The sequence below is a fragment of the Lynx rufus genome, unplaced genomic scaffold, assembly GCF_022079265.1.
Source record: "Lynx rufus isolate CCGP_SWC_20201006 ecotype Redwood Valley unplaced genomic scaffold, mLynRuf1.p SCAF_27, whole genome shotgun sequence".
In the NCBI taxonomy this organism is placed as follows: Eukaryota; Metazoa; Chordata; class Mammalia; order Carnivora; family Felidae; genus Lynx; species Lynx rufus.
The window spans coordinates 612,695-726,788 of record NW_025814842.1 but is presented as its reverse complement, the minus strand read 5'-3'; the positions used below and the strand labels follow the sequence as shown (position 1 = coordinate 726,788).

General features: G+C 62.1%; 4 protein-coding genes across 14 annotated transcripts; 2 read left to right on the top strand and 2 right to left on the bottom strand.

The window, feature by feature from the left end:
- Window positions 1-2,652: 2,652 nt before the first annotated feature.
- LOC124519344 (cytochrome P450 2W1) lies at window positions 2,653-7,757 on the bottom strand. Its single transcript, XM_047089529.1, is given in 10 exon segments — window positions 2,653-2,873; window positions 3,123-3,264; window positions 3,413-3,544; window positions 3,546-3,601; window positions 3,709-3,847; window positions 4,194-4,367; window positions 5,442-5,599; window positions 5,671-5,820; window positions 6,119-6,281; window positions 7,602-7,757. Coding segments are annotated over 10 exon segments (1,491 nt in total).
- A 7,698-nt stretch (window positions 7,758-15,455) lies between these two features.
- LOC124519260 (cytochrome c oxidase assembly protein COX19) lies at window positions 15,456-21,691 on the top strand. 6 transcript variants are annotated; one of them, XM_047089371.1, is made up of 3 exons: window positions 15,456-15,556; window positions 16,112-16,223; window positions 21,084-21,691. In XM_047089371.1, exons 1-3 carry the CDS (start codon window positions 15,475-15,477, stop codon window positions 21,166-21,168), a joined length of 279 nt encoding a protein of 92 aa, XP_046945327.1. In that variant the 5' UTR covers window positions 15,456-15,474; the 3' UTR covers window positions 21,169-21,691. The 6 variants fall into 6 exon arrangements, 3 of the variants coding, with proteins under 3 accessions (XP_046945327.1, XP_046945328.1, XP_046945326.1); XM_047089372.1 differs by having other exon boundaries at window positions 16,112-16,227; window positions 21,088-21,691; XM_047089370.1 differs by lacking the exon at window positions 21,084-21,691 and having other exon boundaries at window positions 16,112-16,790.
- Window positions 21,692-39,096: 17,405 nt separating this feature from the next.
- ADAP1 (ArfGAP with dual PH domains 1) lies at window positions 39,097-90,140 on the top strand. Of its 4 annotated transcripts, none has more exons than XM_047089376.1 (11): window positions 39,097-39,199; window positions 66,791-66,921; window positions 71,505-71,596; window positions 74,817-74,899; window positions 81,082-81,194; window positions 81,792-81,938; window positions 88,115-88,198; window positions 88,426-88,488; window positions 89,096-89,167; window positions 89,346-89,574; window positions 89,657-90,140. In XM_047089376.1, exons 1-11 carry the CDS (start codon window positions 39,118-39,120, stop codon window positions 89,683-89,685), a joined length of 1,125 nt encoding a protein of 374 aa, XP_046945332.1. In that variant the 5' UTR covers window positions 39,097-39,117; the 3' UTR covers window positions 89,686-90,140. The 4 variants fall into 4 exon arrangements, with proteins under 4 accessions (XP_046945332.1, XP_046945336.1, XP_046945334.1 ...); XM_047089380.1 differs by lacking the exon at window positions 39,097-39,199 and adding an exon at window positions 55,981-56,062; XM_047089378.1 differs by lacking the exon at window positions 39,097-39,199 and adding an exon at window positions 61,760-63,753.
- A 1,922-nt stretch (window positions 90,141-92,062) lies between these two features.
- Window positions 92,063-112,502, bottom strand: GET4 (guided entry of tail-anchored proteins factor 4). Of its 3 annotated transcripts, XM_047089381.1 has the most exons (10): window positions 110,393-110,434; window positions 109,058-109,260; window positions 107,589-107,667; window positions 107,175-107,256; window positions 106,631-106,780; window positions 99,909-100,047; window positions 98,729-98,869; window positions 98,496-98,571; window positions 98,291-98,363; window positions 92,063-92,895 (listed from the first exon to the last, which is right to left on the bottom strand). In XM_047089381.1, exons 1-10 carry the CDS (start codon window positions 110,417-110,419, stop codon window positions 92,810-92,812), a joined length of 1,056 nt encoding a protein of 351 aa, XP_046945337.1. In that variant the 5' UTR covers window positions 110,420-110,434; the 3' UTR covers window positions 92,063-92,809. The 3 variants fall into 3 exon arrangements, with proteins under 3 accessions (XP_046945337.1, XP_046945338.1, XP_046945339.1); XM_047089382.1 differs by lacking the exons at window positions 109,058-109,260; window positions 110,393-110,434 and adding an exon at window positions 112,267-112,502; XM_047089383.1 differs by lacking the exons at window positions 109,058-109,260; window positions 110,393-110,434 and adding an exon at window positions 111,794-112,079.
- Window positions 112,503-114,094: the final 1,592 nt, after the last annotated feature.

Below are 114,094 nucleotides of genomic sequence, written 5' to 3'. Positions count from 1 at the left end.
GGACAGAGTCTCAGTGTGGGGAGATGGGACGTTCTGGAGCCAGACGGTGGGGCGGCCGCACAGCAGCGTGAATGTGCTCGGTGCCCCTGAGCTGCTCACTTAGAAGCGGTCGAGATGGTGATTTCCGTTATGTGTGTTTTTACCACAAGAAAAATGCAAAGCAAACGGGAGCAACCAGCAGATGATGGGGCAGAGGTGGGGGGGGGGTGCGTCCCATCAACACCGCGGTGGAGCCCCCATCATGGAACGAGTGTCTACACCGGGTCAGGGCCAGACTGAGCAGCTCTCTGGAGCGGGTGGGCGGGTGAGTCCCCCTTGTTTGCAGAGGGGAGGGCAGCGGCACACCTGGGTCTCCAGATCACTCGTGCAGGGGCTGGGCCCAGTGGGGGTGCTCGGGGGCAGCGGTGACGGGTGCTTTCCTCGTGGGCCAGACGTCACAATTGGCATGTTGTGCACCTTCGGTGTATAATACGTTTATTCTGTGTCCACCCCATAAAGCGGGGGGGGGGGGACAGATATTCCCCAGACGGCCCCGGCTCTCCTGGGCCCCCGCCAGTTCTCCGCAGGGGTGAGGGGAGCCTGAGAATAGGGGGCCCGGAAGTCCCCTGCAGGGGTGAGGGGGGTGCCAGAGCCTTCCGCGCCCTGGACCGGGGTGGCCGAGGATCCCTCTCACGCCAGCCCTCCGCCCGGCCCACCTCAGATCTGCACCAGCCCACAGGCCTGAGGAGCCGAGCCGCGGGCGCCTGGGGTCACCGTGGGGATCTCCTGCCTAACGTCCCGCCAGAGCTCCCGGGGTCCCCCACAGGGACCCGTTCCCACCAGAGCCGCCAGCCCTGATGCAGCCACGGGGCGAGCACCGTGTTTGTGAAGCGTTTTCCTCCGGGATCTACACCTTCCAAGCCCAGCACAAAGGCTTCTCACATTTATTCTTCTCAAATCAAAGCAATTACCCCAAAGCAGCAACGACCCTATTGGATTCTGAGGAGAAAAGTTAAGTCACCTTGGACAGTGGTTCTTTTTGACGCCTGTCCCTGTGAGTTAGGAAATAGCGGTTCAGTGTGTGCGTCCGGCCTCCCGGCTGACGCGGGACCGCCCCGCAGGTGCCGCGGGCCCAGCTCCTACGGGGGGCGTGGCTCCTGGAAACGGGGTCCAGGCAGCCCTACGTTCACCACAAAGAAAGGAGACCCCCGTAACCGCTGCCTTCGCTTCTAATGCTCACCTTTTCCCTTTTCGGGCTGCCCAACCCCTCCCACCACGCCCGTCCCAAGCAGCACAGTCTCTTCAGCCAAGAGCTTCTTGAAAGGGTTTCCACAGCCATTCCGGAATGTTCTGCCTCGCTCTGAAGGATGCTGTCAGTTGATCGGCCGGGATGAACTCGGATGAGATCCACGCTCCTTGTCGCACGTGACCCCGCTAGACTGAAGCGGCCCCGACCCCTCCACCCAGGTGTCAGACGTTTGAGACAGAAGCAGTCCGGCGACAGAGAAAATCCTCGCCGCCCCCCCCAGCACCCAGGTCTTTCCAGAAATAAAAGATACCCAGTCCATACCCCTTCCCCCACAGGGGCCCACCATGTGAACGGCACATCCAGAAGCACGCGTGGCCACGGCCACGGCCCTGTCCCCTCTCCCTGAGGGAGAGGCTGCCTGACCTCTGCCAGCCCCCTGCACCCCCCACCCAGGGCTGGGGACGGGGGAGGGCGGCCAGGGTGGCTGGAGTCCAAACACCATCCCGCCAGGCTACCGGGCCACCGGTGGGTTGCCAGATACGTACGCGACCGCAGATCACTGAATTTTGGGTGCGTGGAAAGTGTGTCCCATGGACACAGGCTGGAGAGCCCCCCACTCGGCCCCCCTGACCTGGTGTCCCCGGTCAGCAACAGATCGCTGCCCTAGGAGTTACCATACATCTTGGGCGGGGAGCTGGGCTTCGGGTATAAGGCTGACTGGCTCGGGGGGGGGGGGGGGGGCCCGCGTCCTCCCTGCTCCCCTTCCCACCCAAGCCTCTGGTAGCAGCTGACCCTCGATTGGCCCATGTCCCAGGGCTCAGGGTCCTGGCTCCAAGGGCAGAGCGCCTCCTGGATACGGCCCCCCAGGAGCCCCAAGAACAAGGTGGGGTCTGCGGGAGACCCAGCACAGAGCAAGCTGGGAACGCGGGTCTGAGGCCGGCCTCTAGGTGGCTGTCACCCTGCCACCTGCCGCCTCCCCGCACCCCAAGAGGAAGTGGCCCCGAGGGGAACCTGATGGGGGCAGCGTGAAGGGTAGGTGGGTGGGGAGAGGAGGCATCGGGAGCCCGGGAGGCGTGGGGTGTGGGAAGGGGGCACTTCTCCACTGGGGAACGGGAGGCACCCTGAGGTTTGGGGGGGACCTGAGTGCAGAACGAGGCAGCGCTGCCGCCCAAGGGGTCTGGGGGCGGAGCGTGGGGAGGGAGCCCGGCTGCCCCGGGGAGACAGGAGGAGGAGTGGTAGAGATGCCTCGGGGCAAGGGAGCTTGGCAGGGGGCTGGGCCCCCGAAAGAGCACGATGGGGCCCAGGTGTGGGGTTCCGGGGGCCACGGCAAAGAGCCCGGCAAGGGGCACAGTGAGGGCTCTCCACCCGTTTGTCCGGCCTCCATCATCCACAACGCACCCCGAGCCGGGACCTGGGAGAGTGACTCAGACCCTCCCCGGGTCTGCTTGGGCAGAGCCCCCGTGTCTGGGCACCGCGCGGAGGGCCTGTGCTGGCGGCCGCATGGTGAGGGCCGGGGCGGGCGTGGTGTCCAGGGCGCCAGGGCTGAGGCCCGGTGGGGGCAGCAGGCGGTACCTGTGGAGGAGGCCGGCGAACAGCAGAAACAGCTCCGACCTGGCCAGGCTCTCCCCCACGCAGACGCGGCGGCCTGCGAGGGAAACCGAGGCACAGGGCTACCAGCCTGCCCTTTGCAGGGCTGTGCCAGGGGGGCTGGCCGGTCCCCTGGAGAGGTGGGGACCCGAGAGCAAGGTGCGGGCCAGCGCCGAGGGGAAGGGATGGGGTGCTGGAGGCCGTGGGCAGTGGGAGGCTCGGGGGCCTGAGCTTCCGAGGTCCCTGGGGAGCAGGCTCCTTGGGGGTGAGGGACCCCGTGCCGCCCCTGCCCGCGAGCCGGGGGTACCTGCAGAGAAAGGCAGGAAGGCTGCCCGCTTCACAAAGCGCCCGTCGGCGTCCGGGAAGTGACCCGGCTTGAACTGGCGAGGGGTCTCCCACTGCGTCTTGTCCAGGAGCACCGAGCTCAGCAGAGGGATCACGGGTGTGCCCTGTGGGTGGGGCGGCAGGTGGGCTGGGCCCGGCGCCCCCTCCCCCCGGGGGCGTGCCCCGCGAGACCCGGCTGGGCCCAGCCCCACGAGCGCAGAAAGGGGGAGGGGAGCCCTGCCCGTCGTGTCGGGGGCCAGGAGGGGGGCCCACCTTGGGGAGCAGGTAGCCGCCCAGCTGGGTGTCAGCCGCCATGCACCGCGGCACGTGGGGCAGGAGAGTAATGGAGCGCTGGACCTCGTGCAGCACGGCGCTGGTGTAGGGCAGTGACCGCTGGTCCTCCAGCCGGGGGGGGGGGGCGCCCGGGCCCCAGCACCCGGTCCAACTCCTCCTGCACCCGGCCTGCGGGCGAGAAGGTGGGCGCCCGCGTCCCCGCGAGCCCCGGCCACCCCGGGCCCTGGGGGCCCCCGCCCACCGACGCGTGCTGGAAAGGGAGGCTGGGGGCTCACCTTGCACACTCGGGTGCGTGCTCATCAGGAGGGCGGCCCACTGCAGCATGGCGGAGGTGGTCTCTGTGCCGGCCATGACCATGTCGAGAACACAGGCCACCATGTCGGCCTCGGCAAACAGGCCGTGGGGGTCTTTCCCCTGCAGAGTGGGTTGGAGAGGACTCGGCCGGTGGCTGGGCGCCACGGACCCACCCCCCCCCGCCCCCCCCCCCCCCCCCCCCGCCAGCTCCAGGCTCAAGAAAGGAGTGGAAGGAAGGAGCCAGGTTAGCAGGGCACCTGCTACGTTCTGGGCTCGGCACATCTTTGCTGCCACCCCTGAGGCAGGCACTGCAAATGCCCCGTTTCACAGATGGGGAGACCGAGGCCGAGAGCGGCCCCCAGCTAGGAGAAGGGGGAGGTGGCTCAGGGCCAGCCCCGCTCCTCCTGGGGTGGGGCCCCCAAATGCCCGCAGGCCTCTGAGGCGGGAGGGTGCGTCCCGCCCACACCTGGCCCTGCCGGATCAGGGCGTCCATGTAGCTCTGCACGGGGCCTGCCCCGGGCGCGGGGGGCCGCCGCGTCTCCAGGAGGGTCCTCAGGATGGCTCGCACCTCCTCTATCTTCCGAAGGACAGGCCGGTGCAGCTGAAGGAGAGCCCCGAGCCGGGGGTAGATGTTGAACAGCTGAAGGCAGAGAGCGAGACCGCCGGGGAAGCGGGGATCAGGATGCGGTCCCCACCGCGGGCCCCGCGCCCCCCAGCAGGTGTGTGCACCTGTGCGGGTTCCCAGGTGCTGCCCAGGGACTCCAGGCGGACCTGCGGGGTGGGGGACTGCCCGTGGCCACAAGAGGGCGCCGGCTCGCACTGCTGCTGGGACCGCAGCCTGGGCTCCCACAAAACCCTCTGTCCCGGGACCGGACGGCAGGTGACGCGCCTTGACGGGTGGCTTCCCGGACGCGGGGCGGCTGTAATCACGCCCCGCCCTCCGGCCACCAAAGCCGTAGGACAGAGAAGGGGGAGAGGGTCGCCTGTGCTGCCAGTCATCGGGACAGAGAATTTGCAAACTTCAGAGCTCCAGCCGAGCCACTGTGGGAGGGAGGCCACGGAGTGTCTGACCATCCAGCGCGTGTCCCGCACCATGTGGGGCCTCGGCAGCTGTCCACGGCTCTCCTGGCTGCGCCCGCATCACTGTGCACCCCCAGGACGTGAGCGATCCCTGGATCGAATTGCCCAGTGAGGAGCCGGCACACGGGGTGGGGAGGCCCGGAACATTCCACTCCCGCCCCCCCCCCCCCCGGTCTCCGTCCTCCCGGGGCTTCCGCGAGGAGGCCAGATCCTCCCGCCCAGCGGACGGCAGGGGCTCCTAGGAAGGAAGCGGGAGGACTGGAGACTGTGCTCAGCCCCTGCCTCGCGCCCGTGGCCGCGGGTCCATGAGAGATTGGGAGGAAGAGACCCGGCGCTGTGGCATCCCTCTAAATCTGTGCCCCACACCTAGATGCGTGCGCTTAGCGCCTAGCGCTGAAATTGCCGCGACGGTGAACGTTTCACGTTTTGGAAAAGAGTGCAATGCCCACGCCCCTGGGAGTCGGAAAACCAGAGGGCCAGTTCGCGTGACTTCTGTGGCGCTGTGGAGGACCGATACTGGGTGGATCGTCCCTGGCCGGAAGGGCTGGGGGACGGGGATATCGAGCCCCACGTCCAGGGAAGAAATGCTCAGCTCCCTGACCCCCAGCCGAGGCCGGGAGCAGCCGCCTCTCACCTGCAGGCTGGGGGTCCCCAAGAGGACCATGACGTCATCGATAAGCCTCAGCAGGGACACGAACACGGGATCCTGGTAGTCGAAGCGCCGGCCGAAGAGGAGTGTGAAGGTGATGTTGGAGGGGGCCCAGCCGAGCAGGGCCAGGGGGAAGGGCCGGCCTGGAGTGGGAGGGACACGGGCCTCAGGGGGTGAGGGACCCCCCACCGGGGGGTGCCCGGCCCCCACTCACCTCCGTAGCTGTCCAGCTGCCCCATGAGGCACCTCAGCTCCTGCAGGATCTTGTCGACCATGGGTCCCCTCCCCACGCCCAGGTCATGGAGGGTGCGCACAGTGAACTGGCGGGCGGCCCTCCAGCGTGCCCCCGATGAGAAGAAGATTCCTGCGGGCCGGGCAAGTCGCCGCTGAGTGATGCAGGCAGGGAGCAGATGGGGCAGACCCGACGTCGGGGGCCTCACCCCCGTGCCCGAGCCCCTTCTGCCAAGAGCTGGCCTTGGCGAGCCTCGTCCCCTCTCGGTGCATGCTGGTCTCCTGCCCCGTGGACACCGTGTCCCTCCCCGGGAGCCACGCTGGGCACACTGTCTCCCACAGCTCAGAGACGCAGACCCCCGCCCCGGGGTCCGGGGACTCCCGTGCTCCGCCGGCCTCCGCCCCCTCTGCACCCCACACGGCACACCTACCCCCACCGCCCTGGATGAGCTGGAAGACGGCGACGGGGGGTCGGTCGGCCAGCTTTGACCCGGTGCCCACCAGGGCCTCCCTCACGGCCTCGTAGCCGGCCAGCACCACCGTCTTCTGGAGCCCCAAGTGCACAGTGAACACCGGCCCGTACCGTTCCGAAAGCTGGTGGGGACGGGCAGGAATCAGCCAGCGCCCCCCCCCCCCCCGCCCAAGGCTGCACCTGTGCGGGGCGGGCTCAGGGGGACTCAGAGCCAGGGGTGGCCTAGGCGGGGTCTGTGGGAACTGGGCCGGTGGAGAGCAGGTGGAATAAAGGTCCAGGAGCCAAAAAGCAGGAGGTGTGCTGGCCCACGGCCCCACCCCATCCATTCCGGGAAGGCAGGGGAGGGGGCTGCCATTGGTAGGAGGGGCTGTCTGCGGGGCGGCCTCCCGAGCTTGACCCCCAGAGGCCCCGCCCCTGCCCAGGCACCCCTAGCACTGAAACCCAGATGGATGGGAGCAGTGCCCGGGTGGCCTCGACCGCTCAGTTTCCCCCACGCTGACCCCCGGGGCACAGAACGACAATACGTGGCTAAGGCTGGCCTCCAAGGCCGCCGGCTGGGGCCACTGCCCTTCTGTGCCTTTACAGATGGGGAAACTGAGGCCCAGAGGCAACAAGTGAGTTGCGGCCAGTCACACACACTGAGGGACAGAGAGGCCCGCCCTTCCTGTCCACACCCGCTCTGCTCCCCGCATGCCGGAGTGTGGCCTACGGGCCCAGCGCTGGGCACAGCCTGCGACTCGGGGGCCCAGGGTGCTTCCTGGAGAGGTGCCCCCGAGGGGCCAGGCCCGCAGCCCCCTCTTCTCCTCCCACATCCAGGGCCTGGGGGGCCGCCAGGCAGCCACTAGGAGGTTTCTGGAAGTAGCTGCATTTCTGGGGAAGCAGGGAGGGTGGTCGTGGGAGCCGTAAGCGGCCCAGGAGTGGCTGGATAGCCCTGGTCGGGCGGGCGCCGGGCCATCCGTCTCCTGGCTGCAGGGCAGGGCAGCCGGCCGGCGACCTGGGGCGAGGACCGTCCAGCCTCCGGCCCAGGGTGGGAACAGCCACACCCGCGGGCACCCCACCTGAGGGCACACTCGTGCGCTAGTCCAGGTCCCTCCGTCACCAGACCTCTGCTTCCTGGTGCTGCTCCCAGGGGCACCCGCCTCCTCCCCACCCCCACTCTGGCTGCCCCCAAACCTGGCTCTCCTGTAGGCACTCATCAAATGCTGCCTCCTCCGAGGAGCCCTCCTGGCCTGACACTCCTGGCCCCCTGCTCCCTGCATGGCCCATCTGCTTCCCCGCGGGGGCGGGGGGGGGTGTCCTTCTCTCTTCCCCAAGGCAGGGTGGGCACTTGGGCCTATCCAGGCTGGGACACGGACCTCCTACCCCACCGGGGGCCTGGAAGACGGGCTCAGCTTCCCCTGAGGTGGGGCTGGGCTGCCCAGGCGGCCGGAGCCCTGACCTACCTCCATCAGTGACCGGTCCTGCTGTGACACGCGCAGCAAGTGCAGGTTTCCGATGAGCGGCAGTGGGCGTGGCCCAGGGGGCCAGCGAGGGGCTGGGGAGGGGGTGCGGGTGTGGGCTCGGAGCAGCCCCCAGAGCCCCGCGAGCAGCAGGGCCATGAGGACGGCGGGCGGCGAGGCCCCAGCTCCCCACCTTGTGCCTTATAGGCTGTCGGGCAGGGGGAGGGCGTGCCGGGACCTCGCCCCTCCACCCAGAGAATGTGGACCGAGCGGTTCACGGGGGACAGCCAGGCAGCTTAAAGTGACAGGCGTGCGCGGAATGTGGGGTCGCGTCTGTGGCAGGGAGCCAGGACACCAGGGGCCGTCTGGGGGGCCGCCGTCCAGACCTTGTACTTAAGGCGTCTCCGTCCCTTGCCTGCTGGAGAGAACACGCCGTGGTGGCCACTGTGTCCCTCCCACCGGCCTCTGCTTCCTGCCTCGGTCTCCCCTTCGGAACTGGGGCTTGTGGGGCTTTGGGAGCTGGGCCCGAGCTCTGAGGGGAGCTCTGAGCCTCCCTCGACAGGACCCATGGGGTAGGAGGTCTGTGGAGACCCCGCGGACGGCTCTCGAAGGTCCGCACAGCAAACGCCTCAAACCCCAGGGCCTTCAGAGGCTGCCAGAGGGCCCCCTGCCGTGTCTCAGATGGCAGGCTTTCCCTGGTGACAACCTGCTCCTGTCACCTGGGGCAGGAGGCACTGGTCTATGCAGGACGGGGCAGGGGCAGAGTGGGTGACGGCCGGCCAGGCTTAGGAGCCCCCATGTGTCTGTGCTGCATGAACTCTGGGCTCCTTAACCCCGGCGCCCCTGCTAGGAGGGAAGGAGGCCCCGCCGTGGAACGAGCCGTGAGGGGTGGGAGGGCCGTTGGCATCAGAAGTGGCTGGGCCTGCTCCACACCTCCTGCCCCAACATGAGGAGTTGGAACCCCAGCCCCACGCCGGGCCCCTCTCGCTGCGGGGCCTGTCTCCCGGGGGTACCGTCCACGCCCCTCCACACACCCGGAGCCGAAGCAGCCCGTAGGCCCGTACCTGCTTCCAGCCTCAATTTGCACACGTCCCGTGACGGGGTGCTTGCTGGCTTTCGGGCGGGCTGCCCTGTCGCACAGCTGTGGGGCTTCCGTGAGGGAGGATGGTTCTCCAGCGGCTGCGTCTCTGGGTCATCTGGGCTGAGTGCCCGGTACCAAGGCCGCTGCTAGGTGCTTCGGCTGGGGCTCCTCTCTGCCCGGGACCGTCCACTGAATTAATTCCACAAGCGTTTCCGGAGTATGTGTGTGTGCTATAGGCTCGGCCGGCAGCTGGGGCCGCAGAAATCGGTGGTCAGGGATCCAAACAGGGCCCCCAAGTCCAGTGGAAGAGACCCACGTGGCAGTGGCCGTGCCACTGCAAACTTCTGAGGTATTGGGACCAGAGTCAAGTCGCCAAGCGGCGGGGCACTCCAGCAGAGGGAACAGCATGTGCAAAGCCCAGAGGCCCCGTGCCAGCAAGGAGCTGGGTGGGGGCGTGAGGCTGGAGATCCGTGGCTGGAAACGCAGGAGGTGGGAACTTGGGGTCCCTGGGGGTGGGGGCTCCATCCTCCGTGGCCTACTCTTTCAGGTTGCTGAGGCCTGGGCTCCTGTGAGCCACCTGGGTGCCACCTCCCCGGGCCCTGTGGAGCAGGCCGGGCCCCTGCAGGGAAGGCTGGGGGCACTGCCTACAGGGGGTCTATACTCGGCCGTTTCTGGCGGGTTTTTTGTTTTGTTTTGTTTTAATGTTTATTTTTGAGACAGAGAGACACAAAGCGTGAGCAGGGGAGGGGCAGAGAGAGAGGGAAACACCGAATCCGAAGCAGGCTCCAGGCTCCGAGCTGTCAGCACAGAGCCCCACACGGGGCTCGAACTCATGAGCTGGGAGATCATGACCTGAGCCGAAGTCTGTCGCCCAACTGACTGAGCCGCCCACGCACCCTCGGTTTTTGGCGTTTTACCTGCAAGACCTCTGAGCTCCTCCCGACCGCCGAGGAGGTCACCCCCGCTTCTCAGAAGGGGAAGAGGGGCTGGAGCTCCACCACTCTGATTGGCCGGCTGCTGGGGGGGGGAGGTCCACCACTCTGATTGGCCGGCTGCTGGGGGGGATGGGGATCCACCACTCTGATTGGCCGGCTGCTGGGGGGGGGGGCGGTGGGGTGTGGTGGTGAGGGGCTCAGACTTGGGAATGAGCCCCAGCCCTGTGGGCATCCTGACCGCGTGGTGTTTTCTGGGGTTTAGCGTGGACCCAGCCAGGGGCATGTGACCACGGGATGTGGCAGGCAGGCCCCTGTGCGTGGGGTGAGCTCAGGGGAGGCCAGCTGGGCACCCGGAGCTTCTTCGAGCCCGGCCTGCGAGGCTGGAGCCCCTGGTCGACAGAGTCAAATCCGGTTCACAAGGGTGGAACTGGGTGCTTGGCCTTGAATTTTTCCAGGCAACGTGAGTGTCAAGGGCTCCCTTACATCCAGGCCCCGGAAAGAGGAAGCTGGGGGTGCCCGGCAGAATGTCCCAGCATATCTGCGTCTCTGCCCGCTCCCCCCCCCCACCCCGCCACGGCAGGGTCCTGCTCAGGTCCCCAGGGGCCCCACGCTCGAACCAATGTGAGTCCTGGGGCTGCGCAAAGCCACCCACAGCCGGGTGTTGAAAACATCAGAAACACGCTGTGGCGGGCTGGCCCAGAAGTCCCACGGTGGTGTGGGCGGCCGTCCCTCGTCGCCAGCCCCCGCCCAGGGTGGTCTCACCTGGAGACCTGCCCCTGCAGAGACTGGAGGTTGCACGTCCGTGGGCCCTTCCCTCCCCCATCAAGGCACCCCAGCTCCAGAAGGCTTTCTGCTAAGGTGTTTCTTTGGATACTTTTCCATTGAAACAGACAATGCACGTGCCCCAGCCGGGGAGTCGGACCCGCCGGGGCGCCCACAGAGCCCCTCTCTCATGCATCCTTCCAGAAACACTCCAGCACGCACCGTCATCGTGTGCCTTTTTCGGTTGTGTTGATGCTTTCATTTATTAATGTAGCAAACAGCTCCTGTGCGGAGCTGAGACCCGTAGACAGCCAGGAAGCCCTCGCCTTGGCCAACTTCCAGAAGGCGGACGTCCTGTCTCCTCCTGCCCTGTCTCCCTCCCTCTGTTCAGTTGCTCCTTATTTGTAAAGTGACAGCGTGGCGGGATCAGACAGCAGCCTCCTCCTCTGGGACCACTGCCTCGTCTCCTCTCTGTTGCACTGTCTCTGGGTCAAAAACATCCTGGGTGCGCGTTTCTTTGTGCTGTAAAATCAGTTCCTAGAACCAGGATCCCCGAGCCAAGGGGCTGCTGATTCTGGCAGATGCTCCCACCGTCCCTCCCGCTGACCCACACCCATGTGGGTGGCGTCGGGAGGGACCCTCGCCTCCCGGCCTGCGTTCCCATCTCCTCTGCCTCCTCTGCGGCTGCCCCTTGTACTGCCCCCACTCGATGCCCAGGCTGGGTGGGGGCTTCTGGGTTCCACGCGGCCCCCTCTCGTCCCCGCCCATGCCTCCTGTCAAGGGGAGCTGGGGCCTCACCGCCCGCCGTCCTCATGGCCCTGCTGCTCGCGGGGCTCTGGGGGCTGCTCCGAGCCCACACCCGCACCCCCTCCCCAGCCCCTCGCTGGGCCACGCCCACTGCCGCTCATCGGAAACCTGCACTTGCTGCGCGTGTCACAGCAGGACCGGTCACTGATGGAGGTAGGTCAGGGCTCCGGCCGCCTGGGCAGCCCAGCCCCACCTCAGGGGAAGCTGAGCCCGTCTTCCAGGCCCCCGGTGGGGTAGGAGGTCCGTGTCCCAGCCTGGGTAGGCCCAAGTGCCCACCCTGCCTTGAGGAAGAGAGAAGGACACCCCCCCCCCCCGCCCCCGCGGGGAAGCAGATGGGCCATGCAGGGAGCAGGGGGCCAGGAGTGTCAGGCCAGGAGGGCTCCTCGGAGGAGGCAGCATTTGATGAGTGCCTACAGGAGAGACAGGTTTGGGGGCAGCCAGAGTGGGGGTGGGGAGGAGGCGGGTGCCCCTGGGAGCAGCACCAGGAAGCAGAGGTCTGGTGACGGAGGGACCTGGTCTAGCGCACGAGTGTGTCCTCAGGTGGGGCGCCTGCGGGTGTGGCTGTTCCTACCTTGGGAACACTGATTTTCTCTGCACGAAGAACAACTTTCAAGCTCGAGATTCCTGAGCTTCAGGGCCCTGCCCACACCTCCTGGGCTCCAGAAAGGACCCTCCAACCACCTACAGGGACCTTCCTCCATGTCTCGTGGCATCTGGACCTCACTGTTCTGTGCCAGTTGGGAAAACCACCGCAAACTATCCGGAGCAGTGTCCTGGGCAGAATGGCCCCCCCGGAATTCATGTCTCCCTCGAATGTCAGAATGGGACCTTATCTGTAAATAGGGTCTTTGCAGATCAAGTTTAGAGGAGGTCATCCTGGATTAGGGTGGGGGTGTCCTCATAACAGACAGAAAAGGAGAAGACAGACACAGAGGGAAGAAGGCCAGGTGACCCTGGGGACACCATGGAGCGTGTGGCCACAGGCCGGGAACCAGGGCCACCGGGAGCTGGAAGAGGCGGGAGGACCCCCCACCCCCGCCGCCGGCCCTCTCAGGGAACGCCCACCTCAAGTTCAGCCTCTAGAAGTGGGAGAGAACCATTTTCTGGTGGTTAAGCCCCCAGTTTTTGGTGCTTTGTTACAGTGGCCCTGAGACTCCTGTAAGGAATGTTCAGAACAATTCCCAATAGGCAGGAGTCAGGCAAGTGGGTGACACTGGGTCCTTGCACTGTGTTCTCGAAGTCGCCGTCTAGCCAGTCCGCCTGAGCATCGTTCAACTACGTGTGACTTACCATTTATTACTGACCCAGCCCAGGTGCCCTCAAGCTAGACGTGCATATGGAGCAAACAGAAAAGCTGCAAGTGATTGGCGTTCCTGTAAAAATGCAAATCGTTCCTGTCTGGCAGAAAAGATCATCCCGAAGGTTATGGTTTATTGCCCTGTGAGGGATTAACCTGTTCTAGGCCCAGCTTAGCAATCTGACTCTGGTATCTTTTTTCTTTCTCTGACCGCACGCGGCTGTATCGGGGCCGGGGCGCCCTTCTTGGAACCAGCTTTGCCATCGGGCCACACTCCTGCACCCATGCATTAAATGAGACTCCGACACAGGGGCCGTTCATGTTTCTACTGGAACTACGGTTTCAGCCTTTAGAAAAGAACACTTGGGCAGCAGAATTTATTAAAGTGGAAAGACCAGAGAAAGTTTCAGGCAAGGTTCCATCCAGGGGCTGTTCGTACAATGTGACTCTGCCCTACTCCCCGTCGGGAGCGGGCTCCCGGCCCTGGCATCTGGCTGGGGGCGTTTGGCCCTGATAGAGGCAGTGCTCCCAGCCCCAGGAGTGCACCGTCTTGAAGTGGGTCCCAGCCTGAGGTTGAGCAACCCCAGCCGATGCCACGTGGGCCTTCTCCAAGGCCAGCCCACACTCCAAGTTCTCGTGCAAAGCAGATTGCCGTTTTACACCTCTGAGTTCGGGCCGTTCGTTACACGGAGCTAGATAGCTCGTGTGCAGGCTGCGTGACCTTGGACGAGGAATTTAACGTCTCTGGGAGTCTCTATGTGTGAGACGAGGGTAAGAATACTGCCTGGCTGGGCTCGTCCTTTAAAGACTAGTAACGGGACGTCCCCTGCGCACCAGACGCTGTTGTGACAATCCCATGTGAAGCAGCCTGGCACAGAAGGCCCTCCCCCACTTTTTGTATCTGTGCACCAGAGATGAAAATCCCTTCGTTCTCTCCCGGCCAAACGTCTCATATAGAGCAATAATCATTTGCCAGGTACGGACATGTCAATTAAAAGCTGGCTGTCGCCTCTAGGTCACGGGGCCTGCAATGCTTCATTGGTCCCTCAGGGCCGTCGGACAGAGAGGCTGCAAGGAAACATTGGGGGGCGGGGCTGTCCTTTTTCCTGCTAAGTAGTGTGATCTAGTCAAGTGGAAAAGTGCTATTTGCTGGGTAATAAAAGCGTCTTTTGTCCACGGCCCTGGAAACATATTAATGAATAACCCAGTGCGTGGCCCCTGGTGCTAGCCACGTAAAACAGTCTTTTATGTGACAAGATCAAGGTGCAATTTTCCTTTTGTAGTTTTTAGTGGGTACAGAACACCAGGCTGATCAAGGCCCCAGCAACCGGAATGAGCTTTCCCTGCGGCCCCACCGGACCCTACAAACACTAGGGCCCAGCTCCACGCGCCGCACGACACACAGCCCAATGTCACGTGAGGCACGGAGATCCACTGCAGAGAGGCAGGAGCGAGTGGGGAGCTGGATGCCTCAGGGCAGGACTCGAGGAGGGGGCAGGCCCTGAGGTGGGGGCTGTGAGGGCTTGTTGGCCGGGCACTTCTCGGCAAGGCCCCTCAGTTGCTGGAACCGGCTCCTTCTCCTGGCATTAGGAGGAGGTGTGGTGCAGGATCGTGTCAGGAACCGGTGGGGGAGGGGGGCGCGGGGGGGGGGTGCAGCTGGTGAGCTGTGTGACTGAGGACCCAATTTGCTTATCTCCAAGGCCTGGTATGTGGTTGGCCCTCGGGGGGCACGGATGAAGTTTGGAGCTCATGACAGAGTCCTGGAGCACAGGGGCGCTGGTTGGGGGTGGGGCAGTGACCCACTTCCTCCGTTCAGATGAAATCGGGATGCCCAGTTGGGGAAGAGGGGTGGCTGTGCAGGGTACAGCGCTGGGAGGAGGCTCAGCCTCGAGAGCTGGGGTCTCCACTGAGCCCTTTCACCGTTGTTATTGTTGCCATAACGACAATAATAAGCGGTTTCCAGAGCTGACTTTTATTCTGTTACAGGTTGAACTGCACCACCCCTCCCCCACCACTTCATATGTTGGAGTCCTAGCCCCCAGTACCTTAGGAGGTGACCTCTTTGGTAAACAGTGTCATCGCAGATGTAATTAGTTATGATGAAGTCATTAGGGTGGGCCCTAGCCTAGTCTGACCGGTGTCCTCACGAGAGGACCTCTGGACACAGACACACAGGGGGATGCCGTGGGAGGGTGAAGGCAGAAGCAAGGCCCAGCGGCCCAGCAGCCCCCAAGACTGCCTGCCGGCCATCTGCAGCTGGGGGCGGGGGAGGGCAGCCTGGAGCCGGCTCTCCCAGAACCTCCAGGAGGAGCCAGCCCCGCCGCACCTCCTCCGTGTGGGACATCCGGCCTCCAGAACCCGGAGCGACCACCTTTCTGTAGCTGAAGCGGCCCAGGGTGTGGGACTTTGTTGTGGTGGCCCTCACTCCTTCCTTGTCACCAGCTGAGCCCCCCCCCCCCCCCCAGACACCTGGGGATGCACAGCCACCCGCACAGCCTGCCGAGTGCACTCGCCCTTGGGCTTCTTGTCGTCTCAAGCTGTGTGTCTGGGTAAAGTCCAGCCTCTCTGGACTTCCGTTTCCTCATAAGGACATGACGCCGGCCTCTGCCCCTCGGTCGCTGTGAGGGTCAGACTGGCAAGGACCCGGCAGAGCAGCCTGGATCAGGGCCTTTCGGAGCCCCCTGGGGCGGGGACGGGGACTGTGGTGAGGGACGGGGCCTGATGGGGGGAGGGCATGCCCGGGCGGGGCCTGTGTGGCGAGGGGGACCGGTCCCGTCGGTGGAGAGGAGCCCGGTCAATAACGGGCGTGGCACCTTCGAGGCGAAGACGGGGCCCTGCAGCGTGCGGGCGGGGCCTGGGCGGCGGGGGCGGGGCTTGCCGCCCGCGGCCGTTCGCCGCTCGACGTGCTCGGCGCTCTCGCGGGGCGCGCTCGGCGCTCGACCCGCCGCCCTGCGTACGGCGCGCGTCCTTCTCCGGGGCTCCGGCGCCGCCATCATGTCGACGGCCATGAATTTTGGGTCCAAGAGCTTCCAGCCTCGGCCCCCGGACAAGGGCAGCTTCCCGCTGGATCACTTCGGTGAGCGGCGGGCGGCCGCCGGGCTCCTGCGCCGAGTCTCGGGTCGTGGGTCTCCTCCGGTGGCGCCGTGCGGCCCCGTGGGCGCTGGCGTCCGCACGCGGTTGCAGGTGGGGAAACTGAGGCCCGCCGCGGCCCACCTCCACCACCCCGGAGGCGAGCCTGCGGGAAGAGGGGCGACAGGTTGCGGAGGACGTCCCGAGGGAGAGCGTTGCCGGCGTCCGGGGGACCCGCGCCCAGCCTCGCACAAAGCCCGCAGGCTGTCAACCTGGGCCTCGCGCGGACCTGGAAAGTCCGCGTTTGGGGTGAGCCTCTGTGCGAGCCAAGGCTCCGGAAGTGGGTCCGCAGATTTTTCTCGTAACCGACGCCTTCCCCTGCAGTGTCCCAAACACGCAGCGGAGGGGCGGTCGCCGCACCATGGGGCACGCGGTAGGCTCGTCCTTTCCAGCGTGAGTGTGAAGGAGGCTCGTTCTGGAAGGACGGCTGCGGGTGCGCGTGCTGTCCCACCGCGTCGCGTTTTCACTTGAAAACTGGGTGCTCTTTTCCTTTTCGTTCTAGGCGAATGCAAAAGCTTTAAGGAGAAGTTCATGAAGTGTCTCCGCGACAATAGATTCGAAAATGCTTTGTGCAGAAGTGAGTCGAAAGACTACTTAGAATGCAGAATGGAGAGGCAAGTACCTGCCGGCAACGAACGACTTCTGGAACCTCCCAGCACTCCCATGGAAACATTTTTTTTCCCCCAAGAGGTCATTGCAGCGGGCCTCCTTCATCCCCCAGGTTCCAAGCCTTTGTCTTTGAGAACGTAGAGTGGCTCGCCTCTGGAACGGAGTCCTGCCAGATTCAGTGGCACTGAAGGTTTCACAGTCATGGGGACCCTGCGGAGAGGGAGCGCGTCTTACGGGGTTGCATTCCTGAGTGTTTTCTCTGCACATTTGGGAGCTGCTGACCCGTCATTAAGGTTTCAGAATCGTACATCGTAAAAATGCTGACGGAGTCAAAAGATGTGCAGGTCGTGGGCACAGGGTTTCTTCCTCTCACGTTCTCAGACCATAAAAATACCATTTGGTCCCACGTAGCTCAGCAGTGCCTGAAATATGACAGGGGAGACAATGGGCCATTCAGAAACGGTGAAACATGGAGGTTTGTTCTGTCCTGACCAGAACTGACCAGCACTCGCTTTTTTTTTTTTTTTAACGTTTATTTGTTTTTTTTGAGACAGGGAGAGACAGAGCGTGAACAGGGGAGGGGCAGAGAGAGGGAGACACAGAATCTGAAACAGGCTCCAGGCTCTGAGCTGTCAGCACAGAGCCCGACGCGGGGCTCGAACTCACGGACCGCGAGATCACGACCTGAGCCGAAGTCGGCCGCCCAACCGACTGAGCCACCCAGGCGCCCCAACGCTCGCTTTTAAGTGAAACAAGTGTTTCTGAGTGTGATCCGTTGAGATTTTACTGAAGAGCTATTCTTACTCCTAACGGGGAAAAGCATAGAGCGTATAATTATATGGTGGGGGTGGGAACTTTTATTCCTGCCCTTCGAGCCCTTCGTCAGCTCGGTGAGGAGTCCGGTCTTCACACGGCCTTGTCTGAAGATGGAGTGGCATAAACCCATCCAGTCAGAGCCCCCTTGTCGTTTCTCCATAACAGAGTCCGACATTTCCCTCAGGGCACAACCGCTTGTGTCTTTCAGGCCCACAGGTGCGTTGAGGGCTTTCGGTGGACGTGTGGGACATTGGCCCTTTTGGGAGCGTGGCCCTCATGTGAGGCCCTCGTTCTGTCTTCTGAGTTGTTCAGGGCCACCGAGTCCAGCTCTCGCCATCTTTAAATAGCCCATTGCTGGGATCCACGTGTTTAAATTACTGTCTTTTATATATATATATATATATATATATATATATATAGATATAGATATAAATTTTTTTTTGAACATTCGGTTTTGAGAGACAGAGCTTGAGCAGGGAGGGGCAGAGAGGGAGACAGAATCTGAAGCAGCTCCAGGCTCCAAGCTGTCAGCACAGAGCTCGACGCGGGGCTCGAGCTCCCTAATGGCGAAATTGTGACCTGAGCCCAGGTCAGATGCTTAACTGAAGGGGCACCCCTAAATTACTATCTTTTAAGTCGATATACCTTTCAGAAATGAACTGAGTTTCTTTTTGGTGCTGCCACGCCCTGGAGACACTTTGAAGTTGGTTTCTGACCGCGTGTGAGGGTGTGAGCAGGTCACCTGCCCCCGTGAAGCTCAGGTGAGCCATCCCCGTGCCGGCCACAGTGGCCAGCACACGCAGGCAGCCGCTCCTGCTGGGAGCTGCTCCAGAGAGTTGGGCCGTCTGGGTCCCCAGAGAGGCTCCTGGCTCGTCTGGCAAAGGACAGCAGAAGGGCTCTGACTTTTCTCCCCATGTGACCTTGGAAGTGAGCTATCTGCTCTCCACGTGGCCACGCCTCGCTCAGCACGGCCTCTGGAGACCAGCCTGCCCTGAGGCCTGCTGAGGTCAGTGGGGACGGGGTGGGGACGGGGTGGCGGCGGGGGGGTGCAGCTCGCCTCTCCGTGAGTTCCGTTATTTCAAGTGGCTTCTCTGGTTGGTCCGGTGACGTTAAGGCCAATGTAGGGGGTACATGTGTGTTCAGACTCGGTCGGTGATTTTGGCTGTAGACTTTTGGATGGTTTTCAGTTCCAAGTCCATGACCATCCAGGTTCAGTATCGAGACTGCACATTTATTTCCCTTCCCACTCTTTGTAAACCTTTTTATTCCTTTCATGCTGAAATCCCAGACGTTATTTACCCCTACGAACGTCCATAGGCATATTTCTTTTAATGTTTGTTTAGTTTTAAGTGGGAGAGAGGCAGAGAGGGAGGGGACAGAGGATCCGAAGTGGGCACTGTGCTCAGAGCCCAATGAGGACCTCGAACTCCTGAACCGTGAGATCGTGACCTGAGCCACAGTCGGACGCTCAACCAACTGAGCCACCGGGCGCCCCCACCATATGCATCTTTGTAGAAAACTGGACCACAGTGAGATTTTAGAGTTGCCTCTTGAGGACTTGGGCCGTCTCAGCTCGACGTGGAAGCGTGTGTGCGGTTTGGGTGTGGATCACACTCTCGTGGGAAGAGCTGTTAAATCGGGGATGACTTTGTTGGCCACGAAAACAGCAAATACACTGTGATCTGCGATCTCAAGCCTCTGTGATCTTTTGACTTTGAGTTCCTGCCCCGTGCGGTGGGCATCCGGGGGCTGTGCCACACATCCTGGCGTGCGATCGGGGCCTCCTGGCCGGGCTGGAGGAGGCCCGGCGCACGCTCCTTGGAAAGCCTCAGGTCCTGAAAACCCGCACTGTCCCCTTATGCTGAAGGGGAGGCGTCCACGTCATCCTTTTGGCTTCAGAACTCGGTAATCGTTGGATTGTTGTTGTTGTGTCCTGGCCCCAGAGCTGGATTTTGTGAAGACTCACACGTCTGTAGAAAGGGCCTCTTGAACTGCGTCTCATTTAGCTTGCAGTGTTTTCCCCCTCGCTCCCTGTTTGCTGCTGAACACCCAGGTCCCTCCTGTCGTGTCTCGAGGAGCACTGCTGCTCCCCGTGCTCCTGGTGCCCCCAGCACACTCACGTTCTGCAGCGAGATGTCTGACGCAGGTCCCGCGGGCCGCGCTCCTCGTGGATGCTCCGGTGCAGAACTGCTTCTGCCTTTCCAGCTTCTAGAGGCGCCCACGCCCCTCGGCTCGTGGCCCTGCTCCCTCTGGAAGCCGGCGATGCCGTGTCTCTGGCCCGTCCTCCTCCTCCGTCCTTCTGACCAAAGCCAGCGCAGGCTCTCTGATTTTAAGGGTTCCCGCGTTGCAGCTGAGTCCGCCTGGGGAGTCCGAGGCGGTCTCCCCTCAGCCCCACCTGGTCGGCTCCTGTGTTCCGCCTCAGCCCATCCCCCTTTGCCGCGTAAGGACACAGATGACACAGTCAGTCTGGTCTGCAAGCGGACTTTGTACCTTTCAGTGGATTCCAGCTTTTTGTGACAGAAATTGCCGTGCGCGCCAGTGGAGGGAACGCGGCGCCGCGGCACCTGCCCAGTCCCCCGTCCCCGCGGCTGGAGCCCTCGAGGGCACGTACCCTAAACACTTAGTTTTGTTCTCGGTGGGGACGGCCTGGACAGCCCTTGTGAAGCTCGGGTAGAGGTCATCTGCCAGGTTTTGTATTTCTGCAGGAGGGTAGCCGGCTCGCCTGGAGCCCCACAGAACCCGCAGAAAGTGGGTTGTCTGACCGGTGACCAGGTGACTCACAGTGCCCCTCGGTTCCCAGCGTGCTGGCTGAACCCTGGCTGCCTGTGCTGGCCTGCCGGGCTTGCGGGGGGTGCGTGAGCTCAGCGGTGTGTGGGGGGGTCACAGCACCAAGTGATGGTGGCTTGGCGCGGCGGGCGTCCCCTTTCCCGGCCGGACCTGTTGGTTCCTGCAGGGACACTGAGCTCCCACCAGCAAGCAGGATGGACAGGTGGCCTCCAAGAGTTGGACCTGTCCCTGCCCCCCGCCCCCCCCCCCCCCCAAAAAACAAAGCAGAATGAAAGCCAGGCCCTCCCGCCCTGGAGTGTGGGCAGTGAGAGGCTGGATGGGGGCGGCTCCAGCCCAGCAGGTGCTCCGGGACATCTCGGTCTTCGAGGTCCTGACTTACACGGACACGGTGAGGGGCTGGCGCACGGCTGGGCACAGAGGGAGCGGGAGCACAGAGGACATGGCCGCCGGCCAGCTGTGGGGCCACGGCTCGGGCCGTGTGGGGCACGGGGCCTGGGGCAGCAGTGAGAGGAGACAGAGCTGGTGGGCCACGTGTCCCAGTGTTTCTGAGTCACAGGTGAAGCTCACAAGTGCCGTGACCCTTGGACGACACGGTGTGAACGGGGCAGGTCCACTTACCACCCAGATCTCTTGATCCGTGTAGGACAGTGTTGTAAACGTATTGCTTCCTGACGTTATCTTAACGAGCTTTTTTTGTCCGGCTGACCTGTTGGTAAGAATACGGCCGGAAGACACACGACACGCAAAATGCACGCTGTCGCTGAGGCTTCTGGTCGGCGGGGGCTGGAGTCCTTAAGTTCTGGGGAGTCAGGAGTTAGGAACGGATTTTCGACTGTGCAGGTGAATGGTGCCCCTAACCTGTGGCTTGTTCAGGGGTCACTTTACCAAGTGAAGTCTGTCCTGTCCCCGCCCGCCCTGTCTGGTGCATCTTCCCAGCGACCCGGAGGCCGGTTTGAGGTTGGAGCCCTCGAACGGGGACACACGTCTGCCCCAGACTGGCACCCGGCAGGGGGCTCGTGGCGGTCTGCCCGCTTCCTTCGGGGTCCCGGTTCCACCCGGCACCCCAGGGGCTTCGCACACTGTCCGCCAGCGGCCGTCCGCCCGGAGTCCAAAGGCGCGGGTGTCAGCTGGGAGGAGGAGGGCGCAGAGAGGCTCTCGGGGTCCCGGGGGCCTGGGTCCAGCGGTGCCACCGGCCGCAGGCAGTTGAGATGGGAGCGAATGCGCAGGACTCGCACGGACGGTGATGTTCGTTTTTGTTGCAGGCAGCTGATGGCACAGGAGCCCCTGGAAAAACTGGGATTCGGAGATTTGACGGATGGAAAACCAGGGGCAGAAACTACCTCCTGATGGGAAGAAGTCCATCCACCGGCTGCTGGCTTGTCCAGGGTGGAGCGTGTTGGGTGACCTTGTCAACTGACGGTTTAGGGTTAGGCGCTGTGACTTCAGAAGAAGTTTCTGGAACGCCCTCCTTGGCAGAAACCTCTCCTCTTGATGTCTCCCAGGTTATTTTGGGAAGCGATTGTCCCCTTTAGGTCTCATTTTCCCCAGGAGCCTTAGATTTTATCTTTACATTGAGAGAGTTCCTAGGGAGGCCTGTGGCGGGTGGGAGGAAGGAGAGCAGAGTCACGCCCGCTGCACGAGGGGACACGCGGGCATCCGCGACGCGGTGACTCCCTCTGTGAGACCGTCCGTAGCTTCTCAGTACTGACATGCTGAATGCTAGCGGTTTCAGCCCATCACATAGACGCTGCCCGAAAACCATTTCCTGGCAAAATGGTTTCCTTCTGTGCCCATTTATTTCCCGTGTTTTTTTTTTTTTTTAGCAAAATATAAAATATAAACTTGGAAATGAGATTGTTAACTTTTGACATATTTGACTTACTCGTTTTTTTTCTGGTAGTGCCTGAAACACCAGTATCTTTTTTTTTGTTTTAATTTTTTAACGTTTTATTTATTATTGAGAGACAGAGCATGAGCATGGGAGGGGCAGAGAGAGGAGCAGACACGGAATCCGAAGCAGACTCCAGGGTCTGAGCTGTCAGCACAGAGCCCGACGCGGGGCTCGAACCCACAACCCGTGAGATCATGACCCGAGCCGAAGTCGGACGCCCCACCGACTGAGCCCCCCAGGCGCCTCGAATCACCAGCACCTTTGAACCAGAGGCTCATTTTTGGACCTGTGTGCGTGTACATAAAGCCAGTTTAATTTCAGTAACTCATTTATTGTAACTCTGGAAGTCCGGACTCTTGTAGTTTGACTTGCACACGTGGTCTTCTGGTGTGTCCTCTGAGAACACCCACGTGCACGCGCCATCGGCAGTGGCTTCCAGGGCCTCTGAGCACACGTCAGGGCAGGGTCTTGTGGTGTTCTGTCTCACCGACCAGGCCCACAGCGGCAACGTCCAAGAAGGTACCGGTTTGCCCGCGGTCAGACCCCACGCGTACCCAGATGCCGAGCCGGGACCCTGGGCCGGTTCTGATGTGGCCGGGGTTCAGATCCACGAACCGGGTGCTGAGTGTGTGGGGTCTGGGCCCAGCACTGCCTTCGCTGGCTCCCGGCCAGCCAGCTGGCTTTTGTCCTCACGTGGCTAACGGTAGACGGCAGTCGGAGGATCCTGGGCACGTCCCCACGTGGACAGCGACCCTGGTGGGGACAGCCAGCTGTGACCCGGGTCTGGGCTCCCAGAAGTCACCTCCACCCCCTCCTTGGCCGTGGCTGGCAAGAGGCGTCTTCGCGTCCAGTCCTCTGCCTCGAGGCCCCTGTTTTCCGTCCTTCGGTGGCATGGTGCCTCTCGCTCAGACCCTGAAGCAGGTCCCTCCCACGTGAGTGTTCGTCCTCGGGGCTCACTCTGGACCTCCTCCTGCGTCGCTGGTTGGGCACCACCGGCTCCCTTCTGCAGTTTCCGCGGAATACTGGGTCTGCCCTCCGCTGGAGTCGTACGGGTCCTTTGTGTCCGTGTCTAGTTTATGAAGTGTCTTGGCTTTTACCGCCAAGCCGAAAATCAAGTCACGAGAGTCCAGTTATATCCGCGCAAGGGTATTTGCCGTACAGATCACTGAGGCCATGCAAATGCCCACACTTGGCGAGCCTTCAGTGACCTGAGGCCGGTCCACACGGCTCACTGGTGCAGCCGCGGCCGGGCGCAGGCGGGGCGGGGGTTGGGGAGGTCTGCGCTGACGCTGAGTGACTCCATGAGAAAGGCAGCCTCCAGAAGCATCTATGGTATCGTTAACAAGAGAGACGCAGGAAGCTGGAAGCGTCTGTGGGTTTGTGCAAACACGAAATCGAGGAAGGAGAAACCGGACGCTGAGAACGGTCAGCGGCGTGTGGTGTGGCTCAGAGTCCCAGCCGTCTGCCCGTCTCACGTGCGCAGAAATGAAGCCGCGGTGGTGGCCCAGCCAGGTGGTGGGGGGAGGGGGTTCCGAGCGGCGCACGGCTGGGGCAGAGCGTGGCCGCAGTGGACAGCAGAGGTCAGCCCGGCGCTGGGGACGAGGAGACAGGCTGTGTCCTCTGGGCAGTGGTTCACCCTCCCCAGCTCTGAAAGGGAGCTCACGCCGGGGAGCGGGAGAGCGCGGACTGGGTCCCGCTTGTGTCACGGGTGTAGGTGGCCGCACAGAGAGAGACTCGGCTGCGTGCGTGCGTCCACACACGTGTGCCGGCCAGCTCTGAGCACCCGGGTCCTGGAGCCGCGACACCGGAAGCAGGAACCAGGCTCCTGGGGGGACAGCTGACGCTGGGGCCAGTGCCCGCAAGTCCACGCCGAGCCTGGACCATTTTGTGTCCGAAAGTAAGGGATTCCTGGAAGAATGAGGGGGCACAGCCACGCCACGGAGCCACACATGGGCCAGTTGGAACAACACAGTATTGTAGTGGGTTGTGGTCCTCAGAACAAATGACTGTCCAGGAGTCCACACTCATAAATAATTAACGGAGGGCGCCTGGGGGGCTCAGTCGCACAAAGCGACTCTCGGTTTCGGTCCAGGTCACGACCTCTCGGTCGTGGGATTGAGCCCCACGTCGGGCTCTGTGCTGACGGCCTGGACCCTGTTGGGATTCTCTCCCTCTCGTTCTCTGTTCCTCCCTGGCTCACTCACTCCCTGTCAAAAATAAACATTAAAACAATTTTCATAATTAATGGAATAAATGTGTCGGGGAGGGAGGGACAGCGCCCGTAGTGGCACTGGGGACAGCAGTCCCTCCACAGCGGCAAGGGGTGCGGATGGGCTGCCCGGGGGCCTCCCCTCAGGGCGCCCAGCACTTACAAAGGGAGCCATAGGGTCAGTGTGGTCACTTTAGGTGCGTGGTCACCACTTGGTGACCTGCCCACGGCTGCTGCCCCCATCTGATGCCCCGAGAAGACCACATCCTTCTGGGGTTTTCTTACCAGAAATGGTGACCTCTGTCCACTGAGCCAACGCCAAACTGAACACGTTCTGCAGAGTGAGGACCAGGTGCTTTGGGAGCACCAGGGTCCTGAAAGATAAAAACCGAGGAGGGGTCCAAGGAGACTGACTGCCACGCGGGCCCTGGGTCAGGGCGGATGGTGGCAGGCAGCCCGGGAGGCCTGGCGACCCACAGGACGCTTGGATTCTTGTTCTATGATTACGTAAGATGTTGTTTGGGGAAGCTGGACGTATGAACTCTTGTCCTGTTTTTGCAAATTTTTGGAAGTTCTAGGGGTGCCCTCGTGGCTCAGTCCGTTAAGCGTCCGGCTTCAGCTCAGGTCACGATCTCACGGTTTGTGAGTTCGGGCCCTGTGTCCGGCTCTGTGCTGACAGCTCAGAGCCTGGAACCTGCTTCAGATTACATTATTTCAAAATGAAGAAAGTGTGTGGCATCAGATTCTGCGTAGTCTAACTGTACGTGATTGAGAAAATTCTCGCTCTGAAACGCATTCAGTGGATTTCGCAGCAGGTGACGTGACTCAGTGGTGTCGGCCCCGGGGAGAGGAAGTGTGGGGAGAGACAACCCAGCTCTCTTCGAAGGAGTAGCAGCCGGCATCGCCTTGGGCTTCCCAGATCAGAGGCGCCAGCCACGTGGCACACGTCCGTGCCGGACATGTGTCCGCTCGAGCAAAGCCACCAGCCATATTCAAAGGTGCCCACGGGTGACCTCCAGGATGTTTTCCAAGTGTCCTCATGCAGGAGACGGCTTTCCCCGACCACCGTGGTGAGGCCTCGGCCCACAGCTGCCTTCCCCGAAGATGAGCCCTTCCCTGGTCTGCCTCCCTCCGGCCCCTTGGGTGGGCGCGCTGGATGTGCCCGTGGCCTCAGCCGCACGGTCGTGTCCGGAAGCGCTCGGGACGCAGCCCTGGGGTTCCCTCCGCCCCGCTGGCCCTGTCCCTCCCACCGTCACGAGCAAGACAGACTCCCCTCCACGAAGCGTCCTGTGCTCACGTAAGTCACCGCAGACCCAGTGGCTTAAACAATACAGGTTTATGCTTATGCTCTGACCGTCCGCAGGTCAGAAGTGTAGATGAGCCCATAGGGCCGCGTTTCTTCCGGGGCTCTGGTGAGAGTCCGTCTCCTTGTCTTTCCAGCATCTAGAGGCACTGGCGTTCTTGGCCCGGGCCCGTCCTCGAGGGCGGCGCCTTCTCTCTGCCCTGACCTTCCCCCCTCTCCCGTCTTCTCCCTGACGCTGACCCTCCTGCCTCCTTGCAGGGACCCTCCTGATGACAATGCTGACCCAAATAATCCAGGGTCGCCTGCCTGCTCAACCTCCTTACCCTAATCACACCCAGAAAGTCAGATTCACGGGGTCGAGCCAGGGATGGGGCATCGGACCGCGGGGGCCTCGGGGCCGAGCAGCTGGCTGGTGGGCAGCTCGCGCCGGCCCGTGCCCAGAGGACGTGCTTTTGGGCAGCTGTGGGGTCTGTCTCCCCTGCAGTGACCCCATCACGGGTGGAACTTGCTCAGGGCTGCTGGAATCCCGTATTTTTCTGAGATCTTTGTTACTGGTTGTTACTGGATTTGCAGCCACTCTCGCTGGTGACGACAGAGAATGAGTATGGCTTAATAAACAGGATCAGAAGGTCAGAACCGGCCTTTGCACGTATGACATGACCCCTGTTCCCGTAAAGCATCTCTCTAGACGTTTCCAGATTCGATGTAGACGCGAGAGAGGTCTGGGATCCCATACGGTGAGTGTTCACAGTGCACGTCCATGTGGCGGGCACGTCTGGACGGACCTTTGTGGCTTTCCTCCAAGTATTTTTCTTTATGGCTGTATTTTATAACAAGCGTGTATCGTTTTTATAGAAACAATCGTTAGTTTAAAACTGCTTGTGTTTGGCCGTAATTTTATATAACCTATAAATTACGTGCTTGTGGTTGTAATTTTATATCGTGCATGAATACTGCCCGGTTTATTTTTCCTGGTAAAACTGTGCTGGTTTTGGGTTGAGATGCAGTTCCGCGAAGCACACAGGGCTGGCCTGATGTCCCCAGTGGTCACTTGATGGAGTCTTGGAGGGGAGGCGTGGCGGTCTGCTCCGGTCCCCCCGTAGGAAGGCGGGAACACCGTCACAGAGCCAGCCCTCCGACGCCTCCCCAAACGAGAGCCCCTTCCTGTCTGTGCTGCCTGCCTCCTGCTGGTCTCTACCGGGAACCAGAGTTCGGTGCCCGTCATCCCACCCACCTGGCATTTGGATTCAGTCTTTGAGTGAGATTATTTACGGTGAAAAGGCAGAGATTTTATGACTGCAAGAGGCAGTGAAGAACTTTCTATTAATCCACAGAAGTGACTCATAGTTCTATGAGGAAAATTGTGAATCTCTAGTCTTTTGGAAGAATGGAACCAAATTCACATCCGCCACACACAGAGCTTTGTGGGGGAAGGGGCACCTCCTGGGAAGAAGGGTCCAGGCCTGGCGTCAGGCATTGGTCATCAGCTTGGGCTGTCACGGCCCTCCTGCTGGTGGCCCGGTGGCCTGGAAGGACGTCATCCACCAGCTTTCATTAGGGGACACACCATGTGGCTGCACCTGCCACGCTCTCCGGGGCGTCCCAAGGCGTTAGGGAGCCCGGAACCACTGTTGTGTGGGGTTTGTCCGGCGCTCAGGAAGGCAGAAGCCTGGGAGCTTCTGTGCAGGTGTGGTGGCACTGCCTTTTTTTTTTTTAATGTTTATTTATTTGTTTTGAGAGAGAAAGAGACAGCAAGCAGGGGTGGGGGGCAGAGACAGAAGGAGACAGAGAATCCCAAGCAGGCCCCTCGCTGTCAGTGCAGAGCCCGATGTGGGGCTTGAACTTACAAACCATGAGATCTCGACCGGAGCTGGAATCAGGAGTCGGACGCCCAACCGACCGAGCCCCCCACGCGCCCCTGTGGTTCTGCTTGAAAACACCCGTCCGCTGGCCCATGTGGAGGGCAGGTCCAGGGGTGCTCAAGGTCGGGGTGGACAGGTCCTTCCTGCTGCTAGACCAACGGGACCCAGAGCCGTGAAGGCAGGCGAGGTGGGTCCGGCCTGCGTGCGTGCCGCCTGCCACCCGAAAGCCACGCCGACTTCTTAACCAGGGCAGCAGGCCTCAGGACTCTCGTCCCCTCCCCAGTGAGCACCCTCCCGCCTCTCGTCCAGTTGGCTCTTTCTTCTTCCTGGAACAGGCCTGTCTCCCTGGGCTGCCTGACCACCTTGTCCGGCGTCCTGTAGTCAGGACTGGCGCGTCTCCCTGTGCGCTGTGCCCACGGCCTCTCCCGGGCCTGCAGAGGACGGGGCGGTTCTGGTTCCGTGCAGGCTCCCGGGCAGCTCCTGTGACCGCAGAGTCAGCTCCCGGAGCCGCCCCATCAGGTGGGGGCCGTAGGCCGGAGGGAGCCCTGCAGGCCCCACTGGGCAGGCACAGAGCTGAGAGGTCGGGTGAGATGCTTGGTGTCCAGCCGGCCGGCAGGCCCTGCACAGGACCCAGCGGCAGCTCCAGCAGGAGAGCGGCCGCCCTGAGACGGACGCGGGCCCAGCCGGAGTGGCTTCTGCGCTCCGAGAGGAGGGACTGACGTCCGGTCTGCAGCCTCTCGGCTCTGATCTCTCATCGATGGTCACCGGGGCGGGCTGTGGCCGGGGGAGCCGTCCCCTGGCGGAGGGAGCGTGCCCAGCCACTTCTCGGGAGCCCCTCTGTCATGGCTCAGGCACTTACACTCTCGCGTCATGTGGACCATTCCCTGGGCCCGAGGGCGCCCTGTCCCCCGCCCCCGGCCTGGGCCCCTTCCCTCCTCTGGGTGGACATCCCTGATTCTTCCAGGCCAGGCCTGCGTCCCCGCTGCAGTCTCAGGGGGGCCTGCGTCCCCTCGGCAGACGGCGGGGTGGGCGGCGCCCAGTGGCGACGCGGGAGCAGGTGACCTCATGGGTGCTGCCCAAGGACGCTCCAGCAGCGCTGAGGTTGGCTGCCAATGCCCAGGAAAACAGAATGTCACTGTAAAGCAAGTCCTCTTGCCCGTTTGGTTCCTTTTTTAAAAGTTTTTATTGGGATAGAACCGGCATCCCACAAGTTCACTTTTGGAAGAGTACAGTTCACAAAGTTGTGCGAACATCTCTCACTGGAGTGCTTTCTTTGAGTAAGTTCCATGCCCAGCATGGGGCTTGAGCTCACGACCCTGCGACTGAGAGGCACACAGTCTCCTGCCTGAGCCAGCCGGGCGCCCCAGTGCCTGCTTGGTCTCCTGTCATCACCCTTCTCCCTGAAGTCGGAAGGCAGCCACCAGTCTCTGGGAAGCTATGGTTTACTGCTGAATCCTGTGGGGAGGGCTGCAGGGGCGAGGGCGGGAGAGCGCCTCGTTCCCGAGCCTGCCCCAGTTCCAGGCTGTCTCAGGGCTCGGACCAGCCTGTCTTGCCCTCAGTCCAGTGGAACCCCAGAGTGGCGTGGCCACTTCAGATCCTAGGACACTCTGCACCCTCTCCGCCTTGGGAGTGGGGTGCGTCTCTGTCCCCGCCCCTCCCTCTGGGACCTTTAGAGGCAGTTGAGCTCTGAGGAAGCCCAGGTGCATCGCCAGGGGGAGCCCACGCGGAGCGGTCAGGGGACAGGAGGAGGGGCGCGTGCCCATGGCCCCCGGGGCCGGCACTGCACCTGAATTCCCGGGACCCCGGAGCCTGGTCGTGCTGTCTCGGCCACGGCATGTCCCGGACGGGTCACCGGAGGAGGGGAAGGAGGTGGGACAGGAAGTTACTTAGAAGGGGCACAGGGATCGTGAGGCGGGAGATGTATCGGCAGAGATGATCCCACCACCCTGACCGCTGTGCTCCGCCATGACACGGGCGGGGGGAGTTCTGGGGAAAGAGCTCCCGGGCCAGCGTTCTGCTTGCCACCTTCCAGTTTGGGATTTCATCGACTACCACCCTGCCCAGCAGAGGACAGCCCTGCGCTTCCTGGGGGACACCCGGCTTGTGGGTCCTGGGGGAGGGGGGGAGGCGAAGTCAAGGCTGGAAGCTTGGGGCTGCAGGTGCGGGGTCCAGGAGGCTCGGGCGGGCGGGCGGTGTTGGGAGGACAGGGGGTCCGGGACGGGTGTGGGGGCTGGGCCGGCTGCCACTTGGGGCTTTCAGGGTTGGTCCGTGGGGCTGGGCGACTGTGCCCCCGAATTACAAAAGCCCAGTAATGGGGCAGGGGTGGGGGCCGACCACTCGGAGGAAACCAGCTCTCCCTTCCTCCCGTTGGCCTGCGGGGCCAGCGGCACCACAGGACAGAATGTGGTGGCGTGGCGGCCCCTGCCGGACAGTGGCGACACCGCAGCGCCTGAAGAGGGCCACCTAGGGGGGACCGCGTGCACAGTTTTCCCCACGCTCCAGGAACTGCAGATAGGACCAGGGCTGTGCATGCCTGAGGCCCCGGGTCTTCCTGACCTGACGGCCAGGCTGGGGGCTCAGGGGCTCAGAGAAGGGGAGCCTCAGCTGCCCGCCACCGCCCCCGTGCCAGCTCCCCCGTACACGTCGGGGCAGCGCAGAGCAGGTGCACGCCCAGTGCCTGGCACCACAGGGGAGTCCGTGATGGGTGGCAAGGGGCTCGCCGCACCCACAAACTGTGATCTGGGGGTAGTAGGAGCCCCCCTCAGAGGACACCCCCCTGGGGACAAGAGGGTCCCCGTGAATGAGGGGGCTGGGAGGAGGGCTCAGGCCAGGCCTAGGGGCCTTCCAGCCCCTGGGACCCAGCGCTAGGCTGCAGGTGTCTGCCCGGGGCCGTGGTCTCCTGAGGCACGCAGCCCTGTGGCCCCTGCTCCTCCAGGCCTCTATTCTCCTCTCCCCTCCTCCCTCTCCCCTCCTTCCTCCTCTCCCCCTCCCCCTTCCCTCCTCCTCCCTCCACCCTCCTCTCCCCCTCCTCCTCCTCCCTCCCCCTTCCTCCTCTCCCCCTCCCCCTTCCCTCCTCCTCCCTCCACCCTCCTCTCCCCCTCCTCCTCCTCCCTCCCCCTTCCTCCTCTCCCCCTCCCCCTCCTCCCTCCCCCTCCTCCCCCCTCCCCTCCTCTTCCCCCTCCCCCCCTCCTTGTCTCTCTCTCCTCTTTCTCCCACCACTATGCCAGTTAGCTCTTGCCAGACTGCAGGCCATCCCAGATTTACCTTCAAGCAACAGCATTTTATGGTTCCGATTTTTATGTCTCTAGGGTCGGCCGCCGCACCTGAGGCTCCTCACTTGCACGGACATGGCCGGCGCCTGAGCCGGGAGGCCTCTGTGGCAGCTGGGGCGTCGCTGTCTCCGGGCCCTCTCCATGTGGTCTCTGCACTGTGGGGGCTGGGGGCCAGGCTTCGTACCTGGAAGCTCAGGTTCCCGGGGAGAGACAGAGAGACGGAGGCAGAGACAGAGAGGGCACCAGGTGGAAGCTACATCCTTTTCGGACTCAGCCGGAGAAGTCTATCCGGTGTCTTGCAACGATCCTGCACTGGATGGGGGAATCACAGCCCCCCACTGAGACTCGAGGTGGGGACGTAGATCCCACATCTCAGTGGGAGGTAGGAGGGATGTCAGTCATGTTATAGAAGATCCCATAGGAGGGAAGACAGAGATGGATGATGGACGGATGATGGATGGACGGACGGACGGATGGATGGATGGAGGGAGAGATGATAGATGTTGGATGAATGAATAGATGGGTGGGTGGATGGATGGGAGGGTGGGCAGAGGGACCTTCTCTGGGAAATACAAGACCTATCTCAAATGCCCTGTCCCATGGCACCTGTCTGACACCTGTCCTGATGTACTCGTTCGTAGACTCAGTTCACGGCAGATGGGCTCAGAGGCAGGCAGCTGTGTTCGCAGTGTGCGGGGCCTGATAGACTGTGAAGTGCTTCCACACCTTCTCCTCGTGCTTTGTGAGGCTGAAAGGCTCCTTGGCCACGGTGGTCTGCGGTGTGTGGGGGTCCCTTTGCCCTAGTCTGTCCTCAGGCCTGTGGTCTGATCTTGGAGGGAAGCCTGTGAGCCGTGTGACCCAACGCCTCCCGCCTCAGTCTCCCCGTCCTCTAAGGGATGTGATGTCGGCCTTGTGTGGGGCCGCTGAGCAGTGGAAGGCGGGACCCCTTCGTCCAGGAGGCTCAGCACAGGGGCCACGACGTCAGACGCGAGAAGCACAGAGCCTCTGAGTTCTTACTGCAACACAGGGAGACCGGCGTGAGTACTCCCGGGAAGGGGACTCACAGGAGTAGAATGCAGCGCGCGTCCTTTCGTGGCTGGTGGATTTCACCAAGCGTCGTGTTTTCCGGGTTCGTCCAGGTGGTGCGTGGGTCACTACCCCGCAGAGTAATATTCCACGGTGCGGCAGGCCACGTGGTGTTTACTCATTCCTCATCTGATGGACACTGGGTTGCTTCCGCCTTCGGCTGTTGCGAATAGTATTGAATTTCTACGTGCATAATGCGGACATGCACGTACAAGCTTTTATGTGAATGTGGTTTCGTTTCTCTTGGATCTGTACTTGGGCTTGCTGGGCACTTGGGAATTCACTGACCGTCGGAGGACCTCCCAGACTTGTTCACACAGTGGCTGCGAATTCTACGTGCCCAGCAGCCGTGGACGAGGGTTTGGGTCCCACACCGTCGCCACACTTGTCACTTTCTGTTTCTGAGTTGCAGCCGTTGTTGTGCATGTGCACCTGTGTGTACGTGTGCCTCCCTGTGTGCGTGTGTGCGTGTGTTCCTGTGTGTGCATTCCTGTGCATGTGTGTACATGTGCACATGCGTGCATCTGTGCCTGTGTATTCCTGTGTGTACATGCGTGCATCTCTGTGTGCCTGTGTGTGCAATGTGCACGTGCGTGCGTGTCTGTGTGTGCGTGTGAGGGGGGGAGAAGTGGGATCTGCTAGTGACTCGACCTGCATTTCCCTGACGGCTGAGGGTGTCGAACACCTTTTCGTGTGCGTCCTGGCCAGCTGTAGGTCTTAGAGGAGCGTCTATTCCGATCATCTTCTTGTTGCTAAACTGGGTCACTTGCCTTTTTTATTATTGACTTGCAGAGGTTCCTTATAAGTGATTTTTTGGAATTTTTTTTGCACTGACTTGCGTGTGAACTTAAGATCCACTGCTCAACGTCCTCGCCGGAAGGGGACAGGGTCAGGGGAAGAGAGCAAGCCCCAGTGGCCTATTTCGGACCTCACCCTTCTCCCCAAACCACGGGAATGGCTGAAAGTGGCAGACAGCCCCAGAGGACCTGACCCTTGCGGCCCGCCCGGCCCCAGAGACGCCTCACGCACGGGGGGGGGGGGGGGGACCATGCCTTTGCCGGCCCTCGGGACGGGTGGGAGCGCCTCCCACACCCACCCTCCTCCCACTGCCAGATGCTGTCGTGTTCTTGCTCTTTGGGAAACCAAGCAAAACTGTCTTTCAGTGTCCCCAACCCATTCGGCAACCCTCAGCACCCCACCCCCACATCATCTTTGGGGACACCCCCGGAGACCCGAACCTTCCGAGGCAGTTTCTGGGCTAGCGCCACTCCCAGACGGCGATGTGGAAAGCATCCGGTGGCTGTGGCCGGCTCCCCCAGCCTGTGGGGCTGTGACTTCTGGGCTAGGGCAGGACGGCGCCCTCTTTGCACATCTGTCGGCCCCTCGTTTCGTCCTCTCTCCCGTGAGGCCCTGGGTGACTCGGATCCTCTTTCCTTTTGCTTTTTCTGTGTTTCTCTTGGTGAGCAAACAAATGACCGTGTCTACGGGGGCGGGGCCGTGGGCTGATGGCCTACCCGAGGGCTGGCTGGAAAACGGGAACTCTGTGGGGACAGGGCTGTGTCCCCAGCCACACCAGGAGGCTGTTTCTCATGGCCGGGCGCGTGGCTTCCCTGGACCTCGTGCCAGTCCTCCTCGGCTTCCCCATCCCGTGTCCTCCCGGGGGCTTTGCCCACAGCTGACACTCCGGCTCACAGTGGAGGCCAGGGGCCCCCTGGGGACTGGCAGGCCCAGGGAGGAGGGAGGGCCAAGGCACCCGGATGCGGCCACCCTGCCCAGAGAGGGCTGGAGGAGGGCTCGAGGCTGGGGTCTGGGTCTGGGAGGCAGTGTCTGTCCCGCCCACTCCAGGGTCAGGCCTGATGCAGTGTAGGCCTCGTGCCGGTGTTGGGGGGGGGCGGGCTCTGGCAGGGGCTGGACCCCCTCTGCTGGGTGCCTTGGGCTGCCTGTGTCCTCCCCGATGAGGTGGCCGGCTCCTCCAACCTGCTCAGGGTTCTGCACGGAGCAGGTGCGCAGTGAACACCGTCGAGGCGCGTGGCCACCGCCCGGTCCCGGGGGAGGAGGGGCCCGGCTCCCTGGAAAGACAGGGCCGTGTAGACCAAAGAACTGCGAGCGTTCGCCCGGCTCCTCCTGCGTGCTGGCCCAGGGGTGGAGGGGATCGGCCTCCACGCTGCCCACCTCCTTTGGGCTGGGTGTGCCCCCTCCCCTGTCCCAGGCGGGACTGCCAACCCCACCTGCTTTACAGAATTTCCTCAAGAATCTGGAGACGGCTGGTGTCCGGGCAGAAAAAGAGGGAGCCAAGGCAGGCGGTTGGTGGTCAGCTCCCCTCGGGGCTCCTGGCATCCAGGGAAAAGGGGACACCTCTGTGGGGACACCCGGGGAGACACCCCTGTGGAGACACCTCTGTGGGGATGGGGACACCTGAGGCACCCAGGCCCTCATGCTGCCTCCTTGTCTCTGAACTTGTCCTCTCCACCTACCATCTGTCCTGCGGCTACCCGCCCCCCCCCCCACCCGCGCTGTCCCGCCTCACTCACCCCTTCCCTGAGAGCTCCCTCCAGCCCCGCACAGCCCTCCCGGGCACCCTGCTCACTGTAGCCTTCCCCTGTCCCCGTCTCCGGCCCTCTGCCTCTGTGCCCACGGCCCCCGGGGGGACCCCTCCCTGTCCTCCCTGATACTTGGTGGCCTCTCCTCCCCCCTCCATCCAACACGGGTGACGGCCAGTCTCTTGGCCTCCCTGGAGGCAGGGACTGGCCTGCAGGGGCTCCCACCCCAGATGGGGCACACAGTAGGTGCTCAGTAAGTGTGTGGAATGGGTCCACCAGGATGGAGCGGGGAGGGCGTTCTCCACATCAGCCTCTGGAGGGCAGGACAAAGAGGGGACACCAGGTGGGGGTCCCACAGGAAGGTATGGCCCCGGGCAGGGCTGCGGGCCAGGGGTGTAGGCAGGAACCTGGAGACGTGAGAACGGGCAGCTGGGGCCTCGAGGGCTTCCTTTGGCTTCAGGGGGAGGAAAATGCACCCCCAGACTTGGGCCCGGGGCTCTAAGGCGGTCAGACCCCCACCCCGTTTGCTTTATGTCTCCCCAAGTTAGATTGGTCCAGGCATCCTGGACCGTCCCCGATGCAGGTGGGCGGGAGGCTGGGGAGGGAAGAGAGCCCGTGGGTCCCCTTGGGTGCAGGCCACAGGGGGAGGTGTGGGTGCCCGCCAGCCGGCTGATGGCTTCCTGACTTGTACGAAGGCGGCTAAGAACAGCGATGTGTAACTGTGTTAATTCACTCGTGAGGCTTTGAACTACAGACATTTGCCCCCCCAGCTCTGGGGGTGGCCCCCATGGAGGCCAGGCTCCTCCCGGAGGCTCTGGGGGAGGCAGCTGCTCCAGGACACTCCCCTCGCCACCCCCCGACCCCCGATCTCTTGGTCCTTCATCACATGGCACTCTCCCTGGGTGCGTGTCTGTGTCCAAATCCCCCTTTTATAAGGACTCGGTCATTGGATCAGGGCCCGCCCCTCATGTGCAAAGTCCCCCTCCCAGATAAGGCCACTTTCACAGCTCAGGGGTACAGGGGTACAGGGGCTGGGACTCTAGCCTGGCTTTGGAGAGACAATTCAACCCACAGCATAAATCAGCAAATGCAGGACACTGTGAAGGCAATCCTGCAGCCCGGGGTGGGGGGTGCTGCCCTCTAGGACCCTTCGTTGCCGGGCGACTGTCCCCACCAGGCACCAGAGCCGCCCTCCTGCCCCAGCGCAACCTCGCTGCCTGCCAGCAGGCGCCTGAGCGGGACGCCCTGCTCTTGAGGCCCCCTGGGCCACTCTCGCCTCTACCAACCTTGGTTTCTCCATCCCGCCTGGACCCCTGCCTTCAGTTTTGGCGCGCCGTCTCCGTGGCTGGGCCGGAGGGTCTCTGTCCTCTGCCCGCCACCGCTGTGCATCCTGGGACCCCCGAGCAGCCCAGGGCCTGCTCTCCAGCGAGGTTCTCCGTGACCAGGCCCGAGTTTCAGGCCCAGAGCAGTCCAGTGTCTTCCCAGCCCGGCTCACACGTCCGAGCCGCACGCCGGCCAAGCCGGGATTCCCTCAGCTTCCAGCCGCCTCAGCGTCCGCCTGATCAGGACTAGAGACGTCAGGGGTGTGGACAGACACCACACAGCACTCCCTGCCCCAGAGCCGCTCGCAGCTTGGAGGGGGACTCCACGGACCAGCAAGGTTTCTTGGCAGTCCCATCGGTTCGTGCTTTGGAGGTCTTAGGATGGCAAGAGCTTGGTGGTAAAGAGACAGGAAAGTGTTGAGAGGGTTCCCTTTGTATTCTGCTCAAGGGGGTGTTGGAACGCAGGGTGCTCTGGGCCGGATCATCTCAAGACTCTGGGCTGGGAGCTGGGTGTTCTGAGGTCCATGAGCAAAATCCTGACACTGGGCAGGGGTCCTCTTTCCTCGTGTGGGGATTTCTGCCCAGGGCCGTCTGGGAGGGCTTCAAGGAGGAGGCAAGGAGCTGTGTGTATCTGCAGGGAAGGGAGCCTGGCAAGGCTCCTGTCACCCGCCTTTGGAAAGTGGGTTCTCTGTCAGTAGAGGCCAAGTGCGAGGCTGAGGGCAGGTCCATCCCTTCAGAGGGGCCCAGCACCGGCCCCGATCCCTGGAAGCCTGTGTCCATTCCACTCCTTCCTTGGGAGGGTCAAGCCCCTGCCAGTGCCGACGTGCCTCCCTGTCCCCTAGCCCAAGGGGCCCGGTCTCACCTTGGCTCTGCCAGCCGGTGAGACGCCGCTTCCCCTGCCGGCCAGCTGTGCGTGGCCTCCCCCGGTGCTGTGGGGATGGGCAGCAGGCAGGCCCCGCCCCCCGGAGCTCCCCGTCTGCTCGGGGTGGCTGAGCCGTCATGGTCATGGGCGGGCAGGCCCTGGCTGTCCAGGCCCCTGCCTGGGCTCAGAGGACGCTTGAGTAACTGGGACTCAGGGGCCTTCAGCAGAGCCTTGCAGACCAAGGACAGCGGGAGGGGCAGGCGAGCCGCCCACGCCGACCCCTCGCCTCCCACGAGACCCGGGCCGGTTCTGACCCGGCACCGGCCGTGCTGTCACAACCCTCGGCAGCCCGACCGCAGCCAGCAGCAGCCCTTGGGGGGGCCCACCGCTTGCCGGGCAGCCCGGGCAGGGGCTGCACATCTTGCTTTCGCCTCCTTTGGGGTCATCCCTCCCCCGGGGACTGTGTCATCACCCCTTCAGTCGGAAGGGGGAAGGGGCGACAGAGAAGGCGGAGGACCCCCCTCCCCACCCGACAGGGTGAGGCCAGCTGCTCAGGCCGTTCCCTCCCACGGAAAGCGCTTGCCCGTCCCTTTCCTGGTCTTCCTCTGAGCCCCTCTGTGCCCCCCCACCCCCCGTCCTTCCATGCTGTTCTCTGTCCCCAGGTGGAACCACGTCCGGGTCCACGGCAGTCGGCGTCTCTGGGCACCTGACCAGCGTGTGTGTCTTTCTCTTTCCCAGTTATCCGTTTACCCCGGTCCTGACTTGTATAAGCCATGTGTGGCTTGGAGCCAGTGACTGAATTGCCCTGTGCCTCAGTTTCCCCATAAAATAGGAGTTACGTAAGAAAGTATTTATTTAAAAAAAAATTTTTTTATTATGTTTCTTTATTTTTGAGAGGCAGAGAGAGACAGAGCATGAGTAGGGGAGGTGCAGAGAGAGAGGGAGACACAGAATCTGAAGCAGGCTCCAGGCTCTGAGCGGTCAGCACAGATCCCGACGCGGGGCTCAAACCCACGAACTGTGAGATTGTGACCTGAGCTGAAGTCGGACATTCAACCCACTGAGCCACCCAGGCGCCCCAATAAGAAAGTATTTCTTTTTTTTTTTTTTTTCCAACGTTTATTTATTTTTGGGACAGAGAGAGACAGAGCATGAACGGGGGAGGGGCAGAGAGAGAGGGAGACACAGAATCGGAAACAGGCTCCAGGCTCCGAGCAATCAGCCCAGAGCCCGACGCGGGGCTCGAACTCCCGGACCGCGAGATCGTGACCTGGCTGAAGTCGGACGCTTAACCGACTGCGCCACCCAGGCGCCCCAAGAAAGTATTTCTAGGGGTTCAACCTCATGCCTGGTGCCTGGTGCCTGGGCAAAAGCTGTCACTTGCTAACGTCTTCCTTCGGCAACATTCTTGCTTGTGCTGGGGGGTAGGATCTGACCCTGGCACCAGACCCAGAGATGAAAATGCCATCTGTCCTCATTCACAAGGCCCCACTCCGATGGGGGAGACAGACGTGTGACCAGTTGAACCTCACAGCACCACGGGATGCCCGGCTGGCTCGGTCGGTGGAGCCTGTAACTCTTCATCTTGGGGTTGTGAGTTCAGGCCCCACGCTGGGTGTGGAGACTGCTGAAAAAAAATGATAAACAGCACACAGCCCCACAGGAGCTAGAAATGCAGACCAAAGTGGGTTGCCGCGCTCTGTGGAAAAGGTAGCTGAGGCTCCGGGAGCTCCGGGACCCTCTGTTGGCCGGGGCGCGAGGAGCCAGGCCCCAGGGAGCAAGCCAGTGCGGCCTTGACAGCGTGCAAGTTCACAGATTGGCCACGGATTCGAACGCCTTTCCCCTTGTCCCCGAGGGGACTGCCCTTGGAGAGTCGCAAAGGTGTCGGTGGTGGACTCCGTGGTGTGGCCTGTGACTCTGAAAGTCTGCAAGCAGCCCAGCGGCCCCTCAGCCCACAGCTGGGTGGACGTGTGATGGTCCCGCCGAGCCCTGAGCAGGATGCAGCCATTGAACAAGAAGGAAGTGAATCTGTATGTGTGGACTTGGGAGATAGGAAGGTTTATTAAGCGAAAATAAATCAACCGACCAAAAACCAAACCAAAACAAATGACAAAAAAAAAAAAAAAAAAAAAAAAAAAGCGGCAGATCAGAAGGACTAGGGACTCCCCTGGTGTTCTCACAGGCCAGGGACCATTCTGGAAGGACGCTAAGGGATTGTTAACAGTGTTTGGTTCAGAATTTCCTGGGGTGGGGGTGGAGAGAAGCTACAATTTTTCGGTCTGATAGTTTCAATTTGCAGTAACAGCAGGTACCATTGCATTCATAACAAGAAAATGGAAAGAATTTGAAAAACTGCCGAGGCAAGGAGACAAGGGGACACCTTTGTGACCTGTCCCCTCTACCTCCCCTCACCTGCACTCCTGGGTCCCTGGCCTCCTGCCAGAGGGGCTTTATCCCGGGCACGGTGACCGGCAAGGTGACAGGTGTCCTGTCCCTTCTGCGGCCTGAGCGCCCGCTGACGCCGGTGCCCGCTGGCCACCTCCTCCCGGGTGGGACGCGGTGCTCGCATGGGCGTGGGCGGCGGGCAGACCTCCGGGCTGGTCCCCACGCGCGCGGGCTGGGGGCCCGGGGCGGGCGCGGAAGGAGGCCGCCCGCCCGCCCGCGCCGCTGGGGGCCGCCCGCGGGCCGCGCCGGCCAGAGCAGAGCGCGCCGTGCGCCCCGGGCCCCGCGCCGGCACACGCTCGGCGGCCGCGGCGGCGACACGAGCGGCGGCGGCGGCGGCGGCGGCGGAGCCGGGCCGGGCGGCAGGAATGCGGAACCGGCGCGCGGGCTGAGGCCGCCCAGGATGGCGCAGGGCCGCGGGCGGCGGGCGGCCTGCGTGGGGCGCTAGCGCGGCGGGCGCACGCTCCGGGCCCGGCCCCGGCATCGCGGGCGGGCGGCATCGCGGCCATGGCCAAGGAGCGGCGAAGGGCGGTCCTGGAGCTGCTGCAGCGGCCGGGGAACGCGCGCTGCGCCGACTGCGGCGCCCCGGGTAGGTGCGGGCCGGGCGGGTGCGCCCCGGGGTGGCTGCGGGGCCCGGGCGGGTGCGGGGCCGGGGTGGGTGCGGGGCCGGAGCCCGGGCGGGTGCGGGGCCGGGGCCGGGGCCGGGGAGGGTGCGGGGCCGGGATGGGTGCGGCCCGGGGTGGGGGCCGGCCTGGATGCCGGCCCCGGGCGTGGGGGGGGGGGGCAGGAGGGCTGCTTGCGGCGCCTGCGTGGCTGGGGGGCGCGGGCCCGGAGTGCACCTGCACGGAGCCGGACGTCGCCTCCCAGCGGCCCCGGGCCTGAGGCTGTGTCGTCTCCCTCCCCCCCCCCCGCCCCCCACCCCGGGCTGCGTGTCTCGCTGTCACCCGCGGACCTCCGCCGCCCCGGACCTCCCTCCGCCGCCGCGTTGCGAAACCTCGGCTCCGCAGAGAAAGAGGAAATCGCGCGGGCGAGCGGCTGCAGGGAGGGAAAGGGCCAGGCGGCCCCGCGGGCTTCTGTGCGTGGGTGTGTGTGTGTGGGGGGGGGGTCCACCTGGCTCCCCGCCACCTAGAGGTGACGTCATGGCCCCCACCTCGAGCCACCCTTTCGCCGGGGGATCAGGGGGCAGGGGGAGCAAGGACCGGCTGGGTCCCCGTGAAGCCGTGGGGTGCGAAAGGGCTCCCCCCTCTCCCCCCGCTGGTGCCGGCTGCGCTGGGCAGGAGGCCAGTCCAGGTGGCGCTCGGGGGAGGGGGCAGGTGCGGCCTGTAATGAGCTCGCAGTCCATCCACCTGCGCGGATCCTCCCCGCCGCGGCATCTCCTGGACTTTGCTCCGGGGTGGCCCCTGCTCTGGGGTGATTTCCAAGGTGCCAGAGTCCTGAGTAGCTTCCCCTCCCTTCCTGGGGCTAATTGTCCTGGGATTGACAGGGAACAGACAGGCTGTGCCCTCAGGCCATCAGCACCTGCTTCTGAGCCCGAGGCAGCAGCCCCTGGGCCTCGCTGAAGGTGGGGGTGGGGCAGGAACGGCCCCTAGAGGCTCACCTGCTCCCCGCCTCCCTGGAGGGTGACCCCCCCCTCAGGCGCTGTCCCCCAGGCACCCCAGGGGGACACTGGACGCTCTGCTGGGGGCTTCTAGCCTGAGCTCCTCAGAACAAAGCTAGCACCCCATGGAGAGGCTAAAGGCCTGCATGCGTCCTGAGACACCAGTCTGAGACGTGCGTCCTGGGCACTCCCAAAGGGACCCCGGCTCCCCTCTGTCGCCCACCCGCTAGGCCGGGAGGCGTCTCTGACAGCCCCAGGTCCTGGGAATCTGCTGGTCAGCGGCAGTGTTGGAGCCTGAGTGCCCCAGAGGGGAGGCAGCGACAGGCTTTTCCGGAAGCCAAGCAGCCTGAGGTGGCCGTTCTCCCGGCCCCCTGAGCTCGGGAGCCGCAGGGCCCACCCTGGTGGCGCGGTGGGGGCAGCACTGGCATCGCTACTGTGCCCTGCCCCCGCCAGCTGGGCTGGTTCACCCCACGCTCTCCCTCCCTCTTCCAGACCCGTTCACTTGTTCAGGAAAGCTGGCCTCGCCGGGGAGAGGGCAGCTGAGAAAGGGCAGCCAGGATGTTCTCAGACGTGGGCTGGGGGCCGGGCTGGGGGGGGTCGGGCCCCGTCCTTCCTGGTCACACTGCTTGGAAGCAGTTTCTTTGGACCCAGAGCCCCTCCCCCCACCCCCCGGCTACCTCCGGGGCCCCCAGCCTGTAGGTGGGAGAGGGGGCTTCCTTGGCCTGTTGGGCCCTGCGGGGGGGCCCCTCCCCTCCAGTGGGCACTGCCTTGCCCCGCCCACCCGCTCAGCCGGCATCCGCCGCCCCGAGGCAGGCACGCAGGGCTCTGGAGCGGTGGGTTCTTGCGAGCCCAGCTCTCCTTGGCACTGGGCCAGCCTCTCGTCTTCCAGAATCGACCCACAAATCGGTCTGCGACACCGGCATCTTGCCTGATCTGTCGGGCAGCCTTGTGGAGCCCGTTTCACAGCTGGGGAAACTGAGGCCTTGGAAAGTTGAGCCGCCTCGGGGGACGTGGTGCTTCAAAGGCAGAGCAGGTCTCCTGATGCTGTAGCCCTGCCCCCCCCCCCCGGCCTCCCCCCTGCTCCAGGGGTGTGTGGAGGGGTGAGGCCTGCTACCCTGCCTCCTCCCTCGTGATCCCCATAGAATGCTCGCCTACAGTCCCTGCTGCTTGGATGAAGCCACCTAGTCTGTCCAGGTTCTGAGCCACCGTGGGGTGCTGCCGCGGCCCAGATGGGCGACTGGGGGCCACTCTGTGGTGACACGGACCGGCTCGTGGTTGTCCTGACCACAGCCAGGGCAAGGGTCCCCGAGGCCTGGGCCCTGGACAGCAGGACATCAGGGCGGGCCTGGGTCGCCTCCAACACCCGGGCCGGTGGGGGTGGGGCGACTTGCGGTAGATTTGGGCAGACCTGGCCGGCTGGTCGTGTGAGGGCTCCTGGGAGGGGGCAGTCCCTGCAGCCCCCACAGGACCTGCTCCCAGACCCTCCCTCCCTGTTACCTGCCCCAGCAGCGGCCGCCCCCCCCCCCCACCCCCGCCTTTGAACACGGGACCCGGCTGACAGCCTCCAGAGAAGCGTTTCTCGTGACAGGCCTGGGGGAGTAAGTGTGTTTGCATCCGTTTCTCGGCAAGGCCCGGGTGGGGGCCCCATCTGGAGGGGTGGGGCGGCCCGCACATCCTCCAAGCTGCCTGCCTAGTCGGGACAAGTCCTGACCTCGGGTCCGGTGCCCTGGAGGGACTTGGGGTTCTCAGCTGTTCACCTGGCTCTGGGCGTGGGCCATCACTCTGCGGTACTCTGATGGGCAGAGACACCTGGGACACCAGGTAAAACCAATTCTGGAGTGCCCGGGCCTTCTGGCTTGAGTGGGCGGCTCAGCGAGCGGGGGTCTCTGTGCCCGGCCAGACAGCGGATGTTCTGGGCTGCCCCACGCACGTTTTCCAGAGCCGGGACCCGGAGGGTCTGGGCGTGACTGACCTGGGGGGTCCTTGCGGCTCAGCCGGGACCCGGCGTGCGCCCGCACGGCCTCTCAGGTGACCTCAGCACGAGCCCCTCCCGCAGCCCTGCAAGGCCTCGAGGGAGAGGCGACTCTTCCAAAATCGGAATCGCCGTGAGCCAGGACAGAAGCAGCTCGGCGGGGAGGAATTTCCGGAACGTGGCCTAGTTTGGGAGAGGGTCCCCCGGGTGGGCGCGTGGTTGGCCGAGGGCTGCTGAGGAGTGGGCCGGGCAGCCCCACCTGAGTCTTGGGTTAACCAAAATGCTGTTATTGTGGTAAAACGTGGATACCATAAGAGCTGCCATTTTAACCATTGTAAGTGCGCAGTTCAGCGACAGGAGGTCCTTCTCGTTGTCATGCGGCTGTCCCCACTGTCCGTCTCCTGGGCTCTGTTCATCCTGTCACTCTGAAACACGGACCCCCGCCCGCTCCCCCAGCGCCGGCCCCACCGTCTACCCTTGTCCGGGAGTCTGACCACCCCGGGACCGTGTGTGAGCGGGTCCCGGTGCGTGTCCCCCCGTGTCGTGAGTCTGATGACCCCGGGACCGTGTGGGAGCGGGGTCACGCAGTGTTTGTCTTGTGCCGGCTTATTCCACTCAGCCTCAGGTCCTCTGTTATCCACCTTAGGGGACCACGTTCTGCTCTTGTGTGGATGGGCCACGCTTTGTCCCGTCATCCACCCGTGGACACCTAGGTGACTTCCACCTCTTGGCTGCCATGAACGTGGGTGGGTGGGTGGGTGGGTCTCTGAGTCCTGCTTTCAAGTCTTGGGGGTGGAGACGGAGGAGGGGATCGCTGGGTCACGTGAGGACCCTGTGTGACTGGCGAGGGGAACCTGCAGCTGTTTTCCATACCTGGTTCTGTGCTGAGGCCACAGGCCAGCGGTCCGGTGCGTGTGTGTGTGGCGGGGTGGGGGGGGGTGCTTATGGCAAGGAGTGGTTGCTCAGGACGCAGCCACCGCCCTCACCTGTTCCCCGGACTGCGCCCGCTCCCCACGTGGGAGGCACAGCCACGGTGCCTGTCCTGCCGGGGGAGATGCACGTGGCTGAGATGGCCCCCGAGCCGACCCAGGGCTTCTGGGTTGACCAGAAGGGGCCCGGGCTGGCTTCTCCCTCCACACGGGTGTGTGAGCTGTGCCCGCGTTCCAGCTGCGTGTGGGGCAGGGGATGGGGTGAGGGCGACCTTGTCCCTGGTACCCCCCTCGTTTGCTGCCAGCTTTGGGCTGTGTTTGCTAAGCCCTGGTCTGCACCAGGTGCCCCCCTGCAGGCATGTCCCCTGTTCACTTACTCCCCATGCCTGTGAGCTGGCTGCGCGGTCCCAGCTCGCCCAGGCCCCCCAGTACCCCCCAGGCCCCTGTGCCCGGCCAGGCCCAGGGGTGCAGGGGGAGGGTGTGGGCTTTCTCGTCTGCTGCTCTCCATGAGGCCCAGGACAGTGGCTGGGACAGGATCTTCTCCCCCTTCTTTCTTTTAAAAAAAAGAACATTTTTTTTTAAACGTTTATTCATCTTTGAGAGACTAAAGGAAACAGAGTGCAAGCAGGGGAGGGGCAGAGAGAGAGGGAGACACAGAATCCGAAGCAGCTCCAGGCTCCGAGCCGTCAGCACAGAGCCGGACACGGGGCTCGAACCCACGAACCGTGAGATCGTGACCTGAGCCGAAGTCAGACGTTTAACTGACTGAGCCCCCCAGGCACCCCTTTCTTTTTGTGGTTTTAAAATAGGGGCACCTGGGTGGTTCAGTCCGTTAAACGTCTGACTCTTGATTTCAGCTCAGGTCATGATCCCAGGGTCGTGGGTTCGAGCCCCGCGTCGGGCTCTGTGCTGGCAGCTTGGAGCCTGGAGCCTGTTTCAGATTCTGTGTCTCCCTCTCTCTCTTCCCACCCACCCCCCCCCCAACCCTGCTCACGTTCCGTCTCTGAAAAATGAATAAACGTTAAAAAACATTAAAAAAAATCCTTTAAAGCTGAGATGTGACTCACACACAGCATTCGATTAGGGTCAGGTGTACAACCTAATGATTCGATATCGTGCGTGTTGCCATAGGACCCCCACAGTAGTTAACGTCCATCGCCACACAGTTACAACTTCTGCTCGTGTGGAGAGCTTTCAAGATCTACTCTCTTAGCAACTTGCACCTATGCAATCCGGTGTCATTAACCGCAGTCCCCACGCTGTCCCTTACACCCCCGGGTCTTACTGTCTTACCTCTGGAAGCTTGTGTCTCTGGACCCCCTTCACCCGTTTCACCTGCCCCACCGGGAGCCACCGATCTGGCCTCTGTGTCTATGACTGTAGGGGATTTTTCTTGGATTTCACGTGTAGTATTTGTCTTTTTCTGTGTGGCTTATTTCCCAAGCCACGCCCTCCAGGTCCATCCATGTTGTCGCAAATGGCAGGGTTTTCTTTTTTTTTTTTTTTTTATGGCGGAATAATAATGCGAATGTGAACGCATTTTCTGTGTCTTCTCGTCCACCAGGGGAAACTTTCCTGCCTCCACATCTTGTCCCTTGTAAATTATGCTGCAGTGAACGCGGGGGTGCAGATACCGTTCTGAGTTAGTGCTTTTCTTTCCTTTGGGTAAATACCCAGAAGTGGAGTTGCTGGATGTTACAGTACGTCTATTTTTAAGTTTTGAGGAACCTCCATAGCGTCTCCCACAGTGTCTGCACCAGTCTGCATTCCCACCAGCGGTGCGAGGGTTCCCTTTTCTGCACGTCCTCACTGACACTTGTTCCTTCTTGTCTTTTGGACGGTGGGCATTCTGACAGGTGCAAGGTGGCATCTCACTGTGGTCCTGACTTGCATTTCCCTGATGAGGAATGATTTGAAAATTTTTTTAATGTTTATTTATTTTTGAGAGAGAGACAGAGTGCAAGTGGGGGAGGAGCACAGAGAGAGGGAGACACAGAATCCGAAGCCGCTGTAGGCTCCGAGCTGTCAGCACAGAGGCCGACATGGGGCTCGAACCCACGAACCGTGAGACTGTGACCTGAGCCGAAGTCGGACGCTTAACCGACGAGGCGCCCCAATGCTGAGTGATGGCGAGCACCTTTTCCTGTGCCTGTTGGCCATCTGGGTGCCTTCGCTGGAGAAATGTCCAGGTTCTAATTGGATTGTTTGGGGTTTTTGTTGCTTTGTTTTGCTGTTGAGTTGTATGAGTTCTTTATATATTTTGGACATTAGCCCCCATCCGAGATCTGATTTGAAAATATTCTCTCCATTCCACGGGTTGTCTTTTCATTTTGTGGATGGTTTCCTGTGCCGGGCAGAAGTTTTGCAGGTGGATGGTGTCCCACCGCTTTCTCAGAATTGCTTGGCTATTTGGGGTCTTGTGTGATTCCATACAAATTTTGGGACTGTATGCTCTATTTCTGTGAAAAATGCCATTGGAATTTTGATAGGGATTGCACTGAATAGTAGATTGTTTTGGGTACTGTGGACATTCTGACAATATTAATTCTGCCTGTCACGGGCACAAACTCTCTTTCCATTTATTTGTGTTGTCTTCAGCTTATTTCTTTAAGATTAAAAAAATTTTTTTTCATGTTTATTTATTTTTGAGAAAGAGACAGAGCATGAACGGGGGAGGGGCAGAGAGAGAGGGAGACACAGAATCGGAAGCAGGCTCCAGGCTCCCAACTGTCAGGACAGAGCCCGACGCGGGACTCGAACCCACGAACCGCGAGATCGTGACCTGAGCCGAAGTGGGACGCTCAACCGACTGAGCCCCCAGGCACCCCTTTCTCTCGGGTTTTACGGTGTTCGGTGTACGGGCCTTTCGCCTCCTTGATGAAGTTTGTTCTTCGGGGTTTTATTTGATGCACTTGTCAGGGGCATTGTTTTCTTAATTTCTCTCTCCGATGCTCTGTTATTAGTGTGTAGAAGCTGATTTCTGTACATTGATTTTGTGTCCTGCAGTTTCACTGAGTTCATTTACCAGCTCCAGCAGGTGTGTGTGTGTGTGTGTGTGTGTGTGTGTGTGTGTGTGTGTCGGCTGAGCTGCTGTCTGCATCTCCGTCTCGCCTGGTTGCTCTGGCCGAGACACCCAGGACTCTGTGGGACAAAAGTGGAGACGCTGGGCTTCCTCGTCTGATTCCCGATTTTCCAGGAGAAGCTCTCAGCTTCCCCCTGTTGGGTGCGATAGGAGCTGTGAGTTGTCACATGCGGCCTTTAGCCGTGTCTAAAGGACGTCCCCTCCGTCCCCACTTTGTTGAGGGTGGTTATCGAAACAGACGGTGAATTTCGTCAAACGCTTTTGCTGCATCCATTGAAATCATCATACGATTTTAATCTTGCATTTCATGCATGCAGTGTGTCACATTAATTGATTTGCGGATGTCAAATTGATTTTTTTTTTTAAGGCGATACAAGTTTATTGAACACGCCAGCAGTGGACGGGACAGCAAAGGGGAGACGGACTGCTCGAATCGATTTCTTTTTCTCTTTAAATTTTTTTTTAATGCTTTTTATTTATTTTTGAGACAGAGAGAGACAGAGCATGAACGGGGGAGGGGCAGAGAGAGAGGGAGACACAGAACCGGAAACAGGCTCCAGGCTCCGAGCCATCAGCCCAGAGCCCGACGCGGGGCTTGAACTCACGGACAGTGAGATCGTGACCTGGCTGAAGTCGGACGCTTAACCGACTGAGCCACCCAGATGCCCCTCGAATCGATTTCTTGATCCAAACCCGCATCCCTGGAGTAAATCCCACTCTTTTGGGGCATGTGACCCTTTCAGTGCGTTGTTGAGTTCGGTCTGCAGATACATCACCGAGGGCTTTTGTGTCTGTGTTCATCAGGGATATCGGCTTACGATTTTCTTTTCTTGGGCCGTCCTCGTCTGGTTTTGGCCTCAGGGTGGTGCTGGCCTCATCAGGTGAGTTTGGAAGTGTTCTCCCCTCTTCTCCGTTTTGGTATGGATCGGTATTACTTCTTTAAGTGCCGGTAGAATCCACCAGCCAGACCACCTTTCGCCGGAAGGTCTTTGATTACAGATTCAGTCTCCTTGCTGGTCACTGGTCTGTTCGGATTTTCTACGTTTTCACGACTCCGTCTTGGTAGGGTGTGTGTTCCCAGGGATGTTTTAGTTTCCTGCTGGCGTGCAGTCGTTCCTACTAGTCTCTTGTGATCCCCAGTGTGTCTGGGGCACGACTCCTCTTCGTTTCCGATCTCATCTGAGTCCTCTCGCTGCCCCTCTGTGTTTCTTGTTGAGTCTGGCTAAAGGTTTGTGCTTGTATTTCCCCCAAAGCGGCTGTACGTTTCATTGATCTTTCCATTGCCTTTCTCATCTCTGTTTCATTCATTTCCACTCTGCTCTTTGTTATTTCTTTCCGTGTGCTAACTTCGGGCTTCTTTGTTTCTTCTTTTTCTGGTTCCTTGAGGTGTGGAGTTAGGTGGCTTATGAAAGATCTCTCTTGTTCCTTTTTTTAAAAAAATTGTCAATGTTAGTTTATTTTTGAGAGAGAGACAGTGTGAGCAGGGTTGGGGCAGACAGAGAGGGAGACACAGAATCGGAAGCAGGCTCCAGGCTCTGAGCCGTCAGCACAGAGCCCCACGCGGGGCTTGAACCCCCAAACCGTGAGATCATGACCTGAGCTGAAGTCGGACGTTTAACCGGCTGAGCCACTCAGGTGCCCTGTTTTTATGTCTGTTTTGATTATGGTGGCTTTGCATTAGTTTCTGAAATCATGAGGTGTGAAACCTCCAAATTGGTTGTCCTTTTTCAAGATTGTTTTGGCTCTTCAGGGTCCCTTGAAATTCCATATGAATTTTAGGATGGGTTTTCCTTTCTGCAAAATATGTCATTCAGAATTTGATCGGGATTGGGTGGAGTCTGTACATTTGCTTTGGGTCATATGGAATTTTGACAGTTTCCTTTTTTTTTTTTTAAATGTTTTTATTTATCTTTGAGACAGAGAGAGACAGAGCATGAACAGGGGAGGGGCAGAGAGAGAGGGAGACACAGAATCTGAAACAGGCTCCATCCAGTCTGAGCTGTCAGCACAGAGCCCGATGCGGGGCTCGAACTCACAGACTGTGAGATCTTGACTGGAGCTGAAGTCGCACGTGTAACCGACTGAGCCACCCAGGTGCCCCTGGAATTTTGACAGTTTCAACTTCTCTCGTCCATGACATGGAATGTGTTTCCATGTATTTACATCTCTCATTTCTTCACACAATGTTTTATAGTTATCATCCTGCAAGTTTCTTATCTGCTTGGTTATTTCTTAGGTATTATATTGTTTTTGATGGTGTTGTAAGTTACTTTCAGATCGCTTATTGGGTGTAAAAATGCAGCCCGCTGGGGCGCCTGGCTGGCTCACTTGGGTGACCTCAGACTTTGGCTCAGGTCGTGATCTCCCGTTTCGTGAATTTGAGCCCTGCCTCGGGCTCACTGCTGTCAGAGTGGAGCCCGCTTCGGATCCTGTGTCCCCCCGCCCCATCTCTGCCCCTCCTCAGCTGGTTCTCTCTGTTTCTCTCTCAAAAATGAATAAACACGTAAAGAAAAATTTAAAAAAAATTAGGGGCGCCTGTCTGCACTGCCTCTGCCCTACTTGTGCTCTCTCTCAAATAAAGTAAATTTTTTTTTATTAAAAAAATAATAAATAAAAATAAACATGCAACGGATCTCCGTGTGCTGACTTTGTATCCCGCTCCTTTGCTGAATTCACTTGCTCCGACGGCTGTTTCGTGCAGCCCTTGGGGTTTTCTGTGTGGCAGGACCACGTCCTGCGCAAACACGGTGTCGCTGCTCCCTTTGCGCCGTGGGTGCCTTTTCCTTCTCTCTCTCCCTGCTTGCTCTGGCTGGAATTTCCATTCGGTGTGGAATGGAGGCGGCGAGGGCCTCCTCGCGTGTCTGCTCCTCGAGGAGGAGCTCTCAGGGTCTCGCCCCTGCGCATGACGTCCCCCGTGGGCTCTCCAGAGACGGCGGGGACCGTGTGGAGGTGGCTCCTCCCGTTCCCGGTTGGTTGAGTGCCGTGATGACCGCGTGGGGCCGGCCAGGGGCCGATCCCGCGTCCGTGGAGGTGGACGATCGCGTGGGTCTTCCCCCCTCTGCCCAGGGGCCGCGCCCCCCCCCGCCAGCCTGTCGTGGGGAGCCCTCCTCGCGGTGCAGGTGCGAGGCCCCTCGGGGCGCGTCGTCCGTGCGTGCGCTGTCGCGGTCTGTTTGCCGGCGCTCTGCTCGGGCGTTTGCATCAGCGCTCACGAGGGGTGGCGGTCCCCGATCTCCTCCCGGCGCCTTGGGTTTTGGTATGGGGGCTACGCCGGCCGCCTGGAAGGAGTTGGGACGCGCTCCCTCTTCCTCAGTGTTTCTGGAGAAGTCTGAGAAGGACCGGCGTGGGGTGTCCTTGAAGCGTTCGGCGGGACTCGCCAGTGAGGCTGTCGGGACCAGGACTTTGCTCTGTTCGGGGGGGGGGGGGTGGTTCCCGAGGGGGGCTCCTGACTCGTTTACCGGCCCGTGCACACCGTGCATTTCTTCACAGGTTCGTCTTGGCGGCCTTTCCGCGTCCAGGGATTTATCCACTTCATCTTGGTTCCCCCGTCGTCGGCGACCTTGCTCACAGCGCTGTCTCCGGACCCTTTGATTTCTGGTGGCAGCGTCCCCGCTTTTGAGTCCGATTTTAGTGGCCCGAGCGTGTTTCTTAGTCCGTCCGGCTCAAGGCTCGCCAACTGCCGTTCCTGTCGAAGAGCCGGCTCTTGTCGGTTTCGTTGACTTTCTCTCCTGCGTTTCTACTCCCTCCGTCGTCAAGCTCGCTCCAGTCTCCCCTCCCTCGTGCCGGCCTTGGGTCTGGTTGGTTCTTCTTTGTCGGCTTCCTTCCGTTGTCCGTTAGGTCGCGGACCGGACCCCTTCCTCGTGCTTTAACGGCGGCGTTTGCGGCGCCAGACCCGCCTTTGGCACGCTTGGCTGCATCCCGTGTTTTGTGGTGTTTCGTCTTCCCCCACCTCCAAGTGTCCGCTCACCTCCCTTGCGGCTTCTTCTTTGGTCCACTGGTCGTTTCGTAAAAGTGCGTTGCTTCCACGAAGTCGTGAACGTTCCACTTTTCCTTGTGTTGACTTCTAACTGCATCCGCCCTGTCGCGGCCAGAGAGGACACCTCGTAGGAGACCGATAGGCGGCCTCACGTGGGGTCGGTCCCGTGCCGCGTCCCGTGGGCACCAGGCCAGAACGCGTCCCGGTCGGCCGGCGCGTGTGGTTGGATCTGGTCGTTTGCGTGAAGTCCTCGTTTCCCGTGTCGGACTTGGCCGTCCGTTAGCGCGAGCGCGGTATCGAGCCCCCCGTGTGCTATTCGAGGCTGTTTCTCCCTTCACCTCCGCCGGGTTTTGCTTCGTAGGTCGTGACGGTGCGGCACGAGGCGTGAGTGTGTGTCACGTCTTCTGGCCGCACCGAGGACTTAGTAACGTGCAACGTCCTTCTTTGTCCCTTGGGACCTTGCTCTGACTTCGAGTCTGTCTGGTGTCCGCGAGACGCTCCAGCCTCCTGGCGGCTGTGTGCACGAATCTCCTTTCCCGCCTTTGACCGCCGCCCTGTTGTGTCTCGACCTCGGCCGAGCCTCCCGCAGACGGCACGTGGCTGGACCACGGGTGTCATCCAGCCCGCCGTTCCCGGTCTGTGGATCCCAGAGCTTCCCGCGTTCACCTTTCCCGTGGACGTGGATGAGGACGGCCTGCCGTCTGGCTCGCGCTCGTCCCGTTGTGTGTGGCCTACGGCTTTGCTGCCCCTCACTTCCCGCGTCCCTGTCCTCTCTCGTGTTGAGCTTCTGTAGTCGAGTGTTGGAAGTCCCTCCCGGTTCCCTTTGGTGTATGTTCTGTGGCTCTTTGTGGTTGCCATGGGGATTCCATCTAACATCCGAAATCTATAACCTCCTGGATCCAATTTATAGTAGCTGAACTTCAGGAACACGCAGAAACTGCTCCTTCACTCGGCCTGGACCACACCCCGTGGCTGCAGATGCCACGGTCTTACCTCTTGGTACACCGTGTGCCCTGAGGCATAAATAGTCATTCTTCTTTTTGTATTTATTTTATTTAAAAAAAATTTTTTTTACATATTCTTTGTTTAAATTTCTTTTTAATGTTTATTAATATTTGAGAGAGAGAGACAGACAGAGCACAAGCAGGGGACGGGCAGAGAGAGAGGGAGACACCGAATCCGAAGCAGGCTCCAGGGTCCGAGCTGTCAGCACAGAGCCCGACGCGGGGCTCGAACCCACGAACCGTGAGATCATGACCGGAGCTCAATGAAGTCTGACACTTAACCGACTGAGCCACCCAGGCGCCTGCTAAAAATTTTTAAGGTCATCTCTACGCCCAATGTGGAACACAGACTCGTGACCCCAAGATCAAAAGTCACGTGCTGTAGGGGCGTCTGGGTGGCTCGGTCACTTAAGCGACTTGGCCCAGATCTTGCCTTTGGCCCAGATCATGATCTCGTGGTTCGTGAGTTCTGCTCCCACACTGGGCTCTGTGCTGACAGCATGGAGCCTGCTTGGGATTCTCTCCCTTCTTCTCTCTCTCTGCCGCTCCCCCCACCCCCATGCTGTCTCTTTTAAGTTATTTATTTTGAGAGAAAAATTTTAAATGCAGTAGTTTCTTATGTAGAAAATAAGATTTAGGGTAAATACCAAAGTTAGAGGAACACTGACTCTTACTTTGATAATTGTTTTTTTCGTTAAATGAATTAGTCTCAAATTGTGTAGAAAACCGTTGTTTGCCTTCCAGTGTCAAGAACCCACTCTTCTAACAGCACTAGCTTCTATAATCGCCACATATTTCCTTCTCCGGAGATCTTCGTCTCCGTCCGGCCTCGTCCTTTCGTTTCACCTGCAGGCAGGTCTGGTCACAAACTCCCTCGGCCTCCGTTTAGCTGGGAAGGTCTGGATTTCTCCCTCACTTTTGAAGGACAGTTTTGCCAGAAACAGGATTCCTGGCTGACGGCCTTTCCCTCTGAGCCCTTTGCACATATCGGCTGACGGTCTTCCGGCCTCTGACGTTTCCGAGGAGGAAGCCTGCTCCTCATCTATTTGGGGACGTGTCGGAAGTGACCCGTGGCCACTGTCCCGCTCCACGGCCCTCGAGTCTGGGTTTGGACGTCGCGCTGTTGGGCCGCGGCGTTCAGGAGCCTCGTGGATGCGTAAGCTCCCAGCTCCCTGCACCTGGGGGACTTTCCCGCCGTCGTTTCCCCAGCTCGCGTCCCTGCCCCCGCCCGCGAGCCCCCACGCCCGTCGCTTGGCCCCTGAGGCTCTGCTCGCTGCGTCTCGACCTTTCCGTGTGGCCCTCGCCCCGCAGCCTCCGTGGGTCCCGCTGCTTGGCTCTGCCTCCGCGTCCCTCTCTGGTTCCTTTGTGCCGTTTCTGTCTTTATTCCTATCCCCCGATTGTTTGTACATCGTTTTCTTGGCTTTCTCCACACTTTTCCGTTAGCTCCTCGAGCCCATTTACAACTGGTTTTTGCGTCTGTGTAATTTATCTGCTACGGAATCTCTGTCGGGGGCACATCTTGTTCATCTTTTCCTTCCAATGGGCCTTGCGTGTCTGTGTCTCTGCCCCGTGACTTTTCCGATAAGGTGGGAGCTTGGAGATCAGGCTCTCCCCTCGTCCCAGGGTTTCGTCACTGTTTTTGTTTATTTATCTATTATCTCTGTGTCATCTCTCTGTTTATTTACTGTTGGAAGATGTCCGCCAAGGATCGGCCTGAGGGTAAACTTAATACCTTCCTGGGTCTTAGTTTTTCTCTGGCGATTTGTGGTCACTTTAAAATCGTTCCTGTCTCTGCAGGGGTTTTGAATATCCCGGTCTTTAATGTCTGCCGTCCAAGGGGGCAGAGGGGGTGCTGGGCCTTTATGCCCTCGGAGGTCACTTGAGCGGGGGGAGCGGCCGCCCACCTCCTGGTTGGAGGCAGCCGTCCGTGGAAAGAGCTCGGGGACGATATGTGGAGGACGGGGTCCCTGATGCCCACCTGTGTGCTGGGCCGCCGCCTGCCCGGGGCCAGGGATCCACAGGCGTCGCTGCTCCTGTGCTAAGAGCTGACATTGACCACTGACCGCAGTTTTCCATCCAGGCCTCCCCTGGTCTAGAACATTCAGCTCTTCGGGCACAGGCTTTGGTGGAGGGATGGGCTCTACACGATGTGGACGTGAGGGGCACAGGCCGCGGGGCTGTGAGGAGAGGGGCAGCGAATGGACCGGCGGCCCCTGGCGTCGGGGCAGGCCGCGGGGGAGCGCAGGTGCTGAGGTGGCCAGCGTGGGGTTACTGGCAGTGACCAAGGTCAGGGTGTGGTCCTGGGGTACGGCGAGGGTGTCGTGAGGGTGCCACCAGGACGGCACGTGGGGAACGGTGGGTAAGAAAAAGGGGCGCCGGTGCCGGAGTTTCCGGAATTATCCACAGAGGAGGGGAGACGGCTCCCCCGGAAGGCGGGTGGCCCCGGCCGAAAGGGGAAGCAGGGGGGCCGGTGTGTCCAGAGCCAAGGGTGGGGGACGGGCTCACCGGTGACACGGTGCACGCGGGGCCTTGTTGCGGCTCTCGGGGAGAGTCCCCGGCCGACAGAGGTGGGGTGGACGCCGGGAGACCGTGGGGGGACTTTGGAGTCGTTCGGACAAGAGGTGACGCCGCGGGAAGCGGTCAGATTCTGCGCATGTTCTGAAGTTCGGGGAACAGCGTGTGCTGCGACCTGCGGTGCCAGACAGGGAGAGGCGAGGCCACTCCAGTTTTTGGCCGAGGCTGAAGGGAGTGGGGTGGAGACCAGGAGCTGGCGTTGGGGTTGAGAGGTCGCCACAGACCGGGGGGCGGGGGGGGGGGGCACGAGCTCGGGGCTGAGGAGCGTTCTGGAGAAGCGGCCGGAGGTAGAACCCAGGTAGAAAATAGCCGACGGTGTGCACCTTTTTCCGTTTCGTGTTTTTCTTCGCCGAGGGGAAAGTCACACAAACGGAATCGACCAGTGAAAGCCAACAGTTCTGTGGCGTCTGTCGTATTTCCAGGGCCGTGCGGCCTGCATTCAGCTCCACGGTTGGGTGTTTACAGCCGGGGGACCAGACGGGACGCCACGGAGAGCCGGGCAGCTGGCGGTGGGCGGGAAGACCACCGGGGGTGCGCAGGCCGGCCGCGCGCTGCCCCGTCCCTGAAGGGCTCGGGTCGGCACCTTGGAGGCCAGCGGTGTCCGCGACGGGGCTTCGGTGAACGCGGGGGTGGAGGCCGGAAGGTACCGTGGGGCCAGGAGGGGGATGGGAACGTGCCAGGAGGAGGCCCCTGGGCCAGGTGGGCCGGAGGGGAGGGTCGGGAGGGGAGGCCGGGTCGTCTGCAGGGGGGGAGCAAGGGCAACGTGGGAGCCTCCCTACTCCAGGTGCCACAGGCCGCTAAGCGCCACTGTGTGGACGGCCCCTCCTTGGTGGTGGCAAAAGTGCCCCCCCCGGAGCTTGGCTTCTGGGGGGGGGGCACGGGATAAACAAAGAGCAGGGCGGCTGTGGGGGAGGGGCCGCCTGTGCCCTCCCCCCTCCCCGGGCCCACTGTGTGTCTGGACCTCAGCCCCCCTCACTCCTGGGCCTCGGCGTGGGAGGGGCGACGTTCTCTGGGGCCCCGGCCACCGGCTGTGCCAGACCACGGTTCCAGACGATACCGGCTCAGTCCGGCTCAGCCCCAGGATGTGTCTCACCTGCCCAGGTGCCTCCCTTCTGCTCCAGGAAATGGTGAGGGGCTGAGTCACCTCCAAGCCCTGGGAGAAGGCAGAGCAGAGGTAGGTGGAGGGCAGTGACATCCCGGAAGGCACGGGAGGGGCGGAGCGGGGGAGGGGGTCGCTGGGGGAGTCGGGAAGAAGCTGGCAGCCTGGGGTTGATGGGCAATGTGACCCCAGAGGGCGAGGCCCTGGCCTGATGTGCCGGCAGCCCTGATGTCGTGGGTTTGGGGACAGGGGTAGAACTGCAGGCTCAGGCCCATCGCCCCTCTGCGCCCCTCTGCCCCCCCTGCCTCCCCTCTGCCCACCTCTGCCCTCTGGCCCCCCTCTGCCCCCCCTGCCTCCCCTCTGCCCACCTCTGCCCTCTGGCCCCCCCTCTGTCCCCACCTGCCTCCCCTTTGCCCTCTTTGCTCCCCCCATGTCCCCCTCTGCCCCCTCTGCTGCCTTCTATCCCCCCTCTGCCCCCCCTGCCCCCATACCCCCTCTACCCCCCGCCCCTGCTCTGCCCCCCCTGCCTCCCCTCTGCCCACCTCTGCCCTCTGGCCCCCCTCTGTCCCCCTTGCCCCTTATGCCCCCCTCTGCCGCCTTCTGTTCCTCCCTGCCTCCCCTTAGCCCTCCTCTGCCCCCGTGTCCCCCTCTAGCCCCCTGTGTCCCCCTCTGCCCCCCCCCCCGTGTCCCCCTCTGTCCCCACAGGTGCTGGAGGCTCACTCCAGACCCCTGGGCAAGGAAGTCCTGATCCCTGGTGCCCGAAGAGAGGAGCAGGGCAGGCTCTGGGCAGCTGTGTGTCTGGTTCTGGGAAGCGGGTGCAGCCAAAGCAGAGCCTGGGAATAGGGTGTGGGGCCCTCCTGCCTGGGGTCAGGGGGTTCTGCTGCTGGGATACCCCTGCCCCCCCCCCCGGAGGGGCTCTGAGCTTAGGAGCGTGACATGTGGACATCCTACCCCTGGTGCCTGGCTCTCATATTGGCGGGGGGGGGGTGCATGTGCACCGGTGGGCAGACCTGACTGGGGGGGGCGTGTGCTCAGATGGGCAGATCTGACTGTGCTCCAACGGCCTGAGAAGGAAGCCCACAGACCCAGCCCTGGCGCTTGGAGAACTAAAGCATCAGCCCCATCCTTCTTCCCTTGGGGACCTCCCGCCAGCCTTCGTCCAGCTGCCCCTGTCCTCCGTGCGCGCGCACACAGGCCCCACTCTGGAGGCCCCACTCTGGAGGTGAGGGTGACCTCCTGAGAGTCTGCCCAGGGGCTTTCTCAGGGAGGAGGGAGGGGCCGGGAGCCCAGGGAGTCTCTGGCTCCAGAAGAAGCAGGAGCACTTGGCGAGGAGTTAGTCCACTAACCTGACTCCTGTGGGGGTGCTGGTCCTGGTAAGACGTGGGCACCAGCAGAGGGCCAGTCTGTCGGGCACTGGCCCTCTGCCCTCTGTTGTGGTGGTTTTAGGGGCACGCGGCGGTGGGAGGGGGAGGGTCCCTCTGCTGGAGCCCAGGAGTCTTACAGGGCTGCTCAGAATCACTTCCGGAACTCTCCTTCCAGAGTCAGGATCCTTCTTTAAAATAAGGGCTTTTGTTTGTTTTTAACTTTTTGAGTTCAGGGTCTTTTCTGTTTTAATTTTCTTTACTGTTTATTTATTTCGAGAGAGACACAGAGCATGAGCAGGGCGGGGCAGAGAGAGAGGGAGGCACAGAATCGGAAGCAGGCTTCAGGCTCTGAGCTGTCCGCACAGAGCCCAACGTGGGGCTCAAACCCGCGAACCATGAGATCGTGACCTGGGCCGAAGTCGGACGCTTAACCGACTGGGCCACCGAGGCGCCCCTAAAGTAAGGCCTCTTGCCTTCCCAGGCGCCAGGCCCAGGGGTGACGTTTCAGGTGTGTGTTGCTTGGACAGGGCCCTCTGGGGTCACTGAGTCCGAGGACAGCAGGACCATGTCCCCGGCTGGCCCCAGGGGGAGGCAGGTGCCCCACGCCTCATCTTTGGGATTACAGGCTCTCAACCCTGGTGGTGCGCTCGCTGGGGCTGCTGTGAGCCTACTGTGCGCAGGCCCCTCACAGAGGCGGGCTGGCCGGCCTCCGAGTGGCACTCAGCCACCGTCCTGCGTGACCACGGAGGGGACATTCGGGCAGGATCTTTGCTAGGCAGACGGCACCCCCACACGGTGCTGTGGAATCATTAGCCTGAGGCTTGGAGGGGGACCGCACTCTGCACCTTGGGTCAAAGTGCCCCTCTTGCTGGATCAAGCCCCGCTCCAGACCCTGCCGGCCTTCTCCCCAGCGGTCCAGCCCAGTCCCGCCTCCTGCCGGCGCTTCTCCTGGCGGCCTTGGCCTTGGTTCAACGCGGAGCTCATCTGTGGGGTGCGGTGAGGGCTCCCCAGGCGGGGAGCCTCTGTCCCGTCTGTCACGGGTTTGCGAGGCGAAGGCGTACGCGGAGGCTGGACTCCTCTTCCACACCCCCCCCGCCCCAGGAGGGGAGGCCGGAGGGGTGGTGGGCAGTCCGTCACCTCCAGGGATGGCGGACGGGCGGGCCTCGCTGGGTGGGATCCCAGCTGTGCCCAGCCTGTGCCTGCCACTGGTCGTCTTGCTTCTCCGGGCCTGAGGTTTAGGACCCGGGGAGGCCGCGAGCCCGTGCGCCCATCGTGACGTGAGGGTGTTCAGAGAGGCCCGGGGTCCCCGCACCTCCCCCTCCTGCCCCTGGAAGGGTCGGACCCGAATGTGAAGTCAGTCCTCTAGTGGGTTTCCACGGGTGCTGGGAGCCCTGCCCAGAGGCGGGGCCACTGTGCCCACCCCGCTGTGTCCAGGGAGGCCACCCCCGCCCCCAGGACCTCTTTCCCTCTCCCCTGCCTGGTCCCACAGCCCGTGCCGCTTCCCACGCCCCTGGCACCTGCCGGTGCTGAACAGGGTCCGGGCGGGCTCTGGGAGACAGGTGCCAGCCGCGTCCAGCTCTGCCGCTGTGTGACCTCAGGCGAGTGTGTGACCCTCTCTGGGCTTTATATGCCTTGTTCCGTAGAAGTGGACTACTAGTAGGGTGGGCAGAGCTACGGGACCAGGTGGGACAACGTACGTGATCTTTGGCCCCAAGCGAGTGTGATGGGCGTTAGTGCCCCTACCCCAGGTGGACGAGATGGCCAGCACGTTCCTGCTTCCCGCTCCAAGGTCAGGCCGCTGGATGGCCTGCCCCGCAGAGCAGGGCGCACCGGGGTGAGAGGCCCTGATTTCGCTGCTTCTCCGGTGTCTGGGGTAGGGCTGGGGTCTAGACACGCCTCCGCTTTCCTAAATTCACCTTTACCGAGGCGTGAGTTACACACAAGAAAGCGCACCCCCTCTGAGAGTGCCGGGATGCTGGAGGAAAGGCTGGAGGGCGGGCCGCCCTGGCCCCAGAGCTCCCGCGCCCGTCCGCTTCCCGGACGGCCAGCCAGGCACTACCCGTGCCAGGTACCGCCCGCACGTCGCCTCTGCTGGGTCGATTCCCTCTGCCTCTCTCTCTGATGGAGTTCTTTTCTTCTGAGTTCGAACAGTTCTTTATGTACTTTGGACGCGAGTCCTTCGTCAGATACACGATCTGCAAAACGTCCCCGGGGCGGCCGGCCTCAACCGGTGTCTTTCAAAGAGCAGATCTTTCTTGGGGCGCCTGGGTGGCTCGGTTGGTTAAGCGTCCGACTTCAGCTCAGGTCATGATCTCACGGTCCGTGGGTTTGAGCCCCGCGTCGGGCTCTGTGCTGATGGCTCAGAGCCTGGAGCCTGTTTCAGATTCTGTGTCTCCCTCTCTCTGCCCCTCCCCTGTTCATGCTCTCTCTCTGCCTCAAAAATAAATAAACGTTAAAAAAAAAAATTAAAAAAAAAAAACCAAAGAGCAGATCTTTCTTGGGGCGCCTGGGTGGCTCGGTTGGTTAAGCGTCCGACTTCAGCTCAGGTCATGATCTCGCGGTCCGTGGGTTCGAGCCCCGCGTCGGGCTCTGTGCTGATGGCTCAGAGCCTGGAGCCTGTTTCAGATTCTGTGTCTCCCTCTCTCTGACCCTCCCCTGTTCATGCTCTGTCTTTCTCTCTCTCAAAAATAAATAAACGTTAAAAAAAAAAAATCAAAGAGCAGATCTTTCCAAAAATTCTGATGAAGCTTAACTTACTTGTTTAATTTTTCAGTTTTCTGTGGCTAACAAGGCTTTGCCTAACCCAAGGCCCCAAAGGCCTCTCTCCTTTTCTTTGGCAAGTTCCTTGGCTCTGGGTCTTACCGTTGGCACCGCGGTGCGTCGCGAGTGACTTTTCGTACGTGGCAGGGGGTGTGGATGGCGGTTTAACATTTTTGCAGATGTTTTCCAAATGTTCCGACGCTATGTGCTGAAAAGTTCGTCTTTCTCCCCTGAATTGCCTTCACGCCTTTGTCAACAATGCGTGTGGACTGTTTCTGGGTCTCTATTCTGTTCCACTGAAACCAAGTAGCGTTTGTCCCTTTTCCAGGTTGTTTTGGCTAGTCTACGTCCCCTGTAGTTGCACGTGAATTTTAGAATCGGGTTGTGAATATATATTTTAAAATCCTGCTGGAACTCTGATTGGGATCATTGAGTCTCTAGGTTAGTTTAGAGAGAATTTTCATCTTCACGATATTGAGTCTTTCAACCCAGGAAAACTGTATCTCTGCGTTCGTATTTAGGCGGTCTGTGATTTATCCCAGCAACACTTTGTGGCGTCCAATGTGCTGTTTTGCATATCTTTTGTCATTTTACCTGTAGGTATTTGATTTTTTCAATGCTTCTGTAACAGTGTTTTTAACTTTTCATTGTAGTAAAACACATAAACATAAAACTTACTGTTGTACCCTCTTTTTTAAAAATTATTTTAAACGTTTATTCATTTTTGAGAGACAGAGCACGAGCAGGGAGGAGGGGGGCAGAGAGAGAGGGAGACATAGAATCCAAGGGCTCCAGGCTCCAAGCTGTCAGCACAGACCCCAACGCGGGGCTCGAACTCACAAACCGTGAGATCGCGACCCGAGCCGAAGTCAGGCGCTCAACTGACTGAGCCACCCAGATGCCCCTACCCTCTTTAAGTATAGTTCATTTGCATTTAAAATATTCACATTGGGGGCGCCTGGGTGGCGCAGTCGGTTAAGCGTCCGACTTCAGCCAGGTCACGATCTCGCGGTCCGTGAGTTCGAGCCCCGCGTCGGGCTCTGGGCTGATGGCTCAGAGCCTGGAGCCTGTTTCCGATTCTGTGTCTCCCTCTCTCTCTGCCCCTCCCCCGTTCATGCTCTGTCTCTCTCTGTCCCAAAAATAAATAAAAAAAAAAACGTTGAAAAAAAAATTAAAAAAAAAAAATATTCACATTGTCGGGGCGCCCAGGTGGCTCAGTCGGTTGAGCGTCCGACTTCGGCTCGGGTCACGATCTCACGGGTCGTGAGTTCGAGCCCCGCGTTGGGCTCTGTGCTGACGGCTCGGACTCGAGCCAGCTTCAGACCCTCTGTCTCCCTCTCCCTGCCCCTCCCACTCACATCTCTCTCTTTCTCTCAAAAATAAACATTTAAAATAAAGTAAAAAATTAAAAACACATTCACATTGTACAACAATCTCTAGAATGTAAATGGTATTTTTATTTTTTTTCAGTTTATTTAATCTCTGCACCCAACATGGGGCTCCACCTCATGACCTGAGGTCAAGTCACATGCTCTTTCAACTGAGTCAGCCAGGTGCCCCGTAGGTGGTGTTTTTAAGCGTTCAGTTTCCAACTGCTTATTGCTGATATATACGAATATAATTGATTTTTGTATGTTTTATATCTTGCAGCTTTATTTATATATTTTTTAACATTTATTTATTTTAGAGAGAGAGAGACAGTGTGAGCAGGGGAGGGACAGAGAGAGAGAGAGAGACGCAGAATCTGAAGCAGCTCTAGACTCTGAGCTCTCAGCACAGAGCCTGATGTGGGGCCTGAACCCACAAACCGTGAGATCATGACCTGAGCTGAAGTCGGACGCGTAACCGACGGAGCCCCCCAGGAGCCCCAGCCTTGCAACTTTACTAGTTATAGTAGTGTTTTTGTGGAATCCGTCAGATTTTCTACATTGATAATCACGTTGTGTGTGAATGAAAGAGGTTTTGTTTCTTTCTTTCCAACCTGGAAGCCTTTTCTTTTGTCACTGCCTTATCGCACTGACTAGAATCTCCAGTTCAGGTTTTAATTAGAAGCGATTAGAACAGACCTTCCCGTCGTGGTCCTGATTTTAGGGGGAAACATTCAGTCTTCTTCCGTTAGGTATGATGTCAGCTGCAGGTGTTTCATAGAAGCTTGTGTACCGAGGTAGGAAAGGTCCCCTCCGTTCCTAGTTTTCTGAGAATTTTGATCGGGATGTTACATTTTGTCACGTGGTTTTTCCGGACCTACGAGACAGTCCTGTGAATTTTTAACCTGTGAACATGGCGAATTACGTTGACCGATTTCCAGACGCGAAGGCGGCTCTTCATTCCTGGCATAAATCCCTGGAGGCGTGGTCTGTGTCCTGTCTCTGTTACTGGGTGTGACCATCTTCCTGTGGACGTGTCTGCCTTTCGCCTTGGTGAGCAGCTGGGAGTAGGAATGCTGCTTTACGGGAGACAGAAGTTCACGTCTGTGAGCAGCAGCCAAACCGTTTTCCAAAGTGAGTTGAAGCCACTTACCGTCCTGCGGGTGGCGTCTGAGGGTACCAGCCTCCCTGCACCCTCGTCACGCGGGGGTCCAGTCTTCTACATTGTAGCTTTTCTGGTGGGTGCGTAACGGCGTTTCGTCACCAACGCTTTTCTCAAAAGGTACGACAAACCTCCTGTTCCTCGAGCGATAGCCTCTGACACACGTGATGTACCTGATTTTGTCTTTTGGTTTTAATCTCTGTACCCAACGTAGGGCTCGAGTTCATGACCCTGAGGCCAAGAGTCAGATGCTGTGCTGACCGAGCCAGCCAGGCGCCCCGGTTTCTGTCTTTGTTCCTCTGCGAAAGGCTTAGTGTCTCCATTTCTCAGAGTCAGACTTCCTTGAGCCCCCCTTGGACGGAGCCCTCCTGTGTGCGGGCGTGCACACGGGGCGCGTCCCCCGACACGTGCCAGACGGGCAGGCTTGCAGGCTGCCTTAAGTTGTGTACCAGTGGGTCCTCACGTCAGTCGTGAGATGTCGGGCCCATCTGTAGCCGCTCCTTAAACCCAGAAGCCTTGTTGTCACAGATGATTGTTAGCAGTGACGGGAAGCACCCCTCCGATCACAGGTCCTCCCTGGGCTCCCGTCTGTGTCTCACCCCTTTTCCCTCTAATGCGGGGCTTGGCCAACGTTTTCTTTTTCTTTTCTTTTGGTGTCTTAACCTCTACATCCAACATGGGGCTCGAACTCACGACCCCGAGACCGAGAGTCGGTATTCTTCTGCTGAGCCGGGCAGCAAATGTTTTCTTAAAGGGCCAGATAGGAAGTTTTTCGGGCTCTGCCGGCCACACCTTCTCTGTCACGACCACTCAACTCTGCTGGGTTATTGCAGAAGGACCCATAGACTAAATGATCGACGTGGCCGCGTGGCAATAAAACTTTATTTACAAAACACTGGGCCCGAGGGCCACGGCTTGCTAATCCCCGCCAAAGTGTTCTGCGAACAGATGTTCCAGGCCGGGCCACTGCGTAGAAGGATGGCCGGGCAGGGGCATCTGGTGGTCTTTGTTCAGCCAGTCTCAGAATGTACACACAAGTGGATGAAGGCCGTGAGGAGGGAGGCCCGGGCTAGAGGTCCACTCTCAGAGCAGACGTCCCCGGGTGGTGAAAAGTGGGGGGTCTCTCCTGCACCCCGGTGATTCTCCCAGTTGGGCCCGTTTTGCAGGTGTCCGTTACTGTCCCATCTTACAGATGAGGAGGGTGAGGCCCGGAAGGGGTGCTGCTCACCCGAGACCCTGTACCTGCTGGGTACTCTGTGTGCAGCCGTTGACGGAGCAGCTCCGTGAAGGTCTCTGGGGAAGGCAGAGCCGAGTGGAGAGCTGGGACTCTCCCCTTCCTGGGACCTGCGCTGGTCCTCGCCACTCGTTCTCCGGGACAGCATTTCACTGCAAGCCGTGGGCCCCGCTGCAGCTCCCTTCTTCCCCGCGAAGCCCCTGTGCTCTGCACGCTCCCCGCCTGCCCGCGCATCCTCGGCGGACGTGGGCCGGTGAGGTGGGGGACGAGGCCTTGACTCTCTCTTGGAAGTGGGACTGCGCGTAGGGCTGTTGGGTGGCTCATTCATCATGAACTCTTGGGGCCCTGGTTTTGGCCAGGTTCTGTGCTGGGTCCTGGGGGCCCCAATGAATGGGGAGACAGTTCGTCAGGAAGGCCAGCGGCCGTAACAGACACCCCGCATCTCAGAGACCAGACTTGTCATTTGTCATTTGCCTGTAACACAGAGCTTTGCAGGGGCGCCCGGTCCCAGCTCTCCCGGGCCTCTCTGCTGCAGACAGTGCGTCCGGGGCCCAGGCTCCTCCCGCTATGGCCTCCACCCCTCCGCCCTTCTCAGAGCACCCCCCCCCCCGCCACCAGCCAAGGATGGAGACATGAGCACCATGGGTGGGTGGTGGCTGTCGGCCAGGCCCAGAGGGACACGGGTCCATCCGATCACGTTCCCCGGGCCAGAACCCCAGCCACGCCGAACTTCCAGGAGACTGGGAAGTGAGCTCCGACCCCGGGGAGCTGGAGAAACAGATGCTGCCGAGCCCCAATGGTTTCTGCCGCAGACCCTCGTCCCGGGGGCCGAGGAAATTACCATCCGAACCGGGACATATCTGAGGGTGAACGGAGGAGCCGTTAGTAATCCCTGGGACAGGCAGCGTGGCCTGGACGCATGTGCCGCTGCACGACAAGTGCCCTTAACCGAGCACTCTCCGCCCGGCTGTTCCACCTGAATGCTCTGCGTGCCCATTTTGCAGGCCAGAAACAGACCCAGAGCAGGTCAGTGACTTGCCTTGGGACGCCCAGCTGAGAAGGGTGGGAAGGGAGGGGACCCGGGCCATCTGGCTCCGGGGGGGGTCTGCTCAGCTCTGCGGCGCGTGTGACGGGGCCACGGGGTCCTCCCTGGTGAGCGGCCAGTGGGGCCGCTCAGGCGGGCGGGGGCCCACGTCTCTCCTGAGTACGAATGCGAATGCGGGAGGGAGCCGTGGCTGCCGGGTCTGGCTGTGGGAGAAAGCCCGCCGCCCTGCCCCGGTGTGATTTTCCGCTGCTGGGCGGGCCCCTCCGGCCGGGCAGCAACGCCAGGGGACCCAGCCCGGCTGGCGGCCGAGTCCGCGGCCCGCGTGGATCTTCCCTGCTCACGTTCTCTCCTGCCGGACGAGTTCCTCATTTCCTGGTGGGGCAGCATTTTCAAAAAGAGGGAGCGGCTCCTGGGGCCCAGGGAGGGTGGGTGCCTCCAGGAGGGCCGCCAAGGGTGGGCTGTGCCCACGGCACAGGGGCGCGTGGGGCGGGGGCCTGGCGGGGGGCAGACCGGGGGCGGGACTTCCATGTGCCCCTCGCAGCAGCCGGGCGGTTTCTCGAGAATGACACCAGAATGCAGGGAGAGGGTCTTCCGAGAATAGCGGGCAGAGGTAGAGGTGGGTTCGTGCGGAGCCGGGGACCCTGCGCTCCTTCTCTGCGTGTTGTCCGCGTCCCCACGTTCCTGTGAAGGCTTGGGTCGCGTGTGGCGGTCTTCTGTCCGCGTGCTGCCAAGAGCCCTTGGGCCGGAGGTGGGTCTGTGGCTCTCCGACCCCCGCCCGGGGTTTCCTTCTGCCCCCCGGGCCCCGGGGAGGCGCAGAGCCGGGGCACGTGGCCTTCCCCCCACCCGAGCTCCCCGCGACCCACTCTCGGGGCCCCCGACGTGCCCGGCCTGCCTGCTCCCCGGTCCCGGCACGTTGGAGGCCTGGCCTCTGGCCGCAGCCAAGCCTCGTCCCCAGGTCAGTGCTCGGGGCGGCAGGGGTGGTGGCCCGTGCCCTGGCGTCCCCCAAGCCGTCACCCTGGAGCAGCGGAAGGGAGCTCGTGGCTGTGCTGTGGGGGCAGCGTAGGCATCTGGGTACCGAATGTGGGTGCGGCCGGGCTGCTGGGAGGGGGCTCGTGGCACCCGTCCACGCGCAGCGGCCCCGACAGCACACGAGAAACAGGGAAGGCACTAAGTGTCGGGACCGGCAGATGCCGGGAAGAACCCAGAGGGCGTTATGATGGGGACGCGCGGGGGTCCCTCGAGCTGGTGTTCGGGGGGCCTGCGAGGGTGACATTTGCCCTGAGGTGTGGGAGGGATGGGGCGGGCCGGGCTGGGGAGGAGCCCGGAGAGGTGGGGAAAAGTCCCCTGTGGGTTCCAAGCAGAAAGCTGGTGATGTTCTGGTTTCCGGGGTGGCGGCCTGTGGGCGGAGCCGGCAGAAGGGCCCCGGGGGTGGTGGGGTGGGGGGAATGGATGGAGGGGACGTGTGGGAGGACGGGTGTGCCTGTCTGCTCCGCGCCTCTGCTCACAGCTCTTCTGGGGGGGCGGGGGTGGCGAGGCTCCCAGAGCCGAGGCTCTGAGGCCTCGGGCTCCCTGGGCTGCGCCCTTCGCGGGAGCCTCTGGGTCGGCGACCCCGGGATAGACGGGAGGTGGGGGGGCCGGGGCTCCCGGTGGTCTCAGAGCGCCGGCCAGGAGCCTGTGTCTGTGCCTGGGGTCACCTCCCCGTCCCGCACCGCCCCAGACCCACCGGGACCCCCATCCTGCACCAGCCACCCCCACCCCATAAGCACCTGTGGGGACCAGGAGGGAGGGCTCGGAGGCCCCGCCCCTCAGACAGTCGGCCTGGGGGCCGCAGGGCCCTCGGGATGACGTGGCTGTTCTCCTGAAACTTCTCTATTCTGGGCGCCGCTTAGAAGCAGCCTGCCTCCCCGGCCCGCACTTCCTCTGCTAGACCTCGGCTCAGCACCCCGTGGGCGCCGTGGGGACGGGGGTGCCGCGAGCTAGGCTGTTGGGTTTGGAAAGTAGCGAGGCCCGTGGCCGCCAGATCTGGTGCTTCTTGTCCCCGTGCTCAACTGCCCAGCCTCCCGGCCGCCTGTGTCCCTCTCGGGTCTCGCCGTAGGGCAGCCCTCGTCTCCCCAGACGGGCGGGAGGGGGCGGGGCCGGCTGCCCCGGGGGCAGCGAGAGTCCGGGCGGGAGCGGGGGACCCCAGGGCCCCAGGTGCCCTTTCACAGCCCCCGCACCTGGCCACTCGCACACGCGTGCACACCCACATCTGCCCACTCACATGTGTGTGCACCCATGAGCTCTCACACACTCACACATGCACGCCCCCTGCAAACACACCCCTGGCACAGAGCCGTGGGCCTGTGGCTGGGCCTGTGGTGTCTGTGGAGGGGCTCTGGCCCTCCTGGCCTCTTGACTGGAACCGGCTGATCCAGAAGCTTCACTTAAAAGTGGAAGGTGTCTCAGAGGCTGCCGCCGGTCTCTGAGGCTCGGTCCTTCCAGCCCCCGGCCCCGCGCGCCGTTACCAGGCTGGGGTGTGCGCAACAGGAAGGACAATCCTGGAGGCGCCGTCGGTGCCCCGAGTGAACAGGCGTCACGTTCTGCCACGCTGGCCTGCCGTGGCTCAACGCGGAACCCGGCAAACCTGCGGAAAAGTGGACCCGCGCCCCTGACCGGGTCAAGGGCCATCCGCATACGCGCGTGGCTGTTGCACCGAGCGAGACGTCGGGTGCGTCCGAGCGCGTGGGCGCGTGGCCAAGCCAGCGTCCCCGTCGCGCCCGGCGCACTTGGTGCCGATCGAGTGTCGCTGTCGAGCACGTCTCCGTGGCCGCGGCGCGTCCGCTCGGGCGTCTGTGGAGCTGGGACTTCGGGGGTGGGGCCGCTCACCTGTGGCTGGTGGCAGGGACCCCGCGCGGGGCACAGAGCCGGTGCGCCCCGGGGATCTCCTCGCCGGTCTCCCGTCGCACAGGTGGAGACACTGAGGCCACAGAGAGGCCCGGCCGAGCTCCAGCCCCTGAGGGTCTCGCCTTTGCCTTCCAGATCCCGACTGGGCCTCCTACACCCTGGGGGTGTTCATCTGCCTGAGCTGCTCGGGAATCCACCGGAACATCCCCCAGGTCAGCAAGGTGAAGTCAGTCCGCCTGGATGCCTGGGAGGAGGCCCAAGTGGAGGTACGGCCCCGAGGGGATGGGGCTGCGGGGGTCGGAGGAGCCCCTGTGGTCCGGCCGCACCCCCCACGGGGCCCTCGGCCCGGCCCCCTGGGTCACAGACACCTCGAAGTGGCCACCCCCGGTGTTCCCAGCTCCTGGCTGTGGCCGGCACTGTGAGGGGGGAGCGGTGGGGGGCGGGGGGATTGAGGAGTGGGGGGTGAGGGGGAGGGGAAGAGGGGAGAGGGCAGAGGGCAGGGCGGTGGTGCGGGGAGCCCAGGGCGCTGGGGGCAGGGAGGGGTGGGCGGGGCAGGGGGACGGGCTTATGGGGTGAGCAAGGCCTTCGTGTCCTGTGCTGTCCGCCCCCCGGTTCGCCCTTTCGAAGCACACAGCTCAGCCGTTTCCGGTGGGTCCACGGTCAGGCCACTGTCGCCGAAGTCACTTTTAGGACATCTCACGCCCGACAAGGGAACCCGTGCTCCTCGCCGTCCGGTCCAGGCCGAGCGGTGTCCGTAGGCTCTGCGTCTCCACACACGTGGCTGTCGCGGGCACTTTCGTGAAAGGGCGCAGGCAGCAGGTGGCCTTGGCCTCAGCCGCTTTCACTGAGTGCCACGTGGCCGGCTCCGCCCGCCTGGTAGCGCCTGTCAGGGCTTCGGCCTTTCTGTGGGGGACGACGTCCGCTGCGTTGACCGGCCTCGTCCTGTCTGCCCGTCCACCTGCCCACGGGCACCCGGGGCGCCGTGGTTTGGTACCGAGCCCCATGCCCACAAGGAGTGTTGTGACCGAGCGGGACCCGTGGCGGGTCCTAGAACCTTAATTCCTGCACGTGGGAGGTCACGTGACTGTGATTCCGGGAGACTTCGCGTCACCCGCACACCCTGGCCCCGGGATCCTCCTCTGCTGTGTCCCTGCGGGATCCTTGTTTTCCTTTTTTTTTTTTTTTTTTTTTTAACGTTTATTTATTTTTGAGACAGAGAGCACGAACGGGGGAGGGTCAGAGAGCGGGAGACACAGAATCCGAAACAGGCTCCAGGCTCTGAGCCGTCAGCACAGAGCCCGACGCGGGGCTCGAACCCACGGACCGCAGGATCACAACCTGAGCCGAAGTCGGCCGCTTAACCGACGCAGCCGCCCAGGCGCCCCTATGGCATTTTGTATCATGAGTGACGCTGAGCGTCCGTGGCGCGGGTTAGCGTCCTCTGCGTCTCATCCGTGGCCTCCCGTTGGCGCCCTGGCTGACACCCTGTTAGCTGTTTCGTTTTCTCGTGTTCTTCCACGTTTGGGGGTCTGACCCTTCGAGACCGTCTGGCCCTCTGGTTCGCGCTGCCTTTCGACTCTGCTCGTGCTGTGTGCAGTGGAAACTTTTTTACTTTGGTGGAGTCACAATTATCAGCGTTTTGTGGTTTTCGGGTCTCTGGGTACCTAGAGGGGCCCGCTCTGCCCCAGGCTTCTTTTGACTCACAAGGGCGTTACTGAGACGCAGCTCTCACGCCAGGCCACTCGCCCTTGTGAGGTGTGAACGGACGCGATTTCACCGCGTTTCCGGCTGCGTAACCGGCCCCACTGACTGATTTTGGAACATTTTCCCAAAATAAACCCTGTGCCCCTCAGCAGCCCCTCCCCCTTCCCTCCACGACCCCCACCCCCGCCCCTACTGGAAGTAACATCTGCTTTTCTGTCCCGATACGTCTTCTGGGCGGGTCATGTCAGTGGGCCGCCACCCCCCCCCCGCCCCCGTGGCCTCTGTGACTTCCTTCCCCCGGGGAGCACCATGTGTTCAGGGTTCAGCCACGTGGCCCTGGGCATCGGCGCCACAAGCCCCTTTATCGTGGACTGCTTCCCGCTGTGTGGACAGGCCACATTCGACTCACCCGTCCATCGGTGACTCTTGGGCTGCGTGACTCCCTCGGCTCCCACAGGAAGTGCTGCTGCGAACAGTCAGGGGCAGGGGTCGCCTTCCTCCGGGAATGGCCTGGCCTCGCTGTGCCTTACGGGGCTCTCTGTTTGACACCTGGGGGCCTCCCGGGGGGTCCAGGACAGGTGCACGTGGCCCCTGGCAGTGCACGGTGGTCCCCGGGCCCCCAATGCATCGTACCGCCTGCCTCTGATTCTAGACGCCCTCGTGGGCACCAGGCGGTCAGCATCTCCGCGTACGCCGGCCGGCTTGTCTGCGTACGTGCTCCACAGAGACGTCCACGCAAATCCTTTACCAATTTTTTGGGTGTCTGGCTGGCTCAGTTCGCTAAGCGTCCGACTTCGGCTCAGGTCATGATCTCACGGTCCGCGGGTTCGAGCCCCGCGTCGGGCTCTGTGCAGCTCAGGGCCTGGAGCCTGCTTCGGATTCTGTGTCTCCCTCTCTCTCTGACTCTACCCCTCTCACACTGTCTCTCTTTCTCCCTCAAAAATGAATAAACATTAAAAAAAAAAGAAATTTATATTCTTAAAGAGCTATATACATATATATTTCTTATTACTGAGGTGAAAACCACATAACAGAAAACCCACCATTTTATTTTATTTTTTTACGTTTATTTATTTACTTTGAGAGAGAGAAAGAGAGCACGAGCACGAACGGGGGAGGGGCAGGGAGAGAGAGAGAATCCCCAGCAGACTCCACGCTGTCAGCACAGAGCCCGACGCGAGGCTCGAACTCATGAGCCGTGAGATCATGACCTGAGTCAAAATGAAGAGTCTGACACGTGACTGAGCCGCCCCAGCGCCCCCAAACCCGCCATTTTAAAGGGAGCTGTGTGATGGCGTCTGCCGCGGTCACGTTGTCTGTTTCCAAGTATTCCCGTCACGTCCAAGGACCCAGTGCCACCGGCCCCGCGGCCACGCGCTGTGCCCTTCTCGCCCGGCCGCTGTCATTTGGCACGACGCTTGCACTCTCTCGATGGCGTCCTTTGGAGCACAGGTTTTAATTCTGAAGTTCCACTGTTGTCTCTGGTTGTTTGTGCTTCTGGTGAGACATCTAGGAAACCACGTCTTAACGGGAGACATGAATGGGAGATTTCCTCCTGTGTTTTCCTACATGATTTTTAAAATTAGACCACGGTTCTTATCTACTCTTTTTACTGTTTACTTTTGGAAATCACAGCTTCAGTTCAGCTGGAACTTATGTCGCTGAAAGGCTGCGTCCAGCCATACTTTTTGTCCAATGGTTTCCGCGTTTCCTGCCCCCACTGATGATCCGCCAGCGGACGCCCCTCGCTGATGCGAGATGGGCGTTAACCCTATTAAACCCACTTAATATCGGTGTTAGATGCTAGCGGATCGATTTCCGGAACTTTCATTGGTTTCATTGATTAGGCTTTCTAGTCAGTTACAGGTTTTAATATCTGGTAGGAAGAGTCTTCATTTACAGAATTTTCTAGAATATTTTTTCTTGTTAATTGTATTTTTTAAAAAAATTTTTTAAGGTTTATGTTTTGAGAGAGAGAGAGAGAGACAGTGGGGGAGGGGCAGAGAGAGAGGGAGACACGGAATCCGAAGCGGGCTCCAGGCTCCGAGCGGTCGGCACAGAGCCCGACGTGGGGCTTGAATCCACGAACCGTGAGATCATGAGCTGAGCTGAGTTGGACGCTTAACCGACTGAGCCACCCAGGCGCCCCTACCCTGCTTGTTAACTTTAAAATGAACTCTAGAACCATTGCTAGCTTTAAAAACTGCTATTCCCGTTTTGGTTTTGTTTTTGACAACTTCCAAAAGCGCATAGATTAACGTAAGGAGGCGGCATGTTCCCACCCCTTCCAGGCTCGGGTCTCTGTGCAGAGTTTTGTGCTCATCCCTCAGGAGCGTGTAAGTTTTGTCTTGTGGAGACTTTGAGCATCTCTTGTGAGGCTGCTTCTTGGCTGAGGCTTCAGATACATAGAATTCTGATTTCAGAATTCTAATTTGGTTCCAGCCTTTTGCTCAAGTGTCTTACTGTTGGTGGTATTTTCCAGTTGACCCACTTGGGTCGTCCGTGGTCACGACCCGGTGGTCCCCAAAGCTCCATGCTGTTAGAAGAAAGGCTTTCCCTGGAGGCTTCGGGAAGGAGGCAGGATTGGAACACAAGGGATTTCCTTTGCTCCCCTCGTCCTCAAGGCCACTGTGAGGTCAGGCCCCTCTGGTCCCTTCCCTGCTCCCCACACCGGCCCTGGGATGTCGTCCAACACCAGCACACCAAGCACCCTCCTCAGGGCCTTTGCACCTACTGCCCACCCACACTGCCCGTGTAAGTGCCCTGCTCCCCACTCCTGACTCCTGCTGTCCGTCCGCCTCGGGGACACGCACTTTGCTGCCCCGGGCCAGTCTCCATCTCTGGGGCCCTCGCTGTGCGTCCAGTTCTCGAGGGCCGCCTGCCCGTGTGGGTCAGATGAGTGGACGGCGGGCCTCGCGTGAGGCAGGGACGGGGCACCTGGGGCGGAGGGCACAGCGCTGCCGTCCCGGGGGATGTATGCAGGGCCCGGCCTCTCTGCCACCCTCCCCAGCACCCCTTCTACCCGGAAGTGCAGGTCCTGTCCCTGCGGCCACTGCGAACCACCTTCGCTGGGACAGGAGCGGCTGGGGGGTCAGCCGGCCCGGCCCCGGCCTCCGGGAGCACTGACCCTGTCCTCTCTCCGCAGTTCATGGCCTCCCATGGAAATGACGCTGCGAGAGACGCGTATGAGTCCAAAGTGCCTCCCTTCTACTACCGGCCCACGTCCTCTGACTGTCAGTAAGTCGCTGAGCGGTTTTGTCTGGGGCTGGAAGACCGGAGGGGGGCGGGTGCGGGCCCGGGCCGGTGGCTGGGCGGCGGGGTCCTTGCTGGGGGCCCTCGAGCGCTCCCCGGAGGTCCGAGGAGGGTGCTGAGAAGCTGCACCTGTGCGGCCGCCTGTCTCAGGGCGTCCCCCTCTCCCGCCGTCCCCCCACCCAAGCCAGTCATCCCCTCCCCCGGCATCGCTACACCTCCCTGCATTCCCTCCCTCCCTGGGCATCGCCGCCCGGGACGCCTCGGCCCTCTGCTCCCAGCACAGGCCTGGCCCTGGGGTGTCGCCCAGACCCGCCCCCCGCCGACCGCCTCTCCTCTTCCACGGTGGCAGCCACAGCTCAGAACGAATGGCCCTCTTTTGACAAGGGTGTTCCTGGGGGCCCGGAGGGGTTGGGTGAGTTTCTCAGGGTAACACAGATGCCAGCAGACGAGCTGGAACCAGCACTTGGGACGTGGTCTCTATGCTGGGGAGCCCTGTTCCCACGGGGGCAGGTGGGAGACCTCGTGGCCACTTGCCTGGGGGTGAGCTGCCCTTTCTTGGAAAGGAAGGTGGGGACCTGGCCCACCCACCTCCCGGGCCGGTGATATGCTGTTGGCTGCGGGTCTCTGGGGACAGGGCGCCTTGCCAGGGACCCGCCCCCATGCAGACACCGTGTCACATCCTGAGACCCCACTGCTTCTGGGCTCCCGGGGAAATCTGGACCCTGAGGCCACGCCAGGCCATTCACGTCCCAGTATGAATCAGCGAGGCCGGACAGCTATTTGTGAGATGTGATTTTATCGCCCCGGCCACAGGCTGCCCTGTGGTCTGGTTATTTGCATGTGTCCCCGTGTGTCCCTTCTGTCTGAGCGTATGACAAGGGACAGACTGGAACACAGGCCACGCCCTTGCCAGGACATGCTCACAGAGACCATCCCTGCCCCTTGCCGGGGCAGTGTGGTCAGGACCCATCAGGTGGCTGGGCGTCCCAGGGTGGTGAGCGTGCTGACCCGGGGCAGGCCTTGCCTTCCAGAAGCTTCCGCCAGGTGGAGGTTTGTGGGAGCCGAGCCTGCCACGGCCCCCACACTCCGTGGGTGTTCAGGTCTGCCCAGGCCAAGCCCCAGAGGCCCAGGAGGGTGCAGACATCTGCAGGGGTGAGGTCCCAGCCCCTCGTGGGGAGAGCTGACCAGGGAGGTGTGGCAGCCGACCCACCAAGCTCCCTGTGGACAGCCGTGCAGCGGTAGGAGGTGGGTGGAATCCCTTTGTAAACCGTGGGGATTCAGATGTGCACACTGCGGAGCCGGGGAGGCTCCCACGCGTCGTGAGGATGGCCTGGGGGGGGCTGTGTCCCCCTGCCCGGGGCACGGGGCCCATGAGGAGCCGTGCTCAGAAGGCCTGGGGACCAGGCCGTGTTAGTGTCAGGCGGTGACTCAGAGGGGGGCGGGACCCAGTTCCCTTCCCGTGTCTGCCCCGCTGGCCTGGCATTCGGTCCTCACACGGCGGGAAGAAAGCCACCAGGGCCCTCCCGGTTTTCCCTCTGCTGTCAGCCAGCCCCTGGCTTCCTGTGACGTGGGCTCAGCAGGCAGCCTCGGCGGAACCTGGAGGAGCCCCCCCGAGCCCTCAGCGGGCGGGGTGGCCGGCAGGGGCCCCGTGCTGGCTTCCGGGGGCCAGGGTGACGAAACACCGGGTGCTCAGCTTTTGCAACAGAAATTCACTGTTCCCACATCCTGGAGGTCGGGGTCGAGGTGCGTGTGGGGTCCCCTGAGCCCCCTCCTCGGCTTGTACGTGGCCGTCCTGTGTCTCTGCAGACTCCCCCCACCCCGAGGGCGCCCCGACTCCAGGGCGACCTCATCACAACCCGTTAATCCGTCCAAACGGGGGCCAGTCTGCGGTGTCGGTTAGGACCCAACGTCTTTTCATGGGTGGGGGACACAGTTCATCCCTTAACGGCCTCTGAAACCAGGCGGATGAAACGACAGGAGGTCTGGGTCTGCTGGGGGGAGGGCGGAGGGCACGGGGCAGGCGGGGGGGCGGCGAAGCCTGGCCGCCCTCAGCTCCCGAGAACGCAGAGCAGGTCTGGGGTTTCATCAGCGGCCCGAGACGGGGTGTGGGCACTGCCTCCCTCGTCGCCGGGCCTCACGTGTAGCGGGAACCCCGTCGCTGCCGGCTTTCCCTGGTGCGGGAGGCCGGGCCAGATGGCCTCCGGAGGGCGGGGCCCCCTGCCGCGACACCCTGGCCGTGGGGTCCCCGGGGGCCGAGCGGTCCGGGATGCGCCTGCCAAGCAGCGTGGGGACCCCCTCCCGTGCCCGCTCCCAGGGCTTAGTCCCGTTGTTGCCGCCGGGAGCCTCTGTGCCGGGCCCGGGGAGGCCCCCGCACGCGGCAGGAAGGGCCTCCGAGCCCGAGGGCCGTGCCGGGGTCCCAGACGCGTCGTCGGATGGCCCCTTCCGAGGGGGATCGGGCCCCAGGGGCCGCAGGGCGAGGAGGGCGAGGAAGCCGCTGCCTCGCCCGGCGGAGGGGCCGCGAGGGCCGTGGGCGCCGGGCCGTCTGGCAGGACCCACCACGGGCACGAGCGGGCGCTCCGGGCAGACGGCCCTCTGCCGCCTCTGGGCAGCCCTCCCGGGGGGCGGTGGGCGGGGGTGCGCCTCGAGGGCCGGTGGACGGAAAGGAATGACGCCCCAGTGGGGCTGACCCAGACAGCCTCGTACCCGCCCGCTTCCGTGCGGAAGCGGACTGTGGTTGGGGGCTGGGGGGGGCGCTGGTGGGCACGGGGTCCTCTTGGGGGTGACGGCGGCATAACCTTGGGAAGGCGCCGTGAGCGGCCAGAGTCAGCGCTTTCGGTGGTCGCGTTACGGCCACGTGAATCAGAGCCAAGTTTTTAGGTTTTTTTTTTTTTTTTTTTTTGAAATCTCTGCCCTCAGCGCGGGGCCTTGAACTCCCAACCCCGAGATCAAGAGTCGCACGCTCCTCCGGCCGAGCCGGCCAGGCGCCCCCGAGGGCCATTTCTTCTTTTCTTAGGAGGAGGTGTTAGTGGCAGACCTGTCTGATCAGCAAGTGATTTTAAAAATCAGAGCGGGCGGCCCTTCGGCCCTGCCGTCTGCAAGCGGTGGACACGCGCGCGCTCAGTGGCCGCGTGTCCGTGGGGTGCCAGGAGCCCCCACGCGCCGCGGGCCCGCTCGGCCCGGGGCTTACTCTGCCCTCCCTCCCCAGGCTCCTGCGGGAGCAGTGGATCCGGGCCAAGTACGAACGGCTGGAGTTCACCCACCCGGAGAAGCAGGAGCCGTACTCCGCAGGTAAGAGCGCGCGTGTCCCTCTGTGTGTGTCTCTCTCTGTCCTTATCTCTCTGTCCCTGCCTGTCTCTGTGTCTCTCCTCCCTGTCCGAGGCGCTGGCAGGCCTAACTGGTCTGGCCCGTGTCCGGTCCTCCTGACACTGAGCTGGGCGGCCCGGTGCTCAGACCCCACGGTCACCCACGGCACAGCTCCGACGGGGCTGGCGCCTCGGGGCCGCGGCGGGCACCCGAAGGGTGACCAGGTGCTGGTGGGAGGGGAGTGACGGACTCGGCCTGGGCGGGGCCGGGGCCGGAAGATGGGGCAGGGGTGATGGGAGCGGCCCTGCTGGGTTCCGGAAGTGAGGGGTGCGGGCACCAGACCGGTCCACGGCCGGAGTGCGTGGGTCCATCCCAGGCGCTGAGGTCCACGAGGGCCAGGTCCCCCCTGTGCCTCCCACCGCGGCCGCGGGGCCAGCCGGGAGTCCTCTCTGCCCGTTAGAACCCGTTCCCCCAAGCTGCTGCCACCACCGTTCCCCTCGGGAAGCGTCCCCAGCATCTCGTGCGTGTGTGAGACCGGCCAGGAGCAGGGGGTCCTCAGGAGGGACACGCCAGCGGCCCCGAGCCCGTGGCCCCACAAGGCCACAGCCGTGCAGACGGTCACCTCTCCACCGGACCCCGCGGGGCTGGCGGAGGGCGCTGGCGTCCCGATTCCAGGGCCCACGCGGGCCGTGTGCAGCCTCACCGGACGCCCCCTCGGGGCAAGGCCACGCTCCAAGTCACGTGGGAGGTGCTGGTGCACGGGCCTCAGAGGTCGGCCTCGGGGACCGACCCCCCACAAGCCTGGGGACCCAGAGGAGCCGGAACCACGGCCCCACACGGCCTCTGGATCTCACCCGCTCACCACAGAGGCCTCCCCAGTGCCCCACACGTGCCCTCCTGGGTCTCCCAGGCGGGGGCCTCCAGGGGCACCAGGCCCCGCAGCTTCCGGTGCCCGGCTGGCCGGGTGCCCCAGACCCCCAGCCCGCGCAGCGCTCTGCTGAGACGGAGGGAGCGGCCCCCCCACCCCAGGCCGGCGTCCAGGGGGTAGGGCAGGGGCACCTGGGGGGCCGGCAACCACTGAGGAGTCCCGGCCCTGTGGTTCCTCGTCGGGCGCCCCTCCCCCAGTCCCGTGAGGAGCACCAGGGGGTTCCCGGGAGCACTTCCTGCCACAAGAGCACTTTCTCGGGCCCGGGGGCTGACACACCCACTGGCCACCCGAATGCAATTTAGCCGGGCCCCTCGGAGGGGGAGGGAGGGAGACGCGGGGCTCGGGGAGGCCTCCAGCCCCGGGAGCCCGGTGAGGCCCGGGCACAGCAGAGGCAAAGCCGTGGCCGCCCTGCAGCTCGGAGGGGCCGTGGCGGGAGCCTGCGCCCCCAGTAGGCGGTGGGGCCGGCCGGTGACCACCACACGTGGCCCCGGGAGGAAGGGCTCGGCACAGTTGTGTGAGGGGACGTGGGCGCCAAAGGTGCCACAGGGGAAGCGACGCCCGTGAGCCCACGGAGGGACGGGCCCCGGGCGGACTCCCGGCGGAGCAGGTGTGGACGGGCCCACGGCGGGGCTGAAACCCACGGGGGCTGGAGGAGGGGCGGGGCTGGCACGTCCCCCAGCGTCTTCCCGTGGACTCGGATTAGGACAGAGGGAAAGGGTGTCACTGGCAGAGAAGCCGCTGGACCCGCCTAACCCGCGGCAACCAGGCTGGACGGGGCCCCGGTGCACGGGCAGCGTGGCTTTCGTGGCCTTCTGGCCAAAGACGTAAAGCCTCTGCTCCGCCTCAGGGAGACCCCAGACAGAACTGCGTGAGGGGCCCTGACCCGAAGAGCTGACCAGCACTCTTCGAAGATGTCAAGGTCACGGCCTGCAGGGAAGACCGAGAAGCTGGTGGCGCCTTCGGGCATCGTAGGGCTGTGGGGACTCAGCGGGGCCGCCGAGAACGGGGTAGTTCATAGTGCCCTGTGGTCACCAGGTGTGGAGTGGGCCCTGGGCTCCCGCCGGGTCACGCGCAGGCCAGGCACCGCCTGGTGCCTGGGAGCGAGGGGCGAGGGGCGGCCACACGGCCCGGGCTCCGGATGGACCCTGGACAGACAGGCACCAGGCTGGCGCTCCCCGCCCTTGGGCAAGGTCGCGGGTGTGTAGAGATAGGGTGTCTCCACCTGCCCCGCCCCAGCTCGCAGGGGTGACCCTGGTGACGGCTGCCTCCCCACCCTGTGCCCCGCCTCGAGCCAGGGCCTCAATGGCCGCCTTTCACTGGGAGGACAATGCCCCCTGTTGTCCAGAGGGCCTGGCTGCCCAGGCCGCCCCCAGTCACCGACAGACACAGCACTTCCTGCCTAGGCTTCGGACCCCGTTCCTGCCGGGGCTGGGGGCGGGGGGTGGTTCGCCCCATCTCCCTGTGTCCCCTCCTGTCTGTGCAAAGCAGGGCCGGTCCCGAGTTTGCACCCTGCCCCGCCTTTGTCCTCACTGTCACAGGATGACCCAGGGGCTCCCTGTGTGACAGAGCCCATCCCCCCGTGCCTCGGTTTCCCCATCTGTGTAGCGGGGAGGACACAGTGCTCAGCATGGGGTCGTTGTTAAGCATCAAATGGCGTCGCATGCGGGGCAGCCAGTGGGCCTGAGGCATCCCTGGGGTGGTGGCTGGTGGGGTCGCGTAGAGTGAAGGTGCTCGGGGGGGTCTGTCTGGGAGGGGGCAGGCTGACGGGCCCCTCACCCCCGCACCGACGTGGATGCGAGCGGGCCCCCACGGGGCTCGGGACCGTTGGCTGCTCCCTCGACTATGTTGTGCATGGGGATCGGCGTGTGCGGCGTGTGCAGTTGGCCACGCGGAGGGCTGTGCTGGTCCCCCAGCGGGGCGGGGAGGGCTGCGGGAGCAGGCGGGGAGACTGGGGGGCTGGCTGGGGCAGCAGGGAGAGGGGGGCCAGGGAGGCCAGGCCTGGGACCCTGTGTCAACCTCTCAGGGTCTAGAACTTACAGGCCGGGAACCAGGTCTTGGCCCTTCTCGGGAGGAGGCCGCCGTGGGCCTCCGATTCCCTGGTGCCTCCCCGGGCCCTGTCTCTGTGCCCAGAGAACACCTCTCCACCGGGCGTCTCCCGTCCTGGGAGGGCCGCCCCGGGTCTGGGCACGGGAAGCCACGTGTCCCGGCTCCGGTCAAGAAATCAAAGATACAATCCATGTATAAGCTCCGTGCCCGTGAAGGGGACAGTTCTGTGAGCCGTGACAAAGGCAGATACGGGACACTCCCAATCAACCGGGACCCTGAGGGCCATCGCCGGCCTCCCCTCCCGGCCCCCGCTCTGCCCCGGAGTCACTACGTGGGGCCAGTGACGTGGCACCTCTGGAGTGTGGCGTGACACGCCCGACACTGGCCCGCGCTGCGCCCGTCCCCGGCGCTCCTTCCCGCGCAGAAAAGTGTCTTGTGCGCGGACGAGTCCCCAGCTTGTGTCCGGTTGCAGCCGCCGCGAGCGTTGTGCTGAGGCTTTCACGGGAATGTGGTTTCCGTTCTCTCTGCGTCGTGTGAGAAGCGCGTGGCGGTTCCCCGTCCGCGTCAACGAGCGGCTCTGCAGCCCCTGCGGCCGCGGCGGGGCCCAGCACCTTCTCCCCTCACGTCCAGCCCGGGCGCCGGCCCGCCCTGGGGACGGTCCGTTCCTCTGGTTTGCTCGGGGCCGCCCCGGGGGGTGAGCAGCACTGTCCCCTGGGGGCCCGGCACCTTCTCCCCGCACGTCCTCCTGGCGCTCCACGCGGGGCTTCTGGGGAGAGGCAGCGAGTGGCGCCGGGAGGTGCGCTGGCCAGTCTGGCTTCCCAGGGGGTGGTGGGGCCCGGCACACAGTAGGCGCTTAGTAAATGCTGAGTGAACCATCTGGCCTCTGCCCCGGGGCTGGTCAGCCCTTGGGAGTAAGCAGTCTCCCCGCTCAGCCCAGCTCCGGGGGTGCGCGTCCGCAGGGCACCCTGGGCCCCGTGCCGCCTGGAGAGAGCCCTCTGGCAGGGGTGTGGGGAAGGGTGGGGCATCGAGACACCCCAGGCTGTGTAGGCGTGCGACACGATGGCCAGGAGCCCCGGAGCCCCGGAGTCTGCAGGGGGCTAGAACCCCGGGGTGTGGCCCCGGGTGTGGGGGGCGGGCGTCCTTCCCCGGCCAGGGCTGGGCAGGCCTACCCCACGGCAGGGCCGGGTGTGAACACGGCCGGCCGCTGGCTTCGGGCTCCGGGCCAAGGCGTCCTGCTGCTGGGGCCAGTCGGGGACCCCGGCCAGCGCCCGTCCGAAAATACTGCCGCTGCTGGAATTAGGCCTCCTGGCGGCTGGCCGTCGGGACCCACGTGGCCCGGGAGCCAGAGCGGTTTGGGGCCCGTGCTTGCCACCCCCCGCCCCCCTCCAGCAGGGCCTGGGCCTGCGGGAGTGTGGGTCGCGGGCGCTGCTGCCACCTGCTGGGCCCGGCGGGCAAGGCGGGAGGGCGGCCGGGCCGCGGGGGTCCTGCTGCGCCGGGAGCCACAGCCCCGAGCCGAAGGTCAGCCAGCGCTCCATGCCTCTGGGCCTGTTACCCCTCCTGCACGAGGATAACGGCGCGGAGGGCTTTCTGGGGACCGAATGGGGCCGTGTGTGTCGGGGGCCCAGCCGGAGATGCTGGTGGGGACCGTCCTTGCAGGTGTGGGGGCCCCACCTGCCGGGCAGAACCTGTGTTCTGCACTTCCCGGTGTGGACGCTTGCTCACAAAGACCCGGGGAGGCAAGTGCACTTGCAGCTTTGCCCCGGGTGGGTGTTCGTTTAGTCAACAGACATTCAAGGTAGGGCCCGGTGTGGGCCTGGGGACATGGTGGTGGGGAGGTGCCTGCTGGTGCCGTATGCAGGAGCCTCCGAGTCGGGGGGGGGGGGAGGGGAGGGGAGAGGCCCCGTTTGGCACTCAGTCCCGGGACAGACTGAGCGGCACCAGCTGCCCCCTCCCCGACGCCAGGCTGCCGCCTTTTTATGGCCACGTGTCTCTAGAGCAGAGAAAATAGCCCCGGTCTCCGTGGTGTCCGGGAGGGGGCTGCCGGGGCCGCAGAGGGGAGGCGCGGTGGGGTCAGGGCCTGGAGGTGGCATCCGAAACCCGAGGCGGCCAGGGCTGTCGGGCTCCGGGGGGGTACTGAGCGGGGTGAGGGGCCGGCACGAGCGGCCCCGGGCCCGGCCGCCTCCTCCTCCCGTCCTGGACCGGCCTCAGACGGCCCCGCGCGGGGCTGACGGCCCAGGTGGGCGGCCGGACGTGAGCCCCAGGGAGCCCCCCGCACCCGGGGCAGAACAGGTGGAACCGTGGGGCGATTCGTCCCGGAACCCACAAGCCCTGACCGCGGCCGGCAGCCCCGCCGTGGAACGCGCCCGAGGACGGCAGGCGCCCGGGGCCGCGGTCGCACCGGGTGGGCCCCACCCAGCAAAAAGGAAGGAGCCGCACACGGTCCGCACGCGCGCTGTGGGGGAAGGCACAGCCGGGCGCCGGAGCAGGTCTTCGGGTCTTGGAACAGGCGAAGTCAACGGGAGCGAGGCAGGAACGAATGAGAAGGGGCGTCTGGGGGCAGGAGCGTGCACGGGAGGGGGCAGCGCTCCCTTCCAAAAGCTGCCGCAGCGGCCGGCCCAAACTCGCGTGCCTCAGGGCGACACAGACTGGCGGTCCCGCGGATCCGGAGGGGAGGGCCGCAGCCTGGGTCCGGGGCCGGAGAGAAGGCCAGGGCAGGTCCGCTCCCGCATCTCCGTGGTCGTCCGCGTGCAAGGACCCTCGTGATGACCTCGGGCCCTCTGGACAATGCAGGACGCTCGCCCATCCCCAGAACCCCCTCACGCCTGCGGTCCCGAGGACTCCGCGGTGGGTACCTCGGGGCTGCCCGGCGCGGGCGGCCCCACAGGCGTATCCACAGGGGCCCGTGGGCCTGCGCACGGGGCCGCACCGCACCCCTTCCGTGTGTGTTTATTATGCCTCCAGGAAGAAAAAGGAAAAATGGCCCCAACGGCAGGCAGCAGCGGGCAGCGTGCTGGGGAGGGGTGGTCTCGGGCCCCTGCACCGTGGGCCCGTCTGGCCCGCGCACACCCAGCTTCCCGGCCCAGAGGCTGATGGGTCTCCTGGCGAGGGGCGGGACCATGTCTGTGCGGGCCAGGACGATGGCCTTGACTGTGGTCCACTCTGACCCTCTGACCCTTGCCCTCTCTCCCCCCAGGATACCGAGAAGGCTCCCTCTGGAAGCGAGGCCGGGACAACGGGCAGTTTCTAAGCCGGAAGTTTGTGCTGACTGAGCGAGAGGGGTCCCTGAAGTATTTCAACAGAAATGACGTGAGCTGGGCCCAGGGTCTGTCGTGGCTGCACGTGGTCCCCAGCTTCCCGCACGCAGTTCCCGGAAGCCACACTGCCCGTCCGTGGGGATGGGGATGCCCGCCCCCCTCCCCCCGCCCCCGTCCACCTCAGTCTTCCCTGGCGCCAGGCCTGGTTTGGCAATGCCAGGAACAGAACCAGCGAGCCCTTCCCTGCTGGGCACGCCCGGGCAGCGAGCAGGGGAGGGGCAGGTCGAGCCCTGCCCCCACCCAGACCAGTTCCAGATCAGAACGTGGCCCCGTGACACAAAGAGCCGAGGGTACGGTTGCCGGCCCCCCAGGCAGAGAGGAAAGCCAGGCTGGCGGGACGGGAGCGGTGTGGGGGACCGAGCCCGGCCTTGGGCAGGGGGCACACGGGACAGAGGCGCTCAGTGCCAAAGGAGCAGAGGAGGGCCCACCTAGGTGCCGAGCGCCGGTTGCCGTTGGCTTACGGGTCAGGGAAACCAGGTCCAGAGAGGGTAAGCACCTTGCCCGAAGCCACAGAGCACAGCCAGCGCCCACAGGACCGCACTGCCCGCTCCCCCGCCCACCCGGAGCTAAGGCACGGCCTTGCTTCCAGGCCAAGGAGCCCAAGGCCGTCATGAAGATCGAACATCTGAACGCCACCTTCCAGCCGGCCAAGATCGGCCACCCCCACGGCCTGCAGATCACCTACCTGAAGGACAACAGCACCCGCAACATCTTTGTCTACCACGAGGACGGGAAGGTGGGTGCCGGGCTGCCCTCGTCTCGGGAGAGCCCCGCCCCCACGGCGAGCGCAGAGCCAGCTGGGCCCTCGTGGGGGACGGGACCCGGAGGGGCCCACATGGAAGAGGGCCACGGTCTGGGGGCGTGTGCGCAGCGTCCTGCTCCGTGGCCGTCCCCCCTGCCTCCCACCCCGCACCTCTGCAGCGCGAGGGTGGAGGGAGCTCCCTGCAAACACCTCGGGGTCTGTCCTTTTGGCCACTGGGGGAATTCTCGTCATTGTTCTTTGGATTTTGTCCCACCTTTGGCTCCAGACCACGTGCCCGTGGTTTCAAGGGCAAAACGTGTCTGTGAGGCTTCAGACACAAGCACCTGGCAACCCCGTCAACAGCCTTTTCTCCTTTTATTGCGCTAAAATGCACATTCTCACAACGTTTAAGCATTTGCTTCCGGGGTATTAGGTACATTCGTTGTTGTGAAGCCGGCCCCCCAAATCTGTCTCCAGAACGTCCCATCTCCCCATAGTGACCCTGACCCGGCCCCCCTGCCCCGCCGTCTGCTCTGTGAGTCTGACCACTGCAGGACCTCGTGTGAGTGGATCCCAGTGTCGTGTGCGCCTGCGTCTGGCTCGAGTCACTCGGCACCACAACCTCAGGGCTGTCCACATGGTAGCGGGTGTCCTTCCTTCCTTCCTTTCCGAGGCCGAGGGGTCGTGTGGATGGACCACCTGTGGTTTATCCCCTCCTCCTCCGACAGACCCTTGGGTGGCACCTGCCGGTGGCCGTGAACGCTATTGCTGTGAACGTCGAGGTACCAACACCTGAGACCCCGCGTCCAGTGTTTGTGATTATACAGCCGGGAGGGGAACTGTGGGATCACGGGGTCACCGTTTCGTTTTTTGAGGAACCACCACACTGGTTTCCATGGCAGTGGCACTTGGCATCACCGTAAGCAGGGCACGCGGCTCGTTTCTCTGCGTCCTCGCCAGCACCGGCTTCTGGTTTCTGATTCTGGCCGTTGTGACATGTGAGGGGCCGGATCACAGCGGTTTTGACCCGCGTCTCCCTGATGATGCGTGACGCTGCTCGGGGGGAGGGGCACCTTGTGCCTGGAGAAATGTGTACTCGGTTCCCATTTTGCCCGTTTGGGACTGAGGTGGGGGGTCTGTTGCCAAGATGTAGATTTTCTGTATGTTCTGGATGTGACGCCCTTATCAGGTGATCTGAAAACATTCTCCCACCTGTGGGTCCCTGTTACTCTGTGTATAGTGTCATTTGAAGGACGCAAGTTCACAATTTGCAAAAAGTCCAACTTGTCTCTTGCTGCCTGTGCCTTTGGGGTCACGTCAGCACGATCACGGCCGTGTCCGACGCCACGAAGCTTCTGCCCTGTGTTTTCTTCTAAGATTTGTAGTGACCAGTCTTTCCTTGTCCTCGATCCACTTGGAGTTCATTTTTGTGGGTGGTGTGAGGTAAGGGTCCAACCTCATTCTTCTTCATGACGACGTCCACTTTTCCCAACACTTGGTTGAAAAGACTGTCCTTTCCCCCGTCGGATGGTGGTGGCGCCCTTTCTCAAAAGATAACGTAACTGCTCCCTGGGCTCTCGGTTCCGTCCCATTGGTCTGTGTGCCAGGTAATTTGGAGTGCTGTGGCTTTGCAATAAATGCTGAAATTAGAAGTGTGACTCTTCCATGTTTGTTTTTTAGAACTGTTATGACTCAGGTTCCCAGAGATTCTGTACGAATTCTGGCAGATGCATTTTATCCACCAACTGAGGTGGTGATGTGGTTTCCTCTTCCTTTACTCTGTTAATACAATGTATTACATTCATTGATTTGTTGAAAATTCCTTGCATTTCAGGAATGAATCGCACTCGGTCGTGACGTATAACCCTTAAATATGCTGAATTGTTTGCTAGTATGTGGTGGAGGGTTTTTGCGTCAGTGTTCACATGGGATATTGCTCTGTGCTCATCTTCTATTTTTGTCTGGCTTTGGTAATCAGGGTTGCACTGGCTGCCTAGGAGTTAGCAAGTGTTCCCTCCTCTGCAATTTTTTTGGAGACGTTTGAGAAGGACTGGTGTGGGTTATCCTTGAAATGTTTGGTGGAACATCAGTGAGGCCATCAGGACCAGGGTTTTTCTTTGTTGGAAACTTTTAAAAATGTTTATTTACTTTGATAGATAGAGTGAGTGAACAGGGGAGGGGCAGAGAGAGAGGGGGAGAGAGAAAGAATCCCAAGCAGGCTCCATACTCCGCTCAGAGCCCGATGCGGGGCTTGATCTAACAAACCGTGAGATCATGACCTGAGCCAAAATCAGGTCAGACGCTTAACATACTGAGCTGCCCAGGCGCCCCTCTTTGCTGGCAAGTGTTGATTCCCGAGGGGGGCTCCTGACTCGTTTACCGGCCCGTGCACACCGTGCATTTCTTCACGGGTTCGTCTTGGCGGCCTTTCCGCGTCCAGGGATTTATCCACTTCATCTTGGTTCCCCCGTCGTCGGCGACCTTGCTCACAGCGCTGTCTCCGGACCCTTTGATTTCTGGTGGCAGCGTCCCCGCTTTTGAGTCCGATTTTAGTGGCCCGAGCGTGTTTCTTAGTCCGTCCGGCTCAAGGCTCGCCAACTGCCGTTCCTGTCGAAGAGCCGGCTCTTGTCGGTTTCGTTGACTTTCTCTCCTGCGTTTCTACTCCCTCCGTCGTCAAGCTCGCTCCAGTCTCCCCTCCCTCGTGCCGGCCTTGGGTCTGGTTTGTTCTTCTTTGTCGGCTTCCTTCCGTTGTCCGTTAGGTCGCGGACCGGACCCCTTCCTTGTGCTTTAACGGCGACGTTTGCGGCGCCAGACCCGCCTTTGGCACGCTTGGCTGCATCCCGTGTTTTGTGGTGTTTCGTCTTCCCCCACCTCCAAGTGTCCGCTCACCTCCCTTGCGGCTTCTTCTTTGGTCCACTGGTCGTTTCGTAAAAGTGCGTTGCTTCCACGAAGTCGTGAACGTTCCACTTTTCCTTGTGTTGACTTCTAACTGCATCCGCCCTGTCGCGGCCAGAGAGGACACCTCGTAGGAGACCGATAGGCGGCCTCACGTGGGGTCGGTCCCGTGCCGCGTCCCGTGGGCACCAGGCCAGAACGCGTCCCGGTCGGCCGGCGCGTGTGGTTGGATCTGGTCGTTTGCGTGAAGTCCTCGTTTCCCGTGTCGGACTTGGCCGTCCGTTAGCGCGAGCGCGGTATCGAGCCCCCCGTGTGCTATTCGAGGCTGTTTCTCCCTTCACCTCCGCCGGGTTTTGCTTCGTAGGTCGTGACGGTGCGGCACGAGGCGTGAGTGTGTGTCACGTCTTCTGGCCGCACCGAGGACTTAGTAACGTGCAACGTCCTTCTTTGTCCCTTGGGACCTTGCTCTGACTTCGAGTCTGTTTGTCTGGTGTCCGCGAGACGCTCCAGCCTCCTGGCGGCTGTGTGCACGAATCTCCTTTCCCGCCTTTGACCGCCGCCCTGTTGTGTCTCGACCTCGGCCGAGCCTCCCGCAGACGGCACGTGGCTGGACCACGGGTGTCATCCAGCCCGCCGTTCCCGGTCTGTGGATCCCAGAGCTTCCCGCGTTCACCTTTCCCGTGGACGTGGATGAGGACGGCCTGCCGTCTGGCTCGCGCTCGTCCCGTTGTGTGTGGCCTACGGCTTTGCTGTCCCTCACTTCCCGCGTCCCTGTCCTCTCTCGTGTTGAGCTTCTGTAGTCGAGTGTTGGAAGTCCCTCCCGGTTCCCTTTGGTGTATGTTCTGTGGCTCTTTGTGGTTGCCACGGGGATTCCATCTAACATCCGAAATCTATAACCTCCTGGATCCAATTTATAGTAGGTGAACTTCAGGAACACGCAGAAACTGCTCCTTCACTCGGCCTGGACCACACCCCGTGGCTGCAGATGCCACGGTCTTACCTCTTGGTACACCGTGTGCCCTGAGGCATAAATAATCATCCTTTTAAATGCTCTATCTCCTAACTTACATATAAAACAAGATATGTAATTACAAACCAGTTACAGTTAAGAGTAGCTTTTAATTACTATTTGTTTCTCTCAAAGCCTTAGTCTTAAGTCATGTGAAGAACACAACGTATAGTTACAGCCCGTCGTTACAGTAACACTAGCTTTTGCAACTGCCCCAACACTTCCCTTTCCCGAGACCTTTGTTTCTCCGTGCAGCTTCAAGTTACTGTCTGATCTCAGAGGAGCAGCTCTGTTTCCCCAGCTGCAGGTCTGTCCCGTAATAAGGCCTTTATCATGTTGACACACGTCCCCTCTAACCCTTCGTTTCTATCGTGAACAGATTGTACTTTGTCAAAAGCTTTCCTTTGCTTTTTCTGCATCTGGTGAAATGATCATGCGATTTTTATCCTTTGTTTTGTTGACGTGACAAACCGTGTTGGTTTGTGACTGCTGAGTCACGCTGGCATCCCTGGAATAAACCCACTTGACCAAGGCGAATGATCACTGGATTCGATTTGCTGGTACTTGGTTGAGGATTTCCGTATCTATTTCTCAGAGCTCTTGGCCTGATATTGGCTAACTGTGTTTGGTTTGCTATCTGGGTAATGCTGGCCTCACAGAACAAATCTGGAAGCTTTACTTCTATCTTTTGCAGTAATTTGAGAACCGGTATTAACTCTTCTTTAAACATTTGGTAGAACTCACCGGTGAAGCCGTCCGGTCCTGTAATTTTGTGCGCTTTGAGATCTCTGATCACTGATTCCATTGCGTTACTAGTCGCTGGCATGTTCAAGTTTTCTACTTCCTCATCTGGTTTTGGAAGATTGCACACAAGGTTACGTGCTATTAACAGGTTGTAGGAGGGACGTGGCTCAAGGCGTGTGAGCCAGTCTTCAGCTTCACCCAGAAGCTTCCACCCTCTCTCTCCTCAGGAGACTGAGACCAGGGCCTTCCTGTACGTGCAGCACGCGTCTGCAGCGGTGCCTTCCCCGAGAGGGTTGTGCGCACCTGCTGGGGCCGGGCCCTAGGCCTGGACACAAGGAAGACTGTCTGACGTGGTTCTGCCCTCAGTGAGCAGGTGCACAATTTGTCAGGAGAGATAAGTGGCTAAAATCCCACCTACATTGAGAACTGGAAACAGTGACTGACTGCGGGGGAGGGGACCCACATCCCAAGGGTGAAGACAGACACTGGGATGGCATGTGCAACGTCCCTGGGGCCAGATGACACAGGACATGCTGGATAAGCTGACAAGGCTGAGATTGGCAGGAGAGGAAGGGCACGGGCTGGGCCGACCCCGCAGGGCCTGCGGCCACGCTCTGGACTTTCACCTCTATTGGAGGTACAGCGGTGGTTTGCTGGGAAAGTGTCACCGAACTGCCAATGACTCACCCAGCTGTGTGGTTTCAATGACCCGAGGGAGGCCTGACGTGAGGTGGGAGGCCAGCGCCGGGGAGCAGGCAGGAGACGGTGCCTTCTGGTCTCCGGGGCTGGTGAGGAAATGGAGAGCCCAGTGGTCACTGGAAGGGTGAACGGGGTTGTGGGCAGGGCCCAGGTGGAGGTCACGGCCTGGATTGGACGTCCTGTGTAGGAGGGTGGGGGACAGAACAGAAGGGGACAGAGCCGGCCCCAGGGGCAGGGATGGTTAGAGGGTGTGGGATCTGCAGCAGGCAGGCATGGCAGAGGAGGGAGGGGGGCGGCTGTGGCCAAGGCGGGCGCAGGGTGACCCGTGGGCAGGAGCGGGCTGCCCAGCCCTCAGGGAGAGGCGGCCTGATGGGTACCAAGTGCTGGCAGGGGCAGGAGCTGTTGGGGCTCGTCCGAGGTTGGGGCAGATTCCAGCATCGGGTGGGTGGGGGCCCAGAGCGGGGCGTGGCGGCCAGGAGAGGCAGGGGCTGGGGTCCACCCTGCCCGGCGATGGGGCTCCCCTCCCGCAGAGCAACCCTCTTGCTCCTTCCCTCAGAGGAGAGGGGTGGCAGCCCCGGGTGGGGTTACAAACAGGCCTCCCTCTGGGCCACGTGTATGCTTTGTAACCGCAGCTCCGTAGGAGAGGAAAGGAGCCGCCCAGAGCCCGGGGCAGGGTCAGCTCGGGGCCAGGGTCCGGCCGGCTCAGACGTCGCCACCCCCGCCCTGGGCCGACTCAGGGCTGCCCCCCCAGCAGGCCTCGCCCAGCACACAGTCTGGGGGGCAGAGCTCACGGCCCAGGCCCACACCAGCCTCTGACCCGCAGGAGATCGTGGACTGGTTCAATGCGCTCCGCGCGGCCCGCTTCCATTACCTGCAGGTGGCGTTCCCGGGGGCCAGCGACGCCGACGTGAGTGGTGGCTGCTCGTGTCTGTTGGAGGGGGTGAGGGGCACAGCCCGAGCCTGGGATGCTGGGCCGGGGGGCCGGCCGAGGGCCCCCGTGGACGCTGTTCCTTTCTGCTGGGGCGTTTCAGCTCAGCGGCCATGAGAGCGGGATGGAGGGGCTGGGACACACGGGGGGTGGGGGGGGTGGTGGGGACCGGGAAGGCCCAGGCCTGAGCCTGTCTTCTGCCCCAGCTGGTGCCAAAGCTCTCCCGGAACTACCTGAAAGAAGGATACATGGAGAAAACCGGGCCCAAGGTGAGTCTGACTGGCTGACCTGAGCCGCCGGGGCCTCCTTGGAGGCCAGTGTCTCAGCCTCCAGGGGCTGGGGTGGCCGTGCGGGGTCGAAGCGTCAGCGACACACCTTGGCGAAGATTCACTGTGCTCTCGGCACGCTTCTGACGGGTCATCTTGACCCCAAAACCTTTGTAAGCAGGGGCCCCGTGGACCCAGGACTGCGGGGCTCTGGTTAGCCCTACCCACTCAACCTAGCTAGTGCCAGGTCCTGCCTCGTGCCTTTGCCCGTCCATCTGGTACCTGTCTGTGCACCCGCCTGGGGCCCCCTTCCCTGCCACTTGGAGGCCCGCACGCAGTGACCCCATGGCCCAGACAGGACTCTGAGGCTGAGCCCCAGCTGAGCCCCCAGGGAGGATCAAGATGCACAGAGCAGCGAGGAGGGGAACTGGTGGGGAGGGGAGGAGAGGGAGGGCACAGAGGTGGGACAGTACAAATGCAAAGGTCCTGGGGCACCATCTGGCGGACGGAACAGGACGCAGCGAGCCTACAGAAGGCCCGAGTGAAGAAGGGACACAGCTGGGGGCCCTGCCCTCAGGCTAAGTGACCAGTCCCCGGGTTTCTCTCACAGCAAACAGAAGGCTTCCGGAAGCGCTGGTTCACCATGGACGACCGGAGGCTCATGTACTTCAAAGATCCCCTGGTAAGGACGGGCCTTGGCCCGGGTCAGCTGGGCCCTCACGGGGGACGCTTCCTCTCCCACGATGACAGGCCGAGGGCTGCCGGCCACGGGCGGCGAGGAGAACATACGGGAGGGGAGGGCCGCATCCCTGGGGCCTGGGCTGCTTGGCCCCGAGGCTCAGCCCGGCCCCGACCCACAGGACGCCTTCGCTCGCGGGGAAGTCTTCATCGGCAGCAGGGAGAGCGGCTACACGGTGCTGGACGGGCTCCCACCGTCCACCCAGGGCCACCACTGGCCACACGGCATTACCATCGTGACACCGGAGCGCAGGTTCCTGCTGGCCTGTGAGACGGAGTCAGAGCAGCGGGCGTGGGTGGAGGCTTTTCGGAAGGTCGTGGACAGACCCATGCTGCCCCAGGAGTACGCAGGTGAGTGCAGGGGGGCGGGGTGGGGGGGGAGCCAACACTTCCCGCGTGGCTGTGACACAGCCGGACGCCTGTCCTTTTCCAGTGGAAGCCCACTTCAAGCATAAACCCTAACAAGAGCTGGTCGTGGAGGCCGAGGGAGCTGGACTCACGGGAAATGCCACCGAAGAGTCAGCAGCCAGAGGGGGCCGGTGACGGAGGACGGGCCTCCCGGCCCCCGCCCTCAGGGGCAGCCCTGGACGTGGCCAGGCGGGGCCTGTGCTCTAGCCACTAAGACTCGTTTCTCCGGAGCCTCACTGCAGGCCGGCTGACCTGACCTCTGCCCCCATCATGCTGCTGCCCATGGATGTGACCCTGCCCACCCCCCCACCCCACCCCCCGTCCACCGGACCACCCTTCCTCGGGGCCTGGGCCCAGCCTCCTGGCTCAGGGCAGCCCAGCGGCCCCTCACCAACTCACCCTGCCCCCTGCCCACCAGAGCAGGACCTGGGCTGTGGGGACAGCGGGCAGCCTGCATGCCTCCCCTCCGGCCCCTCCTACGTATCTCCTCAACAAGTATTTATTGAGCACCTGCTGTGTGTCAATTGTGCGGTCCTGGGTGCTGGCACGGGGACACTGTCCTCGTCCTCAGGGAGCTGACCTGGTGTGTACACGAGGGTCTGGGGGGCAGAGGCCCCAGTGAGCTGTAACACCCCGAGTCGGGGTTTCAGGCCTGCCCACCTGCTGGGCACCTGGATGGGGGGGGGGGAGAGAATGAAGGGTCAGCTCTTGTCTGCTGCCGCTGGGCACGGACTGGTGACCCATCCCGCCGCCTGGAAGACGGAGGCAGAGCTTGCCCCCCACAGGACCCCATTGTGCCGTTGGCCAGACGGTAGTTACAGCCGCCGAGCCTCGTCCCCGGGCGCCCTGGCTCTGCCCACCCTTGGTGGGGGGACAGAGGAGCATGTGCAGGGCACGGGCTACCAGCTGGGTGATCCGGGTGCCCCTCACCCCTGTCCTGCCTGGACCAGCCCTTGAGGGGACCGGAAGACAGTCCCCAAGGGAGGGTGTCCTGACCCATCACACCAACCCTCACATCCTATCCTAAAGTGGCCATTGGTGTCGGAGGCTGGGGGGGTGGGGGGGCTCTGGGCCCCAGGAAGATCTACCCACTGGCCTTAGGCACATGGCAGGAAGTGGGGACACCTCCAGGGAAAGGGTATCCGAGGGCCTCTGCCTGTCCTCGTGGGCTGGGCTCCCACCACCTGTTCTCCCCTCTGCATCTGAGCACACGGCCCGCCAGCTGGGACCCCTGCACACCCGAACGGGGGCGCGGCTGCAGGGTCAAGAGAGAGTACGAGGCTGCACCACGCCCCCCGCCGTCTCAACCCTGACCCTACTGCACAGAGGCTGCGGGGTAGGGGTCCCCCAGACAGCTGGGCTGGGGGTGAGGCCAGCCAGAGGTCAGCCAGGGCCACTGCCAGAGTCCCAGAGACCCCACCTGCCCCAGGAGAGACCATCCACTGGCCCTGCTCCTCCCCAGCTGTGCCGCCACACCATAAGCCACCGTCACTGGCCCGTCTTCCCCAAGGAAACGAGGAGTCTCCTCCAAGGTGGAACGGGTAACCTCGTGGTCCCCTCCCCAAGTGGCCAGCGGCCCAGGCCACAAGTCCTCTGGGACTGGTAGTCTAGACCCTCTCTTGGCCCGGAGGCAGAGGTGTTGTGCCCGTTTCAACAAGAAACAATTTCACCACTGGCAGCAACAATTTCCGAAACAAGGTAGGAAACTCATGGTCCACAGAGGGTGTCACCGAGCTTACCTCACAGACGTCCGGGTGACGGGCCGCTCGTAGTCCGGGTGCTGGGCTAGAGGCCGGCTCGGGCTGGTGGTCGTGGTGGCCTCTGCTCCCTCGTGCCGTACGGCAGAGACGTGGGGACACAAGGCCCGCCCGGCTGCAGGCGCCGCTCACAACTGCCCGGTAAAAGGGCCGCACCCACGGGGGACGCGGGTCTCCGTGTGCTGAGGGTCCAGGCAGACGCCACCGCCGGGGGACGTGGGCGCAGGCAGGAAGCCGCTGTACAGGGGTGCTGTGCTTCCCGGCAGAACCGCACAGAAAAACCGCCGTGCCGCTCAAACTCCCCTCACGCCGACTGCGCTGGGCGCGCGTTGTAGTTCCGGAACAAACGTCACGGCAGGAGCCAGGCGCCGGTGGTGGGCTTGGACCCTGCGCTTCAGAGCCAACCTGTACCACCACCTGCTCCGGAGAGCCACGCCGGGCAGCTGGGGGGGCCTCGGCGTGGTCTGTCCCCACCTCCCCCGCGGCCTGTCTGTGGTGTCTCCACATCTGCGTATGCACCGCCACATGTTTACACAAGAGCCACGAGACCTTCCGCGACCGGCCGCGCGTGGCCATCCACAGCACCCACGTGGGCACGGTCCAGACAGCCCTGGCCAGGCCGGACTCGGCAGCCGCTCCCCGCTGTGCACTCAGAAAGGACGAGCACGGCAAAACCCAGTATAAAGGATTTATTTAAACTCAACAATTAACACAAACCTTCCCTTAAACTTCGTTTTACAGTCAATAAAAGTGTGTGTATCTTACGCCTTGCCATGCATGATCACTGTGTATTAATCTACAACTCTTATTTTAAATTGTGAAAAAATAAAGTGTCTCCCCTCTTGTAATCGCCCTGGGAACACCGGGTCTGGCATCAGCGAGAAAGGGCAGATCCGCTCACTCCCGGACTGGCTGTTCGGTTAAACCCTGAAACGTCAGGTCAGAGGAATCAACCACCCAATGAAAATAAATACCGCCTTTCGAGACGTAGAAAGGACTCCCGATCCCCTCGCGAGGCCCGTCCCGAGCGGCCGTGGCCTCGGGATTTGGCACAGAGCAGCCGCCCCGATGGTCTCCGGGACACTGGTGGCCGGGCCACCGCAGGACGTCCAGGTGGTGCTGGCTGGGCGGCGGCCACCCCCCACGCCACCCGTGACGGGGACGGGCCTCCGTCGGACGCCAGGCGGCCTCCCGAAGCAAACCAGACACAGAGGACAGGGAGAGGGTGGGAGCGCGGCAAGGCCCGTGCTTTATTGTGGTCAGTCTGGAGGTGCAGCGCGGCCCAGCCAGCACAGCCGCGGCGGAGGCGCAGCCCGGGGCGGGCGCGCAGACGCCAACGCGGCCACGGCAGCCGCGGACCGGGAGCCCCCGGGCGTGGGGGCCCGGGCTCGGGGCGGCTTCGTGCGGGCCGCCGGGCGGGGTCAGTCGAGCTCGATGGGGCTGCTGTCGTCCTGACTGTCCTCGCCCTCCTGCTCCGAGGCGCCCATGAGGCTGCTCAGAAGGTTCCCTGGAAGCAAACGCAGGCGCCGTGAGGCACAGCGGCCCCGCGTTGCCGGCACCCCTGCCCGGGGAACCCCACCTTCCACGGCACCGCGTCCCGGGGCCCGGACGGGAGGCGCGGGGGCCCCACCACGCGTCCCTGGGAACGCGGATGCCTGTGCCCGGAGCCCTCGGAGTTGTCAGTAACCCGCGGTCACAGGGACGTCACCATCCACCGACACGAGGCCATAAATTACACACGTGCTGACTTAAAGGTATCCAGAAACGGGTCGGGATGCGTCAGAGACCCCAGGGCCACACGCGGAGACGTTAATGGCTGTCGCCCACTGGCGCAGTCACCACGGACACTTTGCCTCACTCTGATCTCACCCACGGAACCACTACTGTGTCACCACAGGGTCAGCAGTTTACAAAGTCCTTGAAGCCAAGCCACCGAGAAAGTAAGAACACACGCACACGGGAACGACGTTCTCGGGACAGACTGCCACGAAGGTGCAGAATCGTCCCCGATCTGCCGCTAACCTGGGTCCAACGAACACACCAGCAGCACTCTGGGCGCCGGAAGGGCCGACTCTGAAGTTCTGGTGGGAAACGAGCGAGCACGAAGCATGAGGATGCGCGTGGCGAGGAGGGAGGCTGGACGTCAGGCCCGACAGATGCAAACACGCAGCCCCCAGGCCCGGGTGAAACCACAGTGCACCTACACGCAGCTGGCACAGGAAGGAAGGTGGGCCTCCACCCCCCACCCTTCCCCGGCACAAATCCGGACGCCAGACACACAGTTTCCAACTAGAAAGTCAAACCGTGTTCCCCAGGAGACGCCTTTCCACACAGTCTCAGGAAGACCTTTCCACGGTTTGGCCCACGTGCATCAAAATGGCAAACGTCCACCCAGCCCAAGCCCGAGGGACCGACGAGGCAGGGTGCCACGTGGATTCGGACAGCAGGACGGGGGCAGGGTCACGGAGCTTTGCGGGACGAGCCCGCGGCTGAGCCTGGCACCTGGGGCAGCCTCAGCTCCATCAAGAACCAGGCGCAGTCAGTGTGGAGGATACGTCGCAAGGGCACACAACAGCCATCTGTGTGTTTTTGCAGTTACTTCCAGAAGGAAGCTGAGGAAGGGAAGAAGTCTGAACGGCAAGGCGGATTTCGGTGCGTGCTGGCGAATACGAACTCCACGAGGTAACACCTACCCGCTCAAAAGTAGCAGCACATCGAGGCTCGTAAAAGCCACTCTCAGATGAAGGGCTACAATAGCCCCTGCCCCGGTGGAGGTCGAAGTTGACATGGGACCCCGGTGAAGGCGACGGCACGTGGTGTTGAGGCCTGGGGCCGCCAGGCTAGGCAGACGAGGGGCGGAGGCCTGGCCTCGAGATGCCGGGTCAGAAACCTGGCATCTAACAGTGGCCAAGACGAACCCGTGAAGAAATGCACGGTGTGCATGGGCCGGTAAACGAGTCAAGAGCCCCCCTCGGGAACCACACCCCCCCCCCCCAAACAGAGCAAAGTCCTGGTCCCGACAGCCTCACTGGCGAGGCCCGCCAAACGCTTCAAGGACACCCCACGCCGGTCCTTCTCAGACTTCTCCAGAAACGCTGAGGAAGAGGGAGCGCGTCCCAACTCCTTCCAGGCGGCCGGCGTAGCCCCCATACCAAAGCCCAAGGCGCCGGGAGGAGATCGGGGACCGCCACCCCTCGTGAGCGCTGATGCAAACGCCCGAGCAGAGCGCCGGCAAACAGACCGCGACAGCGCACGCACGGACGACGCGCCCCGAGGGGCCTCGCGCCTGCACCGCGAGGAGGGCTCCCCATGACAGGCCGGCGGGGGGGGGGTGCGGCCCCTGGGCAGAGGGGGGAAGACCCACGCGATCGTCCACCTCCACGGACGCGGGATCGGCCCCTGGCCGGCCCCACGCGGTCATCACGGCACTCAACCAACTGGGAACGGGAGGAGCCACCTCCACACGGTCCCCGCCGTCTCTGGAGAGCCCACGGGGGACGTCATGCGCAGGGGCGAGACCCTGAGAGCTCCTCCTCGAGGAGCAGACACGCGAGGAGGCCCTCGCCGCCTCCATTCCACACCGAATGGAAATTCCAGCCAGAGCAAGCAGGGAGAGAGAGAAGGAAAAGGCACCCACAGCGCAAAGGGAGCAGCGACACCGTGTTTGCGCAGGACGTGGTCCTGCCACACAGAAAACCCCAAGGGCTGCACGAAACAGCCGTCGGAGCAAGTGAATTCAGCAAAGGAGCGGGATACAAAGCATGTGGAGATCCGCTGAATTTCTCTACGCCAATAATAAATAACCGGAAAAATATCAAGAACAATTCCATTCACAGCAGCATCCACAAGAATAAAACACTGAGGCACTGGCTTTAACTGAAAGGCTGAACGACTCATGAATGAAAATGATAAAACACTGAAAGTCACCGAAGTCACAAATAAATGGACACGCTTTCCGTGTCCACGGGTTGGAAAACGTGATACCGTGTAAATGCCAATACCCTCCAATGCCATCTACAGGATCAATGCAGTCCTTGTCAAAATCTCAACGATGTTTTTGCAAGAAAAGAAGAACCCACTCAAAAATTCATACAGAATTGCAAGAGACTCAAACAGCCAAAACTACCTTGAACAAGAACAAAACCGGAGAGCTCACGTTTCCTGAGTGCGTGAGCTCAAAGCGGTGTGGTGTGGGCAAAGACACACACACACACACACACACGCATGCACGCACGCAAGCAAGGACCCATGGAACAGAACAGAGAGCCAGAAACATCCCCGAGCACATGGGGGTCAAACAGATCTGACCAGCGTGACAAGACCACTCATGGGAAGATCAGTCTCTTCAACAAACGGGACACTGGACCCCGACCTCGCGTGCACACAAAAAATAGCTCAAAGTGGATCAAGGATCTAAATGTAAGCCCCAGAACAGTAAAACTCGCAGAAGACACAGAGTGAAAGCTTCCCAGCACTGGACCTGCCGAAGACCGTGGCTGGGACACGCAAGGCCCAGGGAACGGAGGAGAAACCAACGGACTTGGTGAAAATTTTAAGTTCTGCGTCAGAGGACGCTACCCGGAGTGAAAAGGCTGCTGGGTGTTGGGAGGGGCAGGCAGAGCACAGAGGATTTTTAGGGCAGAAACCGCTCTGAATGACTCTCTAATGGTAGGTGTGTGTGTCTAAACCTATAAACGTACGGCATTAAAAGTGACCCTGGGGCGCCTGGGTGGCGCAGTCGGTTAAGTGTCCGACTTCAGCCAGGTCACGATCTCGCGGTCCATGAGTTCGAGCCCCGCGTCGGGCTCTGGGCTGATGGCTCAGAGCCTGGAGCCTGTTTCCGATTCTGTGTCTCCCTCTCTCTGCCTCTCGCCCGTTCATGCTCTGTCTCTCTCTGTCCCAAAAATAAATAAACGTTGAAAAAAAAATTAAAAGTGACCCTGAATGTAACCATGTGACCATGAAGTTCAGGTGAGAGTGATGTGTCCGTGCAGGTACAATTTCAACAAGTCCCCCCTCTGTCGCGGGATGCAAGTACCAGAAAGGGCTGTGAGGGGCAGGGAGGTACACGGAAAATCTCGGGGCCTTCCTCTTTACGTCTGTGAAACTTAAGCTACTTTAAAAAAATACAGTCTGGGGGCACCTGGGTGGCTCAGTCGGTCAAGCGTCCAACTTCAGCTCAGGTCACGATCTCACGACTCATGAGTTCGAGCCCCACATCGGGCTCTGTGCTAACAGCTCAGACTCTGGAGCCTGCTTTGGATTCTGTGTCTCCCTGTCTCTCTGCCCCTCCTCTGCTCATGCTTTCTTTCTCAAAAATAAATAAACGTTAAAAACATTTATTACAATAAATACAGTCTTAAAAAAAAAACAATCCACAAAACGGGAAAAAATATTTCTGAACCTTACATCCGACAAGTGTATTCGTCAACTTGATTCAAAAATAGGCACGTGACTTGACCAGATATACAGGTGTACAAATAGCCAATAAGCACGAGAAAACATGCTACGTGACCCTCGTCATTAGGGAGATGCGACCCAGCCACAGTGAGCTCCCACCTCACACCCTGTAGGACGGCTGCCAGTAAAACACAGAAAACGGCAAACGTGGGCGAGGATGTGCAAAAACCAGACCCCTCGCGCACAGCTGGTGGGACATGTCTGTCGGGCACAGTCTGGTAGCAACTCCAAACTTGAACACAGAACTTCAGTGTGACCTGGTGAGTCCAGTTTGGGGTGTACTACCCAAAGCACTGGGCGCAGGGACCCCAGCAGACAGGTGCACCCCATATTCACAGCAGCAAATTCACACAGCTAACAGGCGGAAGCAACCCGTGTGCATCACAGATGAAGGGAACACAACACGCGCCATCCACCCACGAAACACTATTAGGCCTTAAAAGGGAAGGAAGTTGTGGCACCTGCTCCAACATGGGCGGACCCTGCAGACACCACGGTGAGTGACACAAGCCAGACACAGGAGGACACGCACTGAGACCCACTCCCACGAGGTCCCGGGGTCGTCAGACTCACGGACACGGGAGGACACGCACCGGGACCCACTCCCACGAGGCCCCGGGGTCGTCACACTCACGGACACGGGAGGACACGCACCGGGACCCACTCCCACGAGGCCCCGGGGTCGTCACACTCACGGACATGCGAGGACGTGCACCGGGACGCACTCCCACGAGGCCCCGGGGTCGTCAGACTCACGGACACGGGAGGACGTGCACTGGGACGCACTCCCACGAGGTCCCGGGGTCGTCAGACTCACGGACACGGGAGGACACGCACTGGGACCCACTCCCACGAGGCCCCGGGGTCGTCATACAGACACAGAAGGACACGCACTGGGACGCACTCCCACGAGGCCCCGGGGTCGTCAGACTCACGGACACGGGAGGACACACACTGGGACCCACTCCCACGAGGTCCCGAGGTCGTCACACTCACGGACACGGAAGGACACGCACTGGGACCCACTCACACGCGGTCCCGGGGTCGTCACACTCACGGACACAGGGTAGGTGGTGGGACCGTGTCTGGGGGAGCGGGTGGAGGTCCGTGTATAACGGACAGAATCTCAACGTGGGGAGATGGAACATTCTGGAAATGGACGGTGCAGATGGCTGCACAGCAGCGAATGTGCTCAGTCCCCTGAGCTGTTCAGTTAGAAGTGGTTAAAACAGCAAATTTCACGATACGTGTATTTTACCACAAAAGCGAAAGATAAAAGAAAACGCCCACCGACGGGGCCCTGGGACGATAGGGCCCGCACGGCTGTGTGGGAGTCTACTGGGAGAAGGACCTCAGGGCCGAGCAGACACGGAGCCCGGGAGAGGACCGCACCGGCGCCCGCCCCGCTCCCTCCCTGCGCCCCCACCCGCCCCCCCACTCACCCAGCAAGCCCCCATACGAAGACGTCTGCTTGGGCGGCACCCCAAAGAACAGCTGTCCTATCCGGTCCAGGTACTGCAAGAGACAGAGGAACGGGCTCAGCGGGGCGCAGACACGCGGGCGACACGACCTCCCACCCGCCCGGTCCCCGAGGCTCCCCGTGCCCTCTCTTCCTCCAGCCGTCGCCCGGCCCCACGCGCCCCTCACCTCATTGTACATGGGGTCCCGCCGGAGGGACGGCTGGTACTGCTCACACAGCACCGTGAACACGGTCAGTTTGCCCCTGAAGCGACACGGATGGCAGCACGGATGTCCAGGAGAGTCCAACGTGCAGGGCACACGCACGCGCCCCTCCACACGTGTGCGCATCCCTCTGTGCGCTCTGTACCCCCTCCCCCCCCCCCACACACACACGACCCCTCCACGCACACGCTACTCACCCATCTACGGCCAGCAGCAGAAACCAGATGAAATTCAGCAGAGGCTGCACAAACGGAGGGCCGTTCTCGATGGACGGGTGTTTCTGCGTGTACGTTGTGAACACCACTGACGCGCTGCTTTTGTTCTTTAAACAGAGAAACCTGGAAGGGACGCCCTAGTAAGCAGGGTACCGAGGCAGAAACAAGGGACTCGCACAGACGCACACGTGAGCACCAGACCTGGGACGCTTCTGGGGGCACAGCAGAAGGCCGGCCCCAAACAGCACACAGGGGCCCCCGCCATGCACGGCACCCCTCCGCATTCGCAATTTCCAGGGGAGGACGTGAAGCTCGCGAGGGTGACCGTGTCTGTGGCGGGTTCTCGAACTCCAGACCGCGCGCGCCCAGCAAGTCAGCCCAGGGCCCTGGGGAGCGTGCAGGGCAGTGGGACAGGCTCTGACTCCCGCCCCATGGGGCCATCTCCACGGCCTTCCCGTGGCCGCTTGTCCCTCCTCGTCAAGGTGCGAGCGAGGTGACCGGGTGGTCTTGGGATCCACACACAGGTGCCGTGCACCATACAGCTGGGCTCGGGGGCTCTGGAGTCCCCGAAACTCTCCATTTAGAGGCACAGACACGTATCAGGCCGCCGTGCGGCGGGGCGGGGAGCTCCGAGGTGCCGTCAGGTCCAGCGAGCGTGCTGCGACCCCCCTCCCGTTCACATGCACAGAACGTGTCCTGTCCCGACACCCGGCCACCGATTCCGGGGGTTTCCGAGGCGGGAGCGCGGGCCCACCCTGCCTCCCCCCCAAGCTGTGCGTGCTCGACGGTCCCGGAAAACCATTGGCGAGGGGGCAGGAGGCTGTCCGATGGGAGCGGGGGAGCCTCACAAGAGACGTCCGGGACCCACACTCACTCCTCGGCCCAGGACACCTCGGACATCTTATTAAATACGCACACCCCCCGAATGACAGCGGCCCGCCGCCCAGAAAATCTAGAGAGAACGGAACACGGGGAGGAACGGCAGGACGCCGGTCAGAACACTCCCTTCCGCGGCCGCCCGACTCAAATCCCACAAACGGTCCGCGGGACCGGGGCGACAACACACAGCCTCCCCGACAGGTCTGCGGCAGGGTCGCGGGGTGGCGACCCTGGGTGGCGTCTCGGCCAGGTGACAGGAGGCCGAGCCAAGGGGGGTACCTACTGTAGCACGGCCTGGGCCACGAACATATCCACCTCGCTGCGGAAGCCCCTGGACGTGGAGTACTCCACCAGCATGTGGGCACAGCCCTCGCCGTCCGCCGAGTGCAGGAAGTGGTACCGGGACTCGCAGTAGTTCTGCTCTGCGGGAGGGAAGCGGACACCCGTGAGCCCCGAGCGCTCCGCACACCCGCCCTGGGCACCCCCTGCACTCGGCACACCCGCCCCGCCCCCCCCCCCCGGCCCCCGCACACCTGCCTGTGCCCCGCACACCATCCCCGCCCCCCACACACCTGAGTGCGCTCGGCACCCACCCCCCCGGCCCCCCCACCGGCCCCCACACACCCGCTCTGGGCACCCCCTGCACTCGGCACACCCGCCCCGCCCCCCCCCGGCCCCCGCACACCTGCCTGTGCCCCGCACACCATCCCCGCCCCCCACACACCTGAGTGCGCTCGGCACCCACCCCCCCTCCCCCCCCCCGGCCCCCGCACACCTGCCCTGGGCACCCCCTGCCTCGGCACACCCGCCCCGCACACCATCCCCCCGCCCCCCACACACCTGAGTGCGCTCGGCACCCACCCCCCCCGCCCCCCCCCGGCCCCCACACACCCCCCCTGGGCACCCCCTGCACTCGGCACACCCGCCCCGCCCCCCCCGGCCCCCGCACACCTGCCTGTGCCCCGCCCCCCATCCCCGCCCCCCAAACACCTGAGTGCGCTCGGCACACCCGCCCCGCCCCCCCACACACCTGAGTGCGCTCTACACCCACCCCCTAGGCGTTCCATTCACCGCCTCAAATGCCCATGGTGGGAGGGCAGGCTTCGGGCTGAAGTCCCCACACTGGCGTCCGCATTAGCTGGTTCATGAGAGCGGGCCGACGCGAGACCCCTGGACTCATGCTTCTGACAACTGAGACGCAGGCCCCGGAAACCCCGGCACGCAAACGCAGCGAAGGTCAGAGTGGTGCCAGGACCAGGTCGGGCCCGCCTGTCCCCCAGGCCACACGAAGGCCCCTGCCGTCCTGATGGCCACCCACCCTCTGTCCACCTTCCGACGCACATTCCACATTCACTACTTCCCTCTCCGTGTTTGTGGTCCGTCCCCCTCAAGAAGCCCTGCTGGACGAAGGACTGGATGTCCCCACCAGGACTGATGTCCCAGTCGGGATGGACCCGTCCCGCGAGTGGTGAGGACACGGCTCAGCCCCACTGTTTCCCAAGAAGGGCCACACTGTCCCGCTCAACGCGGAGTCACCTAGGAGCCGGACAGACACGTGGAACCTCAGGCCCCAAACTGGAACCTGCACCCCAACAGGTGAGTTGGGGGCACTCTGGCCTCGACCTTCTGAGCCTGTTCCCTGGGGCCACACCTCTCACCAGGGCAGGAAGCTTTAGTGCTAACAGCACAAAAGGGGGCTGGAAGGACCTTCCAGGAAAAGTGTGCTCCAACTAACCTGTTCCTGAAGCACTCCTATTGTACGCTGCTCGTGGGACGAGCTCTACTGGTACGTTTGTTAAAAAAATAACAAAAATCCCAGCCTTCCCAACGCCAGTAAATGACTCCCGCTGTACCCCCTGCTCCCCGCACTCACTGCTCGGAAACCTGTCTCCCTGCCTGCTGGCCCTCGCAACAATGACGATTCAACACCCTTCGCTCTCACCAGGCGCTGGCAACGCCTGGGCACCCCTGGCTGCCATGGCTAGGGGGGCGGGGCTCGGCATCCTACAGAGCACAGGGGTCCAGAGCGTCCGCCGCGCTGAGGCACAGCCCCGGCCTAGACCAAGTGCCTCCTCACACCCTGGCCCATTTCCCAGAGTGGACCGGATCACGACCCCGTCTCGCTCACAAGGCCCCCTGGCTCCCACACCTTTCCAGGGCTAAGGCGCCGTGCCCCAGCCGCCTGCCACCTTCTACCGGGAATAGTGGTCCCCGGCTGGCCAGGACTGCTTCCTGCCATTGGCCCCAGCCCCCAGCGCCCCGCACACCACCTTCCGGAGCTCAGAATGGTTCGAGCCCCCATTTCTTTGCGTACTTGCGCTCTCTTCTCTCCCTCAGACCATCCAAAAATAACTTCTGGTTTTAGAGCATCCACAGAACAGAAAAATTGGGCAAAACCATGCCCGGATGTTCTGTCCCAGAACCAGACTGGCTCCAAGAACCGTACTGGACCCTGTACAAGAGCACCTCGGGGATACTGGGGGCTGGTTCCAGGTCACCGCAACAAAACCAAGTTTTTGGTTTCCCAGGGCACAGAAAGCTGCGTTCACAGTCTGCTAAGCGTGCCCTAGCGCTATGTGAAAACAAGAAATAGAACTTAAATAACAAACGTTAACCATCACCCAAGCCTGCAGCGGGCTGTAACCTTTCTGCCGGTGGAAGGTTTTCCTGGAGGCCGCCGGCTGCTGACTGTCAGGGTGGAGGTTGCCGGAGGCTGGGGTGGTTCTGGCAAGTTCTGAAATGAGACGATCGAGTCTGCTGTGCTGACTGACTCTTTCCCGAAAGGCCCCTCCGTAGCGTGCGATGCTGTTCGATAGCATCGTACCCACAGGAGAACTTCCTTCACGCCTGGGGTCCGGCCGCTCACACCTGCTGCGGCTTTAGCGACTCGGTTTACGCGCTGTTCTCAACCCTTTGCGGTCATTTCGACCGTCCGCGCGGCGCCTTCACCAGGAGTGGGTTCCAGCTCCAGAAACCTCCTCACTTGCTCACCCGGAAGGAGCGGGTCCTCGTCTGGTGAAGCGTGAGACGGAAGCCGTCCAGCCCCAGCCGCAGGCTCCACCTCTGGCTCTGGTTCTCTTCCTGTTCCCCCACATCTGCACGGACTTCCTCGCCCGTGTCCCGAACCCCTCGAGGTCGTCCCTGAGGGCTGGCATCGCCTTCTGCCAAACTCCTGTCGCAACTGGTATTTTGGCCTCTTCCTGCGAATCACGTACGTTCTTAGTGGCATCGAGAACGGGGACTCCTTTCCGGCGGGTTTTCGGCGGACTTTTCCCAGCAGAGGAAGCACCATCCGTGGCAGCTACAGCCTTACGAAGTGCGCCTGTTAAAGAAGTCTCGAGGACCGAAACGACTCCTCGGTCCACGGGCGGCAGGACGGATGCCGAGTCAGGCATGAACACCACGCTCGTCTCACTGCCCGTCTCACTGCCCGTGTCCGTCCGAGCTCTCGGGTGACCAGGGGCGTCGCACACAGACGCGCTGCCATGCGGGCGGCGGCGTCCCGTCGGCAGGGGGCAGGCAGCGCCCACTCCGCGTGCTCGCTCGGGGCCCTGGGACTCGGGACGGGTCGCTGGGCACTGGCCCCGGCTTGCGGTCACCGGCTGCTGCGTCAGCCCCGGACGGGAGGGTCGGCCGGTCCCGTGAGGCTGGGAAGCCAGGTGCTGACGTCTCTCCAACGACGCACGTCCTGACGCACGTCCTCGACGGCGTCTCCTGAAGACCCGTGTGGCGTGCGGTCCCCTTGGTTAACGGTCGCAGCTGGATCTTCCGGACCCCCTGCGGCCGCGTCTACACCGCCGTGCACTCTTCCGTCTTGGACGCGGCCTCTGCTGGCTTCAGACTCTCCTCCCGCAGCTTCCTCCCCGCCTCGGCCTTCCTTCGTGCAACTGAGGCAGTCAGCGCGTGGCTCTGGGTTAGGCTGTAGCTTACGGGGATGCCGTGGCTGCTTCGCTCCTGTGTCCCGACCGCTAAAACGGGGAGGCTGATTCTTTCCCATGCTAATTTCCTTCCGGAGCGTGTCCTTTGCGCCGACCACCCGGCTAAGCGTCCGGGGCGAGGGGCCCGGTTTCCGCCTTCCTCACCGAGCTTACTCGTCCGTAGCTTGTGATCTGATGTCAGAGACGCGAGACTCTTCCTTTCGCTGGGACCCCAGGGGCCTCTGTAGGGTCATTACGTGGCCCAGTTTCAGTGTTGTTGTGTCTCGGGAAACAGGGAGGCCCGAGGACGAGGAGGGAGAAGGGGAGCGGCCGGTCGGGAAAGCGGTCAGCACACACACAGTTATCGATTTTGTTTGCCCTTACGTGAACGCGGTTCCTGGTCCCCAAAACAATCACGATGGTAACGTCAAAGATCACGGTCACAGATCACAGTGACACATGATGACAAAAAACCTTGGGGCATCTGGATGGCTCAATTAGTTCAGCGTCCAACTCTTTATTTCGGCTCAGGTTGTGGGATCGGGCTGAGCGTGGAGCCTGCTTGGGATTCTCTGTCTCCCTCTGCCCCTCTGCCCAGCTCGTGCTCTCTCTCAAAACTAAAAAAAGTTAACTTTAAAAAAAAAATAAAAAAAATAAAAATCTCGAAGTATCGTGAGAATTAGCAAAATGTGACACAGAGACAGCAAGCAAGCAGGCGCTGTTGGAAAAATGGCGCCAATAAACTGGCTCAACACAGGGTCACCGCAGACCGATGTGTGGGCAATGCGGGATCTGTGAAGCGTACCAGAACGAGGTGTGCCTCAATCAGCAGACCGCCACAACACAGCAGAACTGACAGCGGAGGCAAGCCGTGGAGGGCTAATCACCGCGGCCGCAGGCCTGTCCCCAGGGGCCACAGCCGCACAGACATCCCTAAACACAGGCTCTGGACACAAGCCACGGACGCCGGGGCAGGACAGGACGCGGGATCTGTGCCTCAGGCACTACGCATAACTGCCTATATCCTGAATTTTAAAATCATGTTCCTAAATATGAATGCCTTAAAGCTGGCTCTCAACCCGAGGCCCCTGAAGGACTCTTTTTTTTCATTTAATGTTTATTTAATTAAGAGACAGCGAGGGGCGCCTGGGTGGCGCAGTCGGTTAAGCGTCCGACTTCAGCCAGGTCACGATCTCGCGGTCGGTGAGTTCGAGCCCCGCGTCGGGCTCTGGGCTGATGGCTCAGAGCCTGGAGCCTGTTTCCGATTCTGTGTCTCCCTCTCTCTCTGCCCCTCCCCCGTTCATGCTCTGTCTCTCTCTGTCCCAAAAATAAATAAACGTTGAAAAAAAAAAATTAAAAAAAAAAAGAGACGGCGAGTGAGCACATGCGTAGGGGAGGGGCGGAGAAGGAGAGAGAAAGAACCCCAAGCAGGCTCCCCAATGCCAGCACCGAGTCTGACGTGAGGCTCGATCCCACGTACCGTGGGATCGTGACCTGAGCTGAAACCAAGAGTCAGGCCCTCAAGTGACTGAGCCGCCTAGGCGCCACCACCTCTGAGGGTCTCTTGGAGCCACAGATGCAGGATCACGTCTGTTTTCTGCCTGGCATCTCCCCATGGACCCCCCAAATAGACTGGGCAAAAGGGGCGCCAAATAAATGCTTGCTAGGAACACAGGTTTGCTGTAGCCGCCCCTGATCGCAGAGCAGGCCGTCCACCTGCACGTGAACACCCCAGGCCGGCCCCTGCAAGATGGGGCGGGAGTTAAGGGGCAGGGGCCTCAGGGACCCCCCACCCCGCCGGGCCGGCGAACACCGACGGTCTCTCCCTGACGGGCTTCCGGGCACCCACAATGAACGAGACACTCCAGCATCGGGTGGGTGGGAGGGCATTCTGGTGGGGACAGACGACAGACAGAAAATGCATGGGGCCCATGCGAGGCTGGAAGGCCAGGGCGGCCCGAGGGAGGGGAAGCAAGGCGCCCCCAGGGAGTGTGCATGCCAGCAGAGGAGGGGCCCAAACCGCCTCAGCCCCAGCGCCCAGCTGCTCCTGCTTGGGCCCCCCTCCGGCTCTGGGTCAAAGTGGGGAAGGGATTCAGCCGCCCTCTAAGGAGAGCGTCCTGACTGTCTGGCCTTTGAACTCATGCACATCTGACCGTTATCCTCCCAGCAGCCCTCTGGGGTGCGGGCAGGGCTGGCATGCCAGCAGCTGAGGGGTCTGAGGAGCCCCACTCGTGGGTCACAGCGGGTGGGGACACGCGAACCAGTGAGCGGTGCCGCCCCGAGAGAAGAGGGGAGGAGTCTGTGTGCTCACACAGCTGGCATCCCCGTGCGGGCGAGGGCTGGGTTCGTGGGGGGCGGCCACCACACGCGTGCCGCCGGACGAGAGGCAAAGCAGGGACGCGCTGGGCCCGCCGGCGTGGGGAGCAGGCAGGCCTATCTGACCACAGAGCCGCCTCTGGACCCAGGCTGCTTCCAGGAGGAGCCGCTAACACAGACGCGACCCGGCGGAAGGCCGCCTGCAAGTGAAGGAAGGTGCCTCTGTGCCCCCACCAAGGCACCTCCCCCCTGCCCAGCGGACGCCCGGTGATGACCCCTGGGAAGGCTGACGCGGTGTGAACGAGCTGCCCGCAGCGCTCACTCAACAGGACACAGCTGTTCAAACCCTCCTGAACAAATGCTGTCCAGGTCACCAAACCGAGGGTCTTTCCCGGCCCTTGAGCACCAGACTCAGAGCTGAGGGTGCGAACCACACCCAGAAACTGCCTGGCATCCCCCCCCCCGGCCCCCTCATCAGCCAAGTGCTTAATCAGAAGCGGAGATTTAAACTTGAAGACGACGCAGCACGCCGTGCCGTCACAGGGCCCACCTGGGGAAGATGTCCCAGAGAGGAAGCTGGGGGTGGCGGGGGGCGGACAGGAAGGGCCAGACCAGCGGAGAGCAAATCCTCCCCTCCTGGCTCCCCGCGGCCCAGGAGTGCGACTGCTGACAACAGCTAACGCCAGTAAGAGCCACCAAGGCAGAAACAGGGGCGGCTGTTTGGGGACGGCCTGCACCCTCCCGCCGAGAGCTTTCCCCGCACCGGGCCTACCTTTCCACAGGGTGAGGGCCAGCAGCTGGTGGAGACGGGGGTGGCCCAGCTTCCCTGATCCTCCACTGGACCACTTCAGGGCTCGAGACACAAAAGCCACTCGCTCCGGGGAATTCGGGTCCATCAGACTGAACAGTTTAGCCAGATTTTCTAAAACGACACAAACACAGACCCTCATCCAGAGAAGCGCTACCGTTCAGCGCCCCACACGCCGCAGGTCAGGGTTCACCGAAACAAGAACTGTTCCGCCCCGGAGCTGAGAAATGGCGTTCTGGTGTGTCCCAGGGCCCCCCCCCCCGCTGACCTCTCGGCCGCAAAGTCAGCAGCCTGGAGGCTCGGCCTGTGTCCTGGAGCAGAGGGGGAGGTGGACTACAGCAGGGAGCTGGCCCCCGGGGGACCCGCCCCGATGCACGCTCAGCGTGCGGGCAGGCGGGCAGGCTGGCGGGCGAGGTGCCAGCGTCCACCAGAGAGGGCGCGCGCGTGCGCGTTGGGGCGTCACTACTCCACGTGCACAGGTACCTCGTGCACAGTCAGAAAGCCTCACCCAACAGGTCAGCGGCCACCTCGACTTCTGCCTTCTCCAGCGACTCTAAGACCAACATGGACAAGTCCGCGGCGCTGTTTTGCTACAAAACACAGAAGCGAGTAGGAATCACAGAAGCAGAGCCCTGGGTGGTCTTTAGAAGCCCCGGCAGAGCTGGACGGCTGCTCCGGTGTCCAGCCAGAAACGCGTGGCGGGGAGATGCACGGGGCCCCCCGGGCGGGGCGCCTGGAGGACGGAGACCCTGGCCGGCGCGGCACCCGGCACCCTCACACGGCACCCCGGACACAAGCACACCCGCCTGGAGGTGGCCAGCGACAGGGACGGTCCACGGTCGTCCGCCACACCTCTCCCTGGACGCTCCTTTTCCAACCCGCGGGCCCCAAGCAGAGGGGGAAAGGCAGGCCCGCCGCGTACTTGGCCGTGGCTGAAGAACAGGAGTGCCCCCGAGCACATGAGCTCCCGCGCCTCCGTGTGCTTGCTCTGTGACATGTACCTGTAAGACAGAGAGGAGGGCGGAGCCCCAGTTAGGTCCAGTTATGCCCCGTGCTCCCCCGCAGACGTCCTCCACAGTCTGACACACTCTCGGAATCACGCTCCCCCAGCCCAACGGCTACGGTTTAGAGAGAAAGCGCGAAAGATACGACGTGTGAGTAAACACAGGAACTTTATACGGCAAACGATCCCGGAAACACGCGTGTGCGCCTGCGTGCGTGACCGACCAAGAACAGAGTCGAGCTGTGTCGTCGCGTGAGGCCTGCCACCTCACCGGGCGGTCACGGCACCCCGGCCCCCACCCACCGTGGCAGAGAGTCCCTGCCGTCAGCGAGGCAGGCCTCGGGGGACTGGCAGACCCACACCCCCCATCTGACAGCAGCACGGGTGGGGGGCCTGGCGCAGCTCAGAGGTCGCAGCAGAAGGACCCAGAGAAAGGTTGGATGACGTCCACCCCGAGCACACAGGCCCCGCTTCGGTGGTGGGACCCGCGTGAAGGACAGAGCGACATACTGGTGTCCATCGGAGAACCAAAGGTCAGGGCCCCACTTGGGGGTCGGGACAGCAGGAGCTCACTGGGGGACGTCGACTCTCTCTGTGGTCCCCACCCCCTCCACCCCACCCTGTCCTGCCTCACTTTCCCATTTTGGACACATTTCTCAGTTTCCTTAACTGCAGAGAGATAGACACACCGAGAAGCCGGAGCCTGGCAGGCAACTAAACACAAACAACAGGATGACGGTCTGTCTGCGACAGGCGACATTTAGCGAAGCCGAGTTGAGCCCGAGAGAGAGCCAACAGCAGGAAGCAGCTCCCCGCAGCCCGGCGCAGAGCTAAGCGCGCGACCGACGCTCGACTCGCTGGCCGTGCGCCTATCTCCGTGATTATCAGAAAAGAAACAGAACCAAAACAAGTCGAAGAAAGATACCAAGCGAGCAGCACAAGGTGCTCCCAAGACAGGCAAACAGCAAACACGGAGGCCTGGGAGCCCGTCTGTAGCTCGCCCCGACCGGCAGGCCAGGGGGGACGCGAGCGCCAGGCTATTCAACTAACCACAGAAACGGTCTTTGCTTCACTAAGGTTCCACGACCGGAACCCCCCAGGAGAACAGGCCCCGCCGCGATCAGCACACAGAAGACCCATCTGCCGGGCGGGGGCGGCACCAGTGGGGGGAACCCGCAGCCCGGCCAGAAAACCACCGCCAGCCTGAGGGCTGCGCCCCCCCCCACGCCCAGCTCGTCGCAGCCCGGTCCTGCCGGGGGCCCACACTGCCACGGGCGGTCCCGGGAAGGCGAGTTCCAGAGGCGCGCAGCCCCACGCTGCCACCGGCACGGACACGCGGAACCGCAGGCACCTCTCCGTGACAATCCTGCCAGCGTGTCGCTGCTTACACGAGACGTGACAGGGCTCTAGACTCTCCCGTCTGAGATAACCTCTCAGAGCACCAGATGACAGAAGTCCCTGGGACAACAGGGCCTGCTTTCGAGCACCCGCAGCTCCAGGGCTGGGGGCTCCAGGGGGAGCGGAGCAACGCAAGGGTTCCACGGCGCACACGCCCGGCTCGGGGAGCTCGCGTGTTGCAGATCAAGCAAAGCTGGAAAAAACGGAAACAGTGAAAGGCGATCGTGAGAAATGCACGTGCTTCTGTCTGGAACTCGGGATGGGAAGGGATTTAGTGCCGGGGCCCAAGGCGTTGGGGGTGGGGGGGAGCTGAGAGCAGGCGGGGCACCATCCACCATCCACGTGGCCCTGACGTCAGCACACACGTGTACGCACCAATGGAACCCGCACCTGGCCAGCACGTGATTGGGGCGGGGGGGGGGGAGGGGGGGGCGTCCCACCCAGCCTTGTGCCTTGTCCGTTGATTCTGCTTTTTATTCAAAGAAGCAAGCAGAACGTAACAAAAACGTTAATACTACCAATAGAAATTGTGGGGTCAGAGAGAGGCATGTCAGGTGTCAGCTAACAGCACCCCATGCTGTGGAGCTCAGGAGGGCTCAGCATCACCGCAGGGTCACCCCGAGAACATGACCGGAACCCCCTGGAACCCCCTGGCACAGCCCCCTCCTTTAGGAAAAGTTCCTTATTTGCTCGGAGGTTTAAGTTTTTCTTTTAAAAATTTTCATTTGATTTGGGAGGCAAAACAGTGACACAAATGTCAGAAGGCCCCTGGGAAGGAAGACGGATTTTGGTGAGATCAGAGGGACGCAGGCTGGATGCAGAGGGGCCCCCCCGGGAGGTGACAGTGGAGGCACTGGGCCAAGGGAAGCCAGAAGTGGGGGGCTAGAGAACTACTGAGTACCCATAACCCAACAGGCCTGGAAAAGAGACTCCCTCCTAGTCCCAGAGAAGCTCTGAAGACACTAAGTGGCCACCTGCTGGCACCACACGGGGGTGGGGTGGGGTGGAGAGGGGGCAGAGCGTCCAGCTGAACGACTGGACCTCTGCCACGGTCCGCGCCTAAGGGACGCGCACCAAGTAAGCCCGACCCACCCGACTGCCCGATTCCGGGCTCCCTTCTCCTTCAGCTGCCCTGAAGTACGACAATTACAAGTGTAATTTGTGAAAGTCTCTGACAGGTGAACGGGTGCCAAGCTGTGGTCCATCCGCACTACAGAACATCACTTGGCCACAGAAACGAATGAACGCTAGGCATGGGGGTAAATCCTGAATGATCGTGCTGCGTGGACCCGAAAAAGACAAAAAGAGGATATGATTCCACTTACGTCACATTCTAGAAAATGCGAATCCATCTACCGTGACCGTGATGCAGAGATCAGGGGTTGCCTGGGGGCGAGGGGTACAGATGAGAAAACTTAGGCAGTGACGGAAACTCTTAGTATCCTGACTGCTGACGGTTTCGTGCGAGCACATGCCAAAACTCATCAGAGTGCGTGTTCTACGTAAACTCTCACACAAACGTGTATTTACTTACACAAAGACCAAAAGCCTAATGTAACTCAGTGAACCTGACTTCTCCCAGAGCCACACACCCAGGAGGAGGGTTCTAAACAGGTCCGCACGGACTGTACCCTGGGAGACAAGGACAGCTCCCGGCTGTTTCACTCAGACCTTGTGGACACCACAAATGCCACCACCGACTTCGTCCCCAGGGAGGCCAACGACAGATCATTTACTTTTGCCAACTACCAAGAGGTGAAGGTACACCCCACTGCCCCACGACCAAGCCAAGGCTGAGACAGGTTCAGCAAGATGTCGTGGGTCACTGGTCACAGAGCAGAGGTGGAATTCGAAGTAGGTCAAGGCTGTGCTGGCAGAGAGCATGCTTTCCGTCACCACCCCCGGCCACTCCAGACACACACCCTGTGCAGAGACACTTGCCTCTTTATAGCTGATCAACACCTCCTTTCCCCACGCGGGCAGAAGTGTCTCAAAACAAGAAACACTGTTCATTTTCGGGAAGATCCAGTTTCGCTGATTAATCACTGGGGCAAATATTTACATACAAATCCCGGAGAACAGCGAGCACCGGGGCAGATCTCCAGGCCACATGGATATCTGATTGCCAAGCGGCCAGGCGGAAGGCTTCATGTTGCAAACTTCATTGCCTAGCCTCCTCAAGTCTTTGGCTGATTCCCTAAACCACAACCAACTCACTCCTACCTGGTCCTCTAAGCCAACAGAGCCCACCGTCGTCTGGGACGTGACGAGCCGCACTCAGAGCACCTCTAAGTCCCCAAGACCTTGATCCGACTGGTTATTTAAAGAAAATTAAAAAACCTAGGCCGAAATGGTGAACAGGCCCGACTCTGTGGCAGTTCGGAAAGAAAAAGCAGGCCACAAAACAGCTTTAACCACCTATAAAATGGTCTTTAAGGGCTATCCGACTCGCAACGAACGGCCCATTGCGTTCTGGCCCGAACCGTAGAGAAGCGGCAGAACTTACCGGAATGTGCCAAGAACCACCCAGAAATCACAGCAGCGGACGTGTTACAGCACAACCACCGAAAGAAAATTAACGCAGGCCACGCGACACTCGCCAAACGCTCCAGGGCCGCACCGGAAAAGCACATTTTATCGCCCGCAACCCGCAGCGGGCCAGCTTGCACGCGTCGCGAGCCCTGAGCGCCCCCCGCGCCCCGCAGCTCAGCGCCTGGGACACTCACCGTGGCGCCGGGGCTGCCGGCCGCGCAGGTGCAGGCGCAGCGCCGGGCTCGCGGGCACGGCTGGCCCAGCGCGCGGCGCAGGGGCCCCGGGGCAGAAAGACGCTTAACCCGGACGACCGGACCGCCGCGGGACGCAGACCCCGAGGCTCGGTCCCGGGGTGGCCGTGGCTGGGCGAGGCCGGCCAGGGGCCCGGAGAGTGGATGTGCCGGGCCAGGCACGGGGCGGCCGGGCCGGGACTGGGGGAGGCCCGGCTGGCGGGGAGCTGGGCCGAGGCACGGGGGAGGCCGGGCTCGGCGTCCTCAGTCCTCCGCCTCCCGGCCGCCCGCCTGCTCCGACCGCCGCGGCGACAGGCAGCGGCGCGGGCCAATGGGGGCGCGGGGCGGCGCGGCGCGGCCAATGGAAGGCGGCCGGGGGCGGGGCGCCAGGCTCGGCGGAAAGCCCTGGAAGGCGGCGGCCGCGGCGCAGCGGCTACCTGAAGAACAGGGTCCGGTACATCTGGTGCGCCTCGTAGTAGTCACCCTTCTCGACGCTGGCGCGCAACTTGCCCTCCACGCGCTGGACACCGCCGCGATTCCGGGCGCCGTTCCGGGCACTCTCCTGCTCGGCCATCGCCGCCGCCGCCATCGGGCCGGCGCTCCGCGAAGGGCTGACGCTGTCGCAGGCGCGGTCGGCAGCGCCTCTCGGCTTCCGTCCCGGCGGCCGTCCGACGCCCTCTACGGTGGCCCGCGAGGAGCCGCGCGCAGCTGGAGGCGGGCGCGCCGGCGGGCGACCACGTGATTGCGGGGCGGGGCCGTGGAGCCAGCGGCGGACGGCCACGTGACCTCGGGGCGGGGTCGCGGCGTCTGCGGAGGGCGGCCGCGTGGCCGCTGGGCGGGGTGGAGGCGGCGCGCACGTGACCGCGGCTCGCTGGCTGACGCCACAATGGCGGCGGCACGTGACGACCGGGTTCTGGGGCGCTGCGGGGGAGAAACTGAGGCTGAGCGGCGCGGGGCTGGGGAGGGTGGCCTGAGGTGAAACAAGCGGCATTTCCACCATCGTTGGGACGCAAAGATTCCTAAATAAAAGCTGTGTTTTCACGCTTTCGGGCGCGGGTACAGGGGAGGTGAGGGTCCTGATTTGGCCCGGGTTTGGGACCAAAGAGAGGTCGAAGTCGAGATGACACGTCATCGCTCGAGTCGCCGGCTCGCTTGGACGCAGAAGCACCTGTTAACACAGAGCTGCAAGTCTGGTGGGAGATGGGGACAAGGACAGGACAGGGATGGGGGCAGGGGACGAGGACACATACGGCGGCTGTGGACGGGGATGGGGAGAGGGTGGGTTTTGGGGACAGGGATGGGGACACAGATGGAGGCTGGGGACAGAGGATGGGTTATGGGGACAGGGACAAGGATGGCACAGGGGATGGGGACTGGGACAGGGGATGGAGATGGGATGAGGACAGTGGATGGGTTCTGGGAACAGGGACAAGAATGGGACAGGGGATGGGGACAGAGGATGGGTGATGACACAGATGGAGGCCGGGGACAGAGGATGGGTTATGGGGACAGGGACAAGGATGGGAGCAGGAGATGACACAGATGGAGGCTGGGGACGGGGATGGGGACAGTGGATGGGTTCTGGGGACAGGGAAAAGGATGGGACAGGGGATGGGGATAGGGACAGTGGATGGGTTCTGGGGACAGAAGGATGGGTTCTGGGGACAGGGAAAAGGATGGGACAGGGGATGGGGATAGGGGCAGTGGATGGGTTCTGGGGACGGGGATGGGGACAGGGACTGGGGGGGGGGGGAGCACAACTGCAGCCCAGTTGGATTTCAGTGTCAGCCAACATCAGACCCCGGAGGATGTTGATTACAGAGTCCTTGTTTGTAACCTATCGTTCGTATAGATGATGCAAACAAATGTCCGTAGATCAGTAACCATTAAATCCCCAAAGGTATTGCTATTTTCTTTAAAGTTCCTTTGTGACAGACCTCCAGGTATTTTTCACAATGGAAAAAAGGGAGGCAGGGCGCTGTGAAGCGGAGTACGCGGTCATTTGTCTCCTGTAAACAACAGCGAAGTATACGCCTATTTTTGCTAGTGGGCATAGTGTTTCCAGAAGGGCAAAAACAGAGTGGGAACCCGAAAACGGACAGGGAGACGCAGGTGCAACCTTCCCCTGGGGGTCCTGGCCTCCAGGGTCCCTTCCGGGCGGAGGCCTCACGCCCGGCCACCGAGGTGCTGTGCTGCTTCCTCCCGCCGCTTCAGCTCTTGCGGCTTCAGCTCTTGCCGAAGAGGCGCTCCGTCCTGGCTCACTAG

What these genes read in the sequence shown, in the direction of transcription:
- LOC124519260 (XM_047089370.1), top strand. Translation starts at nt 15,475, where the DNA reads ATGTCGACGGCCATGAATTTTGGGTCCAAGAGCTTCCAGCCTCGGCCC. An exon ending in CTTCCCGCTGGATCACTTCG is followed by an intron (nt 15,557 to 16,111) that starts GTGAGCGGCGGG and finishes TTTTCGTTCTAG; the next exon opens with GCGAATGCAAAAGCTTTAAG.
- ADAP1 (XM_047089376.1), top strand. Translation starts at nt 39,118, where the DNA reads ATGGCCAAGGAGCGGCGAAGGGCGGTCCTGGAGCTGCTGCAGCGGCCG. An exon ending in GGGAGGAGGCCCAAGTGGAG is followed by an intron (nt 66,922 to 71,504) that starts GTACGGCCCCGA and finishes CTCTCTCCGCAG; the next exon opens with TTCATGGCCTCCCATGGAAA. An exon ending in CGGGGGCCAGCGACGCCGAC is followed by an intron (nt 88,199 to 88,425) that starts GTGAGTGGTGGC and finishes CTTCTGCCCCAG; the next exon opens with CTGGTGCCAAAGCTCTCCCG.
- GET4 (XM_047089381.1), bottom strand. Translation starts at nt 110,419, where the DNA reads ATGGATTCGCATTTTCTAGAATGTGAC. An exon ending in AGAGCCCTGTCACGTCTCGT is followed by an intron (nt 107,668 to 109,057) that starts GTAAGCAGCGAC and finishes TCTGTCTTACAG; the next exon opens with GTACATGTCACAGAGCAAGC. An exon ending in TGTTCTTCAGCCACGGCCAA is followed by an intron (nt 107,257 to 107,588) that starts GTACGCGGCGGG and finishes TGTGTTTTGTAG; the next exon opens with CAAAACAGCGCCGCGGACTT.